Genomic DNA, 144,179 nt, shown 5'->3' with positions numbered 1-144,179 from the left:
AAATCGCTGGTAACCTTTGAACCATATGCATTTGGAAAGTATTCAGACCCTTTCCCTTTTTCTACATTTTGTTACACGTTACAGCCTTGTTCTAAAATAGATCAAATTCATTAATTTCCTCATCAATCTACACACAACACCCTATAACGACAAAGTGAAAACAGGTTTTAGACATTTTTGCAAATGTATTAAAAGTTTTAAACACCTTATTTACGTAAGTATTCAAACCATTTGCTATGAGACTCGAAATTGAGCTCCGGTGCATCTTGTTTCCATTGATCACCTTCAATGTTTCTTCAACTTGGTTGGAGTCCACCTGTGGTAAATTCAATTGATTGGTAATGTTTGGAAAGGCACAAACGTCTATATAAGGTCCCACAGTTGAAAGTGCATGTCAGAGCAAAAACCAAGCCATGAGGTCGAAGCATTTGTCTATAGAGCTCCGAGACAGGATTGTGTCGAGGCCCAAATCAGTGGAAGGGTACCAAAAAATGTCTGCATCATTTAAGGTCCCTAAGAACACCGTGTCATTCTTAAATGGAAGAAGTTTGATTGAGGGGGAGGGGGACTAATCAATTTTAGTATAATGCTGTAACGTAACAAAATCTCAAGGGGTCTGATTACTTTCCAAATGCACTGTACGGTAGAGAAATTAGGTTTGGATTTTCTATTGAATAGACATATTAGTATAAACCTTGAATGAATGCATTAATTTGATTAATTAATAATTGTGTGATTATCCTATTCACTTCCTAGTGCACTACTTTTGATCAAGGCCCATGGGTTTCTGGTCAAATGTAGTTCACTTTTTAGGGAATAGAGTGCCATTTAGGAGACACACATCAGTCAGGAAAAGGGACTATGGGGAATAATATGCTCATCCGGAGAGTTCACCAACGATGCTGGACCAATACTGAATCATATACCAATGATAAAGCTGCTGTTACCACCAGGTGGCAATGTGGGACCATTACTACACGGCATAGTCAGACCGTTTATCCCGTCTCAATTCATTCATTTAATTATTCATACTCTCTTTTTCTTTTAGACTCCGTCAAAAAACTGCAGGACCAAAAACATGACATGGAGCGTGAGATCAAGATGCTGCATCGAAAGCTACGGGTCAGTTTGGGGAGCTAGAGGAATATGGAGTCCTGTGCCTCAGCTGTATCTCAGCTTGTATTGAACATTCGGTGAAGACATTTCACCCAGTCATAATGAGAAGTGTTCTGCTGGTCCGTAGCATTAAGCCCATGGGTGTATCCCACATGACACCCTATTCCATATCATGCTCTGGATGAGAACGTCTGCTACATGATGTAAATGTAATGCACTACTTTTGACCGTGGTCCATGTGCGGATCATATCTCCCCTTGTAGGAGGAGTCTATGGAGTGGCGTCAGTTCCAGGCCGACCTGCAGACGGCGGTGGTCATCGCTAACGACATCAAGTCCGAGGCTCAGGAGGAGATTGGGGATCTGCGGCGCCGCCTTCTGGACACACAGGAGAAGAATGAGAAGATGAGCAAAGAGCTGGAGGAGATCAAGAAGTATGTGGTCTTTGGCACACACACAATCTCTCCCTGTGTCAAAGATATTGACGATCCGTTATCTGTCTCAATAGGCAGGATGAGGAGAGGGGCAGGGTGTATAACTACATGAATGCGGTTGAGAGGGACCTAGCTGCCCTGAGGCAGGGCATGGGTCTCAGCCGACGCTCCTCTACCTCCTCTGAGCCCTCTCCCACCGTCAAGACCCTTATCAAGAGCTTTGACAACGCCTCCACTGCAGGCCTTGTCCCAACCTCCCCCACAGCAGCCATGCCAGCAGTTACCACAATGATTGCCCGTACACCCCTCAACCCCAGCCCTCTGAAAACCCCACCCGCTGCTGCTATCTCTCCCATACAGGTAAGAAACACACAATGGCAGACCAGTAGTTTATAAGCACTCTGAATCAGGCCACCAGGCAGCACAGGCCCCTTCCGAAGCGAGTCTATGTCTCTAACTGTATTCTGATTGGTTCAGCAGATGTCAGGCGCCGCTATCGGTCCTTTAATGTGGTTTCCCTGCCTCAGCCCTGTCTTTCTAGAACTACTATGAGAATTCCAATTCAGACCCCTGCAAGACCTGACGGGACTTCCCACGGGTCTCTACCCAAACAGTCAGGATGTCTTCAAGTTAACTTGGAATTCATGCTCTGAGTAGGTGACACGTGACCACCTCGATGTGACAAAATACAATTTTTGTGTCAAGTTGGGTTGGAAGGAGGGTGAGGAAGGGTCATTTTTGAACATTAAAATGTGAACTTATTATGGGTTTATGATTTGGCCACTCGTCTGGCCAGACTTGAGTTTACAACCTTTGTTTAGAACAGGCCCAGAGACTTTCTTACCATCACAAGACCAGGGAATAAAGGCTTTCAGAACTGCTACATGTTTGAGTTAAGATCATGTGTTGATTGCCAATACCAGCTTTGTTTACCCTGCTCGTGGCATAGCCAGATATTTTCCCTAAGGCCCTGAGTGTCAAGTCCAGTCTAAGTCAGACCTTATGGGGGAGAGAGCATGTGAAAGCTCTGGATTTTGTTGGCATAGATATATCTGTTTCTACAGAAATAGAGCCATGTGTCTTCATGTTGGGGTAAGTTTAATGCCAAGTTCACGGGCTAGGAAATGTCTGAAATTTCTGACTTACTGACTGGTTGAACGTGGCTCATGTATAACTACAACCAGTTAGCAAGATGAAAATGTTAGTTTCCTAGTTCTGATTAGCAAGTAAACAGTGCATTAGTGCAAATCACCATACACAATTGGTTCACACAGGGAGCCTATTCACTTAATTACTTTTTTTTTCTCCTTTTTTTTTTTAACCTTTATTTAACTAGGCAAGTCAGTTAAGAACATATTCTTATTTTCAATGAAGGCCTGGGAACAGTGGGTAACTGCCTGTTCAGGGGCAGAACGACAGATTTGTACCTTGTCAGCTCGGGGGTTTGAACTCGCAACCTTCCGGTTACTAGTCCAACGCTCTAACCACTAGGCTACGCTGCCGCCCCCACTTAGAGTCCAGTGAAATGTAAAACGGTCATTCATTTGTCTGTATGGCACACAGCCCGTCTCTTCAGTGAATTGGTTGATCGCTGCCTGTAGTGTTTTGGTTCAAGCTGTAGGAAGAAAATCACTTCCGTGAAACAAAGCTCTGGTTGATGGTCTTGAAACGTAAATGTGTTCTGCCGTTGTATTTTTAGAGCGGTCGATATAGCAGGCTTTTTTGAGGTGCCCGTCCTTCACTCACTGAGTAGCCTCACTCACGTTATATTGAAGATCAAATATTAATCCTGCAGTTTATATTGAGATGGCTTTATTTTACCCCCAGGCAGGCCCATGGCCTCTATCAGGTCTGCAGTGAAGGATAATAAATAAGCCCATTTTCCTCTGACACACTTTTGCATTTATTACCAGTTTACACACTTCCCTGGAGTGCTTTACAACATGAGGATACTTTGCATATGTCCCTAATGTATAATCTAAAACTACACATTTGCGGAATTAGACTAATGCCCCTCAGAATAGTATTGAAATGTTAGAAGGGATGAATGTTGGATGGATTGAAGATGAAAAAAAAAAAAAAGTTTAAGCAGAGGTCTGGCTTTGTATATTTTTGTCATATTTCCTCATTGTTTTGAAATATCTGGGCAGTGAGTCGGAGAGGACAAAGCAGCACTGTGTTTCGTGTTCATAGAGGAGTCAGGCTTAAGTCCCCCTGGAACTATGTGACTCATAAGTCCTCCTTCGCTATAACACAAGTCATCCTAGCCTGGACCCAAATCTGATTGTGAAGCCAACCATGTTTGGCATGACAGTGTGTAGAGTTGCACATTTCGGGGAATATTCAGAGTTGGAAACTTTCTGTGGGAATTAGCGGAAATATATATGCAAATTGATATTAAAACCATTTAAACGTAGATGTTTTTTGCATTGGTTATGTTTACCATATCATACCTTTAACCTTATCATAAGTAGACATAATTGCAAATGATTAAATCCTTCCAATAGAAATTTTTTAAAACAATTTAGTTACAAATGTAACTTTAATGAAATGAGTTGACTATTCACACGGGGTGATTTCACTGAACAACAAAAGAAAGGGGACATTGAATGATCCATCGCATCTCCCAAAAACCGTTTCAACATACATCTGTAAAATGATAGTCTACAAACTAAAGCTTTGATTGTATTCCTCATGTCTTCTCCCTGGACCGTCTCAATGTCCACCTCCTGAACATCAGAGTCTGAGGCCTTATCTTCACTGTCACTTTCCAACCTTGTTCAGGATGGCTCAAAAAGCCTCAAATTTGCCCAGGTGGCCACCAATCTTGTGCTAGTCAGTCTGTTGCGTGCTTTGGTGTGTGTGTTCCCAAACAAGGACCAGTTGCGCTCTGAGGCGTCTTGATGTTGGTGGGATTTGGAGGATGTTGGGAGGCAACAGGGGAAAGAGCCCCCTATCCACAAATTCCCTTCCACCAGGTGGCTGATGAGATATTTTGGTACGACTGCCATTTTGCATCTCCATCCCAAAGCCCTTGCTTGGAAGTGTACTTCGCCAGGCTGCCAAGAACCTTGCCCTCATCCAGGCCAAGGTGGTGAGACACAGTAGTGATGACACCATAGGCCTTGTTGATCTCTGCACCAGACAGGATGCTTTTTCCAGCATACTTCGGGTCCAACATGTACGCTGTGGCGTGTATGGGCTTCAGGTAGAAGTCTTCACGCTTTTTGATGCATTTCAGATCTGCAGTTTCCTCTGCTTGGAGCAACAGTGAAGTGGGAAGGGCAGTACAGATTTCTTCTCTTACATCTGCATGCAGAATCTGAACAACAGACAGGATGGCATTGTCTCCCTCAATCCATGCAATGGCTACTGCTATAGGTTTTTTGGAGTTTAAGGCTGCTTACCACTCTCTCCCAAAATACATCATCCAGGAGGATCCTCTTGATGGGGCTGTCCATATCGGCAGACTGTGATATGGCCTTTTTTTGGAGAGACTCTTTCCCCTCCAGGAGACTGTGAAACATGATGACAACACCACCCCAACGGGTGTTACTGGGCAGCTTCAATGTGGTGCTCTTATTCTCACTTTGCTTGGTGAGGTAGATTGCTGATATAACATGATGACCCTTCACATGCCTAACCATTTTCTTCGCTTTCTTGTAGAGTGTATCCATTGTTTTCAGTGCCATGATGTCCTTGAGGAGCAGATTCAATGCATGAGCAGCACAGCCAATGGGTGGGATGTGAGGGTAGGACTCCTCCACTTTAGACCAAGCAGCCTTCATGTTCGCAGCATTGTCTGTCACCAGTGCAAATGCCTTCTGTGGTCCAAGGTCATTGATGACTGCCATCAGCTCATCTGCAATGTAGAGACCGGTGTGTCTGTTGTCCCTTGTGTCTGTGCTCTTGTAGGATACTGGTTGAGGGGTGAAGTAGTTAATTATTCCTTGCTCACGAACATTCAACCACCCATCAGAGATGATTGCAATACAGTCTGCTTTCTCTATGATTTGCTTGACCTTCACTTTAACTCTGTTGAACTCTGCATCCAGCAAATTAGTAAACAAAGCATGTCTGGTTGGAGGGGTGTATGCTTGGCGAAGAACATTCAGAAATCTCTACCAATACACATTGCCTGTGAGCATCAGAGGTGAACCAGTTGCATACACAGATCGAGCAAGACATTCATCAGCATTTCACTGACTACGTTCCTCTATTGAGTCAAGAAAAACTTCTGATTCCAGGAGGACCATGAGCTGTTGCTATCGATACGGTGTCTGATTCATCATTTTCACATCTGACAAAGGTCCCTCTACTTATATTTGAGGTTGCTTGTTGTGAGCGCTGAGGGAACTTTATGCCAGCTTTAGGCCAGCTGATTCTGGATCTTTGTTGCATTCTTCACATGATTTGGAACATTTTTTGCAAATGTACACAGTTTTTCCTTCTACATGAGCTGCAGTGAAATGTCTCCACACATCAGATAGTGCCCATGGCATTCTCCTGTAAAGATTTTTTTTAAATACAAAAATACAAATCCATGTACAGATAAAGAGTTAAGCAGTTAGATTAAACAATTCCTTTTGTAGGATAAATGTTTTTAAATGAAACAGGTGAATTAACACTCCTCAGCAGGCTGATGTTAAAACCCACATGGTAGCAAAAACGAATTCGCAGAAATAGTTAACAAGTTAGAAATTATTTTAACACACTTTGCTGTAAGCTACTATTTACTAGTTAAGAAAAAATCATGTATGTCATATTTAATATATTCATCCCACCCAGTATTGTAATCAAAACTTACCAGAAAGCATGTAGTCCTTGGCTCAGACAGTATAGCAGTGTGGGCTCAATAGCATCTAATTAGTGTGCAAGATCTTGAGAATCAGCTGTACATGTGATGGAAGAGTGCACTGTACATGTGATGGAAGAGTGCACTGCATGTGTGATGGAAGAATGCACTGTGCATGCAGAGGTTTCAATTCCATTGAATTGGGGATAGTTTAACCAAAATATGCCACAAGACCTAGAATTGCCTTATGTGTATCCCACAAAAAAGGTTCACTGTTATAAGCTAACTTTTTTGAAAGAATATTAAGCTACATTTTCAATTTCCCAAGTTTATCTTCCCATGGACCCTTTGCAACCCGAACAGTGAGTGATAAGGAGTTCGCATGATAGCACAAACAGACAGGCTGGCACTCAGACTAGAGTTATCCCTCAGTGGCTCAATCTCAGCATAATTATAGTACACTTCACCTTAATTAACACATCATAAAGTTTATTCGTAAGTTCATTACTTTATGTAGGATAAAGCCCTGCACAGGAATGCATTTTTAAACCAAACCCTACCTATGCCCTCGACGTTCAGGCCCTACCCAGGCCCAATTTGCTTCTGGCAAATTTAATCCCGGCCCTGACAGAATTGCAAAATAACTTCCTCCATTAGCTGTTCCTCTGTCTGTCGCTCGCTCCCAACACGCAGCTCACTCTGCTCATGGAGACTTTCTCCATTTCCTCCTTCAGGTTGCTAAGAGAGTGATAGCAAAGGACTTGAAAATTATTCATAATATGTTAAGCTATGCATAATTATATATGACAAAACATTTTTGGGAAGTTTGATAACGTGACAATTCCCACTTCCTGACTCTAGACATTTGGGATACTGTTCTGCTGGGGTCCACAACAATGAAGGCTCTCAACACCTCCTCATGCTTGTACCCAGTCCTCCACATCAGGCTACAGGTTACAAAAGGTGTTCCCACGCCATATGTTCCTCACTTCGCCATCCCGTCTCCTCCTCCTCCCTCCATGTCCACAAGATATACACGAGTGGTGGCCTTAATCAACTGTTCCTCATCTTGAGGTAAATCTGCACTGTATACACATTTCAACATCAACACCTTCAGAAGATGATATCCCAGCAATGTGAACAAGGTAACACCTGCCACCACTAACACTGCATACTTCAAGATACCCCTCGTTTGCTCCATAGTCCAGTTCCATGCTGTTACTATAGCATCCTTCAGTTGCTGACCCTACAGTGACTGCCTTGAGACTGCTCCCGATCTCCTATTGCCCTTGTGGTTCACTGATAAATCTAGGACTGAATCTTTCAGATACTCCCTACCTGTCTCCCAACTCCTACCTGACTTTCTAGCCACTGACATCCTATGTTCTGCTACAGTCGGAATCTGTGGAGAATACTTCCCTGTGCTCAGGTTAGATACACATCTCTCATCTTGAGGCCGATCTACACCCCACCCCTTTGTGAACACGCTCGTTAAAGTGTAACCTTTGGGTCTCAACGGTTGGTAAGCAGCAATCGTCTGGGAGGTAAGTGTTTTCTGGTGGTTAGGAATGGGGGAGAGTATCCAACCTTACAAAACTCTGTCACATGTTTCTTAATCACAGGAGATGTGATGCTATTATTACAGCAAACTTCCCTTCTGGTGAGGTGGCTTCCTGTATACGGGGATCTGTAGCTAGTCCTTCTGGTGAGGTGGCTTCCTGTATACGGGGATCTGTAGCTAGTCCTTCTGGTGAGGTGGCTTCCTGTATACGGGGATCTGTAGCTAGTCCTTCTGGTGAGGTGGCTTCCTGTATACGGGGATCTGTAGCTAGTCCTTCTGGTGAGGTGGCTTCCTGTATACGGGGATCTGTAGCTAGTCCTTCTGGTAAGGTGGCTTCCTGTATACAGGGATCTGTAGATAGTCTTTCAAGAGCTGTACCTTCTTCGATGAACCACTCACTGAAAGTTGACAATAGTGTCTGAAATGATAACACCCTCTCTGCTACTCCCACCATGATCTGGGTATGCGTGACGTTCAACTTGTCTTCATTAGTAGTCTCTTGTGCAACATTAGCTGTCCTTCATCTACCACTTTCCCAATTCCCTGTAACGTTAACGCCTTGGTGTTTGGGACTGCATAGAATGCACTGATATCGGTCCTGCCAGACTCTGCAACTAACACCCTTATGGAAACATTCTGTCTCAGACACAGGCCGCCTATGTACTTTGCCTCCGGGCACAAATACATTTGCACATTGATCATTCCATCTAACCCATAACATGTTAATCACTACTGCTTGTCCACTTATAGTTATACAAATATTCAAATGTGCTCAAGTCAATTAGTCAGTTTTCCAACAATCCTCGTCTGGAACAATGATCACTCACATGTTCCACACCACCTAGAAAACATATTGACTTGAACAGGGAAGAGAGAATACATGTTCAATCATTTCACACCACCCTTGATGAGAATCTTGAGCTAGATCTTCACTGGGCTCCAATGAAAATGACTTTCCGGTTGGTTATCCCACTCACTTTTACCCAGCCTCCTTCATCCTCGGGTGTCAAAGCAAGACTCAGACTACGAGTAATTAATTGGGCTGTATAATCCAGAAAGCCGTATGTATTGATGCGCTTTAACATTAGGATTCTGATAGTAGGGGCGTTGTTTTACCTTGCTATCTTTATTTTGTTGTTGTAATTATAGTTTTTATTTCCTTTCACGATATAACAACAGTGCAATTGAATTTAATTTGGCATTAAACAATAACTTGACAGACAGGAATAAACAGTGCATTCGGAATGCACCCAGACCCCCCGCCCGCCAGAGACAGCAACGGAATGTGTAACGCACCGCACACACAACAAAGATAGAAAAGGAAACAAACTTTTCACTTCTCACCCTCCCCATAACAGCTATTACAACAAAAGGACAAACTAAACGAACAAAAAAGGCCGTACCCCTACCAGTTGTCTCAGGACATTACAGATGGTTTTCTCTTTCTATCCTTGAGAGAAAGATGTCCCCAGATGTCAGAAAAGTTATCGGGTTTTCCATTCATTTTAGACCATTTCTTATGAGGGAAGGTCCTTCTCCCTCCAGTGTCTCAGTATGACTCTTTTGGATGTGGTTAGAGCAACTTTTAGCCAGTTTAAACATGAGCTTCTCAGTCCATCAATATCCTTAGTGATATTCAGTAATAGCAAAGCAGGATTTGCAGGTATTGTGGTACCCAGAATATCCCCAGTCTGTTCCATTATTCTGCCAAAAGGAATGTAAAGCTTGGACAGTCACAGAACATACAGATCATGTCACCTGTACTTGACTGACATCTTCAGCATAGACTGGATTCTATCAAACCTGTTCAGCCTCAGAGGAGTCCAGTAAATCCTATTGAACACTTTAAATTGAATCAGTTTGGACCGGGCATCTCTAATAGGGAGGAGCATCTGTTGTTTCTTTTTTAACTTTATTTCACCTTTATTTAACCAGGTAGGCAAGTTGAGAACAAGTTCTCATTTACAATTGTGACCTGGCCAAGATAAAGCAAAGCAGTTCGACACATTCAACGACACAGAATTACACATGGAGTAAAACAAACATGCAGTAGATAATACAGTAGAAACAAGTCTATATATGATGTGAGCAAATGAGGTGAGATAAGGGAGGTAAATGCAAAAAAAGGCCATGGTGGCAAAGTAAATACAATATAGCAAGTAAAACACTGGAATGGTAGATTTGCAAAGTAGAAATAAAAATAATGGGTTGCAAAAATAAATAAGTAAATAAATAAAATAAAATACAGTTGGGAAAGAGGTAGTTGTTTGGGCTAAATTATTGGTGGGCTATGTACAGGTGCAGTAATCTGTGAGCTGCTCTGACAGCTGGTGCTTAAAGCTAGTGAGGGAGATAAGTGTTTCCAGTTTCAGAGATTTTTGTAGTTCGTTCCAGTCATTGGCAGCAGAGAACTGGAAGGAGAGGAGGCCAAAGAAAGAATTGGTTTTGGGGGTGACCAGAGAGAGATACCTGCTGGAGCGCGTGCTACAGGTGGGTGATGCAATGGTGACCAGCGAGCTGAGATAAGGGGGGACTTTACCTAGCAGGGTCTTGTAAATGACATGGAGCCAGTGGGTTTGGCGACGAGTATGAAGCGAGGGCCAGCCAACGAGAGCGTACAGGTCGCAATGGTAGGTAGTATATGGGGCTTTGGTGACAAAACGGATTGCACTGTGATAGACTGCATCCAATTTGTTGAGTAGGGTATTGGAGGCTATTTTGTAAATGACATTGCCGAAGTCGAGGATTGGTAGGATGGTCAGTTTTACAAGGGTATGTTTGGCAGCATGAGTGAAGGATGCTTTGTTGCGAAATGGGAAGCTAATTCTAGATTTAACTTTGGATTGGAGATGTTTGATGTGTGTCTGGAAGGAGAGTTTACAGTCTAACCAGACACCTAGGTATTTGTAGTTGTCCACGTATTCTAAGTCAGAGCCATCCAGAGTAGTGATGTTGGGCAGGTGCAGGCAGCGATCGGTTGAAGAGCATGCATTTCGTTTTACTTGTATTTAAGAGCAATTGGAGGCCACGGAAGGAGAGTTGTATGGCATTGAAGCTTGCCTGGAGGGTTGTTAACAAGGTGTCCAAAGAAGGGCCAGAAGTATACAGAATGGTGTCGTCTGCGTAGAGGTGGATCAGAGCAGCAGCAAGAGCGACATCATTGATGTATATAGAGAAGAGAGTCAGTCCAAGAATTGAACCCTGTGGCACCCCCAGAGACTGCCAGAGGTCCGGACAGCAGACCCTCCGATTTGACACACTGAACTCTATCAGAGAAGCAGTTGGTGAACCAGGCGAGGCAATCATTTGAGAAACCAAGGCTGTCGAGTCTGCAGATGAGGATGTGGTGATTGACAGAGTCGAAAGCCTTTGCCAGATCAATGAATACGGCTGCACAGTCATCTTTCTTATCGATGGCGGTTAAGATATCGTTCAGGACCTTGAGCGTGGCTGAGGTGCACCCATGACCAGCTCTGAAACTAGATTGCATAGCAGAGAGGGTATGGTGAGATTCGAAATGGTCGGTAATCTGTTTGTTGACTTGGTTTTCGAAGACCCTAGAAAGGCAGGGTAGGATAGATTTAGGTCTGTAGCAATTTGGGTCAAGAGTGACCGCAGCTGCTTTCCAATCTTTGGGAATCTCAAACGACACAAAATAGAGGTTGAACAGGCTAGTATTGGAGTGGCAACAATTTCGGCAGATAATTTTAGAAAGAAAGGGTCCAAATTGTCTAGCCCGGCTGATTTGTAGGGGTCCACATTTTGCAGCTCTTTCAGAATATCAGCTGACTGGATTTGGGAGAAGGAGAAATGGGGAAGGCTTGGGCGAGTTGCTGTGGGGGATGCAGTGCTGTTGACCGTGGTAGGGCTAGCCAGGTGGAAAGCATGGCCTGCCGTAGAAAAATGCTTTTTGAAATTCTCAATTATAGTGGATATATCAGTGGTGACAGTGTTTCCTATCTTCAGTGCAGTGGGAAGTTGGGAGGAGGTGTTCTTATTCTCCATGGACTTTACAGTGTCCCAGAACTTTTTTGAGTTAGTCTTGCAGGAAGCAAATTTCTGCTTGAAAAATCTAGCCTTGGCTTTTCTAACTGCCTGTGTATAATGGTTTCTAGCTTCCCCGAAAAGCTGCATATCACGGGGGCTGTTCGATGCTGATGCAGAACGACATAGGATGTTTTTGTGTTGGTTAAGGGCAGTCAGGTCTGGGGAGAACCATGGGCTATATCTGTTCCTGGTTCTAAATTTCTTGAATGGAGCATGCTTATTTAAGATGGTTAGGAAGGCTTTTTTTTATAACCAGGCATCCTCTACTGACGGGATGAGATCAATATCCTTCCAGGATACCCCGGCCAGGTCGACTAGAAGGCCTGCTCACTGAAGTGCTTCAGGGAACGTTTGTGATGAGTGGAGGTTGTTTGACCGCTGACCCATTACGGATGCAGGCAATGAGGCAGTGATTGCTGAGATCTTGGTTGAAGACAGCAGAGGTATATTTAGAGTGGGTTAGGATGATATCTATGAGGGTGCTCGTGTTTACGGCTTTGGGGAGGTACCTGGTAGGTTCATTGATAATTTGTGTGAGATTGAGGGCATCAAGCTTATATTGTAGGATGGCTGGGGTGTTAAGCATGTTCCAGTTTCGGTCGCCTAGCAGCACGAGCTCTGAAGATCGAAGGGGGGCAATCATTTCACATATGGTGTCCAGAGCACAGCTGGGGGCAGAGGGTGGTCTATAGCAGGCGGCAACAGTGAGAGACTTGTTTTTAGAGAGGTGGATTTTTAAAAGTAGAAGTTCAAATTGTTTGGGTACAGACCTGGATAGTAGGAAAGAACTCTGTTGTAATATTATATTCCATTCCTCCTCTCCAAATGTTACCTCCAAGTCTTTTTCTCCATACGGCCTTTAGGCCCATACAATTATCCTTAAATCCACCTGTAACGTGGCAATATAAAAGCCCTGCTGTATGTGGTAATTTGCAAAGGATGTCTATCGTAACACTATCGGAATGTACTGGGAATTTCTTCTATCCTACCTTAAACATAAGCTGGAGATATCTCAGTCTTGTTTCTGTAAATTATACTTGGACCTTAGTTATTCAGAGGTAAGTGTTTCTTGATACAGACAACCAATGTTCTTTATCCCCTTTCTATACCAACCTTTCCAGGAAACTGTGTCTGTCCCCCTATTTTCAATTTAGGTTTGTTCCATAATGAAACGGAGCTTGTCAAGAAAGGTGACAATCTCTCTCATGAATCTGTCTCCATATATATTTAGTATGGGACATTATTGGATTCAGCAGTCCCACCTTTTGTTGACTCAGATAATCTGATTAACCATATGGGGCATTAAATTCCTCTTCCATGTCCACCCAAATTGACCTAGTCGAGTTCTCAATAGACCGAGAGAGCCTATTTGGGCAGCGACAAATAATTGCATGTTAGGGAGCTTTAATCTCCCTTAGTCTTTGCCTGTAATCTCGCTAGTTTCATCCTGGTGACCGTCTTGCAAAGATTACTGCAATAGCACAGCGCAGAATGCTCAATGAGGTTAAGAAGAATCCTAGAGTGCCAGCTAAGGACTTACAGAAATCTCTGGAAGATGCTAACATCTCTGACTATTCTACAATACGTAAAACACTAAACAAGAATGGTGTTTATTGGAGGACACCATGGAAGACACCATGGAAGAAACCACTGCTGTCCAAAAAGAAAAGTCCCACAGCGCTACTGGCAAAATATTCTGTGGACAAATGAAACTAAAGTTGTAGTGTTTGGAAGGAACACACAACACTATGTGAGGAGAAAAAAAGGCACACCAACATCAAAACCTCATCCACACTGTAAAGTATGGTGGAGGGAGCATCATGGTTTGGGGCGGCTTGCTGCCTCAGGGCCTGGACAGCTTGCTATCATCGACAGAAAAATGAATTCCCAAGATTAGCCTTACGTTCTCCTGCAAAATGTCTGTCTGCCAATAGAAGCGCAACATAAGTTAGGTGATGCAACAGGACAACAACTCAAAATAAAGAAGTAAATCAACAACAGAATGACTTGAACTGAAGAAAATACGTCTTCTGGAGTGGCCCAGTCAGTCCTGACCTCAACCCGATTTGAGAGGCTGTGGCATGACCTCGAGAGGTTCACACCAGACATCACTAGAATGTTGCTGATCTGAAACAGTTTTGTCAAGGGGAATGGTCCAGAATTCCTCCTGACCATTGTCAGGTCTGATCCGCAACTACAGAAAACATTGGGTTGAGGTTATTGCTGCCAAAGGAGGGTCAAACAGTTATTAAATCCAAGGATTCACATACTTTTCCCACCCTGCACTGTGAATGTTTAAACTGTGTTTAATAATGACATGAAAACGTGTTATTAGTGTAAGCAGACTGTGTTTGTCTATTGTTGTGACTTGAAGATCAGATCAAATGTCGTGACCGATTTCTGCAGAGATCCATGTAATTCCAAAGGGTCCACATACTTTTTCTTCCCACTGTAGATACCATCTGGAGTCACTATCACCATAACCTTGAGAGATGACAGACCTAAACAAGTTTAAGGCATTTCTGATTCAGGAAATGCAGACAAACTATTCACTGTATGAATAATTATTACATTCCCACTTTTCTTAATACTATATTTCTAAGAGAAATGTCAGAGAATAACAACACACTGTTGAAGCCATTTTGCAAATTGGCTTATACAGTACTTATTTTAGCGACCTCACGGCAGAGTTCCATGGTCTGGGAGTTAGAGGGCTAACCCTTAGGGAGACATCCCAACCATACAGCAGGCCCAATCTGGTCATATTTGTATTGAAGCAAAGACAAAAACAAAACAACAGCAACACACTTCTTCTTCATATTATACTTAAATCCCACCCAATGTCTCTAGCCTTTGGTGAGGGTGTTCAGGCCTCACCAGAAAGTCACAACAGAGGTCATTCAACACCATTAAGTGAGTATGTTCATTCCCTGTACTTCAGGGCTACTTATATAAAGACATTTCAAACCTTCTGTGTACCTGTTTTACACGTAGTTTTTTTTCAGTACATTCTTATCAGGAGAACTTACATGTGTGCATCCAAAATTCAGACAATAGGTACTTTAGAACATTTCATTTCTGTGCCCTTTTAACGTGCATCCTTTCAGCTCGTTAAGAACCTACTAAAACCAAATAAAAAGACCCCACACAGTTACATCAGACATTGTATTAACACCACTACCAAATATTAATAACAGGTGGGGTGCTGGTGTGTGTGGTAAAAACAATAGGGCAAAAACAAACAAAAGGCCAGGCCTTACTTAATTGGCAGCTCTCTTTACGGCCGAATCCGGGTGCCTTAACTTTTGTTGCTGATTATAAGATTTAGCATAGTGAGAACTAAATTTACATTTTCTCTTCTAGGAGAGGATAGGGTGTCCCGATCTCTCTGTTTGATCTCTCTGTTTCCCGAGGCTGTTGCCTTGAGAAAGCAGTTAGTGAAATTCTGAAGTTTTATAAAGTATAAAACAAAACATAATAAACAAGACAAAACAAAACATAATAAATTCTCTTCAGTCCACTGTCCTCCCTCCACTCATTAATCGTTTGGGTTTTAATCCATTCCACCATTTACTGTATATACTATTACCAACCTGTGTTGGATATTCCCTGTTTGCTTCACACTCATTGATGTCTACTATTTTAAGATTAATGTGCACTGAATCGAGACAGATCTATTTTGCTGGGGTGGGGGGGGCATTGTAATCGAAGTATGCTTAACCATTTCTGTAGCCTGTAGTACCCTTAGACACGGTGGCATTCCCCTTGCCGCCAAGTCTGACAATTTAGTCCAGTACTGACTGTTCTCTCTCTTCCACATGATTTTACGTAACCACCGCACTACGAGGCCCTTTTTACTCATGAACACATTTTAACAGCAACTCTACAATTTTAACAGCAACTCTACAATTTGTTTCTTTAACTCTACAAACAATGACTGTCAATATTAACTCCACTCTAAATTCTCATGAGGATCCCTCATTGATTTCGTCAATTCTATGTAGCTATTTCAAGATCAAAATGGAATAATGTCTCACGAGATTAAAAACACCCAAGGTTTTCTGAGTTTGCAAGGAGTTTTTGTCCGTGCCAACTGTAACTTTACTTTACTTTTTAGAATCCATTTTCCCTGTCATTTCGCATAGATTAGCCAACCTCAAAATTGGTTCCACACCCGTCGCCATGTAAAATGATCTGGCTGTTACTGGTTCTATGGTCAGAGACATGGGTAGTAGTCAAATAGCTTTCGATTCTGCCCCTGTTACCCTACTAATTGTAATACTTTTTTCCTGTTGTAAATGTAGCCTATGTCAAGCACCCCTGCTAATCTCAAGAGTGTCTGTTGTTAATGCTGCGAACACATGTGTCGCAGCATTCCCTCCATAGGGAGCGGGTGCAGTAGGCTCCAGTACTACCGTATACTCATTCTTCCAATGACCGATGGTCCCACATCTAACACATGCGTCGCAGCATTCCCTCCATAGGGAGCGGGTGCAGTAGGCTCCAGTACTACCGTATACTCATTCTTCCAATGACCGATGGTCCCACATCTAAAACGGGGTTCTATCGCCCTGCGTCTTAGCACAGGTTTGCTGCCCTTTCCTCCATTTCTTTATCTTACCTTGACTGTTAAAACCACTGTTAGTGACTTTCACTGTGGCTTTATCAACCATATTCAAGGCTGCTTGGTGAGCGGAATTAGATTACACTCTCAAAACCTCCTGCACTATTTCAACCCAGTGAATATGTTTGTCCACTACCCCCGCAATAGCCATTTGGATAACAGGTTTCAAAGCTGCCATCAAAGCAGACGAACACATTCTATCAATATACTCACGTACCCGGTCTTTTTGATGCCATCTACTAACTTTGGTTTTATCGGTTTAGCTTTTTGGTTGATAGCCTGCTGACATCAAAACGCTGATTTATTGTGCTTTAGATTTGTATTGTATGTCATTGTGCCAACTCACAATATCATCTCTGAATTCTTTGTTAGATTGGTCTGCTGACGGAAAAGTACAATCTTATCCAGTTTGCAAGATTTTCCCATATTGGAGCCAAATTGGTACAATGCTCATGCTCCTCTTTCAGCGCCTCTGGCTTTAATATTTTCTTCCTCTAGCCCCCCTTTTACAGGGAGAGTTGGGGCCATCGGTCGCCATTTCAATAGTTATTATTCCAACACCTCTCCCGGCGGTGTCCAGGGGGTTTTCCTCACTCGCGGCTCTAATACACGGCAATTTTAAAAAGTGATACTCACTTCCTGGATAGTAGTTAAGGTATAGGTGCCTAATAATTTGGTCACGGGACCTAATACTTTGTATTAGAATCAATACTGAAGCATCTGTCAATTTACTACTGGAGAATACAGGAGACCTAATGTCTTATACCAGTGTCATGCTTCAAATATCACTGTTGTTGCCAACACAGGTTCCCCGACCCAATAGGGCATAAACCACCCTCTCTCCTTATTGCTACTGCTAAATATACACATCATGTTCAAACAACTTTCAAATATTATATTTTTGCTTTTCTACCCGTGGACTACTTCTCTACAACCTACAGTACTAGTAGACAAGCATGCACATTTAACCACACACACACTACCACCTCACAGCCACCCCGGCTGGGCTTTCACTCCCCCTTTGGGTCTAGCAGAGAACCAACCCCACTCAGGATTTACCCCCTAGGATTTACCTTCTGCAGGGAACAGCTTGCTCGGCTTACTTTCCGGGACTTACCCTATGCTTATATGAAGCTAGCAGAAACCAACCCACTCAGGATTTACCCCCTAGGACTTACCTCCCGCAGGTACCAGCCTGCTCGAAATTACCCTATACCATAAATCTACGACCGGTCATAATACAATGGGACTATTGAATAATCTCTGGTTTTCTAGGTCCATATCCTATTATTGGTTCAACCTACAACTCTCATCTCTCCAAGATATGGGAATGACTGGTAACAGGTGTAGGAACTGTGCCTACCTTGTTTTTGGTGCTGGCTCCTGTTTCACTGATTCGGACTCTCTAGTTTGACTGTGAATCGTGGTGAATCCTGACGGCAACGCCAACGGTTTTGAACAGAGTAAAAACTCAAATGGATGACTCAAAAAAAAAGCTCAAACCAAGTTCATTCACCCACTGGGTCAAACAGCTGTAAAGACAAAGACTTGTTTACACAAGCACGTATATTTATACCCTTCTACTAGGAGTCAACTCCTTACACCTAGATAGCCAATGCATCTCTGCTGCTGGTCAGGAATGTAATTGGTTCCTTTTACTGGTGTAGTCATGGTCTAACCTCCTGCTAGAACCTTCGTAGGCATGTAAGTACTAGCACCCGGTTACTTGGTTACTCAGCCCTGCACATTAGAGGCTGCTGCCACTTTAATAATGGAACACTGGTCAGTTTAATAATGGAACACTGGTCAGTTTAATAATGGAACACTGGTCACTTTAATAATGGAACACTGGTCACTTTAATAATGGAACACTAGTCAGTTTAATGTTTACTTAGTGCTTTATTCATCTCATATGTATATACTGTATTCTATTGTACTGTATTTTAGTCAATGCCACTCCTACATTGCTCAATCTCAGTTTCTTAATTCCATTCATTTACTTTTAGATTTGTGTGAATTGTTAGGTACCTACTGCACTGTTGAAATTAGGAACACAAGCATTTCGCTACACCCACAGTAACATCTGCTAAAAATGTGTATGCGACCAATAACTTGATTTGAAGTGTGTGTGTGATAGGAATATTCCTTCTCACTCCTCCCTAATCCATGGCTGTCCTACCTTATAAGTGACTGAAACCAGACTTTTGCCTTCCTCTATAGGATCCATGAGATTTAACAATAACCTGTTTGACAGAATGTAAACTCCCTGCCTCCCAACCTTGTCTCCCTCAGTAACTGTCCATGCACCGTGTTCTTATCCACCCTCCTTTGACCCCAACATATATTAATGTAAAGTAATCAATACATTCTAGTATGGTAACATAAATAAGTATATTTCAAGCTAGAAAAAAACAACTGTTGACCGAGAGTTATCTGTTCTTTCGACCAAGCGATTGGTTTACATTTTAAAAGGGTATTTTTCCATATATAGACACACCATATATTTGAATAAAATCAACTATATGTAGGCTACTGAGCTTGTCTGATGCTTTAAGCATTGTAATTTAAAAATGAAGACAAACAAATTACTAAAGAGGGAGCCAGAGATCAATAAAGCCTAACCAGAAGAAGAAAAAAACTGGTCCGTTTTAGTCCACCCATCTGATTCACAAGCGTGTCTTCTGTGTCAATTTTTTATTTAAATATTTGCCACTGCTCGACCTCAAAAATCTTGGTCGACCAACAGCCTATCGACCAAACAATCAACCAGTCGCCTAAATGGGGTCAGCCCTAATCCATAGCAACAGCTCCACTGGGGCTGCTCTGCTCAATGATGAGATATGTTATGAGCATGAGAAAATGGCTCCGATTCAAAATGTTAGTGATAACTGAGCCCTACCTGTACCCAACTTCTTAATGAAAAAACAGGCCCTACCCAGTCCTAACTCGATGTATAATGTTGGGTAGCTCTAATATAGGGTGTCCGCCCAGAGTGGTTGAAATCGTGCTGTGGTGATGCAATTTCACTTCCTTATGTTATAAAATACATTTTACCAAGACAAATATGATTCTTCATGTTCTGAATCATTCAGTGGGGTCTTTCTCTAACATATCATTAACATTATATCTATATATTATATAGCATACCACTGCTGACTTGCTTCTGAATCTAAGCAGGGTTGGTCCTGGTCAGTCCCTGGATGGGAGACCAGATGCTGCTGGAAGTGGTGTTGGAGGGCCAGTAGGGCCACTCTTTCCTCTGGTCTAAAAAAAAAAAAATATCCCAATGCCCCAGGGCAGTGATTGGGGACATTGCCCTGTGTAGGGTGCCGTCTTTCGGATGGGACGTTAAACGGGTGTCCTGACTCTCTGAGGTCATTAAAGATCCCATGGCACTTATCATAAGAGTAGGGGTGTTGACCCCGGTGTCCTGGCTAAATTCCCAATCTGACCCTCAGACCATCATGGTCACCTAATAATCCCCAGTTTACAATTGGCTCATTCACCCCCCTCCTCTCCCGTGTAACTATTCCCCAGGTTGTTGCTGCAAATGAGAACGTGTTCTCAATCAACTTACCTGGTAAAATAACAGATAAATAAAAAAATATATGTATCCAAAAAGTCAGATTTCGTAACCTAATACATCTGATAATAAGTACCAAGATGTGACAGAGCAGTACCGTAATTTCCGGACTATAAGCCGCTACTTTATTCCCACGCTTTGAACCTCGCGGTTTATACAATGACGCGGCTAATTTATGGATTTTTCACGCTTTCACAAGATTCAAGCCGCCAAAAAATTGAGCACCGTCACATAATATGACATAATATCACATAATATGACGTAAATCGAGTAATCATTCTGATTACGGTAGTAATTTTGTCACCCTCATCATGGCAAAGACACAGAGAAATGCATATGATGCAGCTTTCAAGTTGAAGGCGATCGATCTGGCTGTTGGAAAAGGAAATAGAGCTGCTGCACGGGAGCTTGGCCTTAATGAGTCGATGATAAGACGTTGGAAAGCAGCGTGAGGAACTGACTCCGTGCAAAAAGACAACAACAGCTTTCAGAGGGAAGAAAAGCAGATGGCCCAAAGTATTTGCAGCCACTCGACATCAGTGTAAATCGTGCATTTTAAGGTGGCGCTCCTTTTTCAGTGGGAGGCTTGGATGACAAGTGGGGAGAAATCCTTCACTAAAACGGGCCGCATGCGAAGAGCAACTTATGGTCAAGTCTGCCAGTGGGTCCTGACAGCGTGAAGCATTGTCAAAAAATCGACTATCATCAACAGATTTCGAAAGGCTGGTCTGCTGCGTGTTGAAGGGGCAGCATGAGCTCAGCGGGGTATTTGCCTCCGGATGAAAGTGACGAGAGCGACAATGAAAACGATCCAACATCGGATGAAGCAATTCTGAGGCTATTCAACTTCGACACCGAAGGAGATGGCTTCAGTGGTTTCAGTGCACAGGAGGAGGAAGAGGGTGACCAATGACTTTCTTGGTAAGCCACTGTTTAATTTTTGTTACAAGCCGTGTTTCGTTTAAAGGCTGTGTAAAGTTAATTTGTTTCAATGTACCGGTAGGCACCTGCGGCTTACAGACATGTGCGGCTTATTTGTGTACAAAATACATATTTTTTAATAATTCAGTGGGTGCGGTTTATATTCAGGTGCGCTTAATAGTCCAGCAATTACGGTACCTCTTTCTCACAGACACTTTTGAGGATTTGACATGTTCTTGTGGTCGTCTGCAAAGTTGTTCCCTCTTGTTAGAAAGGCTTTGAAAATAAAAAGCTTGCGGTACGCTCTTTGCTCCATTGACATTTCACAGAGATATGCTTGTTTTTTGTGAAATCTTCGCGAAAGAACAAGAATTTCACATTAATCTGAAGAGTGTACACCTAACTGAAAATACTATGTCATGTCTAAATCGATATCTATCTAACCTCCTTTTTTTTTCTTTGTCCTCCGGGTTATAGAAAAAAGATGACAAGTTCAACTGTGAGCCTGTCAGTCAGCCTTAATTCTCCCACGGCATCCAGCCTATCTGACGCAATGCTATTTTCCAGATATTTTAGAAAACATTTTTGGCCCCTTTTTTTTTTTCCGGCCTCTGTTGATTTAGTCTCCCTAATTTTGGCCATCCGGTCCTACAATGGTAAAAATAACTTTGGATCGGATGATGATGGTTTTGGACAAAATATGCATTTTTGATTGGATACCCTACTTCTGGAGTAGTTCTGTTATACTGTCCTCATTAATGAACAATGTTGCTGTATATGCTAGTGTGTATGTCTGATTCTCTTCAATTGTGCTATGTTTCAGAGGCACACTGCATCGACCCCCAAACCCCCATCCTCCATGGTGGACAAGAGGTCCAGTTACACAGACCTCACTATGCCAGGTGGGTACAACACTGTCGTCATTCATATCATTTAATGGTTGTCCAACAGAACAGACATATTTACATTTGAGTTATTTAGGAGACACTTGTCCAGGGAGTCAGTGCGTTGACCTAGTTTAGTTTGGGTACCTCGCTGCACCATGACCTCACAGATAAACATCACAAGACCTCACAAGTCCGTCACTACCGTCCTGATGTCCATGTATAGCTAGGAGGGTGGAATAGTAGAGCGGTGTGTAGCAGATGGGAGATTGACCTCCTATCTTGAGTGTCAGGTGTCATAATGGAAGAAGGGCCACAGGCACTGCAATCACATGGGGTTCATATTGCAGGCACTGCAATTACATGGGGTTCATATAGCAGGCACTGCAATTACATGCGGTTCATTTAGCAGGCACTGCAATCACATGGGGTTCATATAGCAGGCACTGCAATCACGAGGTTCATATAGCAGGCACTGCAATTACATGCGGTTCATTTAGCAGGCACTGCAATCACATCAGGTTCATATAGCAGGCACTGCAATCACGAGGTTCATATAGCAGCCCAGCGCAGACAGCCATCGGTGGGGAGGCCACAGGCACTGCAATCACATGAGGTTCATATAGCAGCCCAGCGCAGACAGCCATCGGTGGAGAGGCCACAGGCACTGCAATCACATGAGGTTCATATAGCAGCCCAGCACAGACAGCCATCGGTGGGGAGGCTACAGGCACTGCAATCACATGAGGTTCATATAGCAGCCCAGCACAGACAGCCATCGGTGGGGAGGCTACAGGCACTGCAATCACATGAGGTTCATATTGCAGGCACTGCAATCACATGAGGTTCATATTGCAGGCACTGCAATCACATGAGGTTCATATTGCAGGCACTGCAATCACATGAGGTTCATATAGCAGCCCAGCACAGAAAGCCATCGGTGGAGAGGCCACAGGCACTGCAATCACATGAGGTTCATATTGCAGGCACTGCAATCACATCAGGTTCATATTGCAGGCACTGCAATCACATGGGTTTCATATAGCAGGCACTGCAATCACATGAGGTTCATATAGCAGCCCAGCACAGAAAGCCATCGGTGGAGAGGCCACAGGCACTGCAATCACATGAGGTTCATATTGCAGGCACTGCAATCACATCAGGTTCATATTGCAGGCACTGCAATCACATGGGTTTCATATAGCAGGCACTGCAATCACATGAGGTTCATATAGCAGCCCAGCACAGAAAGCCATCGGTGGAGAGGCCACAGGCACTGCAATCACATGAGGTTCATATTGCAGGCACTGCAATCACATGGGTTTCATATAGCAGGCACTGCAATTACATGGGGTTCATATAGCAGGCACTGCAATCACATGAGGTTCATATAGCAGCCCAGCACAGAAAGCCATCGGTGGAGAGGCCACAGGCACTGCAATCACATGGGTTTCATATAGCAGGCACTGCAATTACATGGGGTTCATATTGCAGGCACTGCAATCACATCAGGTTCATATTGCAGGCACTGCAATCACATGGGTTTCATATAGCAGGCACTGCAATCACATGAGGTTCATATAGCAGCCCAGCACAGAAAGCCATCGGTGGAGAGGCCACAGGCACTGCAATCACATGAGGTTCATATTGCAGGCACTGCAATCACATGAGGTTCATATAGCAGCCCAGCACAGAAAGCCATCGGTGGAGAGGCCACAGGCACTGCAATCACATGAGGTTCATATTGCAGGCACTGCAATCACATGAGGTTCATATAGCAGCCCAGCACAGAAAGCCATCGGTGGAGAGGCCACAGGCACTGCAATCACATGAGGTTCATATTGCAGGCACTGCAATCACATGGGTTTCATATTGCAGGCACTGCAATTACATGGGGTTCATATAGCAGGCACTGCAATCACATCAGGTTCATATAGCAGCCCAGCACAGAAAGCCATCGGTGGAGAGGCCACAGGCACTGCAATCACATGAGGTTCATATTGCAGGCACTGCAATCACATCAGGTTCATATTGCAGGCACTGCAATCGCATGGGTTTCATATAGCAGGCACTGCAATCACATGAGGTTCATATAGCAGCCCAGCGCAGACAGCCATCGGTGGGGAGGCTACAGGCACTGCAATCACATGAGGTTCATATAGCAGCCCAGCACAGACAGCCATTGATGGGGAGGCCACAGGCACTGCAATCACATGAGGTTCATATTGCAGGCACTGCAATCACATGGGTTTCATATAGCAGGCACTGCAATTACATGGGGTTCATATAGCAGCCCAGCACAGAAAGCCATCGGTGGAGAGGCCACAGGCACTGCAATCACATGAGGTTCATATTGCAGGCACTGCAATCACATGAGGTTCATATAGCAGGCACTGCAATCACATGAGGTTCATATAGCAGCCCAGCACAGACAGCCATCGGTGGGGAGGCTACAGGCACTGCAATCACATGAGGTTCATATAGCAGCCCAGCGCAGACAGCCATCGGTGGGGAGGCTACAGGCACTGCAATCACATGAGGTTCATATAGCAGCCCAGCGCAGACAGCCATCGGTGGGGAGGCTACAGGCACTGCAATCACATGAGGTTCATATAGCAGGCACTGCAATCACATGAGGTTCATATAGCAGCCCAGCACAGACAGCCATCGGTGGGGAGGCTACAGGCACTGCAATCACATGAGGTTCATATAGCAGCCCAGCACAGACAGCCATCGGTGGGGAGGCTACAGGCACTGCAATCACATGAGGTTCATATAGCAGCCCAGCGCAGACAGCCATCGGTGGGGAGGCTACAGGCACTGCAATCACATGAGGTTCATATAGCAGCCCAGCACAGACAGCCATCGATGGGGAGGCCACAGGCTCAGACAACAGGGCTTTGCCCTAAATGGCATCCTATTCCTCCTTTTTATATAGAGCTCTATAGGCCTGGTCAAAAGTAGTGCATTTAATGGGGAATAGGGTGCCATTTTGTATGCAGACAAGGAGTAAAAAGAGCATGCCACAGTGGATTTAGATGCCTGTTCACACACTTCTTAAGAGCCACAGTTGCTAACTCAGCTCACACTCAGTTTTTCCACTTAGTTTGGCACAAAAGCAGCCAACTGTGAGTCTCACAAAGCCCTAGTTTTATATTTAGGAAAAGTCTGTTTGCATTAATGGGTATTAATGTAATAACTTGGGCTCTGAAGTGTGCTTATTTACTGGCTGGATGATTTTATGGATCGGGGTTATGCCCCCTGCTTCAACCAACATACTTCCATATTTAGTTAATTTAAGGGTTCATTTAGAGTACTAGGGACTGTGTTCTCCATCCCCAACAGCAGATCACCTGCTCCGGGCCTCACCTGGGACCCCCTCTGCCCTCCAGAGGGTCCCCAACATGGACTCCAAGTCCCTCTCAGGTGTGTGTTTACTATATGCACCTGTCTGATGCTGTATCATACATTTGCGACTGTGTGCTGTGCTACAAATTACTTTATTGTGGCTTGATAGTGAAAGTAATGTGATTGTGGTGCAGATAACACTGTGGTTAACTACTTCTTCAGTCATCACAGTGACCCATGTTCCAGTAAGTGACCTTTCTCCTGTCTTGTCCCCAGTGTCCCGAAGGTGCAGTGAGGAGCTGAAGAGGGACATGTCTGCCTCAGAGAACACTGCCTCAGCCTCCCTCATCACCTCCTCCCTTTCAGCTGCCTCCTCCCCCACCGCCTCAGTCACCCCCTCCACAAGGGGACGCTTACGGTATGGACTCTCTCTCTCTCTGTGTGCCTGCCTGCCTGCCTCTCTCTATATATATATATTTCCCCTGCAATATCAGTTCTGTTATACTCACACAATATTTTTACAGTTTTGGAAACGTTAGAGTGTTTTCTATCCTAAGCTGTCAATTATATGCATATTCTAGCATCTGGTCCTGAGAAATAGGCAGTTTACTTTGGGAACGTTATTTTTCTAAAAATAAAAATAGTGCACCCTAGCTTCAAGAGGTTTGTTGTAAATTACTATTGTAGCTGGAAACGGCTGATATCTACATCGGCGAACAGAGGCCCATTCAGCTACCATCAGTCCTGTGTTCCAATGGCACGTTGTTGGCTAATCCAAGTTTATAATTTTAAAAGGCTAATTGATCATTAGAAAATCGTTTTGTAATTATGTTAGCACAGCTGAAGACTGTTGTCCTGATTTAAAGAAGCAATATAACTGGCCTTTAGACTTGTTGGGTATCTGGAGCATCAGCATTTGTGGGTTCGATTACAGGCTCAAAATGGCCAGAAACAAAACTTTCTTCTGAAACTCGTCAGTGTGTTCTTGTTCTGAGAAATGAAAGCTATTGCATGCGAGAAATTGCCAAGAAACTGAAGATCTGGTACAACGCTGTGTACTACTCCCTTCCCAGAACAGCACAAACTGGCTCTAACCAGAATAGAAAGAGTGGGAGGCCCGGTGCACAACTGAACAAGAGGACAAGTACATTAGAGTGTCTAGTTTGAGAAACAGACGCCTCATAAGTCCTCAACTGGCAGCTTCATTAAATAGTACCCTCAAAACACTAGTCTCAATGTCAACAGTGAAGAGGTGACTCCAGGATGCTGGCCTTCTAGGCAGCTCAGTTTCTCAAACTAGACACTAATGTATTTGTCCTCTTGCTCAGTTGTACACCGGAGCTTCCCACTCCCTTTTTCTATTCTAGTTAGAGCCTGTTTGTGCTGAATTATGGAAGGATTATTTTATCCACAGCTTGACTTGCTAGTCGGTGAATGTAGGGGATGAACAAAAAAAACACATTATATTTTTGAGGTTTTCAATGCCACGCTGATGTGTTGTAGATTTTCCTCTTCTGAAAGGTGCACTGAGGCTGTTTGTCAGACACAGATATAGCCTAGTGCTGGACTGAAAAGCAAGCTTAATGGAGAATCTCCTTTGCCAATACTTTTTGGTCCAAGATCAGGCTAAATATGTGTCTGTAAAACCGCCCCTATGTGTCTGCTTTATTCTTTCTGTTCCTGTGTTCTTTCATGTCCTTCTGTGTGTCCATAGGGAGGAGAGAAAAGACGCCCTGTCTGCACTGGCCAGGGAGTACGGGGGGTCCAAGAGGAACGCCCTGCTGAAGTGGTGCCAGAAGAAGACTGAAGGATACCTGGTAATAACCAACAGGGTGGGAAAAGGGTGGAGGGTACAGGCTGGCGGTAAGACACACATGCATGCACACACCAACTTAGGCGACTTACTTACTCCGTCCCATTGGACAATGTTTGGTTTCTCAACAGGTTTGGATGCAGGAAAGAATATCAGATCATTACCGTTACTGTTTTGATCAGTAACGCCTTATGCTCTCTATGGAATAGCTGCAAACACAGATGGTAAACACTGTTTCCTTCCTGTTCGTTTCCAATCAGATCCCCTTCCTTCTCCTTCCAGGCTTTTAAGATGTTTACCCACCAGGCAGCATTAAGGATGCCCTGTGTAGTTACCATGGTAGCAGTTAGGCTTTGCCCTCTCCAGGAAGTGTGCCAGACTTCGCCCTAGTCCCGGCCTCTCCTCTGCCAACTTGACCTCTCCTCTCGCTGAAACTCTGACGGTATGGGCAAAGGCACGTTGGCACAGATGGGCATTGTGGGGAACTGTGTAGGGCAAAAAAAAAATAGAGGATTATAGTCTCTGTTGTAGCACAAGCGTTCTTAGCCGTTCAGTTTGGGAAATAGAAAGACAAGGCCTTTAATACTATGTTAAATAGCCTCTCTACTTTTTCGTCTTTTCTGTTGGTTTCTGGCAGGGGCAGTCCCCTGTCTCCTCTCCAAGTTTTAAATGTTCTCTGTCTCTCTCTGTCTCACCCCTTTTTGTCATTGTTTTCAGGAGTACTGTAGTTAATGTGTTCATTACCTGTGCTCTGGTGCTGCTAGGAGCCATGCTCACTGTAAACACTGCTACCAGCCATGCCTCTCCTACTGTAGCTCAGCCCTGTTTTCCCACAGATTGTACCTTAATGTTCTCTGTTGAGCTCGTCCTGTTGCTTTTACTCTCCAGCTTTATCAATCGGTGGTTCATATATTTTTCTGCCAACACTGGTAAAGCAAGGGGATGCAGAGAGAACTTCTACTTACCTTCAACCTAGCACATATGTATGTGTTCCTTGTTGCTACGTTTGTTTGCATTTTAACAGTCCTTTCTCAAAAGTTTCATTTTGTAAAAAGGTTCTGAGGAAAAGATGCACTTTAATAACCCGTGTAGTCACTAACTATGGTGAGCCAGAGTTTCTTTGTGTAAAAAGGTTCTGAGGAAAAGATGCACTTTAATAACCCGTGTAGTCACTAACTATGGTGAGCCAGAGTTTCTTTGTGTAAAAAGGTTCTGAGGAAAAGATGCACTTTAATAACCCGTGTAGTCACTAACTATGGTGAGCCAGAGTTTCTTTGTGTAAAAAGGTTCTGAGGAAAAGATGCGCTTTAATAACCCGTGTAGTCACTAACTATGGTGAGCCAGAGTTTCTTTGTATAAAAAGGTTCTGAGGAAAAGATGCGCTTTAATAACCCGTGTAGTCACTAACTATGGTGAGCCAGAGTTTCTTTGTGTAAAAAGGTTCTGAGGAAAAGATGCGCTTTAATAACCCGTGTAGTCACTAACTATGGTGAGCCAGAGTTTCTTTGTGTAAAAAGGTTCTGAGGAAAAGATGCGCTTTAATAACTCGTGTAGTCACTAACTATGGTGAGCCAGAGTTTCTTTGTGTAAAAAGGTTCTGAGGAAAAGATGCGCTTTAATAACCCGTGTAGTCACTAACTATGGTGAGCCAGAGTTTCTTTGTGTAAAAAGGTTCTGAGGAAAAGATGCGCTTTAATAACCCGTGTAGTCACTAACTATGGTGAGCCAGAGTTTCTTTGTGTAAAAAGGTTCTGAGGAAAAGATGCACTTTAATAACCCGTGTAGTCACTAACTATGGTGAGCCAGAGTTTCTTTGTGTAAAAAGGTTCTGAGGAAAAGATGCGCTTTAATAACCCGTGTAGTCACTAACTATGGTGAGCCAGAGTTTCTTTGTGTAAAAAGGTTCTGAGGAAAAGATGCGTTTTAATAACCCGTGTAGTCACTAACTATGGTGAGCCAGAGTTTCTTTGTGTAAAAAGGTTCTGAGGAAAAGATGCGCTTTAATAACCCGTGTAGTCACTAACTATGGTGAGCCAGAGTTTCTTTGTATAAAAAGGTTCTGAGGAAAAGATGCACTTTAATAACCCGTGTAGTCACTAACTATGGTGAGCCAGAGTTTCTTTGTGTAAAAAGGTTCTGAGGAAAAGATGCGCTTTAATAACCTGTGTAGTCACTAACTATGGTGAGCCAGAGTTTCTTTGTGTAAGAAGGTTCTGAGGAAAAGATGCGCTTTAATAACCCGTGTAGTCACTAACTATGGTGAACCAGAGTTTCTTTGTGTAAAAAGGTTCTGAGGAAAAGATGCACTTTAATACCCCGTGTAGTCACTAACTATGGTGAGCCAGAGTTTCTTTCTATAAAAAGGTTCTGAGGAAAAGATGCACTTTAATAACCCGTGTAGTCACTAACTATGGTGAGCCAGAGTTTCTTTGTGTAAAAAGGTTCTGAGGAAAAGATGCGCTTTAATAACCCGTGTAGTCACTAACTATGGTGAGCCAGAGTTTCTTTGTGTAAAAAGGTTCTGAGGAAAGATGCGCTTTAATAACCCGTGTAGTCACTAACTATGGTGAGCCAGAGTTTCTTTGTGTAAAAAGGTTCTGAGGAAAAGATGCGCTTTAATAACCTGTGTAGTCACTAACTATGGTGAGCCAGAGTTTCTTTGTATAAAAAGGTTCTGAGGAAAAGATGCATTTTAATAACCCGTGTAGTCACTAACTATGGTGAGCCAGAGTTTCTTTGTGTAAAAAGGTTCTGAGGAAAGATGCGCTTTAATAACCCGTGTAGTCACTAACTATGGTGAGCCAGAGTTTCTTTGTGTAAAAAGGTTCTGAGGAAAAGATGCGCTTTAATAACCTGTGTAGTCACTAACTATGGTGAGCCAGAGTTTCTTTGTGTAAGAAGGTTCTGAGGAAAAGATGCGCTTTAATAACCCGTGTAGTCACTAACTATGGTGAACCAGAGTTTCTTTGTGTAAAAAGGTTCTGAGGAAAAGATGCACTTTAATACCCCGTGTAGTCACTAACTATGGTGAGCCAGAGTTTCTTTCTATAAAAAGGTTCTGAGGAAAAGATGCGCTTTAATAACCCGTGTAGTCACTAACTATGGTGAGCCAGAGTTTCTTTGTGTAAAAAGGTTCTGAGGAAAGATGCGCTTTAATAACCCGTGTAGTCACTAACTATGGTGAGCCAGAGTTTCTTTGTGTAAAAAGGTTCTGAGGAAAAGATGCGCTTTAATAACCTGTGTAGTCACTAACTATGGTGAGCCAGAGTTTCTTTGTATAAAAAGGTTCTGAGGAAAAGATGCATTTTAATAACCCGTGTAGTCACTAACTATGGTGAGCCAGAGTTTCTTTGTGTAAAAAGGTTCTGAGGAAAAGATGCGCTTTAATAACCCGTGTAGTCACTAACTATGGTGAGCCAGAGTTTCTTTGTGTAAAAAGGTTCTGAGGAAAAGATGCATTTTAATAACCCGTGTAGTCACTAACTATGGTGAGCCAGAGTTTCTTTGTATAAAAAGGTTCTGAGGAAAAGATGCATTTTAATAACCCGTGTAGTCACTAACTATGGTGAGCCAGAGTTTCTTTGTATAAAAAGGTTCTGAGGAAAAGATGCATTTTAATAACCCGTGTAGTCACTAACTATGGTGAGCCAGAGTTTCTTTGCCCGCAGCATGTGTAGTCCTGGTTAACACCAATGACACAGGTGCTGTGATCCTGGAGAGACAGTGAATTGGGGTCCCACAGAGAGCAATGACACCTCTTGGAGGAGCCCCCAGGCACTCTCCCCTCTTCCCTACTCCACACTGCAGTGTTCCTTGTGTAATGGCGCCCTAGTGTCTGGACCATTTCCTTCTGCCCATGTCCCCTGACTCTCGGCTTCTCTGATAATTGACACAGGTCCCCTGTGACCCTTAGTAGAGAGTTGAGGACTGCCTCGCTGTAGACAGGGACTGCGCCCCAAATGGCATCCTATTCCCTATATAGTTCCCTAGAGGGTGAGAAGATTGGGATGGGGTTACTGAGTTTCCATCGTCTCTGGTAGAGGAAGCTGTCACCTAACATTCCTACAGTGTATTCAGAAAGTATTCAGAGTCGAATAGGCTGACCACACGCGAGCTTTGCAAAATACATTTAGAAATCTATGTTATTCAATTATTGCACCCACACTGCTCGCACACGTCAACGAGCGTCTACGTTGCCAAGGGCTAAAATAGAAGTCAGTTCTATTTGTGACACAGATCGAGCTGCAAGTCCTGCCTCTCCCATCTCCTCTTTGGTTTATAGAAGCAGGTACCCACGTGCCATCTCCTCATTGGTTATACCCACGTGGGTGACTGAAAGACGAACTGTGTTGCCGGTCGGTGTAGTAATACTATGAAAGTTTAGATGCCAATCACCATATATGTTCAAAGATGAAAAAGCCTGGAAGGAGGAGAGATGACTAGAAACGATTCGGTTGACCGTTTTATGTATGGATTAATTGTCGGAGTAGAGGACCTTGTGCATTTCATGTCAAATAAATAAATTGGCTAGGAACAGCAAGCTAGCTAAATAGGACAAATTAGCTAGCAAGTGCAAGCTAACTAGCTAAATTGCCATAAACGTTTAATGCTTTTCGACCTGTTCCCAAATTAATATAATTGGTTCAGAGTTTGTTTTGATATTTTAACCTGCGTGTCATGATCGCGTTTGGTGTAGGGGGTCAAAATAAATTTATGCACGATGGTGTACACGCGCGCGCAGCCGGTTTGGTGGATTGCTGCAGAGATAATTGTCTTCTGGAAGGTATCTCCTATCTCCACAGAGGAACTCTGGATCTCTGTCAGAGTGACCATCGGGTTCTTGGTCACCTCCCTGACCAAGGCCTTTCACCCCTGATTGCTCAGTTTGGCTGGGCGGCCAGCTCTAGGAAGAGTCTTGGTGGTTCCAAACTTCCATTTAAGAATAATGGAGGCCATTGTGATCTTGGGGACCTTCAATGTTGCAGAAATGTTTTTGTACGCTTCCCCAGATCTGTGCCTCGACACAATCCTGTCTCAGAGGTCTTACGGATAATTCCTTCGACCTCATGGCTTGGGTTGTGCTCTGACATGCACTATCAACCTTGGACATTATAGAGACCGGCGTGTGCCTTTCCAAATCATGTCCAATCAATTGAATTTACCACAGGAGGCCTCCAAGTTGTAGAAACATCTCAAGGATAATCAATGGAAACAGGATGCACCTGAGCTCAATTTCGAGTATCATAGTAAGGGGTCTGAATATTTATGTATTTCTTGTTTTTATTTGTAGTAAATTTTCAAATAATTTCTAAACCTTTTTTTGCATTGTCATTATGGGGTATTGTGTGTAGATCAATGAGGATTTGTTTTATTTAATCCATTTTAGAATAAGGCTGTAACGTAACACAAAGCAGAGAAAGTCAAGGGGTCTGAATACTTTCCAAATACACTGTAGTGGGCTGACTACAAAGCCATTTATAGTCATGGAACAAGAATAAGTCTCTTTCCACAGCACTTTCTAGAGAGACACACACACATAGTGTTTGGACGTGTGTGTGTGTGTGTGTGTGTGTGTGTGTGTGTGTGTGTGTGTGTGTGTGTGTGTGTGTGTGTGTGTGTGTGTGTGTGTGTGTGTGTGTGTGTGTGTGTGTGTGCATCCCAATTGAAGGGCATCCATCCGTGTGGCACATTAAAAAGGTTAAGCCAACCGAACATGAATCCCCCCTACCTACCGTACCTGGTCATAACAACAGGGCTATAAAGGCCCACACACACACACACACACACAGTCGGCCCTAAATAGCTTCCCGTTGTATATTATGTGGGTTAGAGAGGGGAGCCGTGGGATGCAAGTTGATGGAGATAAACTTGTCCACTAAGCAAACACATAGTGATAAAGTAGTGAAGCTAATACAATGGACTCTTTGATCATCTCTCACTTGAGTGAAAGTCAGTGTGAAGAAACACTAGTGTGCTAAAACTAGTACGTTCTTACACTTCCTTTGAAAGACCACAGTTTGCATCATCTACTGTTGACAGCTGTTGGGGATGACATGGTGAAACATAAGAATGGCCTTGGGCTCAGTGTTTCCTCTGCAGTCTTCTGTGGCGCTGCGCCGTGACTAAATCCTATAATATAGTTGAGCTGACAGCCGCACTGTTTCACTATGCTTTTATTAATCTAGAAAGAGGACATTATTTTATTAATGTAGTAGTGTTTTCCGCTAGAAAGCTATGACCTTTGGCTTTCAGCTGGAATTGTTTATTTATATTGGAGAAAAACACTTTCCAACCCATACGATCTAGTACTCAATAAGAGTATAATAATACATAAACAAATATGATGGTATGATAAAACAAAAATTGTGAATGAAAAATACTTTTTATTATTTATTCTTTATTATATATATATATATATATATATATATATATATAAATAATCTGTTTTAGGAACATCTACCCCAAATATTTCACCCTCTTTATTACTTTACCAATGACATTAGTGATAGTCAAAATCTGTTACATTTCTGAACGTCTCAATCAACATTTGGGACACTGTGACTGCATCCAACGTAAAACATCATGAATAAAAAAACAGACAACCCCTAGTAGAATAGTTTATCTATTTCCTAGCCGGCTTTTTGTTGTGTGTTCTACGCAAGATACATATTCCTCAAGGTGTATTCAAGTTGCGAGTGTCATAGGGAAGGAAACATGCTTTCTGACCTGCAGTCAATAAACATCTATTCTTAATCCCATCACGGGACAGAAGACGTTTTAATGGCCATCGTTAGAAAGAAGAATCTCAGCTTTCCACTTCTAAATATGCTCAAACTTCACAATTTAGCAGCATCATGGTTAAGCATGTTATACCGCTCCGCAATTCGTATCAATTTGATGCTAACTCGTTAAAATGTCATATTTGGGATCTACCTAATAATAGGGTAAATGCAGGTGGGCAACCCAATGCTTCAGCCTATTTATTTATAGCCACTATGCTGCATCAGTTGGGCTACAGGTGACAATGCTTTTTGCTAATAGCATACCTTATAATATGGACTGTGCATAGGCTATATTCATGCCATGGTCCAACATGTTAAAATAATTTTACCAATATGTTGTTAGACACATTTCTGGAGTTGGAAATTCTATTTTAGATGGAGTCAGCAAAACAACCTCTTCTCCAACTGCTACACATTCTGTAGAGGAAACACTGCTAGGGCTGCTATTAGAGGGCCTTTAGTGTTATGCTCTTTCTCTCCTCTCTCCAGAACATTGATATCACCAACTTCAGCAGCAGCTGGAACGACGGGCTGGCCTTCTGTGCTGTACTCCACACCTACCTGCCTGCCCACATTCCCTACCTGGAGCTCTCCAGCCAGGACAAGGTGAGATGGACCCCCTCAGTCCACTGACCAGAAGGTTCTTAGTGTGGAAATTATATACATGTAGTTCGTTCATCAAATGTATTTTCTCCCTTTTTCTTCAGAAGCGAAATTTCACACTGGCTTTCCAGGCCGCTGAAAGTGTCGGGATCAAGTCCTCATTGGTTGGTGTCCGAGCTAAAATGAACTGATATTTGACTACCACTCAAAAGTGTAGAATGAAATGACCAAGATGCTTGATATGGCTGGAGGGGTGAGAGACATGTTTCCATATCCCTTCCTCCCCTTTGTAATACGATGTGCTCATGGCAAGCAGCTACAGCTGACTTAAGAGCAGTGTCACACCAAGGCCAGTTGACTTCATCTTAACAAGAGACAGACTGGGTTTCATTTGTGGGTGATCCACTCCAGAGTGCCGACGGAGGGGGAGGAGATTTACTACTGAAACAACAGACACATTCACTCTGCGTCTTGCCTCTTGTCAATTTTACAACCCGTTAGATATTCAATTATAATTTACCTTTTTTTACAACCAAATCTATATTTGTGATGTAAATGGCATGTTTACAGAAGGGTCCCGGCACATTTTTGAGGAACCTAACCTAACCCGTGATTCAGTACAGGGGCTCTGAATAAACATGAACAAATAATCCAAAAACCACCAAAATACCTCCTTTTCAGAAACAGAAAAGCTCTCAGTATAGTGATGCGGGTGTTTAGATGTTGTACGCCAAATTGTCATTCCGAACATTATCCACAACATTATATTCCATTTTGTTTTGACTTGAGCGATACATCTCCGTCCATTCTAGCATGGAGAATAGAACAGGCTCGAGTCGCACATATGGAATATAACATTGCGGATGAAGTTTGGAATGACACAATTCTCCTTTAAGAAGATGCAGTAACACCTCTCAACCTTTCTCTGGTGGAAGGTATTGTGATGTGTGACTCCTAGGTCTCTCACTGTATTCCTCACGGTCTCTCACTGACAATATTCTAAACACACAATTTGCAGCGAAAGAAAGTATGCAGTGTGATGTGCATTTTGTACTGCAATACGTCTAACATGTCTCTCTTTTGTCTTTGTTTCTCTCTCAGGACATTGGAGAGATGGTGCACACAGAGAGGCCTGACTGGCAGAGTGTGATGACCTACGTCACTGCCATCTACAAGTACTTTGAGACGTGACCCATCTTCAAGCCTGAACACCTCGCTTGCCCACACACACACACACACATCCAGCCAGGGATGTCATCGCAACACTGGACAACCTTAGAGCAACATCAGCCAATGCTCCCTGCGAAGACGTCTGGGACCCTGAGTTCTATGTTAAGCTGCATAGCTTACCTAACTCAGCCAATATATTCCATGTTTACACTGCAATTTTCTACAAACTCTTGGCTTGGGATGCTCATGTGGCTTCTCAATTTGATTGAATTCTTCAGACTAGGCTGTGGATAGACTGAGGCCATGGGTATTAGACAATGTGTTGAACTGTCCTTCAACTTTCCCTGGGTCAGTGACGTCCTGTATACTCAAGTCTTCTGGCCTCTTGACCCCAGTCCTATGTGAACTCTGTGCTGCAGTAGCCTACACCATCATTACCTCCAACGTTACACTGTAGTTCATGTTTAGCTAGCTGAAAAAGTAATATGTGTATGGTTTTGGATTTGGAATACTGCCAAGAACAGGATTGCCTTTTTTAAATGCCTTTGGCTTTGTCCATTTTGTCGCTAAGCTCAATGACTTGAGGGTAAGGGTGATTTACCTGACTGACAGAGGGTCCAGCCTAACTATAGGTGTTCTAACTAGGCTGTTTTAGCCCAATGCTTTGCTGTGATATTTATTCCAAAGAGATGATAACTTCATACGAATCAATGCCATGGTTGTCTCTTGTTTTTGCCAATTATGACAATGAGCATTGACCCATTAGGAATATTAATAATACATAGGACTTCTAGTGCTTTTTGAAGGACCCGAAGTCAGAGTTCAATCGCATTGACGACTTTTACGCCATTTATTATTTCTCAGTCCGTTGTGTCCAAACTCGGTAAGCGTGATGGTTGGCCACCACGGCCAGTCTCTGGTTTTACAGTGAGGTCCCTGTCAGCACACCCATTCATAAATAGGCTGAACAACACGGGGAGCTGACCTGATAAGCTAACAGTTTGGGCATTAAGGTAAAACCACCACTTACTGTTCAGCAAATCCTCCCTGGTTTCAAAGCACAACGGGATGTGAGGCTCTTACTTAAATGGAATGTGTTTAAACCTTCATCAATGCCATAAAAACCACAACGTTTCAAAGCCATTGGGTGTACTACACACAGTAAAGCCCCTTCCTCCAGCACAGGAAATCATATTAGCGATGAATGTTCCCACACATGGGAAAAGCTTACAATTGTCATTTGCCTTGAAGTAGTTAAATAAGTACGTATGAGAACTTATGAGTTGTGTTTTTGGTACATTGGAATATTCTCCTTATACTGAGATACCATGTGAATATTTCATAACATTTTGTTGTTGCTCATAAAGGCATCTGATAAGGTTTCCACAGCTAAGATGAGCTACAGTCATTTAAATGGTACTAGTCATTGCCAGGAATCAAGGCTAATAGACAGTGTATAAAACATTAGGAACACCTTCCCTCGGAATAGCCTCAATTCGTCGGGGCATGGACTCTTCCATGTTACAATGCTTCCCACAATGGAGCCCACAGTTGTGTCAAGTTATACACACGGGAAACTGTTGAGCATGAAAAATCCAGCAGTGTTGCAGTTCTTGACACAAAACAGTACAGTGCGCCTGGCACCTACCACCTACCCTGTTCAAAGGCAGTCAAATATTTTGTCTTGCCCATTCACCCTCTGAATGGCACACACACAATCCATGTCTTAATTGTGTCGAGGCTTAAAAATCTTTTTAACCCGTCTCCCCTTCCTCTACACTGATTGAAGTGGATTTAACAGGTGACATCAATAAGGGATCATAGCTTTCCCCTGAATCCACCTGATCAGTCTATGTCATGGAGAGAGCAGGTGTTCTTAATGTTTTGTACACTCGGTGTAATGTAAACCTTCCAGTTAGGGTAAGTTGGTGTAACACGCACCCTGCCTGTACATCTTACAGGAACCACTTCATGTCACAATCTTTCCCCAACACTTTCCCTGGTTGCCACTGTTTCGCAACAAAAAAAGTTATATCTGTCTCATCACAGAGTGATTCTGAGGTAGGGTGATGTTTTACCCCCCAAGTTACCCGACAATTGATCTGTTCCATTTTGTCTCACTCATCTATGTACTCGTGGTGAATTGCGGAGCGGTGTAACTACTTACACGGAACACTGGTCATGATTTTGTTAGGACACCGGTCATGTTTTGGTTAAGTTGGTGTTTTGGTTTCTACAGTTCCTGGGTTTGCACCTTGTCATATGTTATCTGATGAAATGGACTCGTTCATAAATAAGAGAATTGGGCTACATTATAAAGGTCACGGATGTCTCGCTGTAATATGAATTGGATCAAAAGTAGACTGAGCATAGCTAGAGCTTGTTATGTACTGTATGGGAACACTTCTCAAAGTAAAGAGTTGCCAGTCCGTCCTAGCTAACAGTAGGCAGGATGCCAATGTATTCTTCTTTCCTTCTCTCCTTTTATAGCTCCACTCTGTTTAGTCAATGATTTAAAGACATGCTCTGGTACTTTTGTGACTAATCCCGCTTTGGGCTGGATGTGTCAGTGTAGTTCATACATAATCTATGAGCTGAATTACTCTTTTACCTCAATTAACCACGAAATCCGTCGTTTGAAAGTGACTGATTTCTAAAAGCTGTGCTGTCATCCCCCCCCTACATTTCCTCCCATGTGGGCCAGCACCCTAGCAATTCAGGTTCCAGCCAATGAGATTCAGCCCCTTGCCATTTTAAATGATAGCTAGCAAGAATCACACAGCAGAGCGAGAGCGAGAACGAGAGAAATGACGTGGTGCACAATCTGCCGACGTGATGTAGTAAGCAATTTTCGGGGACCACTTTTGGCTCGTGGGTGCTACTTTTAGAACTACTGGCTAAAAAGTACCAGAGAATCCCTTTAAGGTACCTGGGCTCATTTGACCATGGTTGAGCCTCCAACTACTCGTGTCAGAGGACCATTGAGTTAAAAGCATTCCCAAATACAAATTGGGTTGACTTAACAGTTGTCCTCAATGTAAAGTCAACACTACTTGGCCGTTTTAACTTATTACAAAATTAAAAAAGTATTTTATGTTTTTTGAATGAGGAGAAAAGCATATTCAAAGAAAATGTAATGTTTTTTTTGTTCACTTTTGTGTGCGTTTGTTGAAGCTTGTATCTTGATGCAATACAGATGACTGCAGTTGAATTCACTGAATAACTTAAATATTTTCTTATTGTTCTTTTTTTAGACATCTATTATTGATTCTGTTTTTTAATTCCCCATTGCTAATAAACTGTCACGCTGAAAGTTACATGCCTTACAGGCTTATTTGTATTTATAAAAAATGTAAGCTAGAATTGAGTTCTTGGCCACTTGAATATTTCTCTCTGAGACTACAAAGTAGAACGTTTGCTTTGCTCCAATGAAGATTAAAGCACTAGTTCTAATGCCACAGGCACCACATCACATACCCACATGGGTTGTTTGTGTGGGCTAGACCCTACACTTCTTTCCTCATCCGCCTTGGAAGGAAATGGTTTGTAGAAAGTGTTGCTGCCTGTAAGGTTGCTGTCAACACTCTGGTAACAAGATTGCATCTTGGTACACAAGTTGACAATTATTTTACTGTCTTTCTCTTTCATGTTATTCAATTGTTACCATGCACCTGCAGCAAAGATATAGCTCAGATGTGCGAGTGCCTTTTGAATCACTGTCTATGGTAGAATTAGCTGATTAGCATTTCATTGGGGGGGGCTAAATACAGGTGAATATATTAAAAGTCACATTGGCTGAGAGAGATTTACATGGTTATCAAAATGTCACGCCAGGATAATCCTACACGAAATACAGACCTTATTTTAAGTACTTTTTAAAATCCCCTATGGGGAAAAATGAATGTTGGAAAAACAATTGGAACGATTTCCCTGTTTGACCGCTAGGTTTTATGGGTATTATGTCACCCCCACTGTGGGGCTCTATGCTTTTCAATGTAATCTCCTCATCATTGAAACTGATCCTGGTCACTTTAATATAACAGACACACATCTGAGCTACCTCAACTCTGTTTTCAATTTCTTTAACACCTTTTAAATTTATTTCACCTTTATTTAACTAGGCAAGTCAATTAAGAACAAATTCTTATTTTCAATGCCGGCCTAGTGGGTTAACTGCCTTGTTCAGGGGCAGAACAACGCAACCTTTCCGTTGCAAGTCTAACGCTCTAACCACTAGGCTACCTGCCTGTTGATTGGCTCATTGAAGGTGTCTCTCCCCAGCAATCACATAAAGTTCTGAGAACCATATGTTTATTAAAGCTTGGTGAGTGTGTTTGTCATATAGTTATTTTGCATACAACTTTCTGAGAATGGTGCAGGATAGTTGATTGGCTTTGGTAAATTCTCAGCACATTTAAGGAACTTGAAAAAAAAAATGTTTTCTTACTTTAACAGAACGTTTCCTAAAAGTTCAAACATGGTTAAATGTAATTGATATGTTCGTAATGTTTTGGGAATGTTCTCTCATTGGTTTGACATTGGGAATGTTCTAAAATAGTTCAGAGAACCTTAAGAAACAACATTCTGTGGGAATTTCAGTACTTAAGCATAATGTTTCCTACATGTTTCCGTTGGTTCTACTTAGTCATGTTCTCAAATTGTTCCGAGAACGTTAAGATAACGTTAGTAACATTTAGAGAATGTTCTAAGAATGTTATCTAAAAACAAATATATTTGGTTTTCAGCATCAACAAAATGCTCTAAGGAAATTAATTTATATCTGTCCTATCAGTGTTCGGAGTTTTTTTTTTTAAGTTAACGAAAAATAAGCTAGCAGTGTTACTGAAAGTCTTGACACATTCAGTGAAAGTTTTAAGGATGTTATTCAAAAAATTCCAAATCTATCATATCAGTTCTCAGAGCGTTAATAAAACCTCCCAGGAAAACGTTCAAGGAACCAGAGTAAAACGTTCTAAGAACCTCCATGCAAACTAAAAAATAAACTTCCTGGAAGAGGTGAAATTTTCACTTCTCTTCTCAGAACGTTTAAAAAACCTGTTTTAAGAGTCAGGAAACGTATGGGTTCGTTCCCACAACTAATGTTAAACTCAAAACGTACTTTCCTACAACTTCCAAGGAACCAGATATGCTAGCTAGGTCTCCTCTTTGTTTCGAGACCAAACGAAACGGGTGACACATGCGCTTGTCTCCACATGCGCATGGATGAGAGCGCATGCGACTGCGTTTTCTTGTCCCAACTTCTGAGCGCATCTCAAGAGGAGATATTTTGTTTCTAGGCAAAACATTTTACAGTCATATTTTTTTTTTTTTTTTTTTTTTTTTTTAAATATATAATTCCTAGACTAATTTCTAACTTTTGAAGAAGATCGGATTATGTGAAGAATATGAGGACGCATGTAGCCTATGGAGAGAAGGTTTGAGAATATGTTGTGCATTTGCGTCAGTGGATATCATCTAATATGGCAAGACAAAAGAGCAAGTATTGTTTTTATTCTATTTTTTTAAAGAGTAATAAGAATACCTATTTGTTGTCAAGAGGCAAATATCCCAAATCTCAAAGTGTCTCTAAGGTCATTTGAGTGAAACACAAGTGTCTAAATTGTGAAAAGTTCAGAGTGTATTTTTGTGTTCTTTTAATTTATTTTTTTATACACAGTTGTTTTGGTTATTTATGAACTTGTTCCCTCGCCTTTACATTAAAATCATGGTAAACAAAAATGTAACCTATGTAACTAACTATTACTACAATAATACTTCTAGAGTCCTACTCTTTGCAGTCTTTCTGAATTGACTGAGCTGAAATGGAATTGAGCCCAATCTTGTCATCTATTAATATAAAAACAGGTTGATTATGTTAACATATTGGGAAACTTTATACTGAGAATGTCTATCATACTTATCACCTTGATATAGTACAGATGCCCATTGGTCACTTGTTTTGGCAGGGCCAGCTCTAGCCTTTAACCTTAACCCTTCCCATGGATCCCGTATAGCAGGGACCCATAAATTACCCTTGTGTTGTTTGCTTGGCTTTGAGCTGTTTTATGTCTCTATTGCTATCTGTGTCTGCACGTCAGGACATAGATGTAGTCAAGCTCCAATTCTCCTTTCATCAGCTTTTCAAATAGTGATATGGCCAACAGCAACAGTCCAGCTATTTGTTTTCACTCTCCTCTGTGGTGCCTAACTGGTGCTTTGATTGACAGGCCTGCAACAGAGTCTTTCCAAAGGATGTGCATGTGCTTATCTCTTCCTTCAAGGCGCTACACACACACACACACACACACACACACACACAAACACACAGAGAGACTAATGCAGACATTTTACAGACTCATTGGCTCACACGTACAAACATACAAACACGATAAATGGACATACACTGAGTGACATTAGGAACACCTTCCTAATATTGAGTTGCACCCCTTTTTGCCCTCAGAACAGCCTCAATTCGTTGGGGCATGGACTCTACAATGTGCTGAAAGCCTTCCATAGGAATGCTGGCCCATGTTGACTCCAATGCTTCCAACAGTTGTGTCAAGTTGGCTGGATGTCCTTTGGGTGGTAAACCGTTCTTGATACACACAGGAAACTGTTGAGTGTGAAAAACCCAGCACCATTGCAGTTCTTGACACACTCAAACCAGTGCACCTGGCACCTATTACCATACCCTGTTCACAGGAATTAAATCTCATGTCCATTCAGTCTGAATGACACACATACACAATCCATGTCTCAAGGCTTAAAAATCGAATTAAATAACCAATATTGATAACCATCTACAGTGCCTTCAGAAAGTATTGATATTCCTTGATTTATTCCAAAACATATTAAATTTGTTTTAAATCTTACCCATCTACACACAATACCCAATAATGATAATGTGAAAACATGTTTTTTTTGTAATTTTTTGCTAATATATTGAAAATTAAATACAGTCAAAACATGTTAGAATTATCTCTGGCAGAGATTACAGCTGTGAGTCTTTCTGGTCACATTTCTAAGAACTTTGCGCACTTGGATTGTACAATATTTTCACATTATTCTTTAAACAAAAATTTGAGCTCTGTCTAGATGGTTGTTGATCATTTCTAGACAGCCATTTTCAAGTCTTTCCATTGTCGTGACGTTGTATCGGTTAATGTGACGACTGCTGCTCATTGAATGATTAGCGTGATTAAATGAATCAGCCAATTATTAACCTCTGGGATATGTGGGACGGTAGCGTCCCACCTCGCCAACAGCCAGTGAAAGTGCAGGGCGCCAAATTCAAAACAACAAAAATCTCATAATTAAAATTCCTTAAGCGTACAAGTATTTTACACCATTTTAAAGATACAATTCTCGTAAATCCAGCTACAGTGTCTAATTTCGAAAAGGCTTTACAGCGAAAGCACCACAAAGGATTATGTTAGGTCACCACCAACTCACAGAAAAACACAGCCATTTTCCAGCCAAAGAGAGGAGTCACAAAAAGTACAGAGATAAAATGAATCACTAACCTTTGATGATCTTCAACAGATGACACTAATAGAACTTCATGTTACACAATACATGTATGTTTTGTTCGATTAAGTGCATATTTATACTTTTTAAAACTCATTTTACATTGGCACGTTACGTTCAGTAGTTCTAAAACATGTGGGGATTTTGCAGAGAGCCACATCAATTTACAGAAATACTCATCATAAATGTTGATGAAAATACAAGTGTTAAATATGGAATTAAAGATATACTTCTCCTTAATGCAACCGCTGTGTCAGAATTCAAAAAAACTTTACGGAAAAAGCAAACCATGCAATAATCTGAGTACAGTGTTCAGACAACAAAGCAGCCAAAAAGATATCCGCCATATTGTGTAGTCAACATTAGTCAGAAATAGCATTATAAATATTCACTTACCTTTTGATGAGCTTCATCAGAATACACTCCCAGGAATCCCAGCTGCACAATAAATGTTTGATAAAGTTCATAATTTATGTCCAAATATAGCTTCTTTTGTTAGGGCATTTGGTAAACAAATCCAAGCGTGCGTGCAGGTCCAGCTGAATGTCGGACAAGAAGTTAAAAAAGTTCCATTACAGCCCGTAGAAACTTGTCAAACTAAATATAGAATCAAACTTTAGGATGTTTTTATTATACATCTTCAATAATGTTCCAACCGGAGAATTCCTATGTCTGTAGAAAAGCAATGGAATGAGAGCTAATTCTCTCGTGACCGCGCTTCACACGCCTGTGGCACTCTGCCAGACACCTGGCTCAATCCCCTCTCATTCAGCCCCCTTCATAGTAGATGCCTCAAACAAAGTTCTAAAGACTGTTGACACCTAGTGGAAGTGCAATATGACCATTTACACTGTATATTGGAATGGCAAAGAGTTGAAAAACTACAAACCTCAGATTTCCCACTTCCTGGTTGGATTTTTCTCAGGTTTTCGCCTGCCATATGAGTTCTGTTATACTCACAGACATCATTCAAACAGTTTTAGAAACTTCAGAGTGTTTTATATCCAATACTACTAATAATATGCATATATTAGCATCTGAGACAGAGTAGCATGCAGATTACTCTGGGCACCTTATTCATCCAAGCTACTCAATACTGTCCCCCTGTCACCAAGAAATGTTAACTCATTCACCTCATTAACCAAGAAATGTTAACTCATTGTTTTTATTGAGTTTCTATTTCCCAAATTAACTAAACAAATATCAGAATGTCGATTTTACAACAGTCGCTAATTAATCAATTTCCTCTACAGTCTCATTCTGAACATCGCATAATTCGGGAATCTGCACAAACCCGAGTCCCACCAATGAGTTCGTACCACACCAATTTTAGTTGATTATTTATTTACTAGAAAGCTAAAATGATAATAAAAGATACACATACACAAAAACACAGTCTAGGCTATTGATTATAACTTAGTATAAACGGGCCAACACACTATGGCACGTGTTAACCAAAATGGGGATTTAAAAGAGAGAGAAAAAGAAAAAGTACACAAGAGAAATATACATTTGGGTGCATTTGTCAGCTATGCTTATTTTAAACCTAGCTTTGCCCCGAACTGCCGCTCTTATGGGTCATAAAATAATGATGTAATTACGTGTTGAAGGTCTCCGGTGGGACTCTTCGCGTAGACCGTTTAGGCTTCTCAATGACGCACTTCTCTAGTGCAACTCAATGGTTGTCCTCACGATGTCAGTGTCCTTTTGGCTTAGTGGTCTGATTCCTTGCCTTTGTTCTGAAAGGGGTCTTCTGAGGACAGCCAGCCCTGTAGCTCAGGGCTCACAGCGTAGGAATGAAACATTGTAGATACCACGATTCGATGGGGAGTGGAGCCCGGGTGTTCCGACTTGAATTCAACCGCTTAGACGCAGCCACTCATCTGTAGCATGGGTAGAAAAGGGTTCCTTTGTCTTCAACATCGTGTTGCGTTTCGGGTTCGTTGACTACTCAGACCTTGGCTGCAGCTCGGGTCACTTAGTCTGATGTGTTAATTTTTAACTCACAGGTCTTATACCCTCGGGTCAGAAGTGGGCGTTACCGCCTTTAGGGCAATTCTCTCGGCGTAACAAGTTATGAGGCAAGGTCTAGATTTTACTCAGATCCAATTTAGACAACTAACTTCACATTTCATCTTTACCAAAACATTCTTTTTGATTTGGGCATTTTCCACCCAACGTAGAATGTATAAACATCAAGCACATATTAGGAAAACTCTTAAAGTTACAATGTTTTCATTATAACGTTATCCTTTGGACTTTTAATAACAAAACTGACGTTCATTTTCATATTCCATCTATCGGCATTACCACCATTGTGGCTAACGAAACCCCTTGTCTCAAAGTCCATTTATTGCATGTTAATGTTCTCCATAGTTCTCCATAGTGAGAGGACAAAGGAATTTGGTCTCCTGCCTCAGATTTACAATGGGTGTGTGGTGTCATAACCCCCCCCCCATCTTCCTATCCCTTGAAACTGTAACTAGGCCCCTCATGAACCTTCAATTTTTATTTTTTTATTTTACCTTTATTTAACCAGGTAGGCTAGTTGAGAACAAGTTATCATTTGCAACTGCGACCTGGCCAAGGTAAAGCGTAGCAGTGTGAACAGACAACAACACAGAGTTACACATGGAGTAAACAATAAACAAGTCAATAACAGTAGAAAAACAAAAAATCTATATACATTGTGTGCAAAAGGCATGAGGAGGTTGGCAACAAATAGGCCATAGGAGTGAATAATTACAATTTAGCAGATTAACACTGGAGTGATAAATGATAAGATGAACATGTGCAGGTAGAGATACTGGTGTGCAAAAGAGCAGAAAAGTAAATAAAATAAAAACAGTATGGGGATGAGGTAGGTAAATTGGGTGGGCTATATACTGATGGACTATGTACAGCTGCAGCGATCGGTTAGCTGCTCAGATAGCAGATGTTTAAAGTTGGTGAGGGAGATAAGTCTCCATCTTCAGAGATTTTTGCAATTCGTTCCAGTCGCAGGCAGCAGAGAACTGGAAGGAAAGTCGGCCAAATGAGGTTTGGCTTTAGGGATGATCGGTGAGATACACCTGCTGAAGCGCGTGCTATGGGTGGGTGATGCCATCGTGACCAGTGAACTGAGATAAGGCAGAGCTTTACCTAGCATAGACTTGTAGATGACCTTGAGCCAGTGGGTCTGGCGGCGAACATGTAGCGAGGGCCAGCTGACAACAGCATACAGGTCGCAGTGGTGAGTGGTATAAGGTGCTTTAGTAACAAAACGGATGACACTGTGAAAAACTGCATCCAGTCTGCTGAGTAGAGTATTGGAAGCTATTTTTTTGATGACATCGCCGAAGTCGAGGATCGTAGGATAGTCAGTTTTACTAGGGTAAGTTTGGCAGCGTGAGTGAAGGAGGCTTTGTTGCGAAATAGAAAGCCGACTCTAGATTTGATTTTGGATTGGAGATGTTTGATATGAGTCTGGAAGGAGAGTTTGCAGTCTAGCCAGACACCTAGATACTTATATATCTCCACATATTCTAGGTCGGAATCATCCAGAGTGGTGATGCTAGTCGGGCGTGCGGGTGCAGGCAGTGAACGGTTGAAAAGCATGCATTTGGTTTTACTAGTGTTTAAGAGTAGTTGGAGGCCACGGAAGGAGTGTTGTATGGCATTGAAGCTCGTTTGGAGGTTAGATAGCACAGTGTCCAAGGAAGGGCCAGAAGTGTACAGAATGATGTCGTCTGCGTAGAGGTGGATGAGCATGGCTGAAGTGCACCCGTGACCTGCTCGGAAACCGGATTGCACAGCGGAGAAGGTACGGTGGAATTTGAGATGATCTGTTTGTTGACTTGGCTTTTGAAGACCTTAGATAGGCTGGGCAGGATCGACATAGGTCTGTAACAGTTTGGGTCCAGGGTGTCTCCCCCTTTGAAGAGGGGGATGACCGCGGCAGCTTTTCAATCCTTGGGGATCTCAGATGATACGAAGGAGAGGTTGAACAGGCTGGTAATAGGGGTTGCGACAATGGCGGCGGACAGTTTCAGAAATAGAGGGTCCAGACTGTCAAGCCCAGCTGATTTGTATGGGTCCATGTTTTGCAGCTCTTTAAGAACATCTGCTATCTGGATTTGGGTAAAGGAGAAGCTGGGGAGGTGTGGGCGAGTAGCTGCGGGGGGGGGGCGGAGCTGTTGGCCGAGGTTGGAGTTGGAGGAAGGCATGGCCAGCCGTTGAAAAATGCTTGTTGAAGTTCGATTATCACGGATTTATCGGTGGTGACCGTGTTACCTAGCCTCAGTGCAGTGGGCAGCTGGGAGGAGGTGCTCTTGTTCTCCATGGACTTCACAGTGTCCCAGAACTTTTTGGAGTTAGAGCTACAGGATGCAAATTTCTACTTGAAAAAGCTGGCCTTTGCTTTCCTGACTGACCGTATTGGTTCCTGACTTCCCTGAATAGTTGCATATCGCGGGGACTATTCGATGCTATTGCAGTCCGCCACAGGATGTTTTTGTGCTGGTCGAGGGCAGTCAGGTCTGGAGTGAACCAAGGGCTATATCTGTTCTTAGTTCTGCAGTTTTTGAACAGAGCATGCTTGTCTAAGATGGTGAGGAAGTTACTTTTAAAGAATGACCAGGCATCCTCAACTGACGGAATGAGGTCAATATCCTTCCAGGATACCCGGGCCAGGTCGATTAGAAAGGCCTGCTCGCAGAAGTGTTTTAGGGAGCGTTTGACAGTGATGAGGGGTGGTCGTTTGACCGCGGACCCGTAGCGGATACAGGCAATGAGGCAGTGATCGCTGAGATCCTGATTGAAGACAGCAGAGGTGTATTTGGAGGGCAAGTTGGTCAGGATAAAGTCAATTAGGGTGCCCATGTTTACGGATTTAGGGTTGTACCTGGTGGGTTCCTTGATGATTTGTGTGAGATTGAGGGCATCTAGCTTAGATTGTAGGACTGCCGGGGTGTTAAGCATATCCCAGTTTAGGTCACCTAACAGAACAAACTCTGAAGCTAGATGGGGGGCGATCAATTCACAGATGGTGTTCAGGGCACAGCTGGGAGCTGAGGGGGGTCGGTAAGCAGGCGGCAACAGTGAGAGACTTATTTCTGGAGAGATTCATTTTTAAAATTAGAAGTTCGAACTGTTTGGGCATAAACATGGAAAGTAAGACAGAACTTTGCAGGCTACCTCTGCAGTAGATTGCAACGCCTCCCCCTTTGGCAGTTCTATCTTGACGGAAAGTGTTATAGTTGGTTGGGTATGGAAATCTCAGAATTTTTGGTGGCCTTCCTAAGCCAGGATTCAGACACGGCAAGGACATCAGGGTTGGCAGAGTGTGCTAAAGCAGTGAGTAAAGACATGCAGGGCCTGGGTTTACCTTCACATCCCCCAAGGAACAGAGGAGGAGTAGGATGAGGGTGCGGCTAAAGACTATCAAAACTGGTCGTCTAGAGCGTTGGGGACAAGCAATAAAAGGAGCAGATTTATGGGCGTGGTAGAATATATTCAGGGCATAATGTGCAGACAGGGGTATGGTGGGGTGTGGGTACAGCGGAGGTAAGACCAGGCACTGAGTGATGATAAGAGAGGTTGTATCTCTGGACATGCTGGTTATAATGGGTGAGGTCACCGCATGTGTGGGAGGTGGGACAAAGGAGGTATCAGAGGTGTGAGGAGTGGTACTAGGGGCTCCATTGTAAACTAAAACAATGATAACTAACCTGTACAACTGTATACAAGGCATATTGATATTTGAGAGAGACATACAATGTTGTCTTGGTAAGCAAACTCCAGTGTATATTTGGCCATGTGTTTTAGGTTATTGTCCTGGTGAAAGGTGAATTTGTCTCCCAGAGTCTGTTGAAAACCAGGTTTTCCTCTTGGATTTTGCCTGTGCTGAGCTCTATTCTGTTTCTTTTTATCCTAAAAGAATCCATAGTCCTTGCCGATGACAAGCATACCCATAACATGATGCAGCCACCCCCATGCTTGGAAAAGTGGTACTCGGTGATGTGTTGTGTTGAATTTGCCCCAAACATAACGCTTTGTATTGAGGACATTTCTTTGCCAGATTTTTTTGCAGTTTTACTTTAGTGCATTTTTGCAAACAGGATGAATTTTGGAATATTTTTTATTATGTACAGGCTTCCTTTTCACTCTGTCAATTAGGTTAGTATTGTGGAGTAACTATAACGCTGTTGATTCATCCTCAGTTTTCTCCTATCACAGCCATTAAACTCTGTAACTGTTTTAATGTCACCACTGGCCTCATGGTGAAATCCATGAGTAGTTTCCGTCCTATCCGGCAACTGAGTTAGGAAGGACGCCTGTGTCTTTGTAGGGACTGGGTGTATTGATACACCATCCAAAGTGCAATCAATAACTTCACCATTCTAAAAGGGATATTCAATGTCTGATTTTTGTATTTTTACCCATCTACCAATAGGTGCCCTTCGCATTCCAATGGTCTTTGTGGTTGAATCTGTGTTTGAAATTCACTGCTCGACTGAGGGGCCTTACAGATCATTAAAGGCTATGTTTTTTTTATACATTTGTAAACATTTCTAAAAACATAATTCCACTTTGACATTATGGGCTGTGTAGGCCAGTGACACAAAATCTAAATTTAATTCATTTTAAATGCAGGTTGAAGCACAACACTGTGGAAAAAGTCAAGGGGTGTGAATACTTTCTGAAGGCACTAGATGTCACCTTGATACATACATACGGTCTACTCAATGGGGGGAGGGCATGTGTCTTTCACTCCCGCTTGCCACGCAACGGCGTGCGAAGTAGCCAATATCAGGGTGACGGTCATGGTAAGCACACACATACAAAACATACAAGCAACATTACACCCATCGTCAGTACTTTTAATTTAAAAAAAGAAACCATCAGTTTGATAACTGAATATTTACCATTATTTATGTAACACTAACAGTGAAATATGGTATGGTAGTTGTGTGGTAAGAAAAAAATAACAGTGCGATCAAAACTGTCTATAGTAGACCGCTTTCGACACACCCACTCCTTTTCACAAGCCCACTACTTTCCTTTCGACACACCCACTCCTTTTCACAAGCCCACTACTTTCCTTTCGACACACCCACTCCTTTTCACAAGCCCACTACTTTCCTTTCGACACACCCACTCCTTTTCACAAGCCCACTACTTTCCTTTCGACACACCCACTCCTTTTCACAAGCCCACTACTTTCCTTTCGACACACCCACTCCTTTTCACAAGCCCACTACTTTCCTTTCGACACACCCACTCCTTTTCACAAGCCCACTACTTTCCTTTCGACACACCCACTTTCTCATACTCCGGTTGTCATATTGGGCTGCAGCTACCCACCTCTAGTTTACCCACGTCATTTGTTTTGCCTAAAAGTTTACCCACCTTTTGAGGAAAATGCATTTAAAGTAAAGTGAGCTTTACTTTTTTCTTATTGACAGGCAATCAGAGTTTACCCACCTATTTTCTTTTACCACTACATCACCGTCAGTAATAAGAAATTATATAATGTAGTCGTGACAGAAGTGGAAACCAGGTTATGGTTTCAGATCCCTTTCACATCAGCAATGACAATGCAATTTATCTGCCTGTCTGCCCATGAACCTACTCCAGAGAAATTATTTCCCGGGACGAGCCCCTCTACTGCAACCCTTTGCCTCCCCCTCCCTAGAATCCACTGTCCTTATCTCACTCCATAGGGGCTCTGGGGATGTGGGGTGAGAGAGAGAGGTTGAGGGGTTACAGACCCTCTGGACCAGGATTAAAGAACAGTCACACTGTCTCCCTGATTGAAGGCACATTTTTTTGAGGTATGCTGTCTAATCTCTGTCTAAACATGATTGCCAAGAGGGTTCCGTGAGGCCTGATAACAACTAGCTACTTACTATAAATAGAAGAAGAAAACGGCCCCCTGTATATTATCAGTAAGGGAACAACCGTGTTTTCACATTGAGAATGCTTTATCTTACACTACGTCATAGTTTCCCTCTGTCTACGCTTTCTGTTATGATACTGAACTTCCAGGTAATAGCTAGTATCCATCTTTATCTTTCTCTCTGTATTCTTGGAAAAGGACCCGTAAGTAAGCATTTCACTGTTGCACCTGTTGTTTACGAAGCATGAGACGAATACAATTTGATTTGATTTGATCCGTTTATACATATCCAGAGGTGTACGCTCGTACAAAACTATAGGGCTTTTGAAGTGATGCTGATACACTGTAATAACTTCTGTAGGAATGTCTCTGTCTCTCCTTCGCTCCCCGGGCTTTTGAAACCCAGTAAACTCAGTAAACTAGCCCACATTTCAATCTCTCTTGCTAAGGGGTTTGTATTGGCAACAGGAGAGAAATTTTCCAACAACTGCATTAGATATAGGAGAACCTGGCTGAATATGGAAATGCTTTGGAGAAAAAGACAACACCTCGAAAATAATAGGAACAGCCATGTTAATGATTACAGTAGAAACACTACTCTAAATATCTGTTCCAATAATAGTACTAGCTGTGTCGCTACAATTCATATAGCTACGCTCATTGGCGTGATTCTTGGTTCTTGATTGGAGAGAAAAGCGTGACAGGGTCTGATGATGTGTGACCTTTTTTGGGGGGAATGCTGTCCTAAAATAAAAGCTGTATTATTGGACTGTGCTTTGATCTGTGTGGGAAACAGAGCTGCTGGCTTTGGGAGACAAATTGCTTTTGTGACCTGGTGTGTGTGTGCTGGTTGACCTGCAGCCTGTTTGTACAAGGACTAGTAATGAGATTGTTCTCTCACTCTCTCTCAATTCAATTCAAGGGACTTTATTGGCATGGGAAACATATGTTAATAGATAATAAACAAAAGTGAAATAAACAATCAGAATTTAACAGTAAACATGACTCTCTCTTTCTCACTGCAGGATACTGATCTTCATGTGACAGTTGGTTGGCAACGGTTGGCAACAGCCCTTCCCAGTGTGTAGTGTCCAGCCCCTGAGGTTAGCAACAGAGAACACGATTGGACAGAAGGATTGGAAGAAGGAGAGAACCAAACAACCTTCTGTAGCGTGACAATAGAGTAGAGTGAACCTCTAATCACTTCTTCATTTGCTCTGTGGTTGGTAGTGGCACCATTTCTGGTTAAAGGCTATAGAAACAGGAAGTTGTTACTGGTGGTTGGGCCTGCTAATCATCAAACGGACGGTTCCTGGTGGAGGCCCAGAGTCTGCACGTGTAGCGATGTGTGCAGAGAGGAAGAGGCCCCTTACCTGCTACCTGACTCAGACTCTGGCTGTGACCTTCAACTTGCCCCCGGCCCCACCATGTTGAACAATGCCTCCCTGGTCTACATCGTCCTGGAGCTGGTGATCGCCTGCCTGGCCGTGACTGGTAATGTGCTGGTCTGCTGGGCCGTGTGCCTCAACAGCACCTTGCAGAGCATTACGAACTACTTTGTGGTGTCCCTGGCAGTGGCAGACATCGCTGTGGGCTTGCTGGCCATCCCCTTCGCCATCACTATCAGCACAGGCTTCTGCGCCAACTTCCATGGCTGCCTGTTCATTGCCTGCTTCGTGCTGGTGCTCACTCAGAGCTCCATCTTCAGCCTGCTGGCCATCGCTGTGGACCGCTACATTGCCATCAAGAGACCTCTCAGGTGATGACCTTAGCAGGGGAGGAGAGGGAAGGGACTGGGAGTGTGGGCTGGGGACAGGGCTGAGCATGGTGGTGACACTCTGCTCCTGGTCTAACTATCCAATACAGTATACCAACTATCAAACATAAACAGGTATCATCTATGCTTGATATGTTGTTTTATTCACAGAACATCAAAGGCAGGTCCTCTGGACCGTTAGATCTTGGCTGTGATATAAGTGATGTGCACATTGAATTATAGCAGGGTTATTCTATTAGGGCTAATCTCCCCACCGTAGGGCAGACAGAGATAAATGTCTCCACAGGCTTCATTGGGTTAGCGTTTGTGTGCTGTTGGAAGGATTAAAAGGACTAAAGGCTTTGATCACTATCATCTTGGTAAATGAACACCAGAGGAGACCTGTGAGGGGGTGGGCCCAGGCACAGTATAGATAGACAGGACTGTGTTCTCACCTCAAACAGCCCTGGATCCCCCCCGAACAGAAACATCAACACTCTCACGTAGCCTGTCTCTCACTGTCATTATTTTCCCCAAAGGATATAAGAAAATAGTTTAATTTCCTTACAATTAGAGGTACATTTATAGTCCTTTCGTCCTGCCTTTAATGACAAAATGGAGATTGTTTATAGATAACAATAATTTGTCCGTGAGGAATGAACAATATTTGCGTGGTTGTCAAGTAGGGTTAGATTAGTTGATAATCTTTACAATTGGTTATGTCTAAATTGATTTTTTAATGTGTTGTTTGTTGAATGTCCCAAGTACCTCATCTATTCTATACTGTGACTATAGCGGAAGGGAACGGTGAAATTCTCCACTGTGCCGATAGCAAGTTTTTCAGGTGGCATGACTGGGTAAAATGCTTCAGGATGGCGGTCACATATTTTATCAATATTAGATGATGCTTACCCAGACACACTCGTCTAAATTGATGTGCCATACGAAATAAATGTAATAACCAACAACCAGCCACATCTAGCTAAGTGGATGGGACACTATTGTCTAGACATGTAGACATGTTCATGAAATACAATTGATGGCTGAAAGCACCCCGAGACACACCTGGCAAACATGATGGGTCATGTAATTATGTGGAGTCTTTTGTTTAGACATGTAACAGGATATTGAACCATTATCCTAACGCATATATTCCCAAACTAGAGTATGTGTACCCCCAGGGGTACGCATAATGCCATCGGGGGTACGCCAAGTAAAAATGTGTTTCACATTTTCAAACAGTCCATTTATATTTTCCAACGGTACTATACATTTGGGTGAGTTTTTTTTACTCGCCTGGGTAGCCTCGTTTCTATCATGACACAAGGCGAGACCCAAATGCAGACACAGGAAGCAGATGGTTGGAGTCATACAATGTTTGTTAATCCAAAAGGATTAGGCAAGAGAATGGTTGAGGACAGGCAAAAAGGTCAAAACCAGATCAGAGTCCAGGAGGTACAGAGTGGCTGACAGACTCGTGGTCAAGCCAGGCAGAATGGTCAGGCAGGCGGGTACAAAGTCCAGAAACAGGCAAGCGTCAAAACCGGGAGGACTAGAAGAAGGAGAAATGCAAAAAGCAGTAGAACGTGAAAAACTCTGCTTGACTTGGAAACATACAAGACGAACTGGCACAGAGAGACAGGAAACACAGGGATAAATACACTGGGGAAAACAAGAGACACCTAGAGGGGGTGGAGACAATAATGAGGACAGGTGTAACAGATCAGGGCATGACAGTTTCAATGCCAAAAATAAAATAAGACCATCTAGTGTTCAGCGAAATAACAACACAATGTCAAATACAGGTAGCCTAGTCAAATAATTAACATCCAGTCACATTAACCTTTACTCTCTCGTGGGAATTCCATTAACGGTCTGTAAGTAGCCAAATATAGCTGCTGCTCATTCCGATTGCTCGAAAATTGATAAATGGTTAAAGAAAAGTAATACCCACATCCATAGAGACAACTCTACTGGTAGTTCTGCTACTACACCTGCACCTGTTGACGACACAAGTTGTTCTGCTTCCACGAGCACATCCAATGCTAGCATCAGTAATTCTACATTTGTTGTTAGCCCAGCTAGCATGGACACTGATAGTTGTGAATCTTATGCAGCCAAAGAGCTACTGCCCCCTTACCCAGGAAAGCAGGGCGTTGGACCATCGAAGAGACGCAAATATGATGAGAACTACATTGGGAGTAGTGCCTTTCCTCAGCCACAGTGTGTTACATGTGCAAAAGTACTATCTCACAACTCAATGAAACCTTCACTCTTGCGCAGACATTTTGAAATCAAAAACATGACAAGTTTTTGGAGCGAGAATTAAGACGACTTTCGAGTAGTAAGACATGTATAAAAGCAACAGATACCATTAATAAGAAGGGACTAGAAGCTTATTTTATGGTGAGCTACCAAGTGGCTAGGACAGGCAAGCCCCATACTATTGTGGAGGACTTAATTATTCCTGCTGCCGTGGATATGGCTGGGAGAATACTGGGGGAAAAGGCAAAAAAAACTATACAGACAATGCCTTCATCAAACAACACTGTTTCCTGATGCATCAGTGACATGGCAGGAGATGTTTGGAAACAATTACTGCTTTGCATACAAGCCAGTGAATTCTATGCGTTACAGCTAGATGAGTCACCAGTCGTGGCGGGCCTGGCACAGCTCCTGGTATATGTCCGTTACGTTTATGGGAGGTCAATTAAGGAAGACATCCTCTTCTGCAAACCACTGGAAACCAGGACAACAGGAGAGGATCTTTTTAAAGTACTGGACAACTTTGTGACATCAATTGGACTTTGGTGGTCAAGATGTGTTGGTATCTGTACTGATGGCACAAAAGCCATGACAGGGAGACATAGTGGAGTGAAAGCAGTTGCTCCCGACGCCACTTGGGCAGCATCCACCGAAAGGCTCTTGCAGCCAAGGGAATGCCTGACAGCTTGAAAGTCATTTTGGACACTACAGTGAAAATGGTTAGCTTTGTTAAAGCAAGGCCCCTGAACTCTTGTGTATTTTCTGCACTATGCAATGATATGGGCAGAGACCATGTAATGCTTTTACAACATACAGAAGTGCATTGGTTATCAAGGGGCAAAGTATTGACACATTTCTTTTTTAATTGACGAGCTTAAGGATTTCTTTACTGACTTGTCTGACCACTTGCATGATGACGAGTTTCTCACACGACTGGACTATCTGGGTGATTCTTTTTCTCGCCTGAATGGTCTGAATCTAGGATTACAGGAACATTCCGCATCTATATTCAATGTGCAAAATTGAGGCTATGATTAAGAAGTTGGAGCTCTTCTCTGTCTGCATTAACAAGGACAACACACAGGTCTTTCCATCATTGTATGATTTCTTGTGTGCAAATGAACTCAAGGAAAATGTCAAATGTGATATATTGAAGCACCTGAGTGAGTTAGGTGCACAATTACACAGGTACTTTCCCCAAACGGATGACACAAACAACTGGATTTGTTATCCCTTTCATGCCCTGCCTCCAGTCCACTTACCGATATCTGAACAAGAGAGCCTCATCGAAATTGCAACAAGCGGTTCTGTGAAAATTGAATTTAATCAGAAACCCCTGCCAGAAATCTGGATTGGGCTGCGCTCAGAGTATCCTGCCTTGGCAAATCGCGCTGTTAAGACACTGATGCCCTTTGCAACCACATACCTATGTGAGAGGGGATTCTCGGCCCTCACTGAAAACTAAATACAGGCACAGACTGTGTGTGGAAAATGATTTAAGACTGAGAATCTGTCCAATACAACCCAACATTGCAGAGTTATGAGCACCATTTCAAGCACACCCTTCTCATTATCCTGTGGTGAGTTATTCACAATTTTATAAAATAAGGTTTTATATGTAAGATGGTTAAATAACGAGCAAAATGATTGATTATTATTATATTATTATTTGTGCCCTGGTCCTCTAAGAGCTCTCTCTAAATGTATCGTATAGTGTGTATGTGGCAGGCTTACAATGAGGGCAAAAAACAACATTTTGAAGTGCGCTGACCCTGGGGCTAGAGGGGGTACGCAGCTGGAGGTTGAATATTTCAAGGGGTATGGGACAATAAAAAGTTTGGGAACCACTGTCCTAACGCATATAGTAAAAATGGATTGTCTTAGCTAGCCACAATGCATGAAATGCTGTAGTATGAATCTGCAGCTAGCTAAAGCTAACCAACTACACTATATTTACAAAAGTAGGTGTACACCCCTTCAAATATGTTGATTCGGCTATTTCAGCCACCCGTTGCTAACAGGTGTATATAATCGAGCACACAGCCATGAAAGTGGAATTTCCTTACTGAAGAGCTCAGTGACTTTCAACGTGGCACCATCATTTGATGCCACCTTTCCAACAAGTCAGTTCGTCACATTTCTGCCCTGCTAGAGCTGAGTATTGTTAATTCTGACGATTCACCATTAGTGCTTGAGCTAGAGTTTCCCCAGCAACCTCCTATGTGTTATCAATGGCCTCTTAACCCCATTTTACTCTCAGATAAGGAGTTTGTCAATTAGATTTCTTCTGAAATCACCTTATTCCTAGAAATTAATTCAACGTCAAGTATGTCCTGCTCTACCATATTGGAGTCTCTCAAAGCATACCTAGGTGGCCAAATTATTTCTCATACCGCCAACAAAAACAAAGCCCGCTCTCAGCGGCTTTGAGACCTGAGCGAAGCCATAGCTACATTGGATAACAAGTATGCTATAGATCCTTCCTCTGATCTACATAAAGAACGCCAGCTACTCCAATCTGGATTTGATGAGGTTTCTACCAGACAAGCGGAACAATTACTCTTACGAGCGCGATGCAGAGATGAACAAGGCGACAAGGCCAGTAAACTCCTTGCACATCAGATCCATAAATCTAAGGCCTCATGTTTAATCCCACAAACAAGGACCCTGTCTGGTGCTACCACAGTTATACATAAAGAGATCGATGATCCTTTCTAACAATTTTACTCTGCGCTAGACACCTCTAAATCTCCTCAAGACCCTTTGCTGACTGATTAATTCCTTAATGGTCTGAATATTCCTTCAATTGATACAGACTCCCATGACTGTTTAGAATAAGAATTTACACCTGAGGAGATTGCAACAGCAGTGGCCACAATGAAAAGTGGTAAATCACCGGGTCCGGAAGGTTTTCCAACCTAATTTTACAGGACGTTTTCCAGTCTGATTTGCCCATTCCTGTCTCGATTATTTGCAGAGTGCCTTAATACATCAAAGATTCATCTTTATTAGGCTTCAATTTCATTACCATTAAAGAAAAACAAAGACCCCTAGAGTGGAATCCTAGCCAGGCTCTTAGCCATCCGTATGGAAGGCTCGCTACACCAACTAATACACTCTGACCAGACTGAGTTATGAGAAATAGGCATTTGTTTTTCAATATTAGACACCTTATGAATATACTGTACTTCCCAGCGTTGGGGGACCCGGAGGTGGTGGTCTCGCTCGATGTGGAAAAAGCTTTTGACCGTGTTGAGTGGGACTAGCTTACAAATGCCCTTTGTAGATTTGGCTTTGGCCCCAAATTCATTGCGTGGATAAAGATTATTTAATTTTCTCCCATGGCTTCGGTACAGACTAACAACTTGTCCTCTGACTATTTCCCCTTGCACCGTGGATCCAGACAGGGTTGTCCACTCTCCCCCTTGTTGTTTGTTTTGGCAATCAAGCCCCTCGCTGTTACACTGCGCTCTAATGATGCCATTCAAGGTATAATCAGAACAGGCTTAGAGCAGAAAGTCTCGCTATATGCTGACGACCTCCTTTTGTTTATCTCCAACCCTGATACCTCATTACTACATGCCTTATCTATTCTTAAAAATGTTGGATCAATCTCAGGGTACAAGCTGAATCAAGAGAACTTTTTCCTGTAAATAATTCTGCTTTAAAGTGTTCTTTTACAAGCTTTCAGATTAGGATTGTTCTGGATCAATTCACCTACTTGGGAGTTAAAGTGACAAGGAAATATTCAAATTTGTATAAGGAAAACATTGTTGCTCTAGCAGACCGTTTGAACCAATCATTTACTTTTTGGAAGTCTCTACCTATTTCTCTTATTGGAAAGATTAATGCCATTAAAATGAATGTGTTGCTTGAATGTTTTTAATTCACTGGATCAAACATTCATGTATTTTATTTTTACAGAACCCTAAGGCATTGGGTGGTTTAGCTCTACCAAATTTTCAGACATACTATTGGGCTGCAATTTCAGAGCCCTTTTGTACTGGCGACAGACTGATCCTACTGGCCCAAGACCCCTCTGGGTCCAGATGGAGTCTGAATCATGTAAACCTGCTGCACTATCTTCTGTGTTGTGCTTGTCTCTCCCAGTGTCCCTAGGCAAAAGGTGTGTCAACCCAATTGTAAAGCAGTCTCTTAAAATTTGGAATCATTTCCGTTTAGCCTTTAGCCTCCGGGGTGTTTCTCTATCAGGCCCAATCAATCAGAACATTTTATTTCATCCATCTTTAAATGATGGGGCTTTTGGCATCTGACACTCACTGGGCCTCTCCTCACTATCCCAATTATTATTTGATGATACATTTGTCTCTTTTGCTCAACTACAGGAAAAGTTCAATTTCCCCCAATCCCACTTCTTCTCCTATCTCTAGACTAGGAACTTTGTCAGAGCTAACACACCTGAATTTCCCCATAGGCCTGCGAATACAGCTATAGAGAGCATCTTTGAGCTAAACAAGCTTCCTAGGGGTACAATTTCAGCTGTACACCACCGTTCAAAAGTTTGAGGTCACTTAGAAATGTCCTTGGTTTCTAAAGAAAATAAAAAAATGTGTCCATTAAAATAACATCAAATTGATAAGAAATACAGTGTAGACATTGTTAATGTGGTAAATGAATATTGTAGCTGGAAATGGCAGATTTTTTATGGAATAAGCGTACAGAGGCCCATTATCAGCAAGCATCACTCCTGTGTTCCAATGGCAGGTTGTGTTAGCTAATCCAATTCTATCATTTTAGAAGGCTAATTGATCATTAGAAAACCCTTTTGCAATTATGTTAGCACAGCTGAAAACTGATTAAAGAAGCAATACAACTGGCCTTCTTCAGACTAGTTGAGTATCTGGAGTATCAGGCTCAAAATGGCCAGAAACAAATAACTTTCTTCTGAAACTCGTCAGTCTATTCTTGTTCTGAGAAAATAAAGGCTATTCCATGAGAGAAATTGCCAAGAAACTGAAGATCTCGTACAACGCTGTTCTCTTTCGTATCGTCCGAGATCCCTGAAGATTGGAAAGCTGCCACGGTCATCCTCCTCTTCAAAGGGGGTGACACTCTAGACCCAAACTGTTATAGACCTATATCCATCCTGCCCTGCCTCTCTAAAGTCTTCAGAAGCCAAGTTAATAAACAGATCACTGACCATTTCGAATCCCACCGTACCTTCTCCGCTGTGCAATCCGGTTTCCGAGCTGAGCTGTCACGGGTACACCTCGGCCTAGCTCAAGGTAGTAAGTTTTAAGTTCCTCTGCGTACACATCACAGACAAACTGAATTGGTCCACCCACACAGACAGCATCGTGAAGAAGGCGCAGCAGCGCCTCTTCAACCTCAGGAGGCTGAAGAAATTTGGCTTGTCACCAAAAGCACTCACAAACTTCTACAGATGCACAATCGAGAGCATCCTGTCGGGCTGTATCACCGCCTGGTACGGCAACTGCTCCGCCCACAACCATAAGGCTCTTCAGAGGGTAGTGAGGTCTGCACAACGCATCACCGGGGGCAAACTACCTGCCCTCCAGGACACCTATACCACCCGATGTCACAGGAAGGCCATAAAGATCATCAATGACAACAATCACCCGAGCCACTGCCTGTTCACCCCGCTATCATCCAGAAGGCGAGGTCAGTACAGGTGCATCAAAGCTGGGACCGAGAGACTGAAAAACAGCTTCTATCTCAAAGCCATCAGACTGTTAAACAGCCACCACTAACATTGAGTGGCTGCTGCCAACACACTGACTCAACTCCAGCCACTTTAATAATGGGAATTGATGGGAATTGATGTAAAATATATCACTAGCCACTTTAAACAATGCGACTTAATATAATGTTTACATACTCTACATTATTTATCTCAGATGTATACGTATATACTGTACTCTATATCATCTACTGCATCTTTATGTAATACATGTATCACTAGCCACTTTAAACTATGCCACTTTGTTCACATACTCATCTCATATGTATATACTGTACTAGATACCATCTACTGCATCTTGCCTATGCCGCTCTGTACCATCACTCATTCATATATCTTTATGTACATATTCTTTATCCCTTTACACTTGTGTGTATAAGGTAGTAGTTTTGGAATTGTTAGCTAGATTACTTGTTGGTTATTACTGCATTGTCGGAACTAGAAGCACAATCATTTCGCTACACTCGCATTAACATCTGCTAACCATGTGTATGTGAAAAATAAAATTGGATTTGATTTGATTTTGATTTGAGGTACTAAACGATATCATAACCGCCATCGATAAAAGACAGTACTGTGCAGCCGTCTTCATCAACCTGGCCAAGGTTTTCGATTCTGTCAGTCACCGTATTCTTATAGGCAGACTCAACAGCCTTGGTTTCTCAAATGACTGCCTCGCCTGGTTCACCAACTACTTCGCAGACAGAGTTCAGTGTGTCAAATTGGAGGGACTGTTGTCCAGGCCTATGGCAGTCTCAATGGGGGTACCACAGGGTTCAATTCTCGGGCCGATTATTTTCTCTGTATATATCAATGATGTCGCTCTTGCTGCGGGTGATTTCCTGATCCACCTCTACGTAGACGACACCATTCTGTATACATCTGGCCCTTCTTTGGACACTGTGTTAACTAACCTCCGGGCCTCAATGCCATACAACACGCCTTCTGTGGCCTCCAACTGCTCTTAAACACTAGTAAAACCAAATGCATGCTTTTCAACCATTCGTTGCCTGCACCCGCTCGCCCGACTAGCATCACTACCCTGGACGGATCTGACCTAGAATATGTGGACATCTACAAATACCTAGGTGTCTGGCTAGACTATAAACTCTCCTTCCAGACTCATATTTAACATCTCCAATCCAAAATCAAATCTAGAATTGGCTTTCTTTTTTCACAACAAAGCCTCCTTCACTCACGCTGCCAAACTTACCCTAGTAAAACTGACTATCCTACCGATCCTCGACTTTGGCGATGTCATTTACAAAATAACTTCCAATACTCTACTCAGAAAACTGGATGCAGTCTATCACAGTGCCATTCGTTTTGTTACCAAAGCCCCTTATACCACCCACCACTGCGACCTGTATGCTCTAGTCGGCTGGCCCACGCTTCATATTCGTCACAAGACCCACTGGCTCCAGGTCATCTATAAGTCTATGCTAGGTAAAGCTCCGCCTTATCTCAGCTCACTGGTCACGATAACAACACCCACCCATAGCATGCGCTCCAGCAGGTATATCTCACTGGTCATCCCCAATGCCAACTCCTACTTTGCCCGCCTTTCCTTCCAGTTCTCTGCTGTCAGTGACTGGAACGAATTGCAAAAATTACTGAAGCTGGATACTTTTATTTCCCTCACTAACTTTAAACATCAGCTATCTGAGCAGCTAACTGATCGCTGCAGCTGTACATAGTCCATCTGTAAATAGCCCACCCAATCTACCTACCTCATCCCCATATTGTTTTTATTTACTTTTCTGCTCTTTTGCACACCAGTATCTCTACATGAACATCGTCTGCTCATTTATTATTTCAGTGTTAATCTGCTAAATTGTAATTATTTCGTTACTATGGCCTATTTATTGCCTACCTCCTCACACCATTTGCACACACTGTATATAGACTTTCTTTTTTCTATTGTGTTATTGACTGTACGCTTGTTTATTCCATGTGTACCTCTGTGTTCTTGCATAATCAATGCTTGGAGTTTGTCAGAATTTGTGGGTTTTTGTTTTTCCACCAGCCTCTTGAGGATTGACCACAAGTTCTCAATGGGATTAAGGTCTGGGGAGTTTCCTGGCCATGGACCCAAAATATCGATGTTTTGTTCCCCGAGCCACTTAGTTATCACTTTTGCCTTATGGCAAGGTGCTCCATCATGCTGGAAAGGCATTGTTCATCACCAAACTGTTCCTGGATGGTTGGGAGAACTTGCTATCGGAGGATGTGTTGATACCATTCTTTATTCATGGCTGTGTTCTTAGGCAAAATTGTGAGTGAGCCCACTCCATTGGCTGAGAAGCAACCCCACACATGAATGGTCTCAGGATGCTTTACTGTTGTGGCATGACACAGGACTGATGGTAGCGCTCACCTTGTCTTCTCCGGACAAGCTTTTATCCGGATGCCCCAAACAATCGGAAAGGGTCTATTCATCAGAGAAAATGACTTACCCCAGTCCTCAGCAGTCCAATCCCTGTACCTTTTGCAGAATATCCGTCTGTCCCTGATGTTTTTCCTGGAGAGAAGTGGCTTCTTTGCTGCCCTTCTTGACACCAGGCCATCCTCCAAAAGTCTTCGCTTCACTGTGCGTGAAGATGCACTCACACCTGCCTGCTGCCATTCCTGAGCAAGCTCTGTACTGGTGGTGCCCCGATCCCGCAGCTGAATCAAGTTTAGGAGACGGTCCTGGCGCTTGCTGGACTTTCTTGGGCGACCTGAAGCCGCCTTCACAACAATTGAACTGCTCTTCTTGAAGTTCTTTATGATCCAATAAATGGTTGATTTAGGTGCAATCTTACTGGCAGCAATATCCTTGCCTGTGAAGCCCTTTTTGTGCAAAGCAATGATGACGCCATGTGTTTCCTTGCAGCTAACCATGGTTGACAGAGGAAGAACAACGATTCCAAGCCCCGCCCTCCTTTTGAAACTTCCAGTCTGTTATTTGAACTCTCCAGCCTTGTTCTCGTCAACACTCATACCTGTGATAACGAGAGAATCTCTGACATGATGTCAGCTGGTCCTTTTGTGGCAGGGCTGAAATGCAGTGGAAATAGTTTTTTGGGGGATTCAGTTAATTTGCATGGCAAAGAGGGATGTTGCGATTAATTGCAATTCATCTGATCACTCTTCATAACATTCTGGAGTATATGCAAATTGCCATCCTACAAACTGAGGCAACAGACTTTGTGAAAATTAATATTTCTTCTCAAAACTTTTGGCCACGACTGTATGTTAATGGATATTTTCTGCAGACTACAACCAAACAAGTCAACCCAAATACTTGGCAATAACAACCAAAATGTTTAACTTGCAAATCTCCCCTTTCTTAAAGAGTGAAACTGGAGTGAAATAGGGTGCCTCATGGGAAATATTGTTCCTCATACTACAAGCGTGTGGGTAACCAAAGCTACTGTTTGGTCACAGTCACAACTGCAATTTTGATTATTCCGTGGGAAGCATTGCCTTCGTGTTAAAGTCGTAGCAGGTTAGGGTTAGGGACCCAGCCTGTGTGTGTGTATGCATTTGCGTGGATATGAATGCGCTTTCATTACATCCTGAGCTCTAGAGCCACTCTGGTCCACAGAGGTCTCAGCCTAAGCCCTCCTGGACCCCTCAACCCACCCCTTAACCACAAATTAAATTAGATTTTGTTCTAGTTAAATAAAGGTTCAATTAAAAAAATATATATAGAAATCGGTTGTTCTCATTCTGCATATTACATAGAACACAGATTTTCATTTGTGTAATGTCTAGGGCACAAACAAAGGACAGCCAACAAGGGTTACATCAGAGGGTAGATACGCTTTTGTGCATGTTCCTTAAATCACAGGAAATGCTTTCTTAAGTCCACATATAGTACATGAGCTGATATCCAGTATGGCAGGGCTAGCCGAATCTGTCAAACATTGGACTCATTTCCCATATAGGTAGATACTGGTACATTCTCTGTATAAAGGTTGTTTACCCTCTGAAGCCTGTCCCATATATTCTGTAGAGCTCTCTGATCACAGGAAGCCATTGGTTTGGTCCAGAAAAGATGAACATGCTTTACTATTGAGTCTGTCTGGGAATGTCTGGGCTCGAAAAAAAGAACTCTCTCATCCTGGGAACGTCAATGTTTGTCATGTAACAATATAAAGCACCTGTCTGAATTCCTCTCTTGTGTTTTCATGTGATCTTTAGGTATAACAGTCTTGTGACGGCCGGGAGGGCGAAGAGCATCATCGCAGTGTGCTGGGTTCTCTCTGTGGGCATCGGCCTCACGCCCATGCTGGGCTGGAACAGGGGTGTCAATGCCACCAACAGCAGCTCATGCCCCGAGGGCATGACAGAGTGCCTGTTTGAGGGTGTGGTGACCATGCACTACATGGTCTACTTCAACTTCTTTGGCTGTGTGCTGGTGCCTCTGCTGGTCATGCTGGCCATCTATGCCCGCATCTTCATGGCGGCTCGGCGCCAACTGAGGCTGATGGACCTGAAGCTGGCTCACATGCACACCCACGGGACAAGTTCGTCGTCCACGTCTTCCCGCTCCACCCTGCAGAAGGAGGTCCACGCGGCCAAGTCTCTGGCCATTATCATGGGGCTGTTTGCCTTCTGCTGGCTGCCCCTGCACATCATCAACTGCTTCAACCTGTTCTGCCAGGACTGTGGGCGCCCACACATATGGGTGATGAACATTGCCATCATCCTGTCCCACGCCAACTCCGTGGTCAACCCCTTCATCTACGCATACCGCATCCGGGAGTTCCGCCACACCTTCCGCAGGATCCTGCGCCAGCACGTGCTGGGACACCAGGAGGGGAATGGGGGTGACAGAGGGGTGGGCGGCAACATTAGTGTCATGCGCACCACCACTCGCATCAACATGGTGGATGGATCATGTGGCACCATGGTGAACAGTTATGCCCTGGAGCCCAGCCCCAAACTCAGCCCCACTAGGACTCCCATAGGGACCCATAGAGCTGAGAAAGAGGCTTCCTCTACCTTCTGTCAGTGGTCGCCACCACGGTCAGACCCTGCACCAATCAGCTACATCCAAAATGGATACCACAGTGGGGATGCCCCACTGTCGCTTAGTGCGGTTCAAAGTGGGGCTGAGACTAAGAACCTTGGGGGAACAACAGAGGTGATGGAGGTGACAGTGGAAACATCTCATTTGTGCACGTCAGGCCTCTGTCCCTCTCACAAACCAGCTCTAACCACTCAGTAGAACTCATTGAGGTGTCATGATATAGTTATCCCCGTGATGGACAAGTTACTGATACCCCAACGTACATCATCAACTACAAGGGGGAGAAGTGAGGGACCAGACTTAAAGCATGTTCCCTACGCCTGTAAAAAATGGACCTAAATCTTGGAAATGCTTTTGCACTGAGAAGAAATAGCATTTCTTTCTTTAGGAGGGAGACTCCTTAGCCTGGAAAGGAAACAACAAACTGGTATTAAATTACTTCCAGCCATTAAACCTTTTTCTTTCTTCAAATGATTGTATTTGTTGATCACAAAGCTGTTATTTGAGGACATATTTTGTATACGTCACCTCTAAGGCTTTTTACAGTAGGCTAATAGTATTTCTACATTTAAAGATTGATCACATTATAAATGAATGGACTGGTCTAACCTGTTGTATGCTGACAGATTATGTTACAGACAGACCAAAACCATAATGACCCTAACGACTGCGCAACACTTAATGATACAATATCCAGTATTGCTGGTCAACCATTATGCAGTTAATGAAACTACTGTATGTCAGTGTGAAGCTTCTGAAATGTATTCTCTTCCTTTTGTAATGCAGTATTTCAATTCTGTCATATTCTGTTTTCAAAAGCTGGTCCCTTGTGTTTATTGTCAGATTATTAAAAGTCTTAAATAAGCTCTATTATCACTGTGTGTTGTTCTCCCCACCAGTGAGTCCTGGTGGGGGGAGAGTAACATACAGCAAATCACACATCACTAAGATGTGATGATGCTCTAGATGTCCAGTAATTTATTTTGAAAGCTGTGATACTGCATCTGATTGGAGAGTAAATTCCAGCATCTTGTGATTGCACTACACCGGCCAAACCCGGACGACGCTGGGACAATTGTGCACCGGCCTATGGGACTCCCAATCACGGCCAGTTGTGATACAGCCTGAATTCAAACCAGGGTGTTTGTAGTGATGCCTCTAGCACTGAGATGCAAATCAAATCAAAGTTTATTTGTTACGTGCGCCGAATACAACAGGTGTAGTAGACCTTACGGTGAAATGCTTACTTACAGGCTCTAACTAATAGTGCAAAAAAGGTATTAGGTGAACAATAGGTAAGTAAAGAAATAAAACAACAGTAAAAAGACAGGCTATATGCAGTAGCGAGGCTATAAAAGTAGCGAGGCTACATACAGACACCGGTTAGTCAGGCGGATTGAGGTAGTATGTACATGTAGATATGGTTAAAGTGACTATGCATACATGATGAACAGAGAGTAGCAGTAGCATAAAAGAGGGGTTGGTGGGTGGCGGGACACAATGCAGATAGCCCGGTTAGCCAATGTGCGGGAGCACTGGTTGGTCGGCCCAATTGAGGTAGTATGTACATGAATGTATAGTTAAAGTGACTATGCATATATGATAAACAGAGAGTAGCAGCAGCGCAAAAAGAGGGGTTGCGGGGGTTTGGGGGGCACACAATGCAAATAGTCCAGGTAGCCATTTGATTACCTGTTCATGAGTCTTATGGCTTGGGGGTACAAACTGTTGAGAAGCATTTTTGTCCTAGACTTGCCATGCGGTAGTAGAGAGAACAGTCTATGACTGGGGTGGCTGTGATCTTTGACAATTTTTAGGGCCTTCCTCTGACAACGCCTGGTGTAGAGGTCCTGGATGGCAGGCAGCTTAGCCCCAGTGATGTACTGGGCCGTACACAGTACCCTCTGTTGTGCCTTGCGGTCAGAGGCCGAGCAATTGCCGTACCAGGCAGTGATGCCACCAGTCAGGATGCTCTCGGTGTTGCAGCTGTAGAACATTTTGAGTATGTCAGGACCAATGCTAAATCTTTTCAGTTTCCTGAGTGGGAATAGGCTTTGTTGTGCCCTCTTCACAACTGTCTTGGTGTGTTTGGACCATTCTAGTTTGTTGTTGATGTGGACACCAAAGAACTTGAAGCTCTCAACCTGCTCCACTACAGCCCCTTCGATGAGAATGGGGGCGTGCTCGGTCCTCCTTTTCCTGTAGTCCACAATCATCTCCTTAGTCTTGGTTACATTGAGGGATAGGTTGTTATTCTGGCACCACACAGCCAGGTCTCTGACCTCCTCCCTATAGGCTGTCTCGTCGTTGTCGGTGATCACTGTTGTGACACTGTTGTGTCGTCTGCAAACTTAATGATGGTGTTGGTGTCGTGCCTGGCCATGCAGTCGTGGGTGAACAGGGAGTACAGGAGGGGACTGAGCATGCACCCCTGTGGAGCTCCATTGTTGAGGATCAGCGTGGCAGATGTGTTGCTGCCTACCCTTACCACCTGGGGGCAGCCCGTCAGGAAGTCCAGGATCCAGTTGCAGAGGGAGGTGTTTAGTCCCAGGATCCTTAGGTTAGTGATGAGCTTTGAGGGCACTATGGTGTTGAACGCTGAGCTGTAGTCAATGAATAGCATTCTCACGTAAGTGTTCCTTTTGTCCAGGTGGGAAAGGGCAGTGTGGAGTGCAATAGAGATTGCATCATCTGTGGATCTGTTTGAGCGGTATGCGAATTGGAGTGGGTCTAGAGATTCTGGGATGATGGTGTTGATGTGAGCCATTACCAACATTTCAACGCACTTCATGGCTACGGACGTGAGTGCCACGGATCTGTAGTCATTTAGGCAGGTTGCCTTTGTGTTCTTGGGCTCAGGGACTATAGTGGTCTGCTTGAACCATGTTGGTATTACAGACTCAATCAGGGACATGTTGAAAATGTCAGTGAAGACACCTGCAAGTTGGTCAGCACATGTCCGGAGCACACGTCCTGGTAATCCGTCTGGCCCCGCAGCCTTGTGTATGTTGACCTGTTTAAAGGTCTTACTCATGTCGGCTACGGAGAGCCTGATCACACAGTCGTCCGGAACAGCTGATGCTCTCATGCATGCCTCAGTGTTGCTTGCCTCGAAGCGAGCATAGAAGTGATTTAGCTCGTCTGGTAGGCTTGTGTCACTAGACAGCTCACGGCTGTGCTTCCCTTTATAGTCTGTAACAGTTTGCAAGCCATGCCACATAAGACAAGCATCGGAGCCGGTGTAGTATGATTCAATCTTAGCCCTGCATTGACGCTTTGCCTGCTTGATGGTTCGTTGCAGGGCATAGCAGGATTTCTTGTAAGCTTCCGGGTTAGAGTCCCGCACCTTGAAAGCGGCAACTCTACCCTTTAGCTCAGTGCGAATGTTGCCTGTAATCCATGGCTTCTGGTTGAGGTATGTACGTACAGTCACTGTGGGGACGACTTCCTCGATGCACTTATTGATAAAGCCAGTGACTGATGTGGTGTACTCCTCAATGCCATCTGAAGAATCCCGGAACATGTTCCAGCCTGTGATAGCAAAACAGTCTTGTAGTTTAGCATCTGCTTCATCTGACCACTTTTTATAGACCGAGTCACTGGTGCTTCCTGCTTAAATTTTAGCTTGTAAGCAGGAATCAGTGCCTTGGACTGCTGCGCCACTCGGGATCCCAGGTTACAGGTTAGTTGAGGCAATTGTTACATGTAGGTAGGGGTGAAGTGACTATGCATCGATAATAAACAGTGAGTAGCAGCAGTGTACAAAACAAATGGGGGAGGGGGTGACAATGTAAATTGTCCGGAGGCCATTTGATTAATTGTTCAGCAGTCTCATGGCTTGGGGGTAGAAGCTGTTAAGGAGCCTTTTGGTCACAGACTTCGAGCTCCAGTACCACTTGCAGTAATACCGCAGTAGTACCGCTTGCAGTAATATTATTGAAAGTTCAGAAGTGCTAGACCACCCTGGGGACGAGATCTCTGCAATATACTCTTACGTATCCAAAGGTTTTTCTTGTGTTGAGTAAGGTAACATTACCAGCGGATTCCGAAGTGTATAATTGTGAGTAAAAGTTATGAAAGCATGAATTGACCTCTAAATGATCAATACATTTGCTACCCAGCTCATCAGTTATATAATTAGATTTTCAGCTTGTCAAGTTGAAGAAGATCAAACTGTCTGAAATGTCAAATGTTGTTTTTGTAAATCTGTGGATGAAGAGTGTGAATATGCCATATCCAAATCCAAGATTTTATTTGTAAGTTCTCCAAGGCATTGAATATTGCACTTCCTTAATCTTGCGCTGTATGAAATAATTTTGCCCCTTAGATAAGCCTTCATTGATTCCCATACTGTTGTAGGAGACATTCCATGGGTTTGATTAAGCTCGAGAAATAGCTCAATTTGAGGTGTTATAAAATCACGAAATATTTCTTCTGATAGCAGTAGTGAGTTAATAACTTCTTGGTGACAGAGGGCAGTATTTTCATGTCCGGATGAAATACATGCCCAAATTCAACTGCCTGCTACTCATCCCCAGAAGATAAGACATGCATATTATTAGTAGATCTGGGTAGAAAACACTCTGAAGTTTCTACAACTGTTTGAATCATGACTGTAAGTATAACATAACTTATTTAGCAGGCGAAACCCCGAGGACAAACCATTCAGATTTGTTTGTTGTTGAGGTCACTCTCTTTTCAATGTTTTTTCCTTGGGAATCCAGATTTCTAAGGGACCTTTTTGCAGTTCCTATCGCTTCCACTGGATGTCAACAGTCTTTAGAAATTGGTTGAGGTTATTCCTTTGTGTAATGAAGAAGTACGGCCATTTTGAACGAGGGTCACTTGAAGTTTACTGTTAGATAGAGGCGCATGACCAGAAAGCATGTTTCAGTTTGTTTTCTTCCTGTATTGAACACAGATCATCCCGTCTTCAAATTTATCGGTTACTTACATTAAAAAAAGGGGGGAAAAAGAAGAAAGAAAAAAAAAGTTGTATTACAAAAGTAGTTTGAAATGTTTTGGCAAAGTTTACAGGTAACTTTTGAGATATTTTGTAGTCACGTTGAGCAAGTTGGAACCGGTGTTTTTCTGGATCAAACGCACCAAATAAATTTACATTTTGGATATATGTCGACGGAATTAATCGAACAAAAGGACAATTTGTGATGTTTATGGGACATATTGGAGTGCCAACAAAAGAAGCTCGTCGAAGGTAAGGCATGAATTATATTTCTATTTCTGCGTTTTGTGTTGCGCCTGTAGGGTTGAAATATGGTTTCTCTCTTTGTTTACGGAGGTGCTATCCTCAGATAATAGCATCGTTTGCTTTCGCCGAAAAGCCTTTTTGAAATCTGACATGTTGGCTGGATTCACAAGTGTAGCTTTAATTTGCTATCTTGCATGTGTGGGTTAATGATTAATTTTTTATAGTAATTTATTTGAATTTGGCGCTCTGCATTTTCCCTGGCCAGGTGGGACACTAGCCACATATCCCAGAGAGGTTTTAAGCCCCCAAGGTCGATAATTAGGCTGTGGATTCGAGTAAGTAGTTTCCTAGTAAGTAGAGAATGATCTGAAATAACTATAGCTTGGTAATCACACTCTGTGATAAGTGGTAGACATCTATTGTCTAGGAAAAAGTAGTCTATACGGGAGAAGGTCTCATGAACTGGTGAGAAAAAAACAATACTCCCTAGCTGTGCGATTCCGGAAATGCCAAGCATCAGATATGCCATATGTCTTAAGAAATAGCTGAATTGTGGATACTGTTTTTGATGAAGATGATACCTTAGGAAAGCTACTATCCAGATCGGGCAACAGTACACAATTCATATCACCATAATAATATAAATAATATATGCCATTTAGCAGACGCTTTTATCCAAAGCGACTTACAGTCATGTGTGCATACATTCTACGTATGGGTGGTCCCGGGGATCGAACCCACTACCCTGGCGTTACAAGCGCCATGCTGTACCAACTGAGCTACAGAAGGACCACCACCTAGTATTAAGTGGTGTGTGTCCATATTTGGTAATTGAGAAAATACATTCGTGTAAGAATGAATTGTTATCCCAATTTGGTGCATAAATGTTAGCCAAGATAACAGGTGTACTATACAGTCTTCCTGCTAACTTTCGGGGTGGCAAGTAGCCTAATGCTTAGAGCATTGGGCCAGTAATTGAAAGGTTGCTGGATCGAATCCCTGAGCTGACAAGGTAAAAATCTGTCATTCTGCCCCTGAACAAGGCACTCAACCCACTGTTCCCCGGTAGGCTGTCATTGTAATGTAAATAAGAATGTGTTCTTAACTGACTTGCGTAGTTAAATGAAGGTTACATACCTTAAAAAACGTATTCGGGATCGGTGTCCCTTCCATGGGACGGTTGAGCTAACATAGGCTAATTCGGATTAGCATGAGGTTGTAAGTAACAACAAAATTCCCAGGATATAGACACATCTGATATTGGCAGAAAGCTTTAATTATTGTTAATCTAACTGCACTGTCCAATTTACAGTAGCCATTACAGTGAAATAATACCATGCTATTGTTTGAGGAGAGTGCACAATTTTGAACATGAAACATTTGGGCAATCTTGATACAACATTTTGAACAGAAATACAATGGTTCATTAGATCAGTCTAAAACTTTGCACATACACTGATGCCATCTAGTGGCCAAACTCTAAATTGCACCTGGGCTGGAATAATACATTATGGCTTTTCTCTTGCATTTCAAAGATAGTACAAAAAAATACAAAAGAACGGTTGTTTTTATCTTTTATTGTCTTTTACCAGATCTAATGTGTTATATTTTACTACATTCCTTTCACATTTCCATACACTTCAAAGTGTTTTCTTTCAAATGGTACCAATAATATGCATATCCTTGTAAGTTCGGATGACTGAGGTGCCCAAAGTAAACTGCCTGTTACTCAGGCCCAGAAGCTAGGATATGCATATAATTGGTAGTATTGCACAGAAAAACACTCTGAAGTTTCTAAAACTGTTTAAATAATGTCTGTGAGTATAACCGAACTGATTAGGCAGGCGAAAACATTTTTGTTGAGGTGTCTGCCCATTCAAATGGTTGTTTATGGGAAGATCAAAAGAATATCTCCCAGATTGCAGTTCCTAGGGCTTCCACTAGATATCAACAGTCTTTAGAAAGAGTTTCAGGCTTGTTTTTTGAAAAATGAGCTGGAATTTGTAGTTTTTCTTGGTGGCTCTCATTTTGACTGTAGTCTTGTGGCGCGTGTGGATGATGGCGCGCATTTCGTTATTTATCTCCGGTAATGAATATACTGTTCTCCTTCTTAAATTACCCTACATATTAAGGTACCTGACGATTGATTAGAAACATTGTTTGACTTCTTTGGACTAAATTTATTGGTAACTTTTGGGATTCCTTTGTATGCATTTTGAACGAGGGGAACAGGTGGATTACTGAATCAGGCGCGCCAATTAAACAAAAACATTTTTTTTGACTTTTTTGGGTTATAACGAAGGACTTTATCGAACAAAACAACCATTTGTTATGTAGCTGGGACCCTTGGGATTGCAAACAGAGGAAGATCTTGAAAGGTAAGTGATTTATTTTATCACTATTTCTGACTTTCGTGACGCCTCTGCTTGTTTGGAAAATGTATGTAATGCTTTTGTGCGCGGGGCGCTATCCTCAGATAATCGCATGGTATGCTTTCGCCATAAGGCCTTTTTGAAATCTGACAAAGTGGCTGGATTAACAAGAAGTTAAGCTTTTAAAAAATGTAAGACACTTGTATTTTCATGAATGTTTAATATTACGATTTTTGTGTTTTGAATTTCACACTCTGCGATTTCACCGGATATTGTCGAGATGGGGCGCTAAGGCCCAACCAATCCCAAAGAGGATGAGAGTGATTGAAAGTGCGGAGATGTGTCTCCTGAAGAAAGGCGATATCTACTTTAAGGTGATTTAAATGAGAAAGAACCCTTTTACATTTCACTGGGTGAGTTAAAGATTTAACATTCCAGCTAGCAAAAGTGACAGAGCAACCAGCTGTCCCTCTCATGATATTAGGTCTAGCCATGTAAAGCCAGGTGGGAAAATAATAGATGCCAGATTACAATAACAACTGACGCATTAAACATTTTTCCAAAATAGCAAATAAAAATCCAGAAAGTTGAAGGAGAAGAATAAAAACATAAACAAACATTACTCTGAAGTCTGGTATGAAAAAGCAAAACCCACCCTGGTCACCTAATGGAATAGGGTAACCGCCAATCCCCAAGCTGTAACGTGTTTCTTCTTCCTCCTTTGAGGAGGAGTAGTAGGAAGGATCGGAGGACCAAAATGCAGCGTGGTATGTATCCATAATGTGATTTAATGGAAAATGAATATAAAATACAAAAGAACAAGAGAATCAAAATGAAAACCGAAACAGTCCCGAATGGTGCAAACACTGAAACGGAAAAATAATCACCCACAACTCAAAGGTGAAACCAGGCTACCTAAGTATGGTTCTCAATCAGGGACAACGATTGACAGCTGCCTCTGATTGAGAACCATACCAGGCCAAACACAGAAATCCCAAATCATAGAAAAAATAACATAGACTGCCCACCCCAACTCACGCCCTGACCATACTAAAACAAAGTCAAAACAAAGGAACTAAGGTCAGAACGTGACAGTACCCCCCGTGACAGGCGGGAGACTCCGGCAACTCCGGAGTGAAGGGCGATTCCGGCAGCACCGGAGTAACGGACGGCTCTGGCAGCTCCTGACTGACTGGCGGCTCTGGCAGCTCCTGACTGACCGGCGGCTCTGGCAGCTCCTGACTGACGGGAGACTCTGGCAGCTCAGGACAGACGGGAGACTCTGGCAGCTCAGGACAGACGGGAGACTCTGGCAGCTCAGGACAGACAGGAGACTCTGGCAGCTTAGGACAGACGGGAGACTCTGGCAGCTCAGGACAGACGGGAGACTCTGGCAGCTCAGGACAGACGGGAGACTCTGGCAGCTCAGGACAGATGGGAGCACCTGTAGGGAGGAGACGGAGAGACATCCCGGTGCGGGGGGCTGCCACCGGAGGCCTGGTGTGTGGAGGAGGCACCGGATAGACCAGACCGTGGAGGTGCACTGGAGGTCTCTAGCACCGAGCCTGCCCAACCCTACCTGGCTGGATGCTCCCCGTAGCCAGGCCAGTGTGGCGAGGTGGAATCGACTGCACTGGGCTGTGCTAGCGAACCGGGGACACCATGTGCAGGGCTGGTGCCATGTACCCCGGCCCGAGGAGACGCACTGGAGACCAGATGCGCTGAGCCGGCTTCCTGGCACCTGGCTCGATGCCCACTCTAGCCCGGCCGATACGAGGAGCTGGGATGTAACGCACCGGGCTATGCCTGCGCACCGTGGACACCGTGCGCCTCACGGCATAACACGGTGCCTGCCCGGTCCACCTCTCTCCACGGTAAGCACGGGGAGTTGGCTCAGGTCTCCTACCTGACTTAGCCACACTCCCCGTGTGCTCCTCCCAATACATTTTTGGGGCTGCCTCTCGTCCCAGCCGCACTGCCGTGCTGCCTCCTGATACCATCACCACTCAGCTTTCGCTGCCTCCAGCTCTGCTTTTTGGCGGCGATATTCCCATGCCTGTGCCCAGGGTCCCTTGCCGTCCAGAATCTACTCCCATGTCCATGAGTCTTGAGATTTCTGCCGCTGCCCGTTACCACACTGCTTGGTCCTTGGTTGGTGGGTGATTCTGTGACGGGTTTCTTCTTTCTCCTCTGCGGAGGATTAGTAGAAAGGATCGGAGGACCAAAATGCAGCGTGGTATGTATCCATAATGTGATTTAATGGAAAATGAAAACAAAATACAAAAGAACAAGAGAATCAAAATGAAAACCGAAACAGTCCCGAATGGTGCAAACACTGAAACTGAAAAATAATCACCCACAACTCAAAGGTGAAACCAGGCTACCTAAGTATGGTTCTCAATCAGGGACAACGATTGACAGCTGCCTCTAATGGAGAACCATACCAGGCCAAACACAGAAATCCCAAATTATAGAAAAAAGAACATAGACTGCCCACCCCAACTCACGCCCTGACCATACTAAAACAAAGACAAAACAACGGAACTAAGGTCAGAACGTGACACAAGCAAAGATAACCACACATAATGTACTTGTAGTGGGGAACACTAAACCTATCGAGTAGAGAGCCCCACTGAAATTGTGAAGTATTTGACAAGTTGCACATAATAAATAAATAAGAAATACTTAATTACAACCCAAAACTAGGCTGTTTTAGAAGAAAGTATTAACATTTTTATAAATCAGATCTTACAGCAATACCACTAAGTTAGCAGCAATGCCTTTAAAGAAATGACGTCACCTAATAATAGAACTGTGCTTTATCTACCCTGGATACAGGTACCATCGATAAATAGAAATGAGCAGCTTCATGGTAATAAAATAAAACGTTAAAACAAATGGAGAATTGACTCACCAGAACTAAGGCACTAACCTAATAATTACCTAATAATAACCATATCAATATGATACCACTGGCAAAGCAACACAGTATCTACAAAAGAGAAACTACTCAGTACATTGTTGAAGTACCTTTGGCAGCGATTACAGCCTCAAGTCTTCTTGGGTATGACGCTACAAGCTTGGCACACCTGTATTTGTGGAGTTTCTCCCATTCTTCTCTGCAGATCCTCTCAAGCTTTGTTAGGTTGGATGGGGAGAGTCGCTGCACAGCTATTTTCAGGTCTCTCCAGAGATGTTTGATCGGGTTCAAGTCCAGGCTCTGTCTGGGCCACTCAAGGACATTCAGAGACTTGTCTCGAAGCCACTCATGTGTTGTCTTGGCTGTGTTCTTAGGGTCATTGTCCTGTTGGAAGGTGAACCTTTGCCCCTAGTCTGAGGTCCTGAGCACTTTGGAGCAGGTTTTCATCAAGGATCTCACTGTACTTTTCTCCGTTCATCTTTCACTCGACCCAGACTAGTCTCCCAGTCCCTGCCACTGAAAAACATCCCCAGAGCATGATGCTGCCACCACCATGCTTCACCGTAGGAATGGTGCCAGGTTTCCTCTAGATGTGACGCTTAGCATTCAGGCCAATCTTGGTTTCATCAGACCAGAGAATCTTGTTTCTTTGAGTACTTTAGGTGCGTTTGGCAAACTCCAAGTGGGCTGTCATGTGCCTTTTAGTGAGGAGTGGGTTCCATCTGGCCACTCTACCATAAAGACCTGATTGGTTGAGTGCTGCAGAGATGATTGTCCTTCTGGAAGGTTCTCCCATCTCCCCAGAGGAACTCTGGAGCTCTGTCAGAGTGACCATTGAGTTCTTGGTCAACTCCCTTACCAAGGCCATTCTTCTCCGATTGCTCAGTTTGGCCGAGCAGTCAGCTCTAGGAAGAGTCTTGGTTGATCAAAACTTCTTCCATTTAAGAATGATGGAGGCCACTGTGTTCTTGGGGATCTTCAATGATGCAAACATTTTTTGGTACCCTTCCCCAGATCTGTGCCTTGACACAATCCGGTCTCTGAGCTCTATGGACCATTCCTTCGATCTCATGGCTTGGTTTTTGCTCTGTCATGCACTGTCAACTGTGGGACCATATATAGACAGGTGTGTGCCTTTCCAAATCTTGTCCAATCAATTGAATTTACCTCAGGTGGACTCCAATCAAGTTGTATAAACATCTGAAAGATGATCAATGGAAACAGCACCAGAGCTCAATTTCGAGTCTCATAGCAAAGGGTCTGAATAATTATGTAAATAAAGGTATTTCAGTTTTTTATTTTTTATATATTAGCAAAAATGTCTAAAAATCTGTTTTCATTTTGTCATTTGTCATTTGTCATAATTTTTTGTATCAATTTACGAGTACGGTTGTAATGTAACAAAATGTTGGAAAAGTCAAGGGGTCTGAATACTTTCCGAATGCACTGTATAGCCTCTGTAACTTGGTGATTTTACAGCCAATTATACTCTGTCTATATCTACTGAACATATGAAGCTGTCAGATTGATAACCTGGACAAAAGCACCAGTCACACGTCACAACTCTATTGAATACGTCATCAAAGTCATTGTATGATTTCAGAGCCAGATCCCCCTACAAGTGTTGCCACCAAGCCAAAGCAAAGGAACACACAGGATTTTATGTCACTGCTCAAATAAGTGTGCACAACTTTAACCTACCCCTGGAGAGCTAAAAAACACACACACGCACACAATCACACGCTCACCAACTGGTGGGATTGTGTTTACAGAGTAGTTGCTGACACCAGTCACTGATCCTAATTCAATGGAAATCAAATGAAGGTGCATTTGATTATCTTTTATTATGCCATTACGCTTTCCTCATTGAAAAACTTTTTTCCCTGTGGGAACGGCCTGCATTAAGCAGGCAGTACTGTGTGTGTTTATTCAGTAATGATGCATTTATTTATTCAGTGAATGAAAATGGAAGGTGGCAATTTACTCTTAAAAATGCTTTGTGTTGTGTTGTGTTGTGTTGTGATAATAAACATGAGATGAAGGAAATATGAAAATGAGCTCTACAACCTACAGTCAATGCTGTAACCATCATATAAAAATCATAATCAAACACTGGGGAATATTTTTGCATCTGAATGGCATAATCAATTGTAGACTAAACATGGTGAAAGAAGACTTGTTTCAGGTGGAGGCTTTGGCGACACGATATCGTCTCATTCAAGTGGGCAACCCTTACAGCGAGTAATACAGTAATGATTAACATATAGGGAGCCTGGCTTTAGCATACAACATGAGTCTAGTGGGTGCCTTGCTAGAATATACAAATTATTAGGGACATAATCTCAATGGTTATTTGTTTGTAAGCATGCCTTTACAAGCCCCTCTGTCACGGTTGATTTTATGGCCTTATTGCTACTGCTGTAAATAGATAAGAGGAGACATTTACCCTCTGATGCATGTCTCTAGATTATTGGCACTGACTGAATAAGTGAATAGAGGGACAGAGAGTTGTGTAGATCAGGGTCCCCGGCAGGTTTATTTGAAGCTTGAATTAGGTTTTAAGCTGAGAGACAGTATATAATGAGTTGGTAGTAATCCTTGTCTGTCTTTCTCTGTGTGTGTGTGTGTGTGTGTGTTTATTTTATTTCTTTTTTATTTCACCTTTATTTAACCAGGTAGGCCAGTTGAGAACAAGTTCTCATTTACACCTGTGACCTGGCCAAGATTGTAACGATCGTTGTTGGAAGGATTGGACCAAGGTGCAGCGTGGAAGGCGTTCATCATATTTATTCATGTGAACCAGCAACAAAACTAAACGTCCAGCTTTGTAGGACTCAAAAGCAACAATACAAAATCCTGATCCCACAATGTGGGAAAAGGCTGCCTAAATATGATCCCTAATCAGAGACAATGAATGACAGCTGCCTCTGACTGGGATCCATACTAGGCCAACCTAGAAATGAAAAAAAAACTAGAATCCCCACCCTAATCACACCCTGACCTAACCAAATAGAGAAAGAAAAGGATCTCCAAGGTCAGGGCGTGACAAAGATAAAGCAAAGCAGTTCGACAAAAACAACAACACAGAGTTACACATAAACAAACGTACAGTCAATAACACATTAGAGTGTGTGCAACTGTAGAAGATTAGGGCGGTAAGGCAATAAATAGGCCATAGAGGCCAAATAATTACAATCTAACATTAACACTGGAGTGATAGATGTGCAAGTAGGGATAATGGGGTGCAAAAGAGCAAGAAGATAAATAACAATATGGGGATGAGGTATTTGGGTGTGCTATTGTTGTAGGAATTAAATTCCTCTGTTTTAATACCCAATTAAAATGAATCACTCTGTCAATTCATAAGAGATTGTATGACCCTTATTTGTATAAAATGGACAGAGCCCAGTCTTAAAGTCAACCAGCAGCTTTTATTCACGAGAGTACTCCCCATTACACATTTTACCACAGGTTATAAACTGAAAATGGCGTCATTAGTTTTAGTACCAGCCCGTGTCATCTCCGCTCTAGTACAATGGCTGTATGGTTCTCACATCGTCTCTCCCTATTAAGATGATATATGATCGAGCCTAGGTCAGCTTGTGTAAATAAGCCGTCTAGCCAGTCTGGCTATAAGTTCATTCATTTCTACCATGGCACAGACAGTCATTGTTCTAATTCTTGTTTATATTTACACACATTATATTCAGTACTAGGATTAAAAAGAAAATTCATGCATATACAGTAACATAATAGTATTCTGATTTGTACATATACAGTAACATAATAGTATTCTGATTAGTACATATACAGTAACAACATAGTATTCTGATTAGTCAGTCCTGATTGCAATGTATACATAATTAGTCATCATTGATAAAAATTCCCTTAACCGCTATTTACAGATTTGCTGAGTGCTCTTATTCTCCATGGACTTTAGTGTCCCAAAACTTTTTGGAATTAGTGCTACAAGATGCAAATGTCTGTTTGAAAAAGCTAGCCTTAGCTTTCCTAACTGACTGTGTATATTGGTTCCTGACTTCCCTGAAAAGTTGCATATCGAGGGGGCTATTCGATGCTAGTGCAGAACGCCACAGGATGTTTTTGTGCTGGTCAAGGGCAGTCAAGTCTGGGGTGAACCAAGGGCCATACCTGTTCTTAGTTCTACATTTTTTGAACGGGGCATGCTTATTTAAGATGGCGAGGAAAACACTTTTAAAGAGTAACCAGGCATCCTCTACGGATGGGATGAGGTAAATATCCTTCCAGGATACCCGGGCCAGGTTGATTAGAAAGGCCTGCTCGTGTAACGGATGTGAAATGGCTAGCTAGTTAGCGGTGGTGCTCGCTAATAGCATTTCAATCGGTGACGTCACTTGCTCTGAGACCTTGAAGTAGTGGTTCCCCTTGCTCTGCAAGGGCCGCGGCTTTTGTGGAGCGATGGGTAATGATGCTTCGTGGGTGACTGTTGTTGATGTGTGCAGAGGGTCCCTGGTTCGCGCCCGGGTATGGGCGAGGGGACAGTCTAAAGTTATACTGTTACACTCGACTGAAGTGTTTTAGGGAGCGTTTGACAGTGATGAGGGCTGGTCGTTTGATCGCGGACCCATTACCGATGCAGGCAATGAAGCAGTGATCGCTGAACCAGTGCCTGGTTGAAAACAGCAGAGGTGTATTTAGAGGGCAAGTTGGTCAGGATGATATCTAAGAGGGTACCCATGGTTCCGAATTTAGAGTTGTACCTGGTAGGTACCTTGATAATTTGTGTAAAATTGAAGGCATCTAGCTTAGATTGTAGGACGGACGGGGTGTTACGCATATCCCAGTTTAGGTCACCTAACAGTACAAACTCTGAACAACAATTGATAGGCAGCTTAAACTTCTTGAATTCAACTATTATTGAGTTGAAATACACATTTAGATTTGTGAACAGCCATCCACAACAACCATTACGATGCAAATAGCTAAATAAGAGAGCAGCAGTGTGATTCACATGACTCAATCAATTATATGTATTTATGAAGCCCTTTTTACATCAGCCAATGTCACAAAGTGCTATACAGAAATCCAGCCTAAAACCCCAAACAGCAAGCAATGCAGATGTAGAAGCACTGTGGCTAGGAAAAACTCCCTAGAAAGGCAGGAACCTAGGAAAAAACCTAGAGAGGAACCAGGCTCTGAAAGGTGGCCAGTCCTCTTCTGGCTGTGCCGGGTGGAGATTATAACAGTACATGACCAAGATGTTCAAACGTTTATAGATGACCAGCAGGGTCAAATAATAATAATCACAGTGATGGTAGAGGGTGCAACAGGTCAGCACCTCAGGAGTAAATGTCGGTTGGCTTTTTATAGCTGATCATTTAGAGTTAGAGACATCAGGTGCGGTAGAGAGAGAGGGTGGAAAACAGCAGGTCCGGGACAAGGTAGCACGTCTGGTGAACAGGTCAGGGTTCCATAGCCGCAGGCAGAACAGTTGAAAATGGAGCAGCAGCACGATCAGATGGACTCAGGACAGCAAGGAGTCATCAGGCCAGGTAGTCCTGAGGCATGGTCCTAGGGCTCAGGTCCTCCGAGAGAGGGAGAGAGAATTAGAGGGAGCGTACTTAAATTCACACAGGACACCGGATAAGACAGGAGAAATACACCAGATATAACAGACTGACACTAGCCCCCTGACACATAAACTATTGCAGCATAATTACTGGTGGCTGAGACAGGAGGGGTCGGGAGACACTGTGGCCCCGTCCAATATACCCCCGGACAGGGCCAAACAGGCAGGATATAATCCCACCTACTTTGCCAAAGCACAGCCCTCACACCACTAGAGGGATATCTTCCACCACCAACTTACTACCCTGAGACAAGGCAGAGTATAGCCCACAAAGATCTCCACCACGACACGAACCCAAGGGGGTGCCAACCCGGACAGGAAGATCACGTCATAGACTCAACCCACTCAAGTGATGCACACCTCCTAGGGACGGCATGGAAGAGCACCAGTAACTCAGCCCCCGTAATCGGGTTAGGGTCTCTCTCCCAGTGGAGAGAGGGGAACCGGCTAGGCAGAGACAGCAAGGGTGGTTCATCGCTCCAGTGCCTTTCCGTTTACCTTCACACCCCTGGGCCAGACTACACTCAATCATAGGACCTACTGAAGAGATGAGTCTTCAATAAAGACTTAAAGGTCGGGACCGAGTCTGTGTCTCCCACATGGATAGGCAGAACATTCCATAAAAATGTAGCTCTATAAGAAAAGGCCCTGACACATCAATGTGCTATGTAGATATCAATAATAAGTGATATCCATATCGCCTTAGACTACACCACTGCTGTCATCCTTACCTCTAAGCGTTTAATCAAGTTGGATAATCTTTGGATGCCGACAGCAGTCACACCATTGGAAGACATAGCTTGGACTGTAGCCTACAAAAGCCTATTCCTGCTTTTTCCCCGCGATCCATCAAACACATTTGGTGTGTCATCATAGTGGTCTCTTACTTGTGGTCAGACTTGCTCAGCTGGAACAAACTTAAACTTGCGCCTTTTTTCAATGCTGATTTGAATGTCATTGAGAAAACAGTGAAGTGTCAAATATTTTTTGTTGCAAACATCCTTTCTGAATTTAAAAGTAGTCTTTGAAGTAATCATCTCATTTTTCAAAAGTATCTGTAATCTGATTACAATATTTTTTGCTGGTAAAGTAATGGATTACAGGTACTGTTTTTTTGTAATCTCTTACATGTAACAGATTAAATGTAATCTGTTACTCCCCAACCCTGGATGTTAGGTACAGTGGGATTTTTGTAAAAGGGCTTTATAAATGAAAATATAGCAATGTATCAACCTATTTGACATCAAAGAAGGCCAACCAACTTTCTGGTTGAGAATGCAGTGATGAGTACTACAATTGTTGCCCATAATAAAGCGCAGTGCGTGCGCTATGATAAACTGCATCTGAATAATCTGCTTCTAGAGGCAGGACCTGTTTCTATAAAAGAAGACCATTTGCTTCTTTACATTGCCATGGCACGGGCTGCCACTGGATGAAGTAGGCTACTGTGATTTATTCTAAGCAATGCAACTCAATACTGCTTCTTTTACTGTCAATATCCGTGTACTATAGGATCGTAAAGCACTGTAGCAAAGATATGTTTAACTAACCCAAGATAGTCCATCTGTGTCGTTTACAGTGGGAGCAAATTAAGCATTGTGGGTCGAACAAGCAACGTGGGCAAAGCCAAACTCGAGCTAGCGGGATATCCTAATGACGCATTGTATTTGCATATTGCCGTTAGGGAACGCCTTCTTTGAAGTGAGGGCAAACTCAATTTGACTTGCACTCCTTCTAAAAACCGTCAAAGTCTATAAAACTTAGTGTACTCTGTTCGTAACAGATTTTAGTTTCGGAAACATAAATGTTTTTGATATCAGATGTTTCATCGATTAGAAAATTAGCAGAATATCGGCCCAGTTTCACATAGTTCCATCCTCTCCCACTTCCCGCCACTGGATTTCCTCTCACGACCATATTAGGTGGTGAGAAAACGTAAATCGATGCTATGCTCCTGTGACGAGTCTGGGTTTCCCCTTCTGTCTGTGACTGTAGTGGAGAGTTGAATACACAAAGGGCACAATGAAAGGACATGGCCTGTCAAGATTGTCTTTTTAATTTATCTAAACGCGTTCATTTTACAAAGGGGTCGTCTCCATCTAAACAAGCGGGGGCGGCTAAACTTCTTTAGCAAACGTAAGATATATAATCATATATCGAGGAAGACAACAAGTCACATGAAGCATCGCTTTACGTTAATCCGGAAGTTTTTTCCTTTCTCCAGTTGCATTCTGGGTAGTGGTAAAACGCACGAAATACTCTCGCCGCTGATTCATTGGTCGCACGTTGCAGAAGCTTGAAAGTTTGAAGACCGCGGAAATCAACAAAGAACAACTTCAAATTAAGGTAAAAACAATGCTACATTTTAAGCAAGTTGCTAGATTGTTTATACTACCCAGCGATCTTAAACCAACACACCCATCCTTGCCACTTAACTAAAATAGAGATCCCGGCCACAGTTGAGTAAGCTAGCTATGTAGCTACCTACATTTAGCAGTTTTAAAATATGTTTGGAAGGCAGGTAGCATGGCGGTTAGAGCGTTGACACAGTGACGAAAGGTCGATAGTTCAAATTCCCGAATCTATAAGGGGAACATTCTGTCGATGTGTCCTTATGCAAGACACTTAACCTGCATGTGCTCCAAGAGCGCCGTAACTACGATGGCTGACCCTGTAAAACAACACATTTCACAGCGCCTATCCGGTGTATGTGACAATGTTTTGAATATTAACATTTTACTTATTTACCTGTCTAAGTTGTGGAGGTAGCGATTAACATTGATACTCACTTTCCAGTAGAATTGAACATGTTTGTTTTCGATTTAGGCCACCGTGAAAGCTATGCGCAGGCTCAATAACATAATGTTAATACAATTGTAACCCAGGCCTAAACCAGCAGGCAGAGGTGACAAAAACTGAACTCCGTCGATAAGAGGACATCCTCTGATTGACCAAGTAGAAATTCAGATTACTGTGACCACAACCTAGTTTGAAGAACAATAGTCCATCAAGACTAATTCAGGCCAGGCATATCATTGGCAACTATGAAGACCTATGTTGATCTGGGTCAGCCAAGTTGAGTGCATGGACTGAAGACCAGACATTGAAAGAGTCAGGGTTCCAGGTAAAAAGTGTGGGGGGTAAGGCAAACAGCAGGACTTAGGCTAACCAGGGGTGGCGGCAGTGCAAGCACTTTATTTATGTTAGGCTATAATCTAACGCCTCACTTATGCTGAAATAAAATTCTTTACAGTTTGCCTCTTTCTACCTTGTTAAATATAGCGTAAAAAAAACTTTATTAGGCAAGCCAGTTAAGAACAAATTCTTATTTACAATGATGACCTACCGGGGAACAGGGGGCTAACTGTTCAGGGGCAGAACGATTTATTTTTACCTTGTCTGCTCGAGGATTCGATCCAGCAACCTTTAGGTTACTGTCCCAATGCTTTAACCACTAGGCTACCTGCCTCCTGTAATAAGGTACAAATTGTTTTCTATCTCTGGAGACACTGTCAATCTAAACCTTGTCTCATTGTTTCTACAGGATCTCTGCAAATATGTCCATCGGCGTGCCCATCAAGATCCTGCATGAAGCAGAGGGTCACATTGTGACCTGTGAGACCAACACTGGTGAAGTGTACAGAGGCAAGCTCATTGAGGCTGAGGACAACATGAACTGCCAGGTGTGTCATCTGGCTGCCTTTAGGGTTCAGGCAATAGTTTTTTCTTATTTTATTATTATGTAGGGGAGGGATTTGTGTGTCCCTTTTACCGAATTGTGTGTAGGAAGTATATCAACTCTTATCTCTTCCTTTCAGATGTCCAATATCACTGTGACTCATCGGGATGGCCGTGTAGCCCAACTAGAGCAGGTCTACATCCGGGGCAGTAAGATTCGCTTCCTGATTTTACCAGACATGTTAAAGAATGCTCCTATGTTGAAGAGCATGAAAAACAAGAACCAGGGCACCGGAGCAGGAAGGGGGAAGGCAGCCATTCTCAAAGCCCAGGGTGAGTGCTACTGCTTCTACATATACCCGTATGGAAAATGATCGAGAGTCAATAACACAAATTTTCACTCGACTATAAGTAGTAACTTATAAAAATATATATTTTCTTTTATTTCTGGTAACTTTTCTTATTTAACTGTCTTTTCTGCAGTGGCTGCAAGAGGACGGGGTCGTGGTGGAGGAATTGGAAGAGGAACCATTTTCCAGAAGAGGCGATAGTATCTGCAATGGTTAATTAAAAAAGATCGCATGGTAGTGTTTTTAATGTTTTTTTCTTAAGAGAATACTTTTTTTCTTTAGCCAGACTTTTACATTTTCCAAGACGGACACATGTTTTTGACATTGTAATTTTTTTTTTTATATATAAATGTATATTTGTAATAAATTGTCGGTTCCCCTGTCTGCTAACTTCTATTGAGGTGCCTTTTGGTCTCTTATTGGGTGAATGTGATATGACCCTTAATGTCTATGGCAGTGACATGCAATTACTTTTGAGGAACTTTCATATTTGACCACCCTTTATCTGGGTTGTAAAATTACTCTTATGTGTATGTATGTTATATATGACACGTGTGTGTGTGTGTATGTATGTTTATATCTTACACACATACACAAGTATGTGGAAACCCCTTCAAATTAGTGGACTTGGCTATTTCAGCCACAACTGTACACACGGCCATGCAATCTCCTTAGATAAATATTGGCAGTAGAATTGGACTTACTGCTCCGGTCAACTGTAAGTGCTGTTATTGTGAGGTGGAAATGTCTAGGAGCAGCAACTGCTCAGCCACGAAGTTGTAGGCCACACAAGCTCACAGAACGCGAGTACTGAAGCAGTGTAAAAATCAGTTGTCCTCAGTTGCAACACTCACTACCGAGTAACAACCTGCCTCGCAGTAACGTCGGTACAATAACTGTTCATCGGGAGCTTCGTGAAATGGGTTTCCATGAGATGTTCGACCAGCAGTTGTCTTACATACTTTTTGTCATGTAGTGTGTATCGTTTTTGTACCACACGGTGGAGCCAGAAATCATCAAGGCTATATTACTCTGCCAAGAAAGGGCAATTCCATGGCAAGTTTGTTCCAGTTATGCTCCGAAAAGCTATTTTCTTTTGTGAATCTTCAGGAGAAAATAATACAACCGTTTGTTTGAGGGTCCATCACCCCACAGCATTTCACCCACCGGCCAAACGGTGTCTGCCCAACTGCATTGGTCCGTCGATTTTTGCTAAATATCACAACGATACCATCGTTCTGTTTCTCTATTTAGCTAACCGGCAACATCAGCGATACTTCAATGCCTCAAGTGGCTATCGCGCGGAACACCATTAACGTTAGTTGACAGTTGCACTTTGTGACAAGGTAAGTTTTTGTGCAACGATTAACTAGTAAGTATTTGTACCACCCATCACGTTAGGGGTCGAATGATTTATTGTGAAGCGCGAGCGTCGCTTTTCCCCGCAACATATTTCTGTATCGTGAAGCTAAGTTGGCTAGCTAATGTTAGCTCTACAACCAAATACGACGATACGTGGGGAATCTGTCGAGGTGTATTGAAAATGTAACGTTTTAATATCGCTTATATAAATATGCGATTAGCTAAACCATGACCGTATTTAGTAATAAATACCCTAAATAATAGCTAAACTATTTTAAATTTCAATCTTCTTTAGGGTTAGCAAACTAGCTATTAACTATAACGTTAGCTATGTAACATATCCTGTACATCAGTAACATTTGCTCGTTTTCTGTAAGCGGTTGTGAATGTGAGAACCTTGCATGTTTTGTGTGTTGGTATGTGCATGTACAGGTTATAAGCATCTTCCTCGGAATGAGCCACCTGGGTACCGAATTGTGGGCTTGCAGAATAACGTTGACATTTAATGCAAATGACTTCCCATTAAATTATCGATATGGCCTATTGACAAGTCAGGCACCAAGTTCACATCATGATACCAAACTTGCCAAGTGTTTGCTTGCAACAACTGTTTGAGTCAAGTATATTTGAAATAGGGCTAATGTGTTCCCAGATGTTTAGCCGTCAATCCCATTGAGGCCACTGCATAAATATTACAGTAGTTATATCAGCTATAGTCTACTTGAGAGAGGAGACTCCTCTTGCCATTCACAGGGGCTTATCTGGTCTCGGGCTATAGATCAGGGACAGGGTTGATCTGTTAATGATGTTGAGAATACTCCTCTGCGACAGATGGCCCTGTGTGAGTGGTGTTGTCCTCAGATTGAAACCCCCCCCAGGTCACATCATGTGACTTTTGTTATGATAAGAGCAAGTGGCACCTGGAGCAGAGTAGCATCTGTTTGTTTCCAGGCCTGGAATCTGCTTCTTCAGCGATCCAGTGTAATGAGGGATCAGTGTAGTGTAATGGTTTCAGTCAGATCTCTAGGAACAAGGAAGTAAATTGTCTTTGGACTCCATTTCAGCCGGCTTGACAAGAATATGGACAAGAAAATGTGTTAATATGTAACTGAAGTGTCTGTGAATATCTCAACCACGGACTGTGTGTGCATTAGCATCTCATGCGAGTGGAAATTAGGTATTGAGCTCTGCCTCGTCAACCATCTGAGATCAAAGTAGGTCATGGGTAGTTGACTGCACTCCAATTATAGAAAGCCTAATGTACACAGTGGGTTATGCAGGCTAGCTAGGCTTACATCTTGGGTCACATCTCACATAGTTCCTCTACTTTCCTCAAGCTAAATCAGGCTTAGAGTTTAGTTGTGACACCAGGGGAGGTTACAGTGCTACTCTGCTCTGAAAAGAATAAGGGGGCACTTCATTGTTGGTTCTGATATCCTTTATTCTCTGTGATCTGTTGAAACCGGCCCCTGTTTGATATTGTATTGTTACTTGGTGACGGAGGAAAATTCACAAGGGTTATCCAATCCACTGCATGTTCTGGAAATGTTTCTCTTCATCAAAAGATAAACACACACTACCTTGTTTTTGACTCTCCTCCAGCAGATGTAGACTGCTAGTGAGTGTGTGTGGGGGTGTTTAGTAGGAGGCTGTCTTGTGGATATAATGAGCTAGGGGTCAGCGGTGAAGTACAGCAGGGAGAAAGGCTGGAGAGAGAGAGCCACCACTGACAACACTGAGCTATGAGCACCCACATCAAGCTCAGTGGGAGACGTGACTGAGGGGACAGGGAGTGGTGGTGAGGCAGAGCAGGAGACACACACAGACAGCGATTATAGCGAGGCAGCTAGAGGGAGTTTTATGAATAGAGAAAATGTGAAAGAGTGTTGAAAAAGAGTCAAGGAGAGAGCAAAATAAACGTACTCCAAGAATGTGGTGGTAAAGAGAGAGGGATGGATAGGAGAAAGGGGGCCACCTGGAGGGGGCTTCTCTTCCCACACACGTTTTCCTCATTGTGATCTTGACTTGGGGATGAGTGTTTATCTGCTTTGATTTACTCTATCTATGTGGCACACTCAGCTCCCACACCCCTGAAAGGCAGAGTCAACATCAGAACAGATAATGGGCTAAGATTGGGGGGGGTAGAGGAAGACACCCTTGGTTGGCTACAATAGATAACCAAACCCCTTATGGAGGCTTCAATGAGTCCAACTGTTCATAGATGTTGTTTCTGATTCCAGCCATATTTGGAGATGTTAGCACATGGATAAACTGTATGCTAGTAATGTCATAGCGCCAGGGTAGCCTAGTGGTTAGAGCTTTCTTCTAGTAACCGGAAGGTTGCAAGTTCAAACCCCCGAGCTGACAAGGTACAAATCTGTCGTTCTGCCCCTGAACAGGCAGTTGACCCACTGTTCCTAGGCCGTCATTGAAAATAAGAATTTGTTCTTAACTGACTTGCCTAGTAAAATAAAGGTACAAAAAAATAATTAAAAAATAGCCTACCCTAAGTCCATTGATTGGTTGATTGGTTAAGTTATGGACTTGCTCTGTGTTAGCATCATCTTGCTAGGATTTGTTTGTTGGCACCTCAACTTGTTTTGAGTTGAAAGAGCTAAAAAGTTGTTGCAGGTTAGAATTCCAAGGGGGTCTGGCTCATCTTGCTATGTTGCCCATGAACAAGGTCAGGACCTAGGCTCTATGTCTGTCTACAGACCTGTGTTGTAACTGATAGCCTACATTTCAGACATTATACTTTTTTTTCATCCTTCAAGTTCTCTGTGTTGAAAGGTGAAATATTATTTTACTGTGTGTTTTCTCTCAGCTGTCTGCTCTCCTGAGGTAGACCACTGATGGAGCAGCAGCCAATAGGCTCTGGGGACAGTCTTCGTCATGTTTCCGTGTGTTTCCTCCTGGCCCTCTGCTGAGCCCCCATCACCCTGTGGCCATGCCCCCCAGCCCACACACACTCACACACAGCCCCTGCTGTGCAGCGGCCCTGCCCCAACAATGAACCCTCACCCCCACCCTGTTCCAGACTACACGGAGTCCCTCATCGTGGTGACCGAGTACGAGCCCAAGGGAGGTGAGGAGGTGGAGGACATGGACAGCTCCGAGACCCCTGAGCCTGGCGCACCCCTCTTCAGAACCCCCTCCTGCGACCAGCTGTCCCATGCTGTGGGCCGCCCCGTGGCCCTGTTCCCCAAGCCCCAGGAGCACCGGGGAAGACTAAACCTGTCGGACAGGAAGCTGTCCCTGCAGGAGCGCTCCCAGACGGCCTCGTCTCCCTGTGGCTCCCCAGGGCTTAACGGCCACTTCATCTACCCCTCGCTGCCCTACTCGCCCATCACCTCGCCCCACTCCTCCCCCCGGCTGCCCCGTAGACCCACCGTGGAGTCTCACCGCGTCTCCATCACTGACCTGCAGGTAGGCTACGGCCTTTTACCCTCCCACTTGGTGTTTTTAATAAAACACAATTTTTGTGTTAGCCAAATTCTATGAACGCACATCAGCTGAACATGTGCATTTGTCCCCAGTGGTAAATGAAGCAGCATACTGGTATAAAGGTTGAGTCTATGTGAAGGTAAGGTCCATGGTCTCATTAAATGCCAGCTCACTCCCCATTAGATCTCAGAAACATAGTCCACTAGACTCCATGTAGAGATGGTCTGTATCCCAAATAGCACCCCATGGTCTCTGCTAGGTTGTTACCCTGCTCCTTCAACAGTTCTACACTTGACTGGATGTAATCTAGCAGATCCCATTACTGATGGTTTTACTGATGGTTTGTACAGACTTCAATTTTGTATATTTAGTCATGCTGACTTTTGGTAGTTTTCTTCCCAAGGTTATCCATAATGAAGGTTGTGTTGGTAAGCACATTGCTTTTACATGGATTGTTGGTTCTGGTAATGCTATACATAATGTGATGATTGTTGCAGACCAAGAAAAATGCATTAGTCAGCCAATTTCTTTTTTTCTCTCTCTCTCTCAAAGGACTGCGTGCAGCTCAACCAGTACAAGCTCAAAGATGAAATCGGAAAGGTACTGTCGTCGCTCTTCAAAGCACACAAAACATTAAACATACAGAATGACAATACAGAACATCAACAGCTCAAGGACAGAACTACATACACTTTTTTAAATGGCACACGTTGGCTTCATATCAATGCATACACACAAACTATCTAGGTCAAATAGGGGAGAGGCGTTGTGCCGCGAGGTGTTGATTTATCTGTTTTTTGAAACCGGGGTTGCTGTTTATTTGAGCAATATCAGATGGAATGAAATTCCATGCAATAAGGGCTCTATATAATACTGTACGCTTTCTTGAATTTGTTCTGGATTTGGGAACTGTGAAAAGACCCCTGGTGGCATGTCTGGTGGGATAAGTGTGTGTGTCAGAGCTGGTGTAAGTTGACTATGCAAACAATTTTGGATTTTCAACACATTCATGTTTCATATAAAAAGAAGTGATGCAGTCAGTCTCTCCTGAACTCTTATTTATTTATTTATTTATAGTATTTATATCAGCCCTCTGATTACAATTATGAGCAAAACGTGCCTCTCTGTTCTGGGCCAGCTGCAGCTTAACTAGGTATTTCCTTGCAGCACTGGACCACACGACTGGACAATAATCAAGATTAGACAAAACTAGAGCCTGCAGAACTTGCTTTTTGGAGTGTGGTGTCAAAAAAGCAGAGCATATCTTTATTACGGCTAGACCGTTCCTAGGAAACTATGCAGTTTTTTCTTTTTTTTTACGTGTTATTTCTTACATTAGTACCCCAGGTCATCTTAGGTTTTATTACATACAGTCGAGAAGAACTACTGAATATAAGATCAGCGTCAACTCACCATCAGTACGACCAAGAATATGATTTTCGCGAAGCGGATCCTGTGTTCTGCCTTCCAACCAGGACAACGGAATGGATCCCAGCCGGCGACCCAAAAAAACGACTCCGTAAAAGAGGGAAACGAGGCGGTCTTCTGGTCAGACTCCGGAGACGGGCACATCGTGCACCACTCCCTAGCATTCTTCTCGCCAATGTCCAGTCTCTTGACAACAAGGTTGATGAAATCCGAGCAAGGGTAGCATTCCAGGGGGACATCAGAGACTGTAACGTTCTTTGCTTCACGGAAACATGGCTCACTGGAGAGACGCCATATGCCCCCGCCTTTCGGAGGCGGTGCAGCCAGCGGGTTTCTCCACGCATCGCGCCAACAGAAACAAACATCTTTGTGGTAAGAAGAGGGGCGGGGGCATATGCCTTATGGCTAACGAGACGTGGTGTGATTACAGGAACTCAAATCCTTCTGTTCACCTGATTTCGAATTCCTCACAATCAAATGTCGACCGCATTATCTACCAAGAGAATTCTCTTCGATTATAATCACAGCCGTATATATCCCCCCCCAAGCAGACACATCGATGGCTCTGAACAAACTTTATTTGACTCTTTGCAAACTGGAATCCATACATCCTGAGGCTGCATTCATTGTAGCTGGGGATTTTAACAAGGCTAATCTGAAAACAAGACTCCCTAAATTGTATCAGCATATCGATTGCGCAACCAGGGCGGGAAAAACCTTGGATCATTGTTATTCTAACTTCCGCGACGCATATAAGGCCCTGCCCCGCCCTCCTTTCGGAAAAGCTGACCACGACTCCATTTTGCTGATCCCTGCCTACAGACAGAAACTAAAACAAGAAGCTCTCACGCTGAGGTCTGTCCAACGCTGGTCCGACCAAGCTGATTCCACACTCCAAGACTGCTTCCATCACGTGGGCTGGGATATGTTTTGTATTGCGTCAGATAACAACATTGACGAATACGCTGATTCGGTGTGCGAGTTCATTAGAACGTGCGTTGAAGATGTCGTTCCCATAGCAACGATTAAAACATTCCCTAACCAGAAACCGTGGATTGATGGCAGCATTCGCGTGAAACTGAAAGCGCGAACCACTGCTTTTAATCAGGGCAAGGTGACTGGTAACATGACCGAATACAAACAGTGCAGCTATTCCCTCCGCAAGGCTATCAAACAAGCTAAGCGTCAGTATAGAGACAAAGTAGAATCTCAATTCAACGGCTCAGACACAAGAGGTATGTGGCAGGGTCTACAGTCAATCACGGACTACAAGAAGAAAACCAGCCCAGTCACGGACCAGGATGTCTTGCTCCCAGGCAGACTAAATAACTTTTTTGCCCGCTTTGAGGACAATACAGTGCCACTGACACGGCCTGCAACGAAAACATGCGGACTCTCCTTCACTGCAGCCGAGGTGAGTAAAACAGTTAAACGTGTTAACCCTCGCAAGGCTGCAGGCCCAGACGGCATCCCCAGCCACGCCCTCAGAGCATGCGCAGACCAGCTGGCCGGTGTGTTTACGGACATATTCAATCAATCCCTATACCAGTCTGCTGTTCCCACATGCTTCAAGAGGGCCACCATGGTTCCTGTTCCCAAGAAAGCTAAGGTAACTGAGCTAAACGACTACCGCCCCGTAGCACTCACTTTCGTCATCATGAAGTGCTTTGAGAGACTAGTCAAGGACCATATCACCTCCACCCTACCTGACACCCTAGACCCACTACAATTTGCTTACCGCCCAAATAGGTCCACAGACGATGCAATCTCAACCACACTGCACACTGCCCTAACCCATCTGGACAAGAGGAATACCTATGTGAGAATGCTGTTCATCGACTACAGCTCGGCATTCAACACCATAGTACCCTCTAAGCTCGTCATCAAACTCGAGACCCTGGGTCTCGACCCCGCCCTGTGCAACTGGGTACTGGACTTCCTGACGGGCCGCCCCCAGGTGGTGAGGGTAGGCAACAACATCTCCACCCCGCTGATCCTCAACACTGGGGCCCCACAAGGGTGCGTTCTGAGCCCTCTCCTGTACTCCCTGTTCACCCACGACTGCGTGGCCACGCACGCCTCCAACTCAATCATCAAGTTTGCGGACGACACAACAGTGGTAGGCTTGATTACCAACAACGACGAGACGGCCTACAGGGAGGAGGTGAGGGCCCTCGGAGTGTGGTGTCAGGAAAATAACCTCACACTCAACGTCAACAAAACTAAGGAGATGATTGTGTACTTCAGGAAACAGCAGAGGGAACACCCCCCTATCCACATCGATGGAACAGTAGTGGAGAGGGTAGTAAGTTTTAAGTTCCTCGGCATACACATCACAGACAAACTGAATTGGTCCACTCACACAGACAGCACCGTGAAGAAGGCGTAGCAGCGCCTCTTCAACCTCAGGAGGCTGAAGAAATTTGGCTTGTCACCAAAAGCACTCACAAACTTCTACAGATGCACAATCGAGAGCATCCTGGCGGGCTGTATCACCGCCTGGTACGGCAACTGCTCCGCCCACAACCGTAAGGCTCTCCAGAGGGTAGTGAGGTCTGCACAACGCATCACCGGGGGCAAACTACCTGCCCTCCAGGACACCTACACCACCCGATGTTACAGGAAGGCCATAAAGATCATCAAGGACAACAACCACCCGAGCCACTGCCTGTTCACCCCACTATCATCCAGAAGGCGAGGTCAGTACAGGTGCATCAAAGCTGGGAAAGAGAGACTGAAAAACAGCTTCTATCTCAAGGCCATCAGACTGTTAAACAGCCACCACTAACATTGAGTTGCTGCTGCCAACACAGCTGCTGCCAACACACTGACTCAACTCCAGCCACTTTAATAATGGGAATTGATGGGAAATGATGTAAAATATATCACTAGCCACTTTAAACAATGCTACTTAATATAATGTTTACATACCCTACATTATTCATCTCATATGTATACGTATATACTGTGCTCTATATCATCTACTGCATCCTTATGTAATACATGTATCACTCGCCACTTTAACTATGCCACTTTGTTTACATACTCATCTCATATGTATATACTGTACTTGATACCATCTACTGTATCTTGCCTATGCTGCTCTGTACCATCACTCATTCATATATCTTTATGTACATATTCTTTATCCCCTTACACTGTGTATAAGACAGTAGTTTTGGAATTGTTAGTTAGATTACTTGTTGGTTATTACTTCATTGTCGGAACTGGAAGCACAAGCATTTCGCTACACTCGCATTAACATCTGCTAACCATGTGTATGTGACAAATAAAATTTGATTTGATTTGATCTTTACAACCATTGAATTTATATGTTTTGACCAGGACAGTTTACAATCAAAGGTAACGCCAAGTAATTTAGTCTCCTCAACTTGTTCAACAGCCACACCATTCATTACCAGATTCAGCTGAGGTCTAGAACTTAAGGAATGATTTGTACCAGATACAATGCTCTTAGTTTTAGAGATGTTCAAGACCAGTGTATTACTGTCCACCCATTCCAAAACAGACTGCAACTCTTTGTTAAGGGTTTCAGTGACTTTGTTAGCTGTTGATGCTGATGCGTATGAATCATCAGCATACATGGACACACATGCTTTGTTTAATGCCAGTGGCAAGTCATTGGTAAAAATAGAAAAGAGTAGAGGGCCTAGAGAGCTGCCCTGCGGTACACCACACGTTACATATTTGACATTAGAGAAGCTTCCATTAAAGAAGACCCTTTTGAGTTTCATTATATAGCTCTGAATCCACGATATGGCAAATGTTGAAAAGCCATAACACATACATATTGTCAACAACAGGTTATGGTCAATAGTATCAAAGGCTGCACTGAAATCTAACAATACAGCTCCCACAATCTTCTTTACTATCAACTTCTTTCAACCAAGCATCAGTCATTTGTGTCAGTGCAGTACATGTTGAGTGGCCTTCTCTATAAGCATGCTGAACGTCTGTTGTTAATTTGTTTACAGTGATATAACATTGTATTTGGTCAAACACAATTTTTTCCAACAGTTTGCTAAGAGCTGATCGATAAGAATCATTTTTCTGCCTCTCCCATACTAACTTTACAAAATAAAATCTTCCAATGCTTTTCTTTCATTATTTTTTTATGCGTGAATACAGTTGCTCACTGTTCGTCGTTGGCATTTCCTGCCTAAGTTGGCCCACTTTGCCAAATAAATAATCATTCAATTATTTTTTTTGCCATGGGGCGGCAGGGCGTTGGACTAGTAACCGAAAGGTTGCAAGTTCAAATCCCCGAGCTGACAAGGTACCAATCTGTCGTTCTGCCCCTGAACAGGCAGTTAACCCACTGTTCCTAGGCCGTCATTGAAAATAAGAATTTGTTCTTAACTGACTTGCCTAGTAAAATAAAGTTTAAAAGAAATTGGCAACATCTAAGTTTTGTGATGAATAAGCAATCTGATTCAATGAAAGATGGAGATGAATTTGTCTTTCTGCCCGTAATTTCATTTGAAGTATTCAATTTTTTTTCCATCATTCTTTACATACAAATATTTTTAACATCTTCCATATAAGAGTCACAGCAAAATATTTTGTATAATCACTAATATACTATTTTAGGTCTAGCTGTTGGAACTTTGGCCTTCCTGGATTTAGCCACTATATTGTGATCACTGCATCCAATGGGTACGGATACAGCTTTAGAACAAAGTTCTCCAGTAATAGTAAACATGTGATTGATACATGTGGATGATCTTGTTCCTGTAGTGTTTGTGAACACCCTGGTAGGTTGTTTAATAATAACCTGAACCAGATTACAGGCACTGGTTACAGTAAGAAGCTTTCTCTTGAGCGGACAGCTTGATGATAAACCAGTCAATATTCATGTCCCCAAGAAAGTAGACCTCTCTGTTCACATCACCTACTGTACAGTATCAAGCATTTCCCACATATTCTTTAGATACTGACTGTTAGCACTTGGTGGCCTATAGCAACACCCCAAAAGAAAAGGCTTTAGATGTGCCAAGTGAACCTGTAACCACAACACTTCAATAACACTTGACATAAGATCTTCTCTAAGTTTTACAGGGATATGATTCTGAATATATACAGCAACACCTCCCTCATAAGCATTTCTGTCTCTTCTATAAATGTTATATCCTTTTCTTGCTACTGCTGTATCATCAAATTAATTATCCAGGTGAGTCTCAGAAATGGCTAATATATGAATGTTATCTGATGTTAGCTAGTTGTTGATTTCATGAACAGTATTGCTAAGGCTACATATATTAATATGGCCTATTTTCATCCCTTTCCTGGGTAGCTTATCAAATAGACATAATACTTAAAAGAGCAAACAAAGCAAGAGAAAAAAATGCACATTCTGCAGTCCATTAGTCGGTGTGTATGTGTGTGTGGGTGGGTGCGTGCACACGCACGTGAGCGTGCTGTGGGGTTGAAGCTATGAACCCATAGGCTTGGCTCTCTCATCCCTTCCAGGCTTCTGGGAGGGAGAGTGGACAATGAACCTGTCGTAGCGGATGTAAGCAATGTCCCCATGCGCTCTGGTAGCTTTCATGGCTGGGATCAGTTCTTTCCTGTTCTGGTGCCCAGCTTCAGGATAGTCCTCATTGAGGAAGATATACATTCCTCTCAAGTTCTTGGCTCTTTCCAGAAACTCTACCTTGTCCTTGAACACAGGAACACCACTATCAGCCTGGGCCTATCACCTTGGCCAGGGGTGGGTTTTCCAGTCATGTGGGCGCACTCCACCTTAGTCTTCCTGTGGTCCATCTTCAATTTAATTTCCCTCACTTTGTCCTCCGACACCCTCATGTGGAGATTCTGCAATTCCATGTTGTTCTGCCTTGATTGTCCCTCGAGATAAATCAGATGATCTGTCATTTTTTATCATGGATTCACACACAGAACTGATGTCCTCTCAATGACTTTCAGATTACTGTCATCTTGCCGTTCTCCTGTTTCAACTCATCGAGCTGACCCTGGGAGAACTGCAAACTGTTCATAGTGACTGTTGGAATAAAAGAGTCCCCATTTCTAACCGTTTTGATTTTATTTAGAAGAAGTCCCCATTCCTCGATCTATTTCCGACTGTGCATGTTAAAAAGATAATAATAATAATATAATAAAAAAGATGGAGGATCATTAAGGGGCAGTTGCCATCATTCTCAGTTCTCCTTGCCAGCCTTGTCCTAATTTCAAATTCCCTGAAAATCCCCGGTCCAGGGAGAGTTAGAGGAGGATGAGAGGCTGGTATAAATAGCCCTAGTCTTCTGTCCTCTCCTTGAGTAGTGTGCATGGAGCTGAGTAGGTCTGTACTGTTCTGTGTGGAGTAGTAGACAATGGGAGCCTGTCAGGATGGAGTTGGAGAGAGTTGTGTCCTGCTATCACCTCATCTCTAGTCTGGGATGGGCTTCCTGCTGTAGCCCCAATCTGTTCTCCCAGCTGGGACCTGTGTGTGTGTGTGTGTGTGTGTGTGTGTGTGTGTGTGTGTGTGTGTGTGTGTGTGTGTGTGTGTGTGTGTGTGTGTGTGTGTGTGTGTGTGTGTGTGTGTGTGTGTGTGTGTGTGTGTGTGTGTGTGTGTGTGTGTGTGTGTGTGTGTGCAACTAATTTGGCTAAGCTCTGTATATGTGTGGGTAGAGAAGCTTGATAGACAAACTAGATTGTGTTGCACTAATTAGGCACACATCTAAGATGTGGGTGGGTAGATTTGAATTGGACTGTTGACTTTGAAGCTACTCCTCATTGAGAGTACTCAGTCCATACATTTCCGATGGGTCAACTTGGGATACATATTCTGTGTGTGTGTGCATCCGTGTTTGTAGTTTTTATTTGTGTGGATGATTGACAGCTGCTGAATGTCACACTCTGTCTAACTTTTCTCCTGTTCTTTGACAAGGGCTCATATGGTGTTGTCAAGCTGGCCTACAATGAAGACGACAACACCTACTATGTGAGTCCTGCTGGTCACCGTACACACACACACACGCACGCACACACACACACTCTCTCACTGTCATCATTTGGACTGATCGCTATGTAGTGTTGTCACGATACCATTATCGCCATACTCAGAGGTATCGTGGCAAAGAAACAAAAAATGAAGCGGCCCAAATGATCTTGAGGAAAACAGCCCTAATGTTAGAAACAAGCAGCCTTATGTTGTCACGCAGATCACGTGTTTATTTTCCAAGCTATATTACACAATATGTTACATACAGTAGGTTTTTTAAAGGACCAAACAGTTTAGTCTGCTTTGTGTTTACCTTTTTGCCATGTAAAATCCGGTATTGTAGTATCGTGATACTGTTATCATGACAACCCTATCGCTATGAGGTGTGACAGTATGTGAAGCATAACAGAGACAATTGGTTGTTCTGTAGTTCTGTAATGTGTTTTTTGTATTGTGTAAAAGTGGGATTATGTTTCACATCTACTCCTTCCTCTATCCAGAGAAGCCTGTAACTACACTCCTTTTTACTGTACCTCTCTCCATACTTTGATGTCAGACTTCTCTCCTCCTCCTCCCTCCCTCTCTTTCTCCTCCCCTCCTCCAGGCAATGAAAGTGCTGTCCAAGAAGAGGTTGATGAGGCAGGCAGGTTTCCCACGTAAGTACAGAGCCTAGGGCAGATAGTCAATCCACCAGGGAGTACATAGCCTAGTGCTTGGACGATAAACGCAAAATTACCGACATTGCCTTCCTCTTACCGAAGCATTTTTCGTACGCGAGTACTTTTCTGTGATTTTTCTACACAACGTTCATGTAGATTGTTCTAAAACCTATGCATTATGTTGATTCCTGCTTTGAAAGTATCTGCCTGGAAAGATACAGAGCAGCAGAAGCAACCCAGTGTGTCAAAAACACTTCGAAATTTGGCGTTTAAGCAACTTAGAAATTTGACGTTTGGAGAAATGTGGATATACATCAGAATCCAAAGTCAAATTGGTAAAACCATGAGATCTTGTTGTTCATCAAGTAGCCTAGGCCTAGCGCTGGAAAGTTTTTGTATGTCATTAACCTACATTTACTAATAGATTAATTAATTAGCCTACATGGCTATATAGCAAAAATATAATATTTAGAGTTAGCATTCTTGCTAAGGGTTTTGAGTTCCCACGTCCTCAAATGGTGAATAATATAGCCTATAGTGCAGTATGCACAAAGAGGTACCATAAGCCACCTCCAAAGTAGTTTTAGAGAATTTAGCAGTACATCCAACCGGCCTCACAACCGCAGACCATGTGTAACCATGCCAGCCCAGGACCTCCACATCCGGATTCTTCACCTGTGGGATCGTCTGAGACCAACGACCCAGGCACAAACGGTCAGAAACCTTCTCAGGGAAACTCATCTGTGTGTACATTGTCCTCACCAGGTTCTTGACCTGACTGCAGATCAGCATCGTAAACTGACTTTACTGGGCAAATGCTCACCTTTGATGGCTACTGGCACGCTGGAGAAGTGTGCTTTTCACAGATTAATCCCGGTTTCAGCTGTACCGGGCAGATGGCAGGCAACATGTATGGCATCGTTTGGGCAAGCGGTTTGCTGATGTGAACTTTGTGAACAAAGTACCCCATGATGGCGGTGCGTTTATGGTATGGGCAGGCATAAGATACGGACAACGAACACAATTGCATTTTATCTATGGCTATTTGAATGCACATAGATACTGTGACGAGATCCTGAGTCCCATTGTCGTGCCATTCATCCCCTGCCATCCCCTCATGTTTCAGTGTTATAATGCACGGCCCATGTCGCAAGGATTTGTACACAATAACCAGAAGCTGAAAATGTCCCAGTTCTTCCAAGACCTGCATACTCACCAGACATGTCACCCATTGAGCCCGTTTGGGATGCCCTGGATTGATGTGCATGACAGTGTGTTTTAGTTCCCGACAATATGCAGTACATAGCCATCGAAGAGTTGTACAACATTACACAAGCCACAATCAACAGCCTGATCAACTCTATGCGAAGGAGATGTGTCACGCTACATGAAGCAAATGGTGGTCACACCAGATACTGACTGGTTTTCTCATCCACTTCTTTAAAAGTTTGTTTTTTGTAATGAAATTCCGAAAATCTGGAAATCAGCATTTCTCCTACAACTTTTAAAAGGGGGAGATCCAACTCTTTTAAATAATTATAGGCCAATCTCAAAGCTGTCACCCCTGGTGAAAATACTTGAAACCCTTGTAAGTGAACAGCTAAAATACTTTTTTATTTACTAACTCTATTTTATCAATGTACCAAAAGGCCTTCAGGAAGAAGCATAGCACAATGACTGCAGCCATGAAGGTTTTAAATGATATCACTGAAACCCTTGACAAAAAACAGCACTGTGACTTACTTTTTATTGATCTCTCTAAGGCTTTTGTTACAGTTGATCATGCTATACTAAGGCATCTCGAGTGTAGGTCTTTCAGAGCATGCAGTTGCATGGTTTGCTAACTATCTGTCTGATAGAACTCAGTGCACTCATTTTGATGGGCTTATGTCTGTTAAATTGTCTGTCTTGAATGGTGCGCCCCAAGGCTCTGTACTTTGTCCTCTCTTATTCACTATTTATATAAATGATTTAGACAAAAATGTCCAAAATGCGCAACTTCATATTTATGCTGATGACACTGTTATTTACTGTTGTGCCTCGTCTCTTACAAAAGCTTTCCAAAACTTGCAAACTGCTTTTTATACTGTTCAACATACCTTGTGTCAATTGAAGCTTATCCTCAATACTGACAACTAAACTAATGGTGTTTTCTAAAGCAAGAAATAGACCTCTGAACCTTTCACCTATTACTACCTGTCAGGGCAAGGAGATTGAGGTTGTAACCTCATATAAATATCTTGGAATTTTAATTGATGATGTTTTTGAGATCAATTGACACCCTTATTATTATTATTACTTTAAACTGCAAAACCCTTACTCACCACTGCACTTTGTATACCAGGGTTGGCTGGCCTTCTCTAGTCACTCGTAGGCTCAGGCACTGGTATACTTTTATTTACAAAGCCATTTGGGGTTTACTACCTTTTTATTTGTGCATTTTTATTGTTCAGAAATGTGGTGGGTACTCTCTTCGTTCGCTGGACTTTATCCTGCTAACTGTTCCAAATATCTGAACTGAATTTGGTAAAAGGGCTTTTATGTACTCTGCGCCATCGTCTTGGAACACCTTACAAAATACTTTTAAACTGGAAGAACTTGTCCCGATTGGTGTTTTTAAATCACTGATGAATGATCTTGAGACTGATTCCCTGACCGCCAATGTTTTTAATTTGCTGTTTTTGATTTTGTTATACTCTTGTGAAATCAATGGTTTTTACTAGATTACTTGTAGTTTTTCATGTTGTTTGTCTGTAATTTTTGTAATGACTTGGTGCTGGCCAGGACGCTCTTGAAAAATATATTTTAAATCTCAATGAGCCCTTCCTGGTTAAATAAAGGTTAAATAAAAATAAATATATATATATTTTTAAAGGTGTCTGACCAACTGATGCATATCTGTGAAATCCATAAATTAGGTCCTAATGAATTTATTTAAATGGACTGATTTTTTTATATGAACTGTAATTGTAAAATCTTTGAAATTGTTTCATGTTGCGTTTTATATTTTGGCTCAGTGTAGTTACATTTATCACATTATGACTTTTTGTCCATATCGCCCGGCTCTACTAGCTAGTACACTACTTCGGGATTCTGCTGCTGTAGACTAACAAGACCACTACACTCTCTTTGCTCCTGTTCACCTGCAGGGAGACCGCCCCCCCGCGGCGCCAAAGCAGCCCCTGAAGGCCCCCCTCAGCCCAAAGGACCCCTGGAACGGGTCTACCAGGAGATTGCCATCCTGAAAAAGCTGGACCATCCCAATGTAGTGAAACTGGTAGAGGTGAGGCTCTGCAATTTGGATGGTGTTGGTCCTCTTAACTCAAGCTCCTTGTGTACTGCCAATACATAATACAATATCATTGAGACTGCTTAGTCTGCACTGTGTCCTCAACCCTGTCAGTGATTGCAAGTTTACTTGTGTTTACGACAGACTGCTAGTAGTGTTCCTCTCACCTGCTTTCTTCTCCTGCCAGGTTCTGGATGACCCTGGTGAGGACCATCTGTACATGGGTAAGATTGGCCTGATTCTCGCTCTGCCTGGCAATCCGCACACACACACACGTCCCACTCACGTCCTAATCAGACCTACACACAAGTTAAATGATTTCCCGACGCTATTCTAAATAGCGTTGTTGATGATGATGTTGTAGTAATGATGGCATCTTTGTTTTGTTCACAGTGTTTGAGTTGGTCAAACAGGGGTAAGTTAAGCTTTTTTTACTGTAATCATTACAAGCTGGAATGAGCCTAATCTCTGAAGCACTGACATAGGGCCCTATAAAATTATTATTATTATTATTATTATTATAAAATCTGTAATTTTCTTTAGGCTGATTCCCAAAAGTCAGTTGTCTTTCCAGGTTTCAGTTTTTCCTAGTTTTCATGTTTAATACATTTAGTTGATTTCATGTTCAATACATTTAGTTGATTCTCTAGTATACTCAATACATTTAGTTGATTCTCTAGTATACTCAATACATTTAGTTGATTTCATGTTCAATACATTTAGTTGATTCTCTAGTATACTCAATACATTTAGTTGATTCTCTAGTATACTCAATACATTTAGTTGATTCTCTAGTATACTCAATACATTTAGTTGATTTCATGTTCAATACATTTAGTTGATTCTCTAGTATACTCAATACATTTAGTTGATTCTCTAGTATACTCAATACATTTAGTTGATTTCATGTTCAATACATTTAGTTGATTCTCTAGTATACTCAATACATTTAGTTGATTCTCTAGTATACTCAATACATTTAGTTGATTCTCTAGTATACTCAATACATTTAGTTGATTTCATGTTCAATACATTTAGTTGATTTCATGTTCAATACATTTAGTTGATTCTCTAGTATACTCAATACATTTTTTTAACATTGTTGAATTCCGTTTTAATGTCTGGATAGACGGATTTTGTCCGCGTTCTCAGCATCGCAGATTATACAGTGCCCTACTGTAACACTCTCTGTGTGTGTGTGTGTCTGTCTGTGGGTATGTTTACGTGCGTAGGGCTGTGATGGAAGAGATGCCCACAGACAAGCCGCTGAATGAAGACCAGGCACGGTTCTACTTCCAAGACCTGCTCAGGGGGATTGAGTTCTGTGAGTGGGTTCTCTAATCTCAGAACTGTCTGTTCTCTACCTCTATTTAGACAACCACTGCCTCCTTTCCCCGACGCACATCATCTCAGTGGCTTTTAGAGGCATTATTGCACTCAAACAGGACCTTATTCCCTATATAGTGCACTACTTTTGACCAGAGACTTTACATTACATTTTCTTTGGACCAGAGCCTATGGTGGGATAGGGAATAGGGAAAATTGTTCAGTTTGGGAAGCACCCCAAGACTTACCACTAGCTCTGAATTCTACCAGAGCAGTACAGACAGAGATGTGGAGGGAGGGAGATGCACTGTATGGGCACTAGAAGCAACACTCAAAACCTCTCTCCCTCTCCCTTATACTACTTAGTCAACCTCCCTTCATTAACAGACAAGGTAAGAATCCTTATGTACCTGTATCATCAGCATGTATTATACTAAGGCATGTGTGTAACAGATTGAGATCGTACAAAATAAACTCACCCATAGCTTGAAAGGTTGCTAATTGCGGCATTAAATAGGATCCTTTTCAGTGGCGCAAATGGTTAGTATGCTGCCAAGCAGGCATTCAAAGGTGTTTACGAGCAAAGAGTAACTAGTTCGAGCCATGGACAGGGACAGTGAAGGAAGAGATACTGTTAGCAGCACAGTGATGCCGGTTACATGTGTTGTTGTGCTTTTCCAGTGCATTACCAGAGGATCATCCACCGGGACATCAAGCCCTCTAACCTCCTAGTTGGGGAGGACGGTCATATTAAGATCGCTGACTTTGGGGTCAGTAACCAGTTTGAAGGGGCAGATGCCCTTCTGACCAGCACGGTGGGCACGCCCGCCTTCCTCGCCCCAGAGACCCTCTCCGAGACCAGGAAAAACTTCTCTGGCAAGGTGAATGTCACCCTCTGGAGGGCTCTTTGGAAATTAAATATTTTCCTCTGGAATTCCCATAGGGCAACTCGTATGGGACAATTGAATGATATGGGTTTAAGTCAATTTCTGTTTCTTCTTGTAGGCATTGGATATTTGGGCCATGGGAGTGACGCTCTATTGTTTCGTGTTTGGAGTGGTAAACCTCTAACCTCTTTCCTTAACTGTGATGCACATATAACCTCACAATCCACATCGTATAATGCAAGGTCAGGTTTAACACTGATACTGAACAGTTTAACGTTTACATTTTGATACATCATTGTTCACCTAACATGTGGACTGTAATTTTACTGGCATCAACAGTGTCCCTTTATGGATGAACGCATCCTTAGTCTTCATCAGAAGATCAAGACCCAGCCAGTGGAGCTGCCAGAGCAGTGAGTACTCCATTCAACTCTACTGGGAGTAATATGATCCATTACAAATATATGACCATAAGCATAAGTATTCCTCTTGTTGTGGCCCTACAGTGCAGACATATCTGACGATCTGAAAGATCTGCTACTGAAGATGCTGGACAAGAATCCAGAGAGCAGGATATCAATACCACAGATTAAGGTTTGCTTCTTTGTGATTATCTTAATATGTTGTGTGTGTGTGTGTGTGTGTGTGTGTGTGTGTGTGTGTGTGTGTGTGTGTGTGTGTGTGTGTGTGTGTGTGTGTGTGTGTGTGTGTGTGTGTGTGTGTGTGTCGAAATAAGTCATCTCAAGCAATGTTTCAGAAATTATTTTAATACATTTGTGTGTATGTGTGTGCTTACATGATGTTGAGATTGTCTCTCTGCTCCTTCCAGGTGCACCCATGGGTGACGAGGCACGGAGCGGAACCCCTCCCTCTGGAGGATGATAACTGCTCCATGCTGATTGAGGTGACCGAGGAGGAGGTGGAGAACTCTGTCAAACACATCCCCAGTCTGGCCACTGTGGTGAGTGGTGGGAGGAGGACACACACAGGCCACACTGCCCTGCCTTTAACACTAGATTAAACATAGATAGCACTGGATGAAAGGCTCAGAACTCACACTCAGGCTCATTTTACTGCAGGCAGTTTCTTGCTGTCCTGGGACATGAGGTCATACTTTGCAGTTCACAAAAGATACCTTGTTACGAATGTTCATTTATTGGTTTAATATGTTCAGTTTCCTTTCAGCTCTTTGATTATTTCATCTACCTTACTGTCATACAGTTCGGTAATTAAACTGTTGTTATAGGGTTATTATGGCATGAGTGCAACTTGATATAAAGTATTGCTAAATATCTAACTAATAAAATACTTTGTTTCAACTATAACCAAGAAAAGTGAAAGTAGGACTATGGACAATGAATGATCTGCTCATAGCCACCCTGTGACGTGTTTCATTCTCTATGGTATAGCCCTTTTAAAAAGCCCAGGACACAATACAATATCACTCAGAGTTGTGTGGTCAGATCACTGATGTCTGTGTCTGTAGATCCTGGTGAGGACCATGCTGAGGAAGCGCTCCTTTGGGAACCCCTTTGACTGGGGCCGTCAGAGGACTGAGGACAGAGGCACCAGTCTGTCTGCACCGGGGCACATGCTCACGTAAGTCCCCCTCTTAGGCCTTTTACACTGCTCTCTAAGTCAGTGGATGAAAAGTATTTTAAAAGCACTTAGGGTTGCAAAATTCCGTTAACTTTCCCCAAATTTCTGTTTTTTCCAGAATTCCTGGTTGGAAGATTCTGGATTGTCTGCTTTTTCTGGAAAACCTGGGAATTTAGGGAAAGTTAGCAGAATTTTGCAACTCTAAAAGCAGCAGGGTTGGGGTCAAAACTAAAATTCCAATTCCTCATTGAAAAGCATTGAAGAGAATTGGAATTTCAATGTACTTCTTGAATGGACTGGAATTGAAAAGGAATTCCCCCGAACTCTGAGAAGCAGTTGGTGGTTTTTAATAAATTTCATATAACTCTGGAGAAGCTCTGCTACGGGCTTTTTTGTACATGGGCAACATTCCTAACTAATCTGATCTTGCAAAATGATGCTCCTTTTTATTCTCATTCAATAAAAGTAGGATGTCACATAGAGAGTGTTAAGATTTCTTCTCTCCCTGCGTGACCAATGATATGCTTGCCAGCACTTGCTGTGGCAGCCTCTTAATCTGTCTCCCCTCTCTCCTGCCCACCAGCAAAGGGAGAGCGGCCAATGTGAGATACTGCTACATTCATAGTAACCAAAGAAGGTAGAGGACTATGGGCCTGCCACGGCCTTGCCTGCCTATCTATCTCAGTACTATTTAAGTGATATGAAACACACTTAAGTCCATAGGCATGAATGGTGTTACTTTGTCAAGTGCTCCTGTGTAACAGTTTAACATGGATTCAATTAAATAATTATAGCCAATACACAGGGGTACTTGAAGTCATGTCTGGAACCTCTTGCTGATCCCCAACTGCACTACTATCTGTTATGAAGTGGGGTTGCCTACTACCGAGCGCAAATGTAGGTGTTTTTGGGCAAGTGTGTACTGTACAGCAATGAGCACAAACTGTCAACTTAGAATCTCATTGTCTAAACTCTGATAGTAATGAACTTCATAACATGATCAAGGTCAACCAGCCTGACTCAATCCTTGGCCAAGTACTACATAATTGTAGCCTAAACACGTTACCTGTGAAAACCCTGAATTAAATTTGGCTAAAGTATCTGGTAAAAATAAAAATACATGGGTTTCTGATTCCTCTGCATGCAGCATAACAATAGCCTCCTCCCTCGCCCAAGGACATACCAGTGAACTACTTTCATGTTTTTTTTGTGTGTGTCTGACCTGAATGTTCGACTAACAGCTTGCTAAGTTCTCTCTGCTTGCTCTCTCCAGTTATGTAACAAGTAAATGGTTCCACTGAGTTTCCCAGCTAAACGGAGGTTAACTAACCATCTCTGCAGTGATAGAATTGACACAGGTACTTAGCACTGATGGCTGTATTCAATTCTGCTCCTCCAATCTGTTTCCTAGGAAACAAGAGAGCATGGAGGGCATGAGAAGTATGGACCTGCCCTTCGTGGGAGAAGATGAGGCTCTTTCCTGATGCCATGTGGTTTTTAAGCGCAAAGGTTGGGGCATGCTAGTGACTCGACTTGCAGTCCGCCCTCAAGCCCACCCTTCACTCACTGCTATGTTATGTTGTGGCAGCCACCAATGTTTTTGTTTTTTTAGGTGGACGGGACTGTTGGATGAACTCCATGACTTGTATAGAGACGTGACTGGAGCCTGGACACCCTTCTGGGGGAAGCTCCCTTATTGTCACTCACTAACCCCTGTCTGTAATGCATGCTTATGTTTCTAGTCATAGCATGCTCTGTCTCAGGCCTCTGATGTACAGGTCTGTTTGCCTAGGTACCTGTGTTTCTCCACCATTTGAAAAGACTCACGTTTAATGCAGAGGTATGTGGGAGGGGGTGTTTATGGATGGTTGTATATTTCAAAGGGTGACTCCTGGTCCCCACATTTCAGCAGAGCAGAGTACTTGACTATGTTTGTCTGTACCACTCATCAATGTAGACAGTTTAGGAACATTCATGTTTTCAGTGGAAACCTGTATAGGAGAGGTTTATTGAGATGAAAAAGGTTTACTACATTCATAGTATGCATGTGTGTCTGTTGATTTCTCAATGCAAACATTGTAGAAGCGACACAAGTTGCACATTAATAGAATTAGTTGTTGCTGAACAATCTATTTGTTTTATTTATTAAGTCCTCACAAATGATTCATTGTAAACTGTCTCCCAGTTACGACAACTGGTGAAGAGCTTTTAAAAACGTAATGTAACTAAATGTTTCTAATATATGTGTTTAGCAAAGGGAGTGATACAGTGTTGAAGCTGGAATCAAAATCACGTTTGTTTCTTTTTGTATGGTAATAGATTTACAGATCTCATTTTCAGAACACCAAAAAGAAAATGGTTATCATATTTTGTAAAGTAATATCATTCATAGAGAAACAAACACCTTTTAAACAAGTGCATTGCAATGTCATTGTGAAATTGTATCAATTACTGGCTCTTACAAATGAATTTTAATACCAGGCGTATAGCCTAGTGCGGCTGCAGACCTCTTGTACAATCTATGCATGACATATCCCTTATGGAAATGTTGGAATTAGTTTGACATGGATAAAGTTGTCATCAGATATGGTAAGATACAAATGAGATGGTAGAACTTCGACATTGCCAGTAGAGTGCAATCTTTTTAAATTCTCAGCTTTTTCTCCATTTTTAGATGAGCCCAAAGTGGTGGAATAATCTCCCCAGTTCTCTAGTGGCATGTGTTTTTAACATCTTGCCCTTTTTGCATATAGTTAGACAATGTTGGTGTACAGATCACTTCAGTCACTGAACAGGTTTATGATTCCACGTGTTATTATTGAAACAACATTAATTCAACAATGAATGCTTCCACATAGTGATTATTTCAGCACCAAAGTGTCATTTTCTTGCATGTCACTGCTGTATGTGAAAACACGGTATGTTGTGTTTTTTAAGACTTACTATGCACTCCGTCAGCCTGTCATGTATGCTGTGTTTAATGGTGTCTGAGTGAGGAGGTCTCTGTATAGCTGACCACTTAGTGTCTTCAGAAAGTATTCATACCTCTTCACTTGTTCCACATTTTGTTGTGTTACAGCTGGAATTTTTCTCACCCATTTACACACAAAATGTACGCAAATGTATTGAAAATTAAGTACAGAAATAGCTCATTTACATAAATATTCACACCCTTCAGTCAATGCATGTTAGAATCACCTTTGGCAGTGATTACAACTGAGTCTTTCTGGGTAAGCATCTACGAGCTTTGTACACCTGGATTGTAGTATTGGCCCATTATTCTTTACAAAAATGTTCAAGCTCTGTCATATTGGTTGTTGATCATTGCTAGACAACCATTTTTATGTTTTACCATAGATTTTCAAGCAGGTTTAAGCCACAACTGTAAACATTCACTGTCTTGATAAACAGCTCCAGGATTGATTCTCCAGGCTTTGTGTTTTAAGTTATTGTCCTGCTGAAAGGTGAATTCATCTCCCAGTGTCTGGTGGAAAGTAGACTGAACCAGGTTTTCCTCTAGGATTTTGCCTGTGCTTAGCACCATTTCATTCCTTTTTTTTATGCTGAAAAACTCCAGTCCTTAACAATTACAAGCATACCCATAACATAATGCAGCCACAACTATGTTTGAAAGTATGGAGAGTGGTACTCCGTAATGTATTGTATTTGCCCATAACATAACACTTTGTATTCTTGGCAAAAATGTAAATGCTTTGCCATTTTTTTTGCAGTATAACTTTAGTGCCTTGTTGCAAACAGGATGCATTTTTTGGATTGTTTTTTATTCTGTACAGGCTTCCTTCTTTTCACTCTGTCAATTAGGTTAGTATTGTGGAGTAACTACCATGTTGTTGATCCATCCTCCGTTTTCACCTTTCACAGCCATTAAACTCTGTTTTAAAGTCACCATTGGTCTCATGGTGAAATCCCTGAAGGATTTCCTTCCTATCCTGCAACTGAGTTAGGAAGGACACCTGTATCTGGTGACTGGCTGTATGGATACACCATCTAAAGTAGAATGAATAACTTCACTATGCTCAAAGGGATATTCAATGTTTGCTTTTTTTCTTTTCTTTTTTTTACCCATCTACCAATAGGTGTTCTTTACAAGGCATTGGAAAATCTCCCTGGTCTTTGTGTTTGAAATTCACTGCTCGACTGAGTGACCTTACAATTATCTGTATGTGTGGGGTATAGTGATTAGGTAGTTATTAAAAATCTTGTTAAACACTATTATTGCACACAGTATGAGTCCATGCAACTTATTTTGACTGACTTGTTAAGCTAATTGTTACTCCTGAACTTTAGGCTTACCATAACAAAGGGGTTGCATACTTATTGACTCAAAACATTTCAGCTTTTCATTTGAAATTTATTTGTAAAACTTTTGAAAAACATAATTCCACATTGACATTATGGGTTATTGGGTGTAGGTCAGTGACCATAAATCGCAATCTAATCCGTTTTAAATTCAGGCGGTAACACAACAAAATATGGAAGAAGTAAGTACTTACTATGAATACTTTCTGAAGGAACTGTAGTATAAAAGTACCTGTTTGTGAGATAGCGATCTAACCATCTTGTCAAATGTTCAGGGGGGCCCTTTTGAAAATAATGTAACATTTAAATTATGAATCATTATGAATAAGATACTGTTAAAATAAAAAAATACAAATATTCTAATTCTGGATGAACACAGTCATGATTCACAATCAGGGGAGCAACTTTGGTTTTAGAAGTGGGGGTTACATATCTTTATTTTTTTTAAATCCATGGATAAACACTCCAAACGGCCTACCCAACTGCTCGAAGGTATCCGCATGGTCCTAAAGCACAGCACACTGCACCGCTGCCTCGTTTTGTATCACATTCCAATGATAAAATGCAAATTCAGAATTTGGGGCTGACTTGTCCCAGTGAAGGTTGTGCCCTTGCTCACAATTAAAAGTGTTCTCTTTTCTCTTTGTGTCAAAATGTATAGTACAAAATATGTTCTGATATAACCCACCATCATGGGTTTAAGTTAAACTGTTGAAAATGGCGAAGACAAACCATATTTTATCACCCCTCCACATGAAAGTGCTCCCTTCTCCTAAGAACAACATATCAAAGAAGAGGTTGGGTTTGACTACAGGGTTAAATGAAATTCTACCCCCACAATGCTGTATGATATTTGTTTTTATACATATATTTAATCTTCGCTTTTTGTTTCATCACAATCTGTGCCCTATTTTATAAGAAAGGGCTAGGATTACATTTACTGTCGATATCACACAATGTCATCCATTGTAGTGAGACGTTGGGGCCTCTACCCAAATGCATGCCAACATACTGTAAACATACCATTGAATTGTTATAGCATGACAGAGCTTCTCACAAAACGGGAGCTCATAATGAATTATTCTATTCATCTTGCATCCAGTTCTTTATTTGAATAAATTGCAGTTGCCTTTCTGCAATGTGTGTCCTGTCTCTGTCACATTATTGTTGAGTATTTTTTACAGAAGCGTATTGTGCACTTGTTTTTTCGGGCCATCATAGGTGTAATGCCCAATGATGTGTATACATTGGTAATGGCCAAATTTTATGTCGCTACATCAACTTTTACTTTACACAAAAATGACCACCAGAGGGCATCCTATCCCATTTCATGATACAGGATACACTGCACATTCACTGCCTTGGTTAAAAAAAACTAGCCTATAGCTGAATAATACTTCTTATTAATCAAGATAAGCCTAATAGGTGAATGTATTATCAGATTTGTACAAACCAGCTTTAAGCAAACTTGTTGAATGTCTATGGTAAATTTATTTCAGGTAGGGAATAGGGATTCTCGTGTTCTGTAATAAATGAAGAGTCGTTAATTTATTATAATATGATATGCAGATCAACATTTTGGGAGGATATCTAGACTTGCTATACATACGTGAACAAACGGTTCTTCAGAATATGAACGTTTCTCATTGCGACAGTGGCAGCTGTGTGTGTTGTGGTTGGTGTGGTGTGTGGGAGGGAAAGAGAGCCACTAGGCAACACTTTCATCGGTCTCACTTTTTACGGAGTGACAGGTTGAAACGCAGTGAGCCCTGTAATTGCAGGGTGTTCCCAAGGCAACAGATAAGGCATGCATTTCGTCAACCTGTTTGGGTTCAGTTTCTGAAAAACAACTGAGATTGACGGTGACAGATTGAGACTGACTCATTGATTGCGCTGTTTGGTCGAGACCCGCATGAACGCAGTAACATTTAAAGTGTTGCGGCGCTCGCGCCATTCTAGTCATTGCATCTTCTATGGGAAATATATATTTTAATCTACGACGCAGCCGAGGAAGTTCATTAAAGAAAACGCTTGTCTACACAACAGTTTGCCGCAGTAAGTAGCATATACATGTAAAACTTGACTATTTTGTAGTAATCCATTAAAGCCTATAGTTTACAGATATCACCTGATAACATTATTTGTTTTACGATTTGAACTCACACACACTTGCAAATGTTTATCTTTTAGCTCAGTTCCAATTTATTTCCCCCCGCTGCTATGCTTTCACAGTAGCTGACGTCCAAATGGGAAGAAGAATTTATATGTGTTTGAACATACCAGACACAAACTAGGCTACACCTCGTAATGATAGGTGAACTTTAGAATGATATCATATCCCAATAAAATTAGAAATCTTATGCAGTATCATGCAACAGTTTATTATATCCTTGGCATACACTTACACATCCTAAAATATAATACTTTTCTAATGGCAAGTAGGGCTTAATAACTAGTGGCGGTTCGTTCCGTTTAAGGTAAAGGTTTTTTTTTCCGTTAAAGGTAAACATTTGTTTTATGGACATGGCCTTATTTCTATTACAGCATATTGGATAACTGTCATTCATATCCCTTACAAAAAAGATTGCAGTCAGAATGCAATATAACTACAGTTAGAGTGCAGTTTAACTGCAGTATGCTGCAAATACTGTGTCCAAAATACAACTTTTTTTACTGCAGTAATTTTGCATTGTAACTGCAGTTACACTGAATTACACTGCAGTTCAACTGCATTACACTGCAGTTATTCTGCAGTCATTCTGCAATTACTGTGTCCAAAATACCACAGTTGACTCACGTGACTGCAGTTTCAAAACTGCAATCTTTTTTTGTAAAGGTTTCCATTCACCCAGCTCAATGTAACATCGATAGGTTTCGGCTACTACCTGATACTATAATTTTCCCTGTACCCACTGAGGTTGCTACAACCTCGGCTATTGAATGAAAGTTTACAACGTAACTTTTTTTTTACAACATGTCAAGAGATTTGAGTAGTCAAGGTGACAGACAGTGACACATTCAACACCGTAATTACACCGGGTGTAATCATTACTCCAACATTTTCAAACAAGAGTTTCTATTGGACAAATTCAGGTATGTTTATCCCCGTTCAGTTCAAACTTTTTTTTTTCAACAGAATCGGCACTTTGAATACACCACTGATCACAAGCAAACACAGTTGACTTTCATAGCAGCCACATACAAACAGCTCGTTGTATATATAATTCCTTCTGGCATCTATCTACTGGCTCTCTTCTTCACCTTTTCCCTTCGCTTGTCGACTTCAGGGCACAACACATCAGATGTCTGTGACCAGGTGAAAAATCTTTCCAAGTCAAACCTTTACATCATGACCCGTTACACACAGCCTACATTGTTGACACGTCATAGTCAACATAGCTACTAGAACTAACAAGTTAGTAATCCCGCTACAATCATGCAGTACAGTGTACAGTCAGCAGCGGGCACTTACACCGGTGGGCCCAGGTGGCAATACATTTATAAAATCAAAAGCTTACCTTGACTTGGAAGAGTTCCAATGTTGGATAGACATAGCCAGCCTGCTAACATAGCATCCCTCTCTGTTGGAGCCTTGTGTTTGAGTTGGCTAAAATAGGTAGCTCTCTCCTGCTTCTCCTTAATTTTGGAATAAATTAATTTGTTCAAAACTATTCAACTATTTTCTTTCTCTCTTTGAGGCATCTACTTACCTCATGTTATGCACTGCATTGCTAGCTAGCTGTAGCTTATGCTTTCAGTACTAGATTCATTTTCTGATCCTTTGATTGGGTGGACACCGTCAGTTCATGCTGCAAGAGCTCTGATAGGTTGGAGTACGTCCTCCAGAAGTTGTCATAATTACTGTGTAATTCTATGGAAGGGGGTGAGAACCATGAGCTTCCTAGGTTTTGTATTGAAGTCAATGTACCCAGAGGAGGACGGATGCTAGCTGTCCTCCGGCTACACCATGGTGCTACCTTACTGAGTGCTGCTTCGTTACATGTGAATATATTTAGTATAGTATGAACTTTTTACATATTTCACTATTCATTTTTTCTTCTGAAATTCACAGAGGAGGATGGTCCTCCCCTTCCTCCTCTGTGGAGCCTCCACTGGTAAGCACTGCAACATGGAACAGGTGCTCTCTTGTTATGTCCCTATATCATCCAAACTACACAAGTAGTCTACTGAAAGTGCAAGTGCAATTTCAAACCTGTCCCTTGCAGTAATAGTTTTATCACCAGGAGTGTGGAATGTTTTATGTGGTGTGGCAGTGACACTTGTTTGCATGTCTAATTACATTTGTCCCTGTCTGTGTGTGCTTTGTGTTCATTGTGTGTGTGTGTGTGTGTGTGTGTGTGTGGTCTGGTCTCTCTCAGCTGCTGGACAAAGGCACTAACTTCTGCTGGTTTTACTTTGGTTACACACACTGTGGGACTGACTGTGCACCCTGTCCCGTTCACCCCGACAAGATGCATATGAATAGCTTACTGAATCGATGGAGTAAGTAATATACTCTTCTAGTCCAACCATAAGCTCCTAACAGCATACTTACTACTTTTCTTCTTCTTTTGCACTCAATTCCTCACGTTCTTTCCCCCAAAATATTATTGGGACCTCTGAAAATATAATTCTAATGGGGCAGCCTTCTTATTGGTCAACAAAAGACAGACCATCTCTTGTTGTCAAATTGACTGGCTCCAGCAATTCTCTTGTTGTCAATTCAATAACGGACCAGTTAATTTGAGACCAGTGAGACGTTTTGTTTTTGAGTTGTTACTTCTAGTACCTTTAACACATTTCCCTCCCTTGAAAGAAAATAATTGGAGAAAAGCTCTTGTTGAATTTGATTGCATTGCTTTAATCCTGTAACTGTGCACCCCATGATTTTACATTGCTATATTATCCATCAGCGCGGCAGGTTCTTCACATTTTCCAGGGTCTTAGTTTACATAGAATATGTTTACATGAAATATGGCTTGTCTAATGATCTAACCTACACTTAGGTTGTGCCAAGCCAGTCACAGTGATAAAGTAGGTCTAAACTTGTGTTGAAATCATGAGTTCCTTTTCGACCTAGTTGAAGGAAATAGATTGTACAGTAAAAAAATATAATGTACATGTCATTATAGACATGTTATGGGAATTACAGGATAATAACATGACTGGCCAATTATTTCACTTGACTCTTTTGAGTTTTGAGTGTGGTGAACAGTGGGGTAAACTCCTACACTCTGCTGTGTTCCACACATTTACATTTATTTTGCTTGTGGGGGACATAAGAGAAGACATATGAGATATAAGTGTAGGCAGGGCACATAGGGGACCTAAGGGTAGGCGGTGGCTTGATGCATTGCCGTGAATTTGTTGGCACTCAGTTACTCTACCCAGGAGCAGGGAATATCAGGAACTGTGCTACTGCCACCCAAACGAGGAGGATAGATCATAAATCAGTTATTAATATCAGACAACAGAACAGGCATTGTGAGTCTTCAGTACAGGATGCTCTCTAACAGGGAGCTTGTGAATACAGTAGAGTTGATGTTCAGTAGGTGTGCAGTTGATACAGTACTAATTGTCTGTAAGAATTGTCTGTCCTCGGTTGCAATACTCACTACCGAGTTTCATACTGCCTCTGGAACAATGTCAGCACAATAACTGTTCCTCGGGAGCTTCATGAAATGGCCGAGCAGCCGCACACAAGGCTAAGATCACCAAGCGCAATGCCAAGCGTCGGCTGGAGTGGTGTAAAGCTTGCCACCATTGGACTCTGGAGCAGTGGAAACACGTTCTCTGGAGTGATGAATCACGCTTCACCATCTGGCAGTCCAACTAATGAATCTTGGTTTGCGCATGCCAGGTAGAATTCTACCTGCCTCAATGCATAGTGCCAACTGTAAATTGTGGTGGATGAGGAATAATGGTCTGGGCTGTTTTTCATGGTTCGGCTAGGCCCTTTAGTTCCAGTGAAGGGAAATCTTAGAGCTAGAGCATACAATGACATTATAGACAATTCTGTGCTTCCAACTTTGTGGCAATAGTTTGAGCAAGGCCCTTTCTTGTTTCAGCATGACAATGCCCCCGTGCACAAAGCGAGGTCCATACAGAAATGGTTTGTCGAGATCGGTGTGGAAGAATATGACTGAAAGCCCTGACCTCAATCCCATCGAAAACGTTTGGGATGAATTGGAACACCAACTGCGAGCCAGACCTAATCGCCCAACATCAGTGTCTAACCTCACTAATGCTCTTGTGGCTGAATGCTGTGGGGACTTGCACCCAATGTTCTAACATCTAGTGGAAAGCCTTCCCAGAAGAGTGGAGGCTGTTATAGCAGCAAAGGGGGGACCAACTCCATATTAATGCCCATGATTTTGGAATGAGATGTTTGACGAGCAGGTGTCCACATACGTTTGGTCAAGTAGCGTATATTTACACTATATGTATATCTAGTGTAACTGAAGTATCCATTAAATATCAGCACATTTTGTAGAAATATTTGTATGGATGAAATGATTTGCATCAGTCTTTGTAAGAGAAACGCAAAGACTGTGCGGTTCCTCAGGCTCAGAGACAGTCTCCTCTCATGGCGTTCCAATGACAAGGTCAGATCATTGACCCTGTGTCATCTGTGGGTACAAAGCCTTCCTCAGATCTATGCATCATTGTCACTCATTTAGAGAAGGAATGAGAAACACTCTTATAAATGTTCTCTCCCTCTAGCAGTGATGCACATTCTGTCTATGCTTTCTGTTTGCCATGTACTGTCCTTGGTTATGTTGATACTAATGCCATATTCTGTGGTGTTTCACTCATGGAAAATTGTTTGTGGCAGCCATCGATTGTTCAGTGGGAGCAAAGTAGCTGAATGAATGTGCGTAGGTCATCTGTTTGGGTTGGTTTACTGACCAAAACAAAGGAGAACAACGTGGTCGATTCATAAGGGGCTTAACAGCGCGAGTTATAGCCCTTATCTGTGTGGCACAACGATGGCACGCAAGCCTTGGCTGAACCCTGCCATGAGGTGACCATCTCTGCATGATGTAAACACAGAGGGTAACGTTGGCCATATTCAGATGCATGAAGGACTTATGCGTGTGTGTTTGTATGCAGATAGATCTGGTGTGATTCTGGAGGTTGGCCATTGGTCATTTCCAGCTTTGGTTACTCAATGTGGAACTGTGACACGTGTCACTTAGTTCGCCGGTCATCCAGTAGGACTTAAATACTTGTCAGGTCATAATTGGGGAGCATAGAGTGATCATGAGGAACAAGGTTACATTAATCTAAGGGTCAAGGCCTCGGAATGCAGTCATTTCCTCCGAGGTTTTGCTATATCGTAGTATGGTCAAGTGCTCTGGAAATGTCTGGATTTCCTTTAGACACACCTTGTCACATCCTGGATTGTTTGTGATGACACACAGGCGAGGTAGATCCTTCCTCTGTCCTCAGTTAAATCCTTCCTGTGTCCCCAGTTTCTCTTCTGGTCCAGGTTAACCCTTCATTAAAAAGTCATTAGCACAACTGTCTGCATGTTTACTTGAAAAGCATCTACTTTAAAAGCCTGGCTACACAATTGAACTGAAAACAAACTGAATCACGAAGCTGCCACATTGTGCATAGTTCTAGTCAGGGAAAAAGTTACTACCCAGTAAACAGTTTTCATACCCATAGTTTGTTTCGTTGGTGTAGAACCCAGAAATATCATATCTATTGGATTGGAGTTTCTGTGGGTCTCTGACAGTGTGCCAGCTAGGAGGCACAGTGGTACAGGGTACCAGTGGTACAGTAGAGAGTTCACCACCAGTAGCAGACTGTGCTCCAGCTGTAGTTAGGTAGTTTTCCTGGGCAGGGCTGTGGAATGTGACAGGGCTGTGAGGATTAGTTGAACCTTTTGAACATCATATTGTTCTGTATTCAGGCATCTGGCATGGTAGCCTGATACTGGCTGCTTTGGCACTACTGGAGACGGGTGGGCCCCAGATACTCATTTAGAACCAGAGCCATACAGATCTCGAGGCCAATCTGAAACATTCACCATCTTTTCACTCCAACCAATGCAGGAGCTGGATAGTAATGCGTTTCGCTACACCCACAATAACATCTGCTAAGTATGTGACCAATACAATTTGTTTTGATTTCATCTGTCTCTGGTTGGTTGTGTGTTTATCAGAATGCTGATCCACTTATTAAGCTACCAGACCTCAGTCACCGACCTCTGATTGATTCTCTGAGTCTGACTTTAATAATACATTTGACACTTACTCAAGACAATGTGACCGGGGGAAGGACAATGGGTGATTTAAAGGAATCAAATACACTACGTCTCTCATGTCAAATATAATGACCCTGTCATTAGGAGCTGAGAACACCCTGCCCAATACTCTTTAGTCATGAGTAAGTTTAAACTTTGAACTTGGTTTTAACAAGGAAATAATATCTCTTTGAATTCAAAAATGGATTTACCCTGTTTTAAACAATCTCATTTTGACAGAATCTCTTTTGTTTTAAACAACACGACACCAACCCTAAGTTCATGTGGTGTCTCAAACGATGGTGGGCACAACCCAAAAAGATGATGTGAAATAGGGTCTTAGTGTCACGCCCTGGTCAAAGTATTTTCTGTTTTTCTTCATGTATTTGGTCAGGCCAGGGTGTGACATGGGTTTTTGTATGTGGTGTGTAGCTTAGTGGGGTGTTCTAGGAGAGTCTATGGCTGTCTGAAGTGGTTCTCAATCAGAGGCAGGTGTTTATCGTTGTCTCTGATTGGGAACCATATTTAGGCAGCCATATTCTTTGGTTGTATTGTGGGTGATTGTCTTGATGTCCTTGTGCTGTGTTAGTTGACACAAGTATAGGCTGTTTTCGGTTTTTGTTTATTGTTTTGTAGTGTTTGTGTTTATTCATGTTTACGTTGTGTGATTAAACATGGATCGCAATCTACACGCTGCAGTTTGGTCCGACTCTCCTTCACCACATGAAAACCGTGACACTTAGCTACCGCAGAATCAGAGTTGACCTGTTTTTAGATCATTCGGCATTCATGTTTTTTTTCAAGAAATTATAAAAAGTTTGACAAATCTGTTTTGTAAGCTTTAAAATAATATCCATCTCAAAGGTTTATCTTTTCCAGTGATGAAGACATGGTTGTCTCGTGCTATGGTGGAGTATGCAAAAGGTGTAAACTTTGAGCGCTTTTATCTCTTGAATGTTTGGCATTCAGGTCCAAAAAGTCACTTTGGTAGCACTTCTACACTGGGCAAGTATGTGTGGAAGGTTTTGTTCCAATCAAAAGGGGTGCTGTCAAAAAGTTATTGAATTTAAATGGATTTAACCACAAAAAAAGTAGTTTAATGCATTGATTTAATAACTTGCCCAGAGCAAGCCCCTATAGATCTGAAGGAGTGCCTAAATGATGTAGCATTAAGAAGACTAACCCCTCTACCTGGACAGGACAGACTGACTAGCAGTGGATCTTCGTGGCTTTAGGCTTCCCTGTGGAAAACTGTGAGCACTGATAGATAAGGAGAGATCATTGGGTATTTGTTATTGAGACTGTGTGCATGTGACTGGTGATTTTACAGGCAACTCAGTCAACTGTTTACAAAGTTGAACGCCTTCAAGGAACTGCCATTCACAGGGAAAAGATCTACAGTACAGTCCCACACCCTGATGTCACAGTTTTGCATGTTGAACCTTCAACTCAGCCTGGGTGGTTTCCTTAAATAAAATAATTCCAGCAGTTTATACCACATGCGAACGCACACACATACACACTCTCCCAAAATGCACAGACAGGCTGACATACACTTTATGGAAGCAGCAGGTCGTGACCCCGGGAGACAAACCATCTTAGGTAACAGGAAGTAACCTGGGAGAGCCGTGTCATAGAGGCTGAGGCCAGAGAGAGAGGGAGCAGAGAGCTGTGTCACAGGGGCTTGAGGACAGAGAGAGAGGGAGTAGAGAGCTGTGTCACAGGGGCTGAGGACAGAGAGAGAGGGAGCAGAGAGCTGTGTCACAGGGGCTGAGGACAGAGAGAGAGGGAGCAGAGAGCTGTGTCACAGGGGCTGAGGACAGAGAGAGGGAGCAGAGAGCCGTGTCACAGGGGCTGAGGACAGAGAGAGAGGGAGCAGAGAGCTGTGTCACAGGGGCTGAGGACAGAGAGAGAGGAAGCAGAGAGCTGTGTCACAGGGGCTGAGGACAGAGAGAGGGAGCAGAGAGCCGTGTCACAGGGGCTGAGGACAGAGAGAGAAGGAGCAGAGAGCCGTGTCACAGGGGCTGAGGACAGAGAGAGAGGGAGCAGAGAGCCGTGTCACAGGGGCTGAGGACAGAGAGAGAGGGAGCAGAGAGCTGTGTCACAGGGGCTGAGGACAGAGAGAGAGGAAGCAGAGAGCTGTGTCACAGGGGCTGAGGACAGAGAGAGGAGAGGAGCTGTGTCACAGGGGCTGAGGACAGAGAGAGAGGGAGCAGAGAGCTGTGTCACAGGGGCTGAGGACAGAGAGAGAGGGAGCAGAGAGCTGTGTCACAGGGGCTGAGGACAGAGAGAGAGGAAGCAGGGAGCTGTGTCACAGGGGCTGAGGACAGAGAGAGAGGGAGCAGAGAGCTGTGTCACAGGGGCTGAGGACAGAGAGAGAGGGAGCAGAGAGCTGTGTCACAGGGGCTGAGGACAGAGAGAGGAAGCAGAGAGCTGTGTCACAGGGGCTGAGGACAGAGAGAGAGGGAGCAGAGAGCTGTGTCACAGGGGCTGAGGACAGAGAGAGAGAGAGGGAGCAGAGAGCTGTGTCACAGGGGCTGAGGACAGAGAGAGAGGGAGCAGAGAGCTGTGTCACAGGGGCTGAGGACAGAGAGAGAGAGAGAGGGAGCAGTTAGCCAACCACAGCTCTAGGGTTCCACTATACTGAATTATTGATCCAGCACATCAAGGCAAGGCCCAGGCAGGCCAGAAGCCGATCCACTTACCATCAACAGAAGTCCCAACCCTGCCAGCCATGCAGCATCATGTCACAAGGACCATAAATTAATCATTATCCACGGATGGCCGGCCCATTTGTAAAAGCTCAATTTCGTCACTATTCATCCTGATATTTTGTTTGTTGCATTGCCCATAAGGATTTTACACTAACTGTATTGCATATGACAGTGACACTTTTATATTGTGTGTGAAATAATGCATTGCTTCTGAGCCGGTCTGTGATGCTGGCCAGTGTAAGATTGTTGTTGATCAGGTTTATTTGTATATTTTTGTGCTCATCACATCACCCACACAAGGCAGGCCTTGTTCTTTTTGATTCCCCCGCCTCCTCTCTGGCCCTCTCAGAACAAGTGTTATGAAATCAACTGCTGTCCATTTGTGTGTGAGGGCTGAGTGGCGCTGTGATTGTTTAGTGGTGGGCAGCCCTTCACATGTCCTGACATGTTTGACCCAGCTTGCTCCATGATTGTCTCTCTGTCTCTCACTGTCTATCCATACTGATACAAAGTACATACCTTACTCACACTAGCACAACCACATTCTCTTTTCAGTAGCTCGTATACTCAGACATTTTAGTCTCAAACATTCATTTCCCCTTGTAAACTACACAGTCAGTCAAAGAATGACACAGAGTTTGCGTAATTCTCCAGAGGACCACTCAGAATACACCATCATACATGCAAGGTATAGTGTTCAGGAAGGCAGGTTAGCCCACACATACTCAGCTAGTTCTCATGAATCTACACACACACACACACACACACACACACACACACACACACACACACACACACACACACACACACACACACACACACACACACACACACACACACACACACACACACACACACACACACACACACACACACACACACACACAGAGAGAGAGCGAGCCTTGGTATGAGGAAGGCCTTTCTGCCCACTCTCTTGAAAGCTCTGAGAGTTTTCGTGGGAGAGAATGTGAGGGGGAAGCAGAACTCTGGCAAAATGCTTTCTCATTTTGATCTGTCACAATGTGAAACATCAAGTTCAAAATCTTCTCAGTCCTAAAATAAAATAAAAATGCATGGGTAGGGGACCAGCCAAGCAGGTTTCAGGAGTGTTGAAAACAATGACTCCATCGTAAAAGGAACAAATATGACGTGTGTGTGTGTGTGTGTGTGTGTGTGCTCTTTCTCTGAGCAATTGTATTAGAGAAAAATAATATAATTTCCCCAAAATGTTATAATACAATATAGCTTAGTATTTTAATTATTTATTTCTTACAGTAATTTTTGCTCATCTTTATGAATGGTATCAATAGTTTTGGACCCAACTGTATATTCCATAGTGCTGAAAGTCTCATGCTGGAATGGAATAGGGTAGCCTAGTGGTTAGAGCGTTGGACTAGTAACCGAAAGGTTGCAAGTTTGAATCCCCGAGCTGACAAGGTACAAATCTGTCGTTCTGCCCCTGAACAGACAGTTAACCCACTGTTCCTATGCCGTCATTGAAAATAAGAATTTGTTCTTAACTGACTTGCCTAGTTAAATAAATAAAAATAGATCAAAGGGGAGTCTATGCAGAAATGAGTAGAAGCAACATCTTTTCACAAATCTGAGAGAGAAAGCAGGATTTGATCTTTAGTGAGATGAAACAGGAAGTATAAGGTCAAGGGATTTCAGATCTGTCTCTCTATGTAAATCCCTTAATAATCCCTTCTGGGACCTGAATGGGCTGATGATGAATCCCATATGGGCCGGTAGAAAGGCTTTAGTTCTACTGTAAGTTGTCTGTATACAACGTTATGCCATGTTTACGTCAGCTGGATTTTGTCATCAGCGCCCGGTAGCTGCGATAGGGGAGGTTACCAAACACTGATTATTTGGGCAGCCCTCCATCCCTCTCCCCCCCGGTCGTTTGTCTGTTATAACATTATTGTCAATCATTTGTCCATTGTGGTGAGCTTTGTACCAGTACACTGCACGACAAAAGGTATGTGGACTCCTGCTTGTCAAATATCTCATTCCAAAATCATGGGCATTAAAATGGAGTTGCCCCCCTTTGCTGCTATAACAGGCTCCACTCTTCTGGGAAGGCTTTCCACTAGATGTTGGAATATTGCTGTGGGGACTTGCTTCCATTCAGCCACAAGAGCATTAGTTAGGTCGGCCACTGATGTACGGCCATTAGGCCAGGCTCGCAGTCAGTGTTCCAATTCATCCCAAAGGTGTTCGATGGGGTTGAGGTCAGGGCCCTGTGCAGGCCAGTCAAGTTACTCCACACCGATCTGGCCAAACCATTTCTGTATGGACCTCGCTTTGTGGACGGGGGTGTTTTTATGCTGAAAGAGGAAAGGGCCTTCCCAAAACTGTTGCCACAAAGTTGGAAGCACAGAATCATCTGGAATGTCTTTGTATTCCGTAGTGTTAAGATTTCCCTTCACTGGAACTAAGGTGCCCGACCCATGAAAAACAGCCCCAGACCATTATGCCTCCTCCGCCAAACTTTACAGTTGGCACTATGCATTGGGGCAGGTAGCCGTTTTCTTGGCATCCGCCAAACCTAAATTAGTCCACATACTGCCGGATGGTGAATCGTGATTCATTTCTCCAGAGAACATGTTCCACTGCTCCAGAGTCCAATGGTGGCAAGCTTTACACCACCCCAGCCAATGCTTGGCATTGCGCATGGTGATCTTAGGCTTGTGCGTGGCTGCTCGGCCATGGAAACCTATTTCTTGAAGGCCCTGGCTAATAGTTCTTATGCTGACGTTGTTTCCAGAGGCAGTTTGGAACTCAGTAGTGAGTATTGCAATCAAGGACAGACCATTTTTCTCTCACTACGGCCTTCAGCACTTGCCGGTCCCGTTCTGTGCGCTTGTGTGGCCTACCACTTTGCGGCTGAGACATTGTTTCTTCTAGACTTTTCCACTGCACAATAACAGCACTTACAGCACTGACTGGGGCAACTCTAGCAGGGCAGAAATATGACAAACTTTTGAATACATAGTGTAGATTGTGTGAGCGGATGTGTCTGGAGGCCCAGCGTTGCAGGGAGAGCCAAGGGTTAGAGTGATAGACTCACTGGACTGATGGCTGTGCAGACTGCAGAGGGGAGTGTGGCTGCTAGGACCACCTAGGAAAGATTGGCTGGAGCTAGCGCTGTAAATGGTTGGTTTATTTATTTGCTATAAATATGGTTGGATGGATGAAGAGAAAGAAGGCCTTTACTGGCAGTCCCCCACGTCATAGATGGCTGAGGATTGTGCAGCGATGGCTTTTTAATGTTGGGGTGATGTAACAGTCTGTCATCCACACTGACATGTTAAGCTGTTGTTGATGAAATAATATCTGTCTTGTACACATTGGTCATGCGGTACATAACACACACACACATGCGCGCGCACACACACACACACACACACACTTACACACACACTTACTCTTTGTTCTCTATCTCTTTCATGATTTATTTCCATCAATTTGATTTGTGATTCAATTTCCAGGCCTTTGTAAATACGTTTAAAATAATTGTGTTTCAATTGACCTGCCTGGTAAAATAAATACAGAGCCTTCAGATAGTATTCATACACCTTGACTTATTCCACATTGTGTTGTGTTACAGCCTGAATTCAAAATGGATTAAATATATATATATATACCATCTACACACAATACCCCACAATGACAAAGTGAAAACATGTTTTTCAGACATTTTTCAGACAATGAAATGCAGAAATGTCTCATTTACATAAGTATTCACACCCCTGAGTCACCCTTTGGCAGTGATTACAGCTGTGAGTCTTTCTGTTTAAGTCTCTAAGAGCTTTCTACACCTGGATTGTGCAAAATCTGCCCATTATTCTTTAGAAAATTCTTCACGCTCTGTCACATTGGTTGTTGATCATTGCTAGACAACTATTTTCAGGTCTTACTATAGATTTTAAAGCAGATTTAAGTCAAAACTGTAACTGGTAAGCAACTCCAGTGTAGATTTGGCCTTGTGTTTTAGGTTATTATCCAGCTAAAAGGTTAAAGGGGAATTCATCTCCCAGTGTCTGGTAGAAAGTAGATCCAGATTTTCCTTTTGCCACGTTGTGTTGGTTTTGCCCCAAACATAACCCTTTGTATTCAGGACATAAAGGAAAAGCAGCCAACAAGTGCTCAGCATATGTGGAAACTCCTTCAAGACTGTTGGAAAAGCATTCCATGTGAAGTTGGTAGAGAGAATGCTAAGACTTTGAGGAATATAAAATATATTTTAATTTGTTCAACACTTTTTTTGTTACTATATGATTCCATATGTTTTGATGTCTTTACTATTATTCTACAATGTAGAAAACAGTAAAAATAAAGAAAACCCTTGAATTAGTAGGTGTGTACAAACTTTTGACTGGTGCTGTACATTTGTAAAGTCATAAGAGAAGTACACAAATATTTTGACAATTTAAACATAATTATAACCTATAGGATAGTCAACAAGTTATTTATGGTTTACTAGGAGCCACTAGTAAACCATATCTATCCCCACACCAACACACTTACATTGGCCCAGGGCTGGACGGTGAGCTCATCTGGCCCTCATGATCTCACCACTCTACGTTACACACTCCAGGGTAAAGGCTGTGTGTTTGCATGTGAGTGTAACACAATCGACCACCAACTAGATCACTCATGTTAAAACTGACTTTTGCTATTTGTCGAGAGAGAGAGAAAACAACTGTACTTTGAAAACAAAGACACAGTTGAGTTCAGGGCTAATCAACATGGGCTTGTCTGCCCAGATATACTGTATGGCATTGTGTTTCAGATAAAACAGTCCTCTTGGCAAAGTCATAACATTACCATGACTTACTGTATTTTTGTGTATTTATGACATTCCTTGGAGTATTGCATTGTTTATGACCTTACTGTGCTTGAAAGACTCTGAGGAAGCCCCTGTCTTAGAAGCCTTGTCCTGGAGCCAGTGGCCTGTGTGGGTACATAGCAGGGAGGTGTGATACAGGGGCCTGTATATGACTTTATATGACCTGTGTTTGGCCTGGCGCCTGGTCAGAGGTCCCCTGGGTTCGCTGTCTCTGTCTAATCTCCACTCTAACATGTAAACCCCACCGACCACATTTAGTGCATGTTGCAAAATGTATTTACACACACGTTATTCAGTCATTTCACCAACACATTTCACGAACGCGGACCTGCATAGCCAAGCTCTAAAACAGAACTTGGTTCTTCATGTGCTGCAAGTCCCCTCCTTATTGAATATGAGGAAGATACAAACCCACATGGATGATTGAAAGACAAACCAGGTGAGATCAATTAAAGATTTTGTATGATTTCAGGTCAAAGTTCAACAAAGAAAAAGCAAAAAAGAGGACATATGCAGGTCAGGTAAAATAACAACCCAATGTTTATCTCCCAGGGCAACCTAGCTAGCAACAGCTAGATCGCTAAATATCCATGAATGTTTCATGTGTGTTTCGACATGCCCCCAGATTAATATAGTTGGTTCAGTTGATTTTGGTATTTTAACCTGCATGTTATCATCGCGTCTGGTGTGTATGGACGAAATGAACCTGCATGTTATCATCGTGTCTGGTGTGTATGGACGAAATGAACCTGCATGTTATCATCGCGTCTGGTGTGTATGGACGAAATGAACCTGCGGGCGATGGCACACTTGGACGCATGCGCGTGGCCGGTGTAGTCAGCAAGTAATCCCCCCATGCCATCCTGCCCCCCAATCCCATCTACCTCCTACCCACCCTTCCCCCTCCTCCCCCACTCCTACCCAGACTACCCAGACTTCTATTCCCATCGCCCCACCCCTTCTTATCCCAGAGCAGGGAGTCAGTCTCTATAAAGAAAAACTGTTTATCTTCCTTGGTTCGACACAAAACATAATACAAAACATTAATAAACAAGAAGAGCTCAATGACAGAAGTACATAAATGTTGAAGAAACAGGACTTTAGGAAAGCTGCAGGCCCAGACCGGGTCTCCTCAGCCACACTAAAGCACTGTGCTGACCAGCCGTCCCCTGTATTCACAGACATCTTCAATCAATCACTTGAACTATGCACTGTTCCTGCCTGTTTTAAATCACTCATCATCGTTCCCAACGAAACAAAGTATCCAGCCTGGATGACTGTTCTTGAGAATAGAAAACTTTCAGAACAAAAATTCCAGTAATACTTTTGTGTACATGTGCGCTAAGCTGACCTCAGTGGATTTGTGAACACTGAAGAATCTAGTTTCACGTGACTTCTTCCTAGTTAATGGACTTTTCATGCTTCTGTTGCACTAGATTGTGATATTATTTATTATGGCAATGTTTGCTCTCCCACTAAAGTATTCTCATGCATACCTATCTGGTCATCATGATGAAAATATTTAGCAGAACTCTTTTCAACCATGCGCCATTTGCAGAAGCTATGAGAAGCTTATGTGATGGAATCTGTGTGAACAGGCAACAAAACAGGAGGTTGTTTGGCCTTGAGCAGGTGTTAGATACAGTAGCCAAGGCCTCAGCCCGGTACAATTGTTTTCTGCCTTGGAGCTGAAAGGAACGATGACATATGCTGTTGTGATGGTGTCATGGACCTCTGCCTATGTACAGTATGTATTTGTAGTTTTAGGCTACACACCGCATAAGCAAAGAATAATGAATCTAAACCGCGATTGTGCATCTCCAAATGGGTTTGTAAACCTGTCACAGTTATGCTGGGCAAGTAAAGAATGACGTTTGTAAAGGGGATTTTCAGGTGAACAAAAGAGAAGAGCAGTCATGGATATAGTCAATCATAATCATTTCAGTTTAATACAAGTTGCAACAGCGATATACCTCCCGCACAGAAGCAGAGAAAATGTCTAGCAGAGACAGGCCCCTTTTATATTCTAATCTGGTACCAAATGTACTGTAAACACCAGGCAGAGATGCTGGGAGGAAGAGAGACATTATCAGTGTTCCCTCGGCTCAATGTGGCGCCAACCTTTAACCATCACATTCAACACTGGTAGTAGACATGTAATACTGGCAGTTAAACAGGTCAAAGATACCAACATCAGTACTTAGTTACAGTAAATAAAATACAGCCGAGGAATTTATCAAATAATTCCCCATTAAAATACTTAGAAGGAAATTGCTAAGTTATTTGCAATTAATTGCATGCATTAAAAAGATATTTGAGTGCAAATTATGGTTTCATCTCACAATGTCTTTCATCTCATCAAAATTATTTCCCTTTCCTCAGAATCTGTTTAATTTGCATTTTAAATGATTTTATTTCCCTTTCAAATCACCCCCATTTTATTTCAAGATCAAAAACATTTCCTTTCCATCTTCTTTTTTCTCATTTTTATAACACTGAACAAAAATATAAACGCAACATGTAAAGTGTTGGTCTCATGTTTCATGAGCTGAAATAAAAAAATCTATGAAATATTCCATACGCGCACAAATCTTATTTCTCAAAAAAAAAAGGCTCATATTTCTTTACATCCATGTTGGTGAGCATTTCCTCCTTTGCCAGGATAATCCACCTGACAGGTGTGGCATATCAACAAGCTGATTATACAGCAAGATCAATACACAGGTGCACCTTGTTAGGGGAAAATAAATGGCCACTTTCAAATGTGCAGTTTTGTCACACAACACAATTTCACATATATCTCAACTTTTGAGGGAGTGTGCAATTGGCATGCTGACTGCAGGAATGCCCATAGGGCGGAGCACAATTGGTCCAGCATCGTCCGGATTAGGGGTGGGTTTGGCCGGGTTAGACCGTCATTGTAAAATAATAATTTGTTCTTAACTGACTTGCCTAGTTAAATAAAATGTAGACCAGAGCTGTTTCCGTATAATTTCATGTTAATTTCTCTACCATAAACTGCCTACAACATTGTTTTAGAGAATTTGGCAGTAGGTCCAACTGGCCTCACAACCAACCACACCTCCACATCTGGCTTCTTCACCTGCAAGAACATCTGACCATCTAAAGCCCTTTTGTGGAGAAACTCATTCTGATTGGCTGGGCCTAGCTCCTCAGTGGGTGGGCCTGGCTGCCAGGTGGGTCTGCCTGTTGCCTCCAAGGCCCAATCATGGCTGCACAGTATAGTTTTGAGTGTTCGCCGCCGATATTTCTGGATTGAAGGAGAGCATTGAGATAATTCTAGTTCCTCTGATGGCTTTAACACTGGGATAGTGAGTGAGACTGAGTGTCTGACCCTGTGCTTCTCTAGACGAGCTGTCCAGGATGAGGTGTGAGTTGGAGGTGACCCCTGAACCCAGCAGCCCCACGCTGCTCGGAGAGGTAGCAGACACCTACTGCCAGGTGGAACGCTGGCAGAAGCTTCGCACCGCTGTCCGCAAACTGGAATTCTGGGAAGACTTCAGTGCCGAGCTGATTGGGAGTGGCTTCTTCTCCAAGGTGTACAAGGTATGAACGGTCCAATTTGTACATGGCTGAAAATAAATGTGTGTGTGCTTGTGAATACATCGACGTGTGTGTGTGTGTGTGTGTGTGTGTGTGTGTGTGTGTGTGTGTGTGTGTGTGTGTGTGTGTGTGTGTGTGTGTGTGTGTGTGTGTGTGTGTGTGTGTGTGTGTGTGTGTGTGTGTGTGTGTGTGTGAGTGAAAGAGAGAACAAAAAATAACTGACTTTCTACACCCCTTACCTATGATTTACTTACCATATTTCATGTTTGTTTCAGTAATGAAAGTGTTCAAAATGCCATCATGCTGTATGTGGCATACATCCTGATAAGTGTATTATGACACATTTCACAGAAGCCAATACATAAATTATAGTCCCAACCAAAGAGCAATCTACATTTTGTGTACTACCAACTCGGGTGTTAACTGAAAACATGATGCCTTGGCTGATCCCTGAAGCACTCCTCAGAGCAGCAGCCGCAACATGCCCAAGTAATTACACTGCAGTCATGTCCTTCTCTGCATTCACATGCCCACGAGACATAGGAACACAGCTTACGTTCTCTTAATACTGTCTAGATGTGAGGTACTGTCTGTGGAGTCAAATGAACAACATTAAAATGCTAATGGACTGAACACTGGCAGTCCTAGTAGTTCTTGAAGGTAATGTCAGGTCACAATAGCTCTGTAGCAGAGCCATCATGCAGGGCCACTGTGCGTGTTTGTGTTGAGATGGAACTCCCAGACGCTCAGATACAGATCAGAGATGGCGATATAAAGTCCTGAAAGGAGGGTGATTACAGGTGTGCAGTCAGTCAGCCAGTGTGATGGTTCAGGAACCTGTGTCAGGCTGTCTTCCAAATGGCTCCCTATGTAGGGCACTTCTTTTGACATATGGGCCCTGGTCAAAAGTAGTGTACTACATAGGGAATAGGTTGCCATTTGGGACACAGCCAGAGAATGCTACTGTGGCGGGAACGTAGCGTACCACAGAACCAGTCTGGCCTCACAGAGACAATAGGATGTAGTTAACACACCTCAGGAAGAGATCAAGACTGCAAGGATTGTTGCTCTAGTCTCAGCACATTTTCATCTTGTGTTGGTATGCAAGAAACTGCATTGTTTGTTTTGTTACCCTGGCTCTAGTTGATAGAGATCCAGCCCTGTTTACAACTTGTCCAAATACACAATAGTGAGATCGTCCAACTGTTGTCAATGCCCTTTGTTGTCTAGGTGTCGCACAGCACAACGAGGAAAGTGATGGTGGTCAAGATCTATAAGAACGACGTGGACCAGGACAGCATCGTACGAGAGATCAGTCTACTGCAGAAGCTCTCACACCCTAACATTGTCAGGTCAGTCCCTTTCCAACATGTATGACAAATGCTTGTATTTAGAGGAAGATGTATAGGAGTTGCAACAAAAAAAAGTAACACTGTGATCGTAATACAACCTATTATTATCCTCACAGGTATCTTGGGATCTGTGTGCGAGAAGAAAAGCTGTACCCAATACTGGAGGTAAGTGTCCTTAATCACTTAGGACACCAACATTTTCCTCTCAGTATCTGTGCATCTCACCATAGAATCAAGAGATTGGTATCTCTGTGTAAAACCCATAGAAATGATGATCTCTATGGTATAACCCATCTCTATAGACACATGTAGATTCTCTATGGTACTTTCCCTCTGTATTTGTGCATCTGGCAGTAGTCACAGTTGTTGAAAGGAATAGATTGCTAAGTATGTGTTTAACCATGGAAATGGGATGTCTATGTACGGAATAAAGGATCCATCTCCATAGACGTGAATATAGGATCTCTGTGGTACTAATTGCACCCCCCCCCCTGTGTTGTCAGTATGTGAGTGGGGGCTGTCTGGAGGACCTCCTGGCCCAGGAGGACGTGTCTCTGTGTTGGAGGGAGAAGGTGGACCTGGCCTGTGACATCAGCAGAGGCATGACCTACCTGCACTACAAGAACATCTACCACAGAGACCTCAACTCCAAGGTGCACACACACACACACACACACACACACACACACACACACACACACACACACACACACACACACACACACACACACACACACACACACACACACACACACACACACACACACACACACACACACACACACACTCACACACACCACAGGCCAGGGTCTCGTCTGGACAGATGACTACAGTGGTGCCAGAGCAAAGTACACTACTAATGCAATCTGGGCTTTTAATTTAAAAAACGCACATGACTTTCATTTGACATGAATATTTTTCCATGTATCCAGACATGAGTGGGAAGTTGATTGAAGGTATTAAGGACAAGTACAGTATATGTTTCTGGTTATTTCTTGATCTGTAAATCAGATAACTAGGGTCAGCCGACTATTTTCTCAAGCACGTAGATCAGAGATCACTTTTTTTCTGGAGCGGATGGTCAGGGGACCGAAACATAATTACCAATAATTTGTAGATTGCAAATTGACTGCAAGAAGCCCAAACAGATTAAATATTTGACTAAAATATAGTAATTTCAAACCTTACATACATTTGTATACGATTACATCTCTCTCTATTATGCACAGGAATACTCTGGAACAGATTTCCTGAATAAAAATCAATTGGAGCTGATTTTCTGTTGTTTTTACAGTCTTTTTTAAATGTCTAACAAACCATTTTATACTTTTTTTTGCTCAGAGAACTGGGGGCAAATAAAGTCACCTTGGGCCGCCAGTTGAAAAACCCTGACGTAGATAGACATCCACTCTACCTGAACTATATCCTAACACACATAATAAGGACCTAACCTAGTGCCTACTGTACCTGTACTATATCCTAACACACATAATAAGGACCTAACCTAGTGCCTACTGTACCTGTACTATATCCTAACACACATAATAAGGACCTAACCTAGTGCCTACTGTACCTGTACTATATCCTAACACACATAATAAGGACCTAACCTAGTGCCTACTGTACCTGTACTATATCCTAACACACATAATAAGGACCTAACCTAGTGCCTACTGTACCTGTACTATATCCTAACACACATAATAAGGACCTAACCTAGTGCCTACTGTACCTGTACTATATCCTAACACGCATAATAAGGACCTATCCTAGTGCCTACTGTACCTGTACTAACTTTAGCCAAACTGAACCTGTATATAACACAAATGCTAAGCTGCAGGGTTGGCATTCTTCATAGCCTGTATTAGTCCCACTGTACCACTTTAAGTCCTCTTTGAAACAGTGTTACCTATTATTCTTGCCGGTTTAGTTATGCCAAAGCTTGTTTTTTCCAGCATAGGCAGATTACAGGGATCCTGCCTCAGATATCACTAACTACTGACTGAATTTCACTGTAGGGGAAGCGTTCCTGTCAATGTGGGGTTTTGTTTCAGAATCTGTCCCTGCTACCTTCTCAAAGGCTGCATCCCAAATAGCACCTATATTCCCTAAAAAGTAGTGAATTGTTTAGGTAATAGAGTGCCATTTGGGATGCAGCCTTTGAGAAGGTCTTAATAGCAGGAACAGATTCTGGGAAGGTCCATAACTGAAACCAAACCCCACATTGACAGGAACGTCAATGTAAAGTAAATAAGCCTAGTCCAAACCAGAACAGCCCATAAGGCTTCTGTCCTATCTCATGTTTCTATAGTGTGAGGCAGTATAATGTACAAGTACACCCCCTGGACAGGACCCTAGTCTAGAAAACAAGTAAGAGAGGGCTGAGGTTGAGCGTTTCCACTTCCTGGATAATCCTCTGAACATTATGCAAGGGGTTTGTTTATATACAAGCACACACTCACATCTCCCTTTCCCATGATCTATCCATCCCAGTCCAAACTCTTCTCTTTGGTAGTAAACCACATCAGTGATGAGATTATGGGTTGTGGTGGGTGTGATTCTCCCATTGCCCCATTGCTCTGTCATTACAGGCCAATGGTGTGGCAGGAAACGCCCTGCATGCTCTTACTAGAACCAGTCATGTCTCCCCAGCAGCACCAGGGATAGAGAGGTTATAGCGTCTAAATCACTGGCCCATAGGTATAGATACCCATACTGTCTAAATCACTGACCCAGAGGTCTAGATACCCATACTGTCTAAATCACTGGCCCAGAGGTCTAGATACCCATACTGTCTAAATCACTGGCCCGGAGGTCTAGATACCCATACTGTCTAAATCACTGGCCCAGAGGTAAAGATACCCATACTGTCTAAACCACTGCCCCAGAGGTCTAGATACCCATACTGTCTAAATCACTGCCCCAGAGGTCTAGATACCCATACTGTCTAAATCACTGGCCCAGAGGTCTAGATACCCATACTGTCTAAATCACTGGCCCAGAGGTCTAGATACCCATACTGTCTAAACCACTGGCCCAGAGGTCTAGATACCCATACTGTCTAAATCACTGGCCCAGAGGTAAAGATACCCATACTGTCTAAATCACTGGCCCAGAGGTAAAGATACCCATACTGTCTAAACCACTGGCCCAGAGGTAGAGATACCCATACTGTCTAAACCACTGGCCCAGAGGTCTAGATACCCATACTGTCTAAACCACTGGCACAGAGGTCTAGATACCCATACTGTCTAAATCACTGGCCCAGAGGTCTAGATACCCATACTGTCTAAACCACTGGCCCAGAGGTCTAGATACCCATACTGTCTAAATCACTGGCCCAGAGGTCTAGATACCCATACTGTCTAAACCACTGGCCCAGAGGTAAAGATACCCATACTGTCTAAACCACTGGCACAGAGGTCTAGATACCCATACTGTCTAAACCACTGGCACAGAGGTCTAGATACCCATACTGTCTAAATCACTGGCCCAGAGGTCTAGATACCCATACTGTCTAAATCACTGGCCCAGAGGTCTAGATACCCATACTGTCTAAACCACTGGCACAGAGGTCTAGATACCCATACTGTCTAAATCACTGGCACAGAGGTCTAGATACCCATACTGTCTAAATCACTGACCCAGAGGTCTAGATACCCATACAGTCTAAATCACTGGCCCAGAGGTCTAGATACCCATACTGTCTAAACCACTGGCCCAGAGGTCTAGATACCCATACTGTCTTAATCACTGTCACTGACCAATTGGTCAACTTACTGTTCCGATCTGTCATTAGTCTCGGAAACCCAGACCTAGGATGTCGGATTCTCTTGGACATTTTGAAAGGGGAAAAACAATTGTTCTGAGAAGGGTACTCTTCAAACAGACAACTCTCCCAACAAATCCAAAGTTTGGGTAGGTGAGGCTTAAAATGTGAGTGGGAATTGTACTCCTATTTAGCTAGGGTAACAAACGGATACAGTAGTGACATCATCGGTGACTCACGTCCCATTTCCAACTTGTCCTCTCTGTCCCAACTAACACCGGAACTTCTATTGAGTGGAAGCTGGAGTATTGTTACATTGTGGGAGGCAACCCATCTGCCTAGAGAGACTCCTCTGCCATCAATAGTATTGGGCCAACAAAATGGCCACAGCAACCCCCATGTTACATCTCAATAATTCACTGTTCAGAGAGGATGGTTGTTGAAGGAACGTTTCAGACTGGATTATGAGGCAGCCTGCTAAACCAGCTGGTTTCAGATGGGTACCGTTTGTCCTAATGCAGGAGCAATAGTCAGCTCAGTAAATGACAGAGGAACGAATCTGAAGTGTGTTTTCACAGTCACATCCAATGTTATGATTGTTTTCGATGTTTCGCCGTCGCTGTGCCTCTTTGTCCGTGTGAGAATTGTGTGGTTTGACCAGAAGTGGGAAAAGTACCCACTTGTCATACTTGAGTAAAGATACCTACATAGAAAATGACTCCAGTAAGTCACCCACCAAAATATTACTTGAGTAAAAGTATTTGGTTTTAAATATACTTAAATGTCAAAAGTAAAAGTATAAATCATTTAAAATTCCTTTTTATTAAGCAAGCCAGACGTCACCATTTTCTTGTTTTATTTAAGTTTACGTATAGCCAGGGGCTATCTCCAACACTCAGACATCATTTACAAATTAAGCATTTGTGGTTAGTGAGTCCGCCAGATCAGAGGCAGTAGGGATGACCAGTGATGTTCTCTTGATAAGTGTGTGAATTGGACCATTTGCTTGTCCTGCTAAGCATTCAAAATGTAACGAGTTCTTTTGGGTGTCAAGGAGTAAAAAGTAAAATATTTCCTTTAGGATTGTAGTAAAGTTAAAGTTGTCAAAATAGAAATAATTAAGTAAAGAACAGATACTTAAATCGTTTTTGGGGGTATTTTTACCTACGTACTTTACCCCACTATGTTTGACCTCCAGCACAGTGATAATTCGTAAGTCAGTATTCAAACAGTGAATCAAGAGGTGTTTCATATCATGTAGAAACATGTGAATGTATAGTCTATGGAATTAGGTTGCTACCTCAGGCTCAAAAGCAGATAGAATGGAGGAAGTTAAAATGACTGTGTTGTGTGGATGTAGAAGTGTCACACTGGCCTCTTGTGGTCAACATGTTGCACTGCAGTGTGACAGTATGACTTCAGTTATTGCCTTTCTAGTAGATTTGATAGCAGTGACCAGTGCTTTTAATGTGAGTAATATTCTGAATGTTGTGTGTGTGTGTGTGTGTGTGTGTGCAGAGTTGTCTAACGTTGCCTGAATGGTGTGTGTGTGTGTGTGTGTGTGTGCGCAGAACTGATATCTAAGATTGTCTGAACATTGTGTGTGTGCAGAACTGTCTGATACGGGAGACGTCTCGGGGCAGGGAGGCGGTTGTGACAGATTTTGGTCTGGCCAGGGAGGTAATGGTGGAGCTGCCAGCTAATGACCCAGAGAGGAAGATGTCTCTGGTGGGTTCTGCTTTCTGGATGGCCCCCGAGATGCTCCGAGGGGAACCCTACGACCGCAAGGTAGGTAGCCTACACACACGTTCTGCATCCCAAATGGCACCCTATTCCCTATTGAGTGCACTGCTTTCGACCAGATGTCTATGGGCCCTGGTTGAAAGCAGTGCACTAAAAAGGGAAGAGGATGCCATTTGGGACGCTGACAGTTTTACACCCTGATATAGAAATAACTGGTATTTTATTTAATGGTTTCCCTAAATGACAGAAAATACTTACATCTGATCCTTCCTATTATAATCTATTCATAACATTCATTTAATTGATTTAGTTCATTAATGGAATGGAATTAGGACAATAAAGTCATTAACATGGGGCGGCAGCGTAGCCTAGTGGTTAGAGCGTTGGACTAGTAACCGGAAGGTTGCAAGTTCAAACCCCTCAGCTGACAAGGTACAAATCTGTTGTTCTGCCCCTGAACAGGCACCGTTCCCAGGTCGTCATTGAAAATAACATTTTGTTCTTAACTGACTTGCCTCGTTAAATAAAGGTAAATAAATAAAAAACATAACTTCTTCCTCCAGGTGGATGTTTTCTCTTTTGGCATCATGCTGTGTGAGATTTTGGGCCGGATCTCAGCAGATCCCGAGATCCTTCCCAGAACACGGGTAAATTAAAACCTACACACACACACATCCTTGCTATCCTTGTGGGGACCAAATATTGATTTCTATCCAAAATCCTATTTTCCCTAACACTAAATCTAACCTAACCCATAACCCTAAGTCCAACCTTAACCCCAAAACTATACCCAACCCTAACTCCTAAACCTAACCGTAACCCCTAACCTTAATTTAAACCTGACCCCAATTGTAACCCTAACCCCTAAGCCTAGGGGGGCCTGGCAAAATGTCCCAACTTGTCTAAATGTTCCTTGTTTTACTCTCCTTATGAGGACTTCTGGTACCCACACGGATAGTTAAACAAAAAACGCACACACACACTTATCAAAACCAAAGATTTAGACTGACACTACACACGTGGAAATTATACCACAACTGAGCTATTGAGTTAATTAAATGCATTTCCCCACAACTCAGACATTATATTGAATGTGATCCTGCAACATAATATGGCAATTAGCAGTCTTGTTACTTGATAGCTCTCTTAGTTATTAGGTCATTAGTGACAGTGCCATTTGTATGTAGATGATGGTGAAATGAGTCATCTAATGTCCCTGTCTGTCATCCCCGGGGTGATCAAGACAAGGTCAGAGACAGGGAGCAGGGAGAGACTTTAATGTGCTCGTTGAGGTTTCACTTAAATTTGATTTACTTGTCACATTTGTCATTAGAAGTGGGAGGACTGCAGGGTCAGTTAGTCACACTGCTATCCTATCTATACAGTATGTGTTCTGCGAATTCATCAGTAGTCCCTGATGATCAAAACTGTAGCCTGTATACAACAGTGGGGATCTCAAGACTTTCCTTGTTTGCCATGACGTACATTGGCTATCTGATCCAGCTCTCTAACCTGCAACTGCTTATTGATACTCTATGGGCCCGTACATGGTGTACAATGCAGTTGACACCGGGTTTGTTCTCTCTGCAGGACTATGGTCTAGACGTTGAGGCCTTCAGTGAGATGGTCCAAGGTTGTCCACGACGCATCCTGGAGCTGTCAGCCAACTGCTGTCTGGTGAGTGGACTGGAGGGAGGGAGTGTGAGGGAGAAACGGAGAGAGGCTGAGAGACCATGTTAGAGAGTGAATGTGAGAGCATGTCTCAGAAAATGAGAGACTTAAGCCGGGATTCATTACGAAGGGCATTGACCGACAAACACAGCTCTTCTTTAGGTGTGCTTTTAAAGGTAATTAAGGTTTGAGCCAACATCTGCAGCGTTTATTATGAATGCGATCTCTCATTGTCTGTATTTCAGTGCGTAGCGCTTTAACACCACTATAACATGCTTCGTATTAATCCTGGTCATAGAGTTTGCCTCAACTACGAGAGTGTAAGAAAGACATGCATTTGCCATCTACTGTAGAATATCACTCATGTTGTCCTGTGGTTCAGATGGACTCATGTTGTCCTCTTGTTCTGTGGTTCAGATGGACTCATGTTGTCCTCTTGTTCTGTGGTTCAGATGGACTCATGTTGTCCTCTTGTTCTGTGGTTCAGATGGACTCATGTTGTCCTCTTGTTCTGTGGTTCAGATGGACTCATGTTGTCCTCTTGTTCTGTGGTTCAGATGGACTCATGTTGTCCTCTTGTTCTGTGGTGCAGATGGACTCATGTTGTCCTCTTGTTCTGTGGTGCAGATGGACTCATGTTGTCCTCTTGTTCTGTGGTGCAGATGGACTCATGTTGTCCTCTTGTTCTGTGGTGCAGATGGACTCATGTTGTCCTCTTTTCTGTGGTTCAGATGGACTCATGTTGTCCTCTTGTTCTGTGGTTCAGATGGACTCATGTTGTCCTCTTGTTCTGTGGTGCAGATGGACTCATGTTGTCCTCTTGTTCTGTGGTGCAGATGGACTCATGTTGTCCTCTTGTTCTGTGGTTCAGATGGACTCATGTTGTCCTCTTGTTCTGTGGTGCAGATGGACTCATGTTGTCCTCTTGTTCTGTGGTTCAGATGGACTCATGTTGTCCTCTTGTTCTGTGGTTCAGATGGACTCATGTTGTCCTCTTGTTCTGTGGTGCAGATGGACTCATGTTGTCCTCTTGTTCTGTGGTGCAGATGGACTCATGTTGTCCTCTTGTTCTGTGGTGCAGATGGACTCATGTTGTCCTCTTGTTCTGTGGTTCAGATGGACTCATGTTGTCCTCTTGTTCTGTGGTTCAGATGGACTCATGTTGTCCTCTTGTTCTGTGGTTCAGATGGATGCGTTTCGGAGACCCTCCTTCTCAGAGCTGCTGGATGAGTTGGAGGACATCGCTGAGAGCCTGGAACCCCCCGACTCAAACCTGACCACTGGGTGAGGGGGTGGGGTCACCGTGTACCCCCCTCAGCCCTCCTCCCCTGGAACGGAGGACAGTGTGGACGGCAGCAGGCAGCCACCCCAGTCTTATACAGAAGAGGCACTTTATAGTTCAGGTCCGCTCTACAGGAACCAGGTGTAGGGCTCATAATGCAGCTCCTCCTGCTGACTCTGTGTGACTCTGTGTTTCTCTGAAACAGAACCGGATCACTGGAAGTTCAACACTCACCACCCCCCACTGTCTTTCTACAGTACAAACTCAGCTAGTGTGGGTCCATTTGAAAGGGGTGGGGGTCGAAACAGACTCAAAAATTCCCTAAAGAGCATTTCCTCCTGGCTCTTAAGTTGTATTCTATGATGTTATTATTCCACTTTAAGTTAAGGATGTAGAAATCCTTATTTGTAAATAGTACATAAGGAGGACTGTCTGAGTAGTCCTGATCCGTCTATTCTCTTCTATCATAATATCATCATTTAAAACAGGGCTTCCCAACCTAGATCTGCAATGTTTTAGGCTAGAAACATGTCGTTTATTGCCTGAGGAAGACTCAACTCTGATGCACACGGGACTATCTTTGGTTTGTCTCTGACATTCAGAAGCTTAGCTACGACCTTCTAAAGTCGATGAGTCAAAGAAATTGGACTGCTTGGGAAGTAATCTTATACAATGTGTGGCTCTGTTACTATCAATTGATCTATTCACTTTCTGTAAAAGAGAATATCTATAATTAAATGAAAGCATCTTAAAATGATCATAATAAAACATATTTATTTGATAGCGGAATAACATGTGAGGAAATCAGGTCTAGACTTTATTTTCCTTATCCATTATTATTAAATAGCCCATCTAAAAGATGTCACGAGTCTCTTCTTAAACTACGTAGAATTGCAGGAAATTAGCTTCAAAACAACAACATTTTCCTGGTCCCTCAAATGAAACAAAATCAAGCTGGTGGTGTATTTAATATAGAGTCTCTCAATAAACTGAAAATGGGGAGAGGGGTGGGACATTTTTCAAATGTGAAAAAGGGGGCCCTGGGGGTAAAAGGTTGGGAATCCCTGATTTAAAATAACATTTATGTAGGACTTCTCCCCCTTTCTTTCATCAGCCAGTCCAAGTGGTGACACAATCAAAAATAAATCCCTCCCTCTGTTAAAGTAGTCATCTAAATGATGTCATTTAACGGTGAGGTAATGGTGGACTGCAGCAGTGGAGCAGGATTGCAGGAGGCAGGATTGCAGGAGGCAGGATTGCAGGAGGCAGGATTGCAGGAGGCAGGATTGCAGGAGGCAGGATTACAGGAGGCAGGATTGCAGGAGGCAGGATTGCAGGAGGCAGGATTGCAGGAGGCAGGATTGCAGGAGGCAGGATTGCAGGAGGCAGGATTGCAGGAGGCAGGATTGCAGGAGGCAGGATTGCAGGAGGCAGGATTGCAGGAGGCAGGATTGCAGGAGGCAGGATTACAGGAGGCAGGATTGCAGGAGGCAGGATTGCAGGAGGCAGGATTACAGGAGGCAGGATTGCAGGAGGCAGGATTGCAGGAGGCAGGATTGCATTGCACTAGAAGTGACTGTTACAGTACATGGCTGAAATCTATAGGATGAAGGAATTGTTCAACTGTCTTTCTCTCATTTCCTTCTTTTTCTGGCTTCTAACGTCAACACTGTTCTGTTGGAGATTAACAGAGGTGGCCAGTGTTAGGTAAGGGTTGGTGTTCAGTGTGGTTCAGTACTAGGGCCAAGTAGACAGAGGGAGGAGCGCTATCCCTCCCTCTCAGGATGTGAATAAAATAATACTAAACTCAATTAAACACTAACCTTAGGAAGAACTTAACTGTTGTGTATCGTTTTATACTAAATGCCTTTGTTTCTTGTAATGCTTGTACTGTATCTTTTTTGCCTCACCCTTTTGTGGGGATACATTTTGTTTACCATATAAGATTCATACACAAAATATTAACATAAAGTACTGTATCTGTTGATCGGGTAGAATTTTGCTTACTTTACAGATCTTTAGATATATATGGAAGATTTAAAGCAATGTTTAATAAAAGGCATCAAGCATTGATGTGTGTGTATGTACTTAAACTGGACTTTTAATGGGATAAAAAAAAATATTAAAACTATTGTGCTCATTACATTAGCCTCATTAGCTGAAGATCTTTAATTGATGTCTGGCTAAAACCAATATGTTGATTTATTAATACCAATATGTCTGTGTTCACACAGGTAGCCCATTCTGATTTCCGCCCCCCACTAATTGGTATTTTGACCAATCAGATTAGCTCTGAAAAAGATCTGATGTGAAAATATCTGATGGGATTGGTCAAAAGACCAATTAGTGGAAATAATATCAGAATTGGGTCTGTCTGGGTAAACACAGCCATTGTGGTGGTTCACACTCTTTCTTAGATCTGCAATTCTCCTAATTTACTGCAGCAGGAGTGTAGCAACTCCCATGTTGACATGCCATGGTTGCCATGGTTCCCCTTGTCACTGTGGAAGCAAAACAAATGGCAAAACATCTTAACGGTGGTTTCCTGAGGGTGAACGGCATGTAATGGTTTAAAAAGGTTTGCTTTTTGACCATTTGTACCAATCAATAGGACATTGTCAAAGGCAAGAAAAACTCACTTGCATTGGAAAGAACACTTTTCTCCACCACTAACCTCTATATGAATTTGACAGCACTCTGCAGCTATCCTGCTCTGAGAGAGCGATGTACACTATATTAGAATTCAATGGCTCCTGGTCTGGAGATTACATGCTGCTATTAAGGAGGGTGTAAGTATCGTAGTTTATCAGAATTCAATTGCGAGAGAATTGTGATGTGATAATGACACATTGAGGGGAGGCAAACCATGGGCAGGCTGCAGTAGGCTTGGTAGGCGAGGCACATGCTAGGGTCACCCCTTTTTAGTATTCCTGTGAGGCCTTCCTGTTTTCTCCACACGTCTGACATGAACATTAGCATTTGCAAAAGCTTGGCCTACAACACTGCAGCCTCGCCGCTCTTTTTTTCTGTAATCGAGGGAGCTCCGAGGATTCACAGCTCTGACACCACAGATGGGCCATTCATCCATTAATTGATGAACACGATCAAAAATCTATTTGGCGCCGGGGAGCACAGAGGGAGGAAAGGTGATAAACTACTCGAGGTAATCATTTGTAATGTGTGTAATAGTAAGGAAAGCATGTGGAGAGATTGGAACAGTAACGTACCACAGTTTCGCCAGCAAGGTCTGAGCAAATGGCTAACTTCTTACAATTCTACACATTTTGCCATGGGTAATCTCATGCTATTCTAATGTAAAATTTTTAAAGCACATTTTGTGTAATTGTTAACATTTATGTCATAGCATATGAACAGGTCAGGCTATCTGGGGGGAGGCCTCCAGGGGGTGGTTGTTCCCTAGAGTCCATGAGGGGGGAGGTCCGAAGTCAGCAGTCTTAGAATTGCACACTTCTGCAGGTGTGCTGTTTTTTGATCCTCTGGTTCCTCTTTAGTTCCTCCCCTCCTCTTGTTTCTCCCAGGCCTTCCACGGTCTCCTCGTTTAGAGAAATGGCAGCTTTGGCCTCTAAAGAGAAGGAGGGATCTGACAAAGCAGCTGATGGGGGGAGGGAAATAAACCTTCTGTAAAGAGATCATTTTTTGAATTAAAGGGACCTTTTAGTGCAGAAAGATGGTTAATCGCAGTCTGTA

At 42.9% G+C, this 144,179-nt stretch overlaps 5 protein-coding genes across 14 annotated transcripts in view; all 5 read left to right on the top strand.

Moving 5' to 3' along the window:
* The window catches only part of LOC118373620 (cytospin-A-like), a 50,985-nt gene extending 11,994 nt beyond the window's left edge, over positions 1–38,991 (top strand). For 2 of the 5 annotated variants that reach the window (XM_035759800.2, XM_035759798.2), the window contains exons 6-15: positions 1,049–1,122; positions 1,380–1,549; positions 1,624–1,909; positions 21,904–21,982; positions 25,310–25,390; positions 25,589–25,730; positions 27,027–27,129; positions 34,397–34,513; positions 34,615–34,674; positions 35,612–38,991. In XM_035759800.2, the coding sequence (XP_035615693.1) occupies positions 1,049–1,122; positions 1,380–1,549; positions 1,624–1,909; positions 21,904–21,982; positions 25,310–25,390; positions 25,589–25,730; positions 27,027–27,129; positions 34,397–34,513; positions 34,615–34,674; positions 35,612–35,701 (1,202 nt within the window). In that variant the 3' untranslated portion in view covers positions 35,702–38,991. Of the gene's footprint in view, positions 1–1,048; positions 1,123–1,379; positions 1,550–1,623; positions 1,910–2,076; positions 3,749–21,903; positions 21,983–25,309; positions 25,391–25,588; positions 25,731–27,026; positions 27,130–27,407; positions 27,568–34,396; positions 34,514–34,614; positions 34,675–35,611 lie in introns of those variants that run through there. The other 3 variants (XM_035759799.2, XR_004823454.2, XM_035759801.2) reach the window with 3 other exon arrangements.
* A 13,123-nt stretch (positions 38,992–52,114) lies between these two features.
* LOC118373622 (adenosine receptor A2b-like) lies at positions 52,115–66,714 on the top strand. Its single transcript, XM_035759804.1, has 2 exons — positions 52,115–52,845; positions 65,018–66,714. The coding sequence occupies exons 1-2, from the start codon at positions 52,514–52,516 to the stop codon at positions 66,045–66,047; spliced, it is 1,362 nt and encodes a 453-aa protein (XP_035615697.1). The 5' UTR covers positions 52,115–52,513; the 3' UTR covers positions 66,048–66,714.
* A 17,205-nt stretch (positions 66,715–83,919) lies between these two features.
* Positions 83,920–86,385, top strand: LOC118373621 (small nuclear ribonucleoprotein Sm D3-like). The gene is made up of 4 exons (XM_035759803.1): positions 83,920–84,307; positions 85,506–85,644; positions 85,780–85,972; positions 86,123–86,385. The coding sequence occupies exons 2-4, from the start codon at positions 85,519–85,521 to the stop codon at positions 86,188–86,190; spliced, it is 387 nt and encodes a 128-aa protein (XP_035615696.1). The 5' UTR covers positions 83,920–84,307; positions 85,506–85,518; the 3' UTR covers positions 86,191–86,385.
* A 409-nt stretch (positions 86,386–86,794) lies between these two features.
* Positions 86,795–112,410, top strand: LOC118373623 (calcium/calmodulin-dependent protein kinase kinase 2-like). Of its 5 annotated transcripts, XR_008143220.1 has the most exons (18): positions 86,795–87,335; positions 90,176–90,777; positions 91,348–91,395; positions 99,134–99,187; positions 99,792–99,843; positions 102,996–103,129; positions 103,323–103,359; positions 103,529–103,550; positions 104,368–104,459; positions 105,143–105,342; positions 105,467–105,520; positions 105,688–105,761; positions 105,855–105,942; positions 106,178–106,309; positions 106,835–106,947; positions 107,066–107,128; positions 107,531–107,584; positions 108,359–112,410. XR_008143220.1 is itself a non-coding variant. In XM_035759809.2 (17 exons), the coding sequence occupies exons 2-16, from the start codon at positions 90,244–90,246 to the stop codon at positions 107,121–107,123; spliced, it is 1,692 nt and encodes a 563-aa protein (XP_035615702.1). In that variant the 5' UTR covers positions 86,795–87,335; positions 90,176–90,243; the 3' UTR covers positions 107,124–107,128; positions 108,359–112,410. The 5 variants fall into 5 exon arrangements, 3 of the variants coding, with proteins under 3 accessions (XP_035615702.1, XP_035615701.1, XP_035615700.1); XM_035759809.2 differs by lacking the exon at positions 107,531–107,584; XR_004823455.2 differs by having other exon boundaries at positions 86,796–87,335; positions 107,066–107,584.
* Positions 112,411–112,972: 562 nt separating this feature from the next.
* Positions 112,973–142,542, top strand: LOC118373618 (dual specificity testis-specific protein kinase 2-like). Of its 2 annotated transcripts, XM_052525648.1 has the most exons (10): positions 112,973–113,322; positions 130,130–130,287; positions 130,461–130,657; positions 131,885–132,006; positions 132,123–132,171; positions 132,510–132,659; positions 137,387–137,563; positions 138,082–138,165; positions 139,109–139,195; positions 140,376–142,542. In XM_052525648.1, the coding sequence occupies exons 3-10, from the start codon at positions 130,475–130,477 to the stop codon at positions 140,475–140,477; spliced, it is 954 nt and encodes a 317-aa protein (XP_052381608.1). In that variant the 5' UTR covers positions 112,973–113,322; positions 130,130–130,287; positions 130,461–130,474; the 3' UTR covers positions 140,478–142,542. The 2 variants fall into 2 exon arrangements, with proteins under 2 accessions (XP_052381608.1, XP_035615688.1); XM_035759795.2 differs by lacking the exon at positions 130,130–130,287 and having other exon boundaries at positions 112,974–113,322.
* The last annotated feature ends 1,637 nt before the right edge of the window (positions 142,543–144,179 follow it).

This window comes from Oncorhynchus keta, chromosome 9 (genome assembly GCF_023373465.1).
Source record: "Oncorhynchus keta strain PuntledgeMale-10-30-2019 chromosome 9, Oket_V2, whole genome shotgun sequence".
Taxonomy (NCBI): Eukaryota; Metazoa; Chordata; class Actinopteri; order Salmoniformes; family Salmonidae; genus Oncorhynchus; species Oncorhynchus keta.
This window is presented reverse-complemented; position numbering and strand designations above follow the sequence as displayed.

Bases quoted from the DNA above. Each gene is read 5' to 3' on its own strand.
- LOC118373622 (XM_035759804.1), top strand. From the start codon at position 52,514: ATGTTGAACAATGCCTCCCTGGTCTACATCGTCCTGGAGCTGGTGATC. The intron at 52,846-65,017 runs GTGATGACCTTA...TGTGATCTTTAG, and splicing joins GCCATCAAGAGACCTCTCAG to GTATAACAGTCTTGTGACGG.
- LOC118373621 (XM_035759803.1), top strand. From the start codon at position 85,519: ATGTCCATCGGCGTGCCCATCAAGATCCTGCATGAAGCAGAGGGTCAC. The intron at 85,645-85,779 runs GTGTGTCATCTG...TCTTCCTTTCAG, and splicing joins AGGACAACATGAACTGCCAG to ATGTCCAATATCACTGTGAC. The intron at 85,973-86,122 runs GTGAGTGCTACT...TCTTTTCTGCAG, and splicing joins AGCCATTCTCAAAGCCCAGG to TGGCTGCAAGAGGACGGGGT.
- LOC118373623 (XM_035759807.2), top strand. From the start codon at position 90,244: ATGTTTCCGTGTGTTTCCTCCTGGCCCTCTGCTGAGCCCCCATCACCC. The intron at 104,460-105,142 runs GTGAGTGGGTTC...GTGCTTTTCCAG, and splicing joins GCTCAGGGGGATTGAGTTCT to TGCATTACCAGAGGATCATC. The intron at 105,521-105,687 runs GTAAACCTCTAA...TGGCATCAACAG, and splicing joins ATTGTTTCGTGTTTGGAGTG to TGTCCCTTTATGGATGAACG.
- LOC118373618 (XM_035759795.2), top strand. From the start codon at position 113,241: ATGGGAAATATATATTTTAATCTACGACGCAGCCGAGGAAGTTCATTA. The intron at 132,660-137,386 runs GTGCACACACAC...GTGTGTGTGCAG, and splicing joins ACAGAGACCTCAACTCCAAG to AACTGTCTGATACGGGAGAC. The intron at 137,564-138,081 runs GTAGGTAGCCTA...TTCTTCCTCCAG, and splicing joins GGGAACCCTACGACCGCAAG to GTGGATGTTTTCTCTTTTGG.